This window comes from Pygocentrus nattereri, chromosome 12 (assembly GCF_015220715.1).
Source record: "Pygocentrus nattereri isolate fPygNat1 chromosome 12, fPygNat1.pri, whole genome shotgun sequence".
Lineage (NCBI taxonomy): Eukaryota > Metazoa > Chordata > Actinopteri > Characiformes > Serrasalmidae > Pygocentrus > Pygocentrus nattereri.
In genome coordinates, this window is record NC_051222.1 from 26,575,061 (window position 1) to 26,719,239 (window position 144,179).

General features: G+C 40.6%; 5 protein-coding genes across 9 annotated transcripts; 3 read left to right on the forward strand and 2 right to left on the reverse strand.

Annotated features, from left to right (window-relative positions):
- Nucleotides 1-1,899: 1,899 nt before the first annotated feature.
- Nucleotides 1,900-83,109, forward strand: raph1b (Ras association (RalGDS/AF-6) and pleckstrin homology domains 1b). Of its 5 annotated transcripts, XM_017712159.2 has the most exons (18): nt 1,900-2,241; nt 25,929-25,999; nt 50,371-50,490; nt 51,657-51,759; nt 52,117-52,382; nt 53,102-53,458; nt 57,914-58,018; nt 60,065-60,139; nt 66,901-66,978; nt 71,283-71,442; nt 72,296-72,417; nt 72,785-72,850; nt 73,925-74,068; nt 74,441-74,551; nt 77,246-77,344; nt 77,531-77,651; nt 78,650-78,792; nt 78,966-83,109. In XM_017712159.2, exons 3-18 carry the CDS (start codon nt 50,371-50,373, stop codon nt 81,531-81,533), a joined length of 4,638 nt encoding a protein of 1,545 aa, XP_017567648.1. In that variant the 5' UTR covers nt 1,900-2,241; nt 25,929-25,999; the 3' UTR covers nt 81,534-83,109. The 5 variants fall into 5 exon arrangements, with proteins under 5 accessions (XP_017567648.1, XP_037399128.1, XP_017567649.1 ...); XM_037543231.1 differs by lacking the exon at nt 60,065-60,139; XM_017712160.2 differs by lacking the exon at nt 57,914-58,018 and having other exon boundaries at nt 1,903-2,241.
- Nucleotides 83,110-83,245: 136 nt separating this feature from the next.
- spp2 (secreted phosphoprotein 2) lies at nt 83,246-87,547 on the reverse strand. Its single transcript, XM_017712113.2, has 6 exons — nt 87,451-87,547; nt 86,597-86,718; nt 85,698-85,820; nt 84,445-84,552; nt 83,801-83,846; nt 83,246-83,640 (listed from the first exon to the last, which is right to left on the reverse strand). Exons 1-6 carry the CDS (start codon nt 87,503-87,505, stop codon nt 83,525-83,527), a joined length of 570 nt encoding a protein of 189 aa, XP_017567602.1. The 5' UTR covers nt 87,506-87,547; the 3' UTR covers nt 83,246-83,524.
- A 6,840-nt stretch (nt 87,548-94,387) lies between these two features.
- Nucleotides 94,388-102,829, reverse strand: alg11 (ALG11 alpha-1,2-mannosyltransferase). Its single transcript, XM_017712157.2, has 5 exons — nt 102,705-102,829; nt 99,602-99,823; nt 98,325-98,696; nt 97,173-97,750; nt 94,388-96,527 (listed from the first exon to the last, which is right to left on the reverse strand). The coding sequence occupies exons 1-5, from the start codon at nt 102,749-102,751 to the stop codon at nt 96,244-96,246; spliced, it is 1,503 nt and encodes a 500-aa protein (XP_017567646.1). The 5' UTR covers nt 102,752-102,829; the 3' UTR covers nt 94,388-96,243.
- A 2,296-nt stretch (nt 102,830-105,125) lies between these two features.
- Nucleotides 105,126-118,786, forward strand: cpb2 (carboxypeptidase B2 (plasma)). The gene is made up of 11 exons (XM_017712156.2): nt 105,126-105,256; nt 107,282-107,357; nt 109,289-109,413; nt 110,317-110,425; nt 110,582-110,683; nt 112,073-112,177; nt 112,315-112,425; nt 113,055-113,145; nt 113,504-113,706; nt 115,647-115,731; nt 118,454-118,786. Exons 1-11 carry the CDS (start codon nt 105,147-105,149, stop codon nt 118,639-118,641), a joined length of 1,305 nt encoding a protein of 434 aa, XP_017567645.1. The 5' UTR covers nt 105,126-105,146; the 3' UTR covers nt 118,642-118,786.
- Nucleotides 118,787-120,512: 1,726 nt separating this feature from the next.
- zc3h13 (zinc finger CCCH-type containing 13) lies at nt 120,513-143,398 on the forward strand. The gene is made up of 22 exons (XM_017712153.2): nt 120,513-120,670; nt 122,380-122,526; nt 123,203-123,312; nt 123,397-123,511; nt 123,669-123,780; nt 124,371-124,498; nt 124,613-124,657; nt 124,927-125,111; nt 125,575-125,775; nt 125,976-126,131; nt 126,306-126,670; nt 128,488-128,955; nt 129,903-130,139; nt 130,748-131,297; nt 133,471-133,583; nt 133,741-134,505; nt 135,434-135,916; nt 136,901-137,497; nt 138,728-138,871; nt 140,339-140,539; nt 142,038-142,201; nt 142,844-143,398. The coding sequence occupies exons 2-22, from the start codon at nt 122,389-122,391 to the stop codon at nt 142,997-142,999; spliced, it is 5,433 nt and encodes a 1,810-aa protein (XP_017567642.2). The 5' UTR covers nt 120,513-120,670; nt 122,380-122,388; the 3' UTR covers nt 143,000-143,398.
- Nucleotides 143,399-144,179: the final 781 nt, after the last annotated feature.

Here is a 144,179-nt window from a genome sequence, read left to right on the forward strand (position 1 = left end):
CTACCCCAGAAAGACAGTCTAGTTTGGGGATAAAACCAACAGCTCACTGCAAGAAGACCTGAGTTTGCACAAAGGGATGCACAAATGAAAAAGCTGAGCTAAATATGAAGGGGCCAGACCTTGTAGCTCCCTAAAAAAATTAGAAGCATCTTGTATAGAATACATGAAGTAATGTGTAGCCGATGTAACTGGTGTAAGACAGGAGTGACATGCTCTACAGGATAGTATCTCTATATCTATATCTATTTAAGGGTATCTGCAGTGAGTCCAGTAAAAACAGAGCTACAGTAATGAAGTTGAGAAGTGATAAGGCTGATGTGTTTCAGCATCTTTTTAATATGTTCGTATGCTCCCTCCAACTCAAGTGCACTCAAGTATCTTTACTCAGCTCCACTTTAGGCCTTCACATTGAGTGACAAATTCATTTTTGGTTTCCGTTCTGTTGGTGCAGCACTTGGACTGCGCTGCTCTTTCTCACCCCTCTCACTTTGGAACTTTAGCATTTAGTTTTAGACCAAAGGGATCCCCAAAAGATTAAAAGAGCCTAACAAACTTTATTTCTAATGATAGTAGACATTAAGACACTCCACAGCATTTCTATGAGTTACTTAGTACTTCAGGAGATTCTTTGAGCTGATTTGTTTTTGATCTGGTACAAGAAACATAGAATACTTTGATCAGGAAAAAAATCTCATCATAATGTTTTAAATTTGTTTGATTCTGTTTGGTTGTTGATCGTTCTGAAGCTCTTCATAAGATATCCAAATTCTTGTTTAAAAGAACTGGGTACAATATCTCTTTGTGAACAAAGACGGATTTGGGATTCACAAATGAACATTGTACAGATTAACATACACATTCAAAATTCAAAACACACACAGAATGATTTTTGTAGTAATAGATCTTTGAGATTAAAGGAGTAAATAACTTTGACAAGATTAAAAAATGTGACTACATAATTTAGACCAAAATCTATTAGTTGCACTTTCCACTCTAGTTCGTCATACAGAATCAGCCACGACGTCACTCTTGTGGTACCATCTGATTGGTCGGTTTTGGAAAGCAGGCGGGGCTTGAAACCGGACGCCGAAAGAGTTGCGGCAGCCGGAGAGAAAATCCAACAAATCTTATTTATCTCCTTGTGTTTTCGTTAAAGTATCGGTTAATTAATTATCAAAAATATTATTTTGAATTTGTCATGATTTTGTATCGTTGTTGTCATTATCTTCACACAGTATGCTTAGCTTTGTATGCTTTGGCAACATAGTACTTGATTTAGTCATGCCAATACAACTATCTTGAACTGAACTGTGAGAGAGGGAGGAAAGAAAAGAGAAATGAACGAGGACGAAGAGAATCATGTCTGTAAGCACTGAGATGCGCCGTGTCTGCCTGCTCGCGTTTGCCCAGCTGACCGAGTGAAACGTCACTCCTTCTGCGCCGCCTGATTGGGCGATTCTGGACAGTGGGCGGGACTTAAGGCAGGACTCCAGGATACACGCATCCTTGAAAGTGGGAAAGACAGAGCAAATCATAGAGGGAATGAAAGAAAACGAGGAGACTAGAAAGACGCCATGCATGCGTTTCTGCTTGTTCACGGTGAAAAACAGAGTGTGTGCGAGCCACAAACGTCACTCCTCCCGGTCCGTGTGATTGGTCGATGCCGGAAGGTGGGAGGCGCTGGAAACTGGACGCCAGGATGCACGCAACCTTAAAGGTGTGGAAAAGAGAGCACGTAATGTAGAGAATGCAAGAAAACGAAGATAAAGTAAATGTTGCTCTAAGCTAAACAACGACGTGCATCGTTTCTGCCTGTTCGAGCTGAACAACAGAGTGAGCCACCAACGTCACTCCTCCGGGTACGTCTTATTGGTCGATGCCGGAAAGTGGGAGGGGCTGGCAACTGGACGCCAGGAGAGCATGCTACAGCGGGAGAGAGGGAGAGAGATAGAGAGGAAAGAATAGGGAGGACAGAGAGAATGAGCGAGCGTGGAGAGAAATGTCTGCGTACGCGAAGAGATGAGCAGTTTTTGACTGTTTGAAGAGTAAAGACGCGAGAAGCTGTCGCCTTTCGAGGATACAAGGTGCCGAGAGCGCTGCTGGAATTCTGTGCTTCATTTTAAACTAACTGACGGTTAACGTTACAGCCGTTAGGAGCTACAGGAGAGAGAGAGAGAGGGAGAGCAAGAAAGAGAGAGAGAGAGGGCTTTGAAAACCGCCTTTGCGTCTTTTCGCCGACGGGTAAGTCTGCAAATTTAACGTAAACTAACCCAGGTGTGAAAGTTTTGTTATCTGGTCACGTTTGGACGGTTAGGTTTTTAGGGACGAGTGGGAAAAGTGGGAAACAAGCGAGGAATCGAACAGGCACTCTCACGCCCTGCCGTTGGCTGTTATTGTCTAGCCTGTAGTAATGATAAAATTGCCGGAGAGGAAAAGAGCACGTTAGCGTAGTATGGAAGGACATGTTTGTGGAAACCTCAGCTACATGTCACATGTGTCTGTTAGTGGCGCAATAATGTGCCAGACCTCTCTTGAGATGATGGGTTTAGGGCAGCGCAGTTAGCAAGTATGAGTATAATTAGCTCGCACAATTAGCCACCTTCGGCTACACAGCGTGCTCTGTAGAGCCAAAGAATAGCCAGTAACCTGTGTGTTCACTCGTGTTGGGTGTGTGGCTGTAAGCTATCCAGCATGGTTTAAAATGTTCATCCGTGCTGCATTTCATCGTGTCTGGCGCACACACGTCAATTTTGTGGCAAAACAGTGTCATGCGTTCAGCTATTGTCGATTGGGTGTGTTCAAACTCAGCATATCATCTGTATCTTATCACATTACTCACTGGAGGACACTTCATGGTGTCATCTTTCCCCCTTTCATCGGTGTAATTCTGCATGAATAAGTTCAGAGGTGTAGGGGAGTTTTAAATGCTCCAGAAATGGGAGCTGTGGTCTCCACCCTTTGCAGCTTGCCTGCCATCCTACTGGGCGCCCATCAGACCAAAGAGGGAGGTTCCAATGGACACCTCCAGCTAAAAAACGTCTTCATGAACGATTGTGCTGTGGAAAGCGTGCGAAATATCTGTCATGCTCAGCTAACGCTTTGGCTATAGATTTGCATACTAGGCAGGAGGGGCTGGCTCTATTGTCCTGCCCGACAGACATGGTCAGTAACCGAGGGAGGTGACTGTGCAGTTCACGTACACTGCGATAGTGCAGTGGCAGATTAGCAGCGAAAGAAGGAAATCAGTTGTCAAGAGAGAGAATACAAGTCCTTCCTCTTCCACAGCTTCAGAGACATCTCTTTCCAGAAGATGCTGGTCAACTAATTGCTGTTTATTCAGCCTGAGCATCATAGTCTAATCTGGTTAGACCGCTACTCAAAGTCTTTGGGCTAATTAGCCTCTCTTGGTTTGTGTCTGGGGGGCTGAAGGGGGGGAGTTGAAGCAGCTGTCAAGGGACACACTTTGTTGACCACAGATGTAGACAAAGCTTCAACACACATCACAGCAGAGTGAGAAAAACAGGCTTGGTCTTTCTTCAGAGCCACTCAGCAAGACACATGTCAACCTGACACAGCTTGTTTTGATTGGACTGTTTTGTTCTTCTTTCTTCTGTAACCAGACACAAACAATGCTCACAGAGATGAAACGCACTGTTTTTTAGTAATTATGTATTTTGAGCTTTTCTTCAACACCCAGCAAATTGCATACTTTGCCGTTTACGCTGCATTATGTCAGGCTTTTTGTTCATGTGTTATTGAAAGAAGTAACATTACTCAGTCAGAAGGGAACATTATGATGTCCATGCGCTGCCTCGAGTCACCCTGTAAAGCCTGAAGTAGTCATTTGAAAAGATGTTTGGTCAGATTTTACAGCAGTTTTTTGGACAGCGTCATACATTTTTACTTGTTAACTTCGCGCACCCAGGCTCATGAAGGTCCTGCTCAATGTTTAGGTCTCCAAGGCAAAATTACCATCACACTGATGAAGATAGATGATTGTCTTACATCCTCAGAGGACATGTCCTTCACCAAGTTTTGCCTGAGTTGTCTTTGAATACTCTTTCAATGCACTCGCAAGTATTCGATTCATCCACTCGGGGAAGTGGTCCAAATCACAGCAGTGTTGTAAAGTGTTCTTACGTAGTGCATGCAGCCACACGTTTCCACCAGGGAGGATTCCAACTTGCCAAAATGTACTTAGTCTAGATGCAACTTTTAGGTCTTGGATAACATGAGTGAAAAGAGTTAGAAACCTGAAAACAGAGAGGTAGCTAATTTGTCAGCATTGTGTCATAAAATAATGCTCATTATTATGGGGCAGTCATGGGCTGGAGGTTAGGGAATAGGCCTTGTGACCAGAAGGTCGCTGGTTCGATCCCCAGAGCCGACAGCGCATGACTGAGGTGTCCTTGAGCAAGACACCTAACCCCCAACTGCTCCCCGGGCGCTGCGGATTGGGCTGCCCACTGCTCCGGGCGAGTGTGCTCACTGCCCCCTAGTGTGTGTGCTTACTAGAGTGTTTGTGGTGTTTCACTTCACGGATGGGTTAAATACGGAGGTGAAATTTCCCCGATTGTGGGACTAATAAGGGTCACTTAATCTTAATGGTGTCCTGGTGTCGCTGGGCTTTAGTCCCTTGATTTCCTTTGCATTTTACATTGTCAATGAGATAACAGGATTATATAGAATCTTTGCAATATCAGGGCTTGAAAGGAAATTTGTAGATTAGCTTTAACTATATTTCTAATTTCTCAGGCCGGTGCCACAGTTCAGCACACCGGAGGTAATGCTGCAGTTTTTACCATAGCGGCAGTCCAACCACAGCTTGTCACCAGCCGGGCGTAAAACTGTGATGTTTGGACTCCGTCTGGGCCAGTGTGCATCAACTGTCTTTCCATTAAGAGCAAACATGAGCTTGAGGTGTAGTGTTTGCCCACGTGTGCCTGGAAAAAGAGGCCACAGCCTTCGATGTAGGTTACAACTGTAAAGGCCGCTTACGTCGTCTGGTTAAAAGCTTCTATGAAAGAAATGCTCACTGTAATGGAAAGCTGAATCACACTTTGCTTTGGTGGAGTCTCATTTTTTTATTTTTGGTGCTGTCTGAGCTTGAAATGGTAAGGACACTATGCCTGTATCTGCTTCAGAAACCCCTCCTTTCCTTCGCACACTCTTCTAGTCCCGACAGCAGCATCAACCCGAGCGGAAGAGGAGACGACAAGTAGGTTACCCCTCAGGAAATTCCCGCTGATTCCGGAGCAGAGCTAGACAAAAACGACATGAGGTGGCGTCTTTTCTCCGTAATATTTGTTTGGTTTTATCGTACTTAATTTTTTGGAGAATCTTAGGTTGTCACCACTTGTTAGCATGGCCACTTTCGGCACAACGTGACTGGTAGTTCAGCGATATTCCAAGTATGGCTGCAGTGATTAGTCAACAAAGTTGACTGTAATAACAGAAGCTATCTGATGTTCTATAACATTCGTGTCACATACAGCCATTCAAATAGACTGCAGTACACTGCAGAAAGGGCAGGGAGCGACACGGATTCTGTTTGTTGCACCATAAAGGAAATCTCTTCTTGCATCTCTTTGAGATGGATGAGAGGAAGCCACAGAAGGCATTATGGTTTGATTAGTCAGTAAATAAATTAAGATTGTTTTTATAAGTGTTTCTAGAATAAGGTCATTGGGCCTTAATCACCAATATCTCCCTAGTTTTTTTTTCCTTATATTTGGTCTTGAGAAAGATCCTAAGAAAGAGCCTACATCAGATTCATGGTGTGTTCTTAAACTGCTGAACTGTTCACACCTTTGTGCTCTTGAGTGTGTGTAGGTTCTGTTCTTATGTAAGAACGTTTCCCAAGTAAGAAAACATTAGTGAATGTCAGAATTAAAAAAAAAACTACAGTAAAACTGCTTACGAGGTTTTTAAGAAAAAAAATCTATTCACCGTTGGTAAACATGTTATATTGCGATGTGACATTTACTTTTCTGAGTGTATCATGGATATCGTCAGTACTTCTAGAACACAGACTGACTGTAATTCATCATAAAATGAGCATTATTAGTCCTGTTCAATTGGATTTAATGCAGTAGGTGACAGGTTGAATAAAAATAATTTGTATTAATTTGTCCAATTATCCAGTCTTTTGTCCATTCTATCTTTTAAGACTTGTCAGGATAAAATATTGTGGCATGTTGTCTATCGCAATCAGTATATTTTTTGCCATATCGCCCACCACTAATTGTTAGCCTCAGTTCCAAAAGTTTGAATGCTCAAAGATAAGCTGTGATGAATCATCAGGCGGCATCATCCTTGGATATGCAGAATTAGGGCTGTTTCAGAGAGAGTGAGATGCTAGTCTTTTCCAGCTTCGGTCTCGGAGCAACCTGTGCATTACAGATTTAATGCTCCAGCATTCCCGATATTCTCAGAAGAGAATCTGCTGTGTTGGAACAGGGATAAGTCTGTAGACAGCAGTGCTGCACAATATTTCATTTATTCACAGTTATCATGTAAACAAATTGTTGCCTCTAATTGGTCTAACTCGTTTACTTATATTGCAGAGGCAGTTATGCAAATATTCCCTCTGTGAAGTCATATCACTCAGTAAATGTCCTGACCAAGCACAGTTGAATGTGGACATTTTGACAAATAGAGGAACCATTAACCATGACGGATTATTGACAAGAGAGATTATTCACAAGTGCATATTAATATGGGCTGTTAAAATATGTGGCAATGTAATGTCAATACTAGTATAAACAATGGAAACAAAGTTTTCATTTCAATTGAGCTTGAGCAGCACTCTAGGTAAATTGCTGACCAGAAGAAATTTAGCGGTCAATGGTTTTTCCATGTGCGGAAGCACAGAGCCCTGTTTGCTGTCATGTTGAGGGGGGATGTGGTGATTTTGAGGGACTACTATGGGAATTGGCCTGTAAGAAGTAGATCTGATGAGAAAATCAGCTGCTGAGGTCTTGCTAATGCTCCTCAGAGGGTATGTGAGAGGAAGGCTTTGGTTGCGTGCATGTGTGTATATATACAAGGTCATCCTCAGTCTATTAGCTGTGTGCATATGGGGTCTTACTCAGATATATTGTTCTACTCTAAGTGAGAGTGCTGAGCAGAATCAGGTTTTTGCTTGTTAATTTCTTAATCAAATGACCTCAGATGTATGGACCAGACAGCAGGGCCTAGACCAGCACCTGCTTTAATCTGATATGCTTGACACACATGGGCCACACAAAAGAACCCTGCTCTTAGATGGTGTTGTTTTACCAAAGCCCCCTTGGGGACCTGAGGTTTTGGGGGTTCAAAGAGCGCTATGGCCTACCATAAAACACATTCAGCAGGCGGGGTGAAACTGTAGAGGCTGTCTATGTGAATACTCAGACGTCCATCGCTGGAGGCTCCTGGTGCGCAGTGGTGCATTAGACAGCTGCTGATGTCTAGCAAAAAGGGTTTTGCACCAGAGTGCAAAGAGAGAACTTAATGAGCTAGTGCTGAACGATTTTCTGCAAATATTTATTATTATTATTATTATTATTTCTGATGTATGTGACTGTGATTTAAAGGAGTTATTTTCTAATGAATTAAGGTCCAGACTTGTTGTTTTGGCCAAGAACACTCTGATATCCACTTCTTGTAGCTTGAGTCTTGAAAATTTTGTTCTTCTTCTTCTTTTTTTTTTCTTTTCTTTGTTGGTCTAACTCACTAACCGGTTGTCCACCAGCTCAGTGATATCAGGTTAAATTTCCCCACTTAAAACTTAAGTCAACATTGTTGACCATGTAAGTTGTAATTAAAGTGGCAGCTCTTGTGATTTGAAAGTTGCAGTCTTTGAAATTGATATTGATTTAAAAATGATTTATCTTTCAGCCGTGAACTGAGTGACACCTAAAGTAATCAATGTTCTATGACATCATACAATAAGAGAAACTAATTGACCTATTCGTGTCCTGCCCACAACAATGTTCTTTTGTTGCAACTGTTGCAAGTTTGGACAAGATTTACATAATGATGGCAAAATCCCTTTGACCCTAATGAGAAACGGTGGTGCATCACTGAAATGTTGAAATTGAGTCTTATTGATCACAGATGATATGTATTCTGTGTATATGTGAAAGGTCACACTGTTAGGATAGAATTATTTGTTGGCAAATTTGTGGCAAGCATTAGCATAATGGCATGTTCAATGTAAGACCACGTTAATTTCACAGGCCAGATTTTTACCTGTCAGCAGAGAGTTTGGTGCATTTCAGCCTACTGTGAGAGAAGAAGACCTGCAGATGGATCAACCACTAACTGTTGTAGTGTGGGGGCAGGTGATTTTTAAGATAGGGCTGCAAATAAAAACAAATCCACAGGCAAAAAATATCCATGAGGATATTTTGCTTCAAAGCTGCGACAAGCCTTGAGTAACTTTTGAAGATGTGCTGCTGCAGGGAAGTGCATTCACATGGATGTGTGGATGGCCAATCAGAATGCAGCTTGCGCAGTCCTGGCAGTTGTGGCCAGCTGAGCCTGCTATAGATATCAGATGCTCAGTGTACTTATGGGCGGAACATTTGAGGCTGATATTAGAACATTGTTATCCAGCTTGGCAGCGTTTTAAACAGGAGATTCAGTGCTATGTAGTGAATCTGAACACCACACTAAATGAATTATGTTGCAGTTGCTATGAAAGAATGCGTTTGTGGGAATGAATAGTTCAGTTGGGAACAATGCAGTAACAGTGCTCATCAGGTGGTACTGGCTCAGTGGCTTGCAGCCCTACAGCTCAGGATTTTACTGATGGCCTAGTCTCACACGAATGATTTCTGAAAGTGCAGCCAGCTCAGAAGACTCGGGAGAGAAGAAAAGAAAGGGAGTGAGTGATGGAGAGAGAGAATGTGGGAGACGTGTCCATATCTTTTGTGCCCTAAAAGTGTGACAATGAAATAGAAGAGCCAGTTTTGTCCTTAAATTCTGCTTTGTCATCAGCTTGGTATAAAAACCCATACATCAGCCTTTTTGTTGTAGCCAACATAGTGTCGCTGTTTCAACATGTATTAGGCTAATCCTTCTCTTACATAATCTGAAAGGGATTAGGCTGTCCAAGATTATTGTTTTGATCAGGTTAGGCATCATATTGCATCATGCATTTTTTAAAATAAGTTCTGTGCAGGTTTTATGTACTCTAAATGGTCATCATTTGTTTTCTCATAATCATTTTCATACTTGGAATTCAACAGGCTGTTTTTGTTTCTGCGTTTTAAGACCTTTTCTGATTGGCTGGCCTGTATTGTGCCACATTCACACAGAGTCAAAACACACTTTAAAACTTTAATTTGAATGGACACGGCTAAACTTCAGAAGGCCGAGTAGGTGGATATATGAAAAATGAGTTGATTTTTCCTGACATTGCAGAAGCATTTAATTTATAATGGGCTGTTTTTGTGAAATACTTCAAAAATATTTTTAAAAAGCGCTGAAAAATCATGCAATATGGGCCCATTAAGAGCTTAATCAGTTGTATTGCAGTGCACGTATTTCCTACGTCAGCTGTCTTATGTAGAAATAATCCGGGTAAGAAATCACCTGAATGTTTTATAATGAAGTGAAGCACGGGTTCAATCATGTCTGACCATGTGAGTATTAGGGAAACCGTTGGTGTGCTTACAAGTATAGACAGTTGTTCGTTACTTCTGTTTCGGAAGGGAGATTTTAAGCTGCTTATTTGCTTATAATGAGTACAAACACAATGGCAGGTGGCATGTTCTACATCAGGCATCCTGTCAACAGCAGGTGGGCTCAACTCATTAGCTTCTCTTGAGTCTGAGCCAATCCCCATCAACTCTGAGGCCATGTGACAGGAAGCTGTCACCCCAGAGGAGTTCATATTTTGCAGGTCTAAGCTAAATCTATAACAGCACTCCAAAACGAACATGCTAGAGTGTGAAAGCTGTTCGTTGACATGCTGTGAAACACGCAGTATATCTGAAGGAGTCCAACGCAAATCTAAAGCACGTCAGTGATGTGCAAAGAGTGTGCTGTTAAGCCAGATGTTTCTTATGAAGACAGGAGTATGAATAAGGAATTTGTCCCCGTTTGCTGCAGTAACAGCCTCTACCTCTGGAAAAGTTTTATGTTAGCTGTTGCAACATTAGCTGTGAGGATTTGATTGCATTCAGTCTTAAGAACGTTAGTGAGGTCAGGTACTGATGTTGGATAATTAGTTCTGAACCACAAGCACAACTCATCCCGAAGGTATTTGATGGAGCTCAGTCAGTCTAAAGAACACAGTTCCACTGCTCCTCATCTCAGTGCTGGGAGCTGTGTGCTTCTCTAGAAGACACTTTACATTGGGAAAGTGACCTTGCCTATATGTGGCTGTTCCTGTTTTATTGACAATGCATTTCTTTGGAGATTTTACATGCTGTGTGTGTACAGTTGACTCCTTGTATTAGGAAGAGGTGCATCTGAAACTAGAAGGTGTTTAGTAATTAGAAGAACTTTCTGGATGCTTTTTGATATATAGATGTTACTGCAATAGGACCGAACCCATCGGTAAATAATTCCAGATTGTCCTAGATGAAGAGCTACTCTGAGGTCAGTTCTGCCTTCTACATCTTAGTAGATATGATCAATCAGGCCTGATCAATCAGAATTCTTACCTTACATTCTTAGTGTCACTTTAAGCATTCACTTCTAGTTTTGTTGATATTAACACTGATTTGTTTGAGAGACTGAGCCTTGGCTACTTTTCAGATGGATTAAAATATCCACAGTGACCCATATTCGTTAAATTCTGAAGAACAGTGTAAGGTATTGTCTTGTGCATCCTGATGAAAGCAGTTTCAAGACAGAGGACACCAGTACTTACCGGTACTAAGAGTTTTGATAAATGTGGGCTTGAATTTTACATTGAAAGGAACCCATGTTCTCGGTTGTTTAAGCAGCTGTAGAGGTGATGGCTAATCCTTCTGTCATTTCCCCTGTCTTCGTCTTGCTGTGGTTTTCCAAGAGGATTCAAGCAAGGGTGTTTAAAAACTAATCACAGTTTATGCCGAACTGAGTCCACTTTTAAGGCCTCATCTAAAATGCTCTCTGTTATATATATGAATATTTTCAAAAGTGCTGACATTACAGAGATTAAAAGGTTTGCAGGGGTGAGTTTGGAATGATCTTGCTAACTGGTCTCCGCTTGAATATGGTTGTTAGCCATATGGACACAGGGATCTAACTGGACATGTACATTGCACTAGTTCAGAAGGTTCTTCTTAACTTCTGTCATGCATAGTTATCTCTAAGGAGAGGTCAAGAGGTGAGAATGTTAAGAAGGGAATTTCACATCAAAATCCCCATTCTGAAGAGGGAGTGATTCTTATTGACAGGAGACTGGTCAGCAAGTTAGCTCCCCTGAAGACAGTGATGGATAGCGGGTTTAGCAGCTAAGGCTAGTAGAAACTGATAGGAAGAGGTGGACAGTGTCTTTCTTTGATGCAAACAAAGAGCCTCAGAATAATGTGCAGTGTTTTCTCACTGGGTAGGGAACTGGGTATTTCTCGTTGGAGATCACCATGGGAATTTACTAAAAATTAAATAATTAAACTTAGTACAGGATAAAAAAGACTGACGATTTTCTGAAAGTATAATGTAATATATTGGCTATGTAGTTTCTTTTTGTACTGTTATTTTAACTTCTGCGTTTCTATGAAGGAACTTTGTGTAGCGTTTGTGAACACTAGAATCAACCTTTCATGTCTTCATGACTGAGGGGAGATTCCTAGTACATATGGGTCCTGATTCCTGGGCCTAAAATGAGCTTTTTCAAGCCCAACATTCTACAGAAATGAAGGTTCTCTTTCACCTGGAGCAGCTGCCATGGAGAAGCTGATGTCTGGCCCAATGGGAGAAGGTATCTGAGGAGGTTTCTTTAATGAAGTTCTGGCCAAGGCTGTTGGAGAGGCTTCCTGCCTGGATTTGGGAATGTGCTTTCTCCTCCACAGCCATGTTTGACCCCTGATGACCTCACTGATCTCACCATGACGACATCCTTGTTCTGCAGGCAGCTGGAATGGCCATTATGAAGGATCGTTTCCCCTCCCAGAGTTCCCAGAGTTCAGCATGTTCTCATGCTAACAGTTGAAGATGAGAGAGACTCATTCTCACTGTCCATCCTTGAATGCTTTTGAGTGTGTTTGTCAAGAGTGGGTTTGAGCGCTCACTTGAGCATGCAAGTACACCGAAAAGGAGGTCGTTCCGATGAGCTTGCTCCTGGTCTCCTGGCCCTTGAAGTGCTGATGTAGCATTTAGCCTTTTTTTATAAACTAATTTTTTATTTCTTTTAAACAGATTTTGGCATGTGTTAATGCTAATTAAAATGTTTTTGTTTTTTTTTCTTTGTGTCGCATTTGCTTACTGTCAGCTGTCCTTCATTACTACTTTGATCAAGTGAACTGGCTTCTGTGAACTACTAATTATTAACAGCAGCCCAGCTGTTTATCTTTTTTGTGTTTTATTGTTTGTCCCTATCTTATTTGTTTATCTTTGCTTTTTTTGGCTTCATTGCCTTTGCCTCACATTCCGTTTCTCCCATTTCACATCCTTAAGAGAATACTCTTGAAGTGTGGATGCAGAGAGATTTATATCCTGTGGAGACTGCGGTTGTGAAAGATTTAAGTTTATGGAATGTATAGAGTTGGAGAGTATGAGCGTATATGAGTCTCAGCTTTCTCAGCTATGGTTTTTATGTGTCTGATCCTTCTGGAAGGCTCTTGTTTCATTGGTAAATGCTTATACAGATACGTGCTAGCTTTCTTGCAGTGCAACACAGATATCACAAATTATGAAGTTGAATTTTTTTTTTCTTTTTCCCCAAAGCTGCTATGCTACTAACTAGAATTAGCCCCTGAGCTGCATTGAATGCTCTTTCTAACTTTTTCAAATTGAGAATCCTCTTTACAGTGTGATTAGGTCCACAACCAAACTTGAAGGATAATCTTTTAGCTAAAACCACAATGTCCAAAGACGCTTACCCCTGGAAACAATAGATCATACTCACTAAATCATCCTCTGAAGTGATGCAGAGAACCGAAAAAGGGTGTAAGTAATGTAGCTGTGTAACCTGCCGAGTGTGAAATGTGTCAAGAACTTGGATTACAAATACCAAACACATCATCCAGGACCACCCTTACAGTGTCACGGCAAGCAGCGACAGACTTACTGTTTGATTTTATGAAAGCGAACATCTCAAACACAAGCACTTGTTTGTTTGTTTGTTGTTTTTGTTGTTGTTGTTGTTGTTGTTGTTTTTTTTTTTTGCTTGTGGTGTTTTCAGGGACCTTGCTGGCTAGACTGACACATTGTGTTTTTATTGTGTGAATATTGGACAAGTCACTGGGCCTAAGCTACATTCATGAAGCTTTGGAGGACTGAACTAGTATCAGGTTAGTCAGGTTGTTAACATTTCCGTATTTAAGTCATTTTCAAACTTTTTGGAAACTTATATAGATAGATGGCTATTTTTCTTTGACTTTCTTCTTTCAAATGCAAGTGGGTTATTGCTTATAATGTCACCATTTAATATGTCCTGAAAAATGAATAACTTGTACTAAATAGCTGTTTTGACCAGAACAGCCATTCTGACTGGGCTTAATAGCCATTTTCACTGGACTTAATAGCTGTTTTGACGGTGACGGCCTTTGTGTTTATTGCTCTCGCTGTGTGTGTGTAGTGAATCTCAGGGCAGGGCACAGAGTTCTCAGCACAAGTGTCATGTGATTGGTGCCGGTTGAAGGTCTCTCTGTCTGATGTTGACTTTTCCATCTCTGCCCATGTGACCTGACACTGCACTGACCTACAGCAGCGACAGTGGACGTTTTTGATTTTTACACTGATCTGGGATCAGTTTTTACACTAGATTTTTGATGAGTAAGGTCAAGAATGCATGATGAGGCAACCTCAGATTGAGGTTACTGCAGCAGTGCTGTTCCAAAAAAAGTGGTGACCTAGCGGGATTTCTTAAACTGGAGAACTTACAGGACCCCCCCCCCCCCCTTGTATTCTTGTACTCAAAATGCCTTATGATAGTAGGTTCAACTGATTTGCTAATAGAGGCTGGATCAGCAGATGATGCGGTTTAAGGTATAAGATGTGCATAAAAGTACTTTTGTTGCATTTTAGTAAGTTTCGGCTTCAGGCATTCTGCTCACTGAGACTGGTGTAACCTGCAAACTAAAATCACTATAGCTCTCAGAAACTCACCCCTTATAGTGAATTTAAGATGATTCTGGTTCATGCACTGTCTGGAAACAAACGACTGTTTATCAAACTAGTACCATGCAGTTCATGTTCACCAGTGCACTTTCAGTCTGAGATATTGGCCTAGATCAGAGGTGGGGAAACTAAATGTTTGTCCTTTTGACAAAAATCAAACCACCTTGGGAGCCACAACATTTTATATCCATTTTACCATCTTGGCTCAGTATGTGCTAATGTACTAGTAAAATATATAATATTAAAGAAAACGCCGACTTTCTTTACTCTGCTTTAAGGTTGATCATGACTGTAGCGGCTTTTCTCACATCTCTGGCAGGAAATGAAAGTAGAATAGTTTCTTGTAAAAATATCTCTGTGTTTGAATTTTTCTAGGCTCACGTCTCATTCGCGTCTCATTCGCGTCTCATTCACGTCTCATTCACCAGCTTCTTGTTTGAATTTTCCCATTCTGCTGCACCGTTTAAGCTGGAAGGAGAAAACAGATGTTGAATGACTTCAGCTTTGTGACTTTTTAATGTTTAACAGCTTCTCGTTGCAGATTAAACACATCGGGAAACCAGCTGGAATGCTTGTGAATGCAAATAAGTCCATTTGTCTCCAAATAATCAATGTCCTTCTTAAATCTTCCTCTTTGCCTTTTCAATAGCTACAAGCTAGGTGAGACTGCTTTGTGTGTTTCACGGTTAAAGGTTGGTGAATTAGCAGTTGTAGGCAATTCCAGCTTTTTTTTAAGACTATTTATTGCTAAAACTGTATTTTACTGCAAAGGAGGATTTTTTGAACCTAAAATGTAATTCTGCTGTGGAGTTGCAACAAAGCATTAAAAGAGCCATGCATTGCAGACCCCTGGCCTAGTAATTGAACAAGAAAACACTGTTGCTATCCCAGTTAAAGTTATTCCTGAATTGTGTTTGAAGCTATAGGTAGCTAGTAAATGATATATCCTCTTCATCTTATGTTTCCTTTTCACTAAAAGGACTGAGATTTGATGTTTTGGATGTTAGTCAAAAGGCCCTTTCCTATCATGATCCTCAGCCTACCTCATCTGGCCTACGTGCCTATATTTCTGCACAGTCTTTCTACTTACAAGTGGATCTGGTTTCATTTTGTGTAGTATTTCCACACTAACTCATTTCTTCTCTCTCCTCCTTTCTCTTTACTGCACTTTTTACCACCACTGTATTTTAGACCCTGTCCTCAACAAGTCACCTGCTGCCTACAGTGGCGTGTAGTGGATTTGTTAGTAGACTTGTCGTCAGCCCATTTCTGCAGCCCCTATCAGGAAAACAAAATCAAGAAAAATGAGGGATGTAGACTCCTTAAAGTATTCGCTCTTCTCAGAACACTAATTTTGACATACTGATGTCCACCTGTCCCAACAGACTTTCACTTGTCCCAGAAAAGCTTTAATGTCAAGTCTGAGCTTTCTTCCTTTTGGGCATTCAGGCTTTAGTTATGTGGCTGAAAATTCCTGCTTTGTGAAATCCACCCCCCCTGTTCTGTGATAGTCATGTTGTCTGTACACTCATGCGCTCGCAGACTTTGAGCTGGTTGTTTAAAGCTTTGAACAGGCCAATTGAAACAGTTGATGAGTCATGGTGTGTCACAGCCCACAGTCGTGGCCATACAAGAATAGTTTTTTTTCCGCTCGGATGCGGTCTGTTTGATGTTCGGAGGTGTATGTATATGTGATTTACAAAGAAAGACATGCATACAAGTGCGCACACACACACACACCCTCACCAACTTATAGTAGCCAAACTCCTCAGTCACTTCGCTGTTAATCCCTTGACCACAGCAGCAGCTGCTTTTATTGTGTGGCTGCTCTAAATTACACACCTATGTGCCAGACAGGACCATTGGGATCTGTACTCAGGTCTGCCTCAGTAGTGGTGCACACTGGCCATGACGAAGTGTGGTCTTGGCTGGCTGTGAGTGGGGACGATTCAACTGTTGAATAGAGAAGGGCTTACAGTTCCACCAGGACTAAATATACAAGTGCTGATCCAGGGTCAGTTTCAACCTTACGTGGCAAATGTTAGAGATGGCCTTGATCCAGCACCCAGTATCAGTGTCCAGGAAGGAAAAATGAAAGAATCCGGTCAAAATGTGTTACTAACCTGGCGAGATGTAGCACAGAAAAGAATTATTGTACTTGAATCACATTTTCTTTTTTTGTATAACTACAGTTCCTACAATTTTCTGTAGTCCATACTGGTTTTCATTTTGGCTGTAAATGAATCTTTTTTTGGATAGTTAAGCTTTTTGGTTCAATACTGTTATAGCTGCAGTTTACTTTAATTATGTGGCTGGCTATGTATTTCTCCTTGTAGTGTAGTAGATTTTTAATATTTTTAAACGGTGACTGTAAAGAACTGGCACACCGAAAACTAAAATTTGTTTTTCCCTCTTACCTAAAATCTAGTCCTTCAGCCAAGACATCTGTCACAAACAGATATGGATGGGCAGTATCTCACACACACACACTCACACATTTTCTAAGCCACTTGTCCTTCTGGGTCCTGGGGGAGCTGGAGCCTATCCCAGCAGTCATTGGGTGGAAGGCAGGATACAGGTTACAATTTTGTATTTTATAATAATTATATTATGTTTTTGAGCATATTGTGTGTATATATATCGTCAGTACATAGAACATAGACCAACTACATCATATTTGCCATCAACTTGGCTTTATTGGTACTGATATATTGTCTGGTCCAACTAAGCAAACCTCAGTAAATATCATGACTCATTAGTAATGGGCTGTATGCTGGTTCATTCAGGATACCCATTGAAATTCAGTTTCATCACAGCTGTAAGGCTGGTATGCCACATATAAGCACACATAGCAAGACATGCTAACAGTGCAAACTTTAGTCTATGTTTTAGTCTGTTGCATGACTTTCAAGAAACATTTGAAAATCTATCTTTGTTTATTTGAATTCTGCATCTTGTTCGGTATTTCTTTTTAATTGAAAAAAGAGAAGGAACGTTTTGTTTTTGTATCATTATATGCATTTTCCCCTGCGCCCCAGAGGGAGAAGTGGCTTACAGTGTGTGTGTGTGTGTGTGTGTGTGTGTGTGTGTGTGTGTGTGTGTGTGTGTGTGTGTGTGTGTGTGTGTGTGTGTATTTTCCACCATGCCACCCGGTGCTATCATTTATCATAGAAATGTCTTCAGCTACTGTGATGTATTTGCTGAGCCACCCATCTCTACAAAACACTGTAAATGCAGAACCCAAACATATAACTAAAAATGCAAACTTCTAGTGCTAAACATGTCTTGGCTGTAGAAATATATTTGGAGTACATGGAGAAAATGTGTGAATTAGATACTGAGCATCAGTTTTTAGTATTGGCATTGAGGGAAATTATTATTGTAACATGTTAAAGTGCTTGTCATAATCTAATACCAAAAAATGTACTGAAGTGGTGAGACCTCAACGTTCTGAGCTGCATACGGTTAACTAGTGTTGGCTCTGTGAACAGTTTTCTCACTGTTCAGCTTAACGCATGACGTGTTCCATACAGAATTTCCATCTTATTCTTGTACAGTAGCTTGGATTTGATTGTGAAAGTGGTGATAGGGGGTTTTCCCTCTATGAATTTAATGTTGAGCCTCATTGTGGGTGATTTGACAGGTTAATAATACTGCACAATGGGGAGGGAACAGCAAAAGAGGCATATGGAAAAGGAGAGAGAGAAAGAGAGAGAACAAGCAAAGCAAAGAAAGAAAGAAAGAGAGGGGCACTTCTCTATATTCGGTGTCACCGTGGGAAAATTCCATCTGCATGACTCCCTGTAATTCCCAGCATGTGTGCGTGTGGCTGCGCTTGGTCCGCAACGAATCCTACAGCTCAGAACAGAGATTCCTACAGCTTAGAATGGGTTCGCCGTTTAATTGAATCCAGAGCGCAGCGTGGGTCTCAGAAAAAGAGACCACCATATAGTGCTGGGCAGTACTTGATAAACTTTCGTTTCCAAATATATCCTGATGTGATTTGATTGTTAGAAGAAACAATTATTTATCATCACCCACCGCTAATTGTTTGATGATACAAAGCTGAGGTCAGATATTCACCAGCTTCTTGTTTGAATTTTCCCATTCCACCTTAAATGGTACCAGCAGTATCAATCTGCTGGACTATATAAGGTGGAATGGGAAAGTTGGCTATCTAGCTACTGAGACATTAGAATGCTATTAGCGTTTTTTCTTTTTTTTTGCTTGTTATGAAGAAAAGGATCATAATACATTGAAGCGACATTAAACGAAGATAATGAGACGATTATTGTAATTCTTTAACAGAGGAAATACTTACATTTGTGGGTTTCTTTGGTCTCTAGCACAGCCATCTTGCTGGTTTTTCTCTCATAACACTTTTAACAGTTTAAAGTGTGCCTCTAAAAAACCTCAGTTTGGAGGGCCATGTAGTCCCAACACTTCACCCTACCCCTCCATCTCAACTAAAATTGCGACACCCTAACCCTAGATGTGAACATGCAAAACAGAGGGCTAAGGGGCAAGGGGTGGGATAGGGATGGCAATGGGTCTTAGTCTGTTTTTTCAAAACAGTCCGTGCAGTGACGTACTTGGTTTTTAACTGTCAGGTATTGGATGTGAGTACAGCCAGGGGATGGCACTGTTTTATGCAATAGAATGTTTTTATGATGTAACCCTCAATACGAGCATTTTGTCCATATCGTGCAGCCCTTGTTTACTTCTGATAAACAGCACTGATGGGAAGCAGTCCTGTCATTTTCATTCTTGTCATGCAGCAAAGACTGTGTTCCACTGCCTTTGGGTTGTATCCATCCTTTGGAAGAGTGCCGCTAATGTTTGTTCAATACTAATGCATTTTTCTGCTTTTCTCCTTGACTGTGATAATCTGCATTGATTGGAGTATTCAGATGTCCCACAACATGTCATAGGCATTTGTAAAGGCTTGGGTGCTGTAAAAGAGCTTTGTCTTTCTTGGCACTCCAGGATTCATCATTTAGGTGTTCAGAATCGTGCAGTGACTTGTGCATAAGTACGTGACAAGGGTTGAAAAAGAGGGCTAAAGGAATACTCCAGTGTAGCATGCAGTCAAATATCACAGATCACATTTCAGTAAAGCAATAGCAATGACTCCGCTTTTCAATAGAAATGAATGGGCGTGTACTTCAGTACTGCCTTCTGTGATTTGATTTATCTTATACCAGACACGGATTGTGAGAGATGAATATGTACGGCTTTAAGGTAAAAAGATAAAAGCTGTTGTTTTTATTTCTGTACGGTACTGGTACACTATGCAAAATGCAAATTTCTTTTTGTATTGGAGCATTTTATCTTTTCATGGTAGGATTGAGTTTTGATTAGCTGTCCTGCTTTGGTTTGTGCTGACTCACTGTGGAGAGTGCAGCTTCTCTCCTCACTCTGTAAATCAATAAGTGGCCATCTGCTGGCTCTGGAGAGCCACGTCCACTGCTAATGTGAGAGAAACCCACTCTCTCTTCGCCCCACCTCCTCATCTCTCTCTTTCTCTCTCTCTCTCTCTCTCTCTCTCTCTCTCTCTCTCTCTCTCTCTCTCTCTCTCTCTCTCTCTCTCTCTCTCTCTCTCTCTCAACAATTATCACCAGTGAGATATATCTGCAGATATTTGTCTGTATTCATTTCAGACAGATGTAAGTATTTGGCCGATATTTCAAATCATTATTTGCACTATGTTTTTATTTTATGCTGTAAGAGCAGAACATTTGGGTGATGCTGGCCCACTGTGCTGACTGCTCTCCCTCTGTCTTCATGTTTTATTCAATTCCCATGTAACTGTATCCCTAGTTGTTTGTGATTATGAATTTGATTTTTAAAAAGTTACTGTTGTGTGTAAAGTCTTATTTCTGTTGATTCTTAGGGTGAGCTGTTTATCAATGGTAATTTTAGCAAAACGACTCGAGTGCATGTTTCCCAGTAGAGTTGTTTGGAGGCATGATATATAGACCTCAGTAGCAGCAGATAAGCTAATCAGGCAGAATGCTTCTAAAATTTCACCACCTGACCAAATACCAGATAAAGCTCTGAAAAGAGTCGGTCAAAGGACTGACGCAGACATGAGTAACGGTACGCATCCACGTTCAGTTTCACCAACTTCATAATTTCAACTTTCTCTCTTTACCTCTCTGTCCTTGTCTGTTCCTTCTTGCTTTCTCTCTCTCGCTCTCTTTCTTTTGCTCTCTGTCCTCTTTCTCACTCTCGCTCTCCGTCTCGCTCTTGCTCATAAGCTTGGTTTCTCAGACTCCAGAACAGTTCTCCTCTCTGTTATTTAGCGCTGTTTTGATTCACTAATGGGGTTTTTCCTCCGACATTACCTCCTCCACCATGTCTGCTAGGCTTCTGTGGCACCCCCACTTCCTGTCTACACGGGAAGTTGGGCTTTGGCTTCCACCACAGGTGTGGTCTCAGCAGGAAACAGGCTTGTTGACGGACACACCTGGCAAGATCCCCACCAAGTAGAGTACTAGGAGGGTGTGTGTCTGTGTGTGTCTGTGTGTGTCTGTACGAGCGATGTATGTGGCTTTGTAGCTTTCGTGGTCTCTGGAAGACTGCTTGAGGTCTTGTGTGACCCTCATGTGGTTCTCAGCTGGTTTGTCTATTACAGTGCTCCTCTTTTCTGTTCTATATGCTCCTCTCACATCCTCCTGTTCTCTAACTCTTATCTAGCCTTTGTTCTAAGGGCTTCTTTCAATTCAGGGGCAAAGAGATCAATTTGTTTGCAGTTCCTGCAGCCATTTTTTCACTTGTTGATATTTTCTTGTAACATGTAGGTATCTTAGCAGTTATATAGATCTTTACTATCAGCCAAGTTAATGAAGAGAAATGGGGATGTCCTGCTTCATTTTTTTTTGTCCCACAAACTGATTAGAGAACTGACTCTCAGTCCCATACCATATCTGTATTTTAAAACATTGGAGGGGCTTAAAACATGTTGACTAGTTAACACACTGAAGTGAAATCCCTTCATTTTTCATGAGCATGGTGATGTACATCTAATTACATTTTTGTTTCATTTTAAAGTATTCAAAAACTGTCCCAATTCTCTGTAAACTTTGGTCTTTGCTTTGGATATCCTCATTTTTCAGTTAGGTTTCTCCCAGAGTTCATGGAGAACACATGCTAGGTTGCATTGCTGGGTAATCTGACACCTCAAATGATGTCATTTGTTTTGTTATTGTGGTGTTGGACGTCCTTTCTGCCTCCTGGCAGTAATAAGAGGGCAGATTGGGACAAACACACTGCCTGCGTAGTGTCATGTCATACTTTTAGTGTATTTCTATTGCACACATTCTGTGTGTGTGTGAGTGGTGTGGGGTGGGGGGGGGGGTGTATGGTTTCAAAATGAGATGAAACCACAGAGCTGTCGAATCTATAGCCTGAGGTATTGTAGAGGTATTGATGTAAAACCTTGCAGCTTTGTCATTGATTTAACAGTAGGCTGAAATTGTTGGTTGTGGAAAATATTATTTTTCTAGAAATAATGGTGATTATTCTTAGAGCTGTTCCCATTATTTAATCTGAAGCCGTACCTGCCTGTAAGGGCCGGGCAGAAGCTTGATGTTTGTCATTATTGTGAGAAAGGATGTCACAGTATACTTTTGAAAGTGCATTGTGTACATCATCAGTACAACAACAGCAATGTTCAACTGCATGTGTCAGTACATAAAGAAAATAATTAGTCCTGTTTAATCAGATTAAGTTCATTGCATCCATAGTTTTTATGGTATTGTTTAATACAGCACTGCTTGTGTATGTTTGTCTGTTGCAAGCTACAGTAAATCTCAGTGACCTCAATATTGTGATATGTATTGAGTATCATTTATCATGAAAATTTCTTGAATTATCCTGTTATTTTTGACATTGTCCACCTCCACATGCCTGTTTATAATATTCACTTTGCACATTAACAAACCCTGATAATGACTGGCTCAAGTTACATCATATGTAAATATTTGATCATTCAAGAGCACAACTGTAAATCCATATTTTTTTTGTCTTTTAAGTGTCTTCTACAACCTGCTAAGTTATAAAAATATTGAAAAAAAAATATTATTATATAAAAATATTAAACATTTTGGATAGGTGAGGAAGTCCAAATTTTTTGTTTTTGTTTTTTGACTAAACGGTTAAGTATTAGAGAGATTCTGCTCACCTCCAAAGTTCACTCTAATTTACTCTTTTGTTTATTTATTTATTTATTTTTAAATGTTCATAAATATTTGAACAAAGGGAAGTTCTTCCTCATCCCTGCTGTGAAGTTGTTGCAGTGCTAATATTGGCTTAATTGCCTGACTAGAAACTACACCTGATCTATTCTAACAGTTTGGACATACTGTTAGAATTAAGATTAAGATTAAGTGACCCTTATTAGTCCCACGACGGGGAAATTTCACCTCCGCATTTAACCCATCCGTGAAGTGCAACACCACATACACTCTAGGGGGCAGTGAGCACACTTGCCCGGAGCGGTGGGCAGCCCGATTCGCAGCGCCCGGGGAGCAGTTGGGGGTTAGGTGTCTTGCTCAAGGACACCTCAGTCATGTGCTGTCGGCTCTGGGGATATGCTTATATATGATTAAATATGCTTACGGATATTTAACAAAGTTTGTTAACAGAAGTTTGTTGCATTTTCTTTTTCTTACAATTCAAGTAATTCCAAACCCATTCAGTGATGTTTGTTTGATTTTCACATTTTCTATTATTGATAACATGTTCTTGACTGCTACACATCCTTTCAGGCTCAGTGTTGAGTAGGATGGACACGTTACATTTCTAGATTTCTTCAGAAGTGAAGCAAGACTGGCACCTTCACACCTGCTTTCCGCTCCTTTGTGCAAGTGGATTTTCTTTATTCTAATCAGAAATATCACTGGCTTCATGACTTCATTTTGGCTGGAAACTAAATAAAAGCAGGGTGGTCTCTGACTTTTTTGCAAAGTACTCTGTCTGTCTGTCCATCTGTCTTATGTACTTTAAACTGTGGTAGTGAACTTCTTTTCCTCCCACTTTCCCCTTCATGAAGTGGTGAATATCATAGAGGCTGTATGCCTCTGGCATCCTGCCAGCTATGTGCCATGTATTATACACATGTATTATACACACTGTGGGTTTGACCCGCAGACCTTCGGTATGGTTTATTCCTGAATGTTGCCATAGTTACCTGCATCAGGTCTCCTTTCCCTTTGTTTTAGTTCAGTGAGGGGGATTTTTATATTGACTCACTGTCTCTCGTAAACACACGTTTGTCTGAGCCGAGTTGTGTCAACTGCATCTGCTTTTATAGATGCTGTTGAATCATCTAATTCTTCTGTCCCTGACTATTTTTGGAAAACGGAAAAACTTGTTTGCCCTGTAAGCTCCATTTTGCTGGCTCTAGTGCTCTGAAGCTAAATTGGGATCAAATGAGTGTTTACAAAAGACCACATGGTGAACAACTTCGTGAGAAGTCTCTTTGTCATGCAAGACACATGCGCGCAAACACACTCCGGCTGCCGTGCGGACAGACGGCTTGCGCAGTTGTGCCCCAGTGTGCAGCTGTGGTCTGGTTTTTGTTTGACACACACACAGATTTGTTTTTATACAATGTTAGAACGGTGAGGGGGGTTGGGGGGGGGGTGTGTTAGAGTGGTCAGATATACACTATATTCCAAAAGTATTCGCTCGTCTGGCTTCGCACGCATATGTACTTGAATGACCTCCCATTCTTAATCCATAGAGTTTAAAATGTCTGCCCACCCTTTGCAGCTATAACAGCTTCAACTCTTCTGGGAAGACTTTCCACAAGGGTTAGTAGTGTGTTTATGGGAATTTTTGACCATTTTTCCAGAAGCACATTTGTAGGGTCAGATACTGATGTAGGACGAGAAGGCCTGGCTTGCAGTCTCTACTCTAATTCATCCCAAAGGTGTTCTATCAGGTTGAGGTGCAGGCCAGTCAAGTTCTTCCACACCACAACTTTCACAGCTCACACATCCATGTCTTTATGGACCTTGCTTTGTGCACTGGTGCGCAGTCATGTTGGAACAGGAAGGGGCCGTCCCCAAACTGTTCCCACAAAGTTGGGAGCATGAAATTGTCCAAAATCTCTTGGTCTGCTGAAGCATTAAGAGTTCCTCTCACTGGAACTACAGGGCCAAGCCCAGCTCCTGAAAAACACTTTACATTGAGCTTGGTGAAACACATTCCATGAAGCTCTCTACGCTGTTCTTGAGCTAATCTGAAGGCCACATGACGTTTGGAGGTCTGTAGCAACCGACTCTGCAGAAAGTTGGTGACCTCTGCACACTATGCCCCTCAGCATCCGCTGACCCTGCTCTGTCAATTTACGTGGCCGACCACTTTGTGGCTGAGTTGCTGTCGTTCCCAATCACTTCCACTTTATAATACCACTGACAGTTGACTGTGGAATATTTTATAGTGAGGAAATTTCACGACTGGACTTGTTGCACAGGTGGTGTTCTATCACGGCACCATGTTGGAATTCACTGAGCTCCTGAGAGCGACCCATTCTTTCACTAATGTTTGTAGAAGCAGTCTGCAGGCCTAGGGGCTTGGTTTTATACACCTGTGGCCATGGAAGTGATTGGAACCGCTGAATTCAATGATTTGGATGATAAGAATATGATAAGAATACAAGGGATGCACAATATGGGAATTGTGGCCTGATGCTGCTATTTTTGTGTATGTTTTTCATGCTGATGCATGGACATATTTTTAAACATAAAACAGAAATCAAATTTAATCCATTTGCATTAAACATTTCTTTGTATCGGGTCAAGATATTTTAAGCAAGTATCTACTGATACTGGTATTATGATATTGTACATCTCTGGTAAGTATTGCACCCCAGTAAGTTCCAGTATCATAATCTGGTCGAGAAGCATTTTAATTGTGGTGTGGTGTGCTTCATGTAAATTATACGTAAATGAGATGCTGGTAGGCTGGTGCTTGATTTCGCGCACAGACACTGATTCATCCTTTGTGCTCAAGTCTCGCTTGTTTCCGTGTCATACCAAAGTTTCTTGCATTAGGCTTTGATTATTTCTTTGATTTATTTGTTGATCTAGTCATTGTGGGTTAGTTAGTTTCCTGGTTTTACTGCAAAGTTCTGACATTATTGTAAAAATGCACAAAAAGAAATGGAAACATGCTCCTATGGCCTGTGCTTTGTCACTTACCAGCTGGATTCAGACTGTGATGGATGCGTAGGTGAAGAACTGTATGACTCTTAATTAGGTCCCTGTCTGACGGGAGTAGGTTGACCGTGAAACCCAGTCATCTACTGACTCAACTCTTAAATTACTCAGAAATCACAAATTCCAGGTTGGGCTGTAAGAGGAAATTTGTTTTCTTTGTAGAAGTACTCCTCCTCTGGCAGAGCTCTGTGTGTGGGAGTGGGTGTATAATTCAAAGGATTCGCACACACGCGCACGCAGCTGCCACAGCACATACTTGTGATTTGTGTGTGTTTGGCTGTGTGCATGCAAGTGTGTGCTGACACAGCATTTCTGCCTCATGCAGCTGAATTGATCTAAACTAAAAGCAGTTCACTGTGCTGCTCTGTTCTATATGCGATTGGTCATCTAGTTTCTTAACAAGTATGAACTCTGTTTCCTCTGTCTTTTCATACCTAGGTTTCACCTGTTGTGCTGGCTAGTGGACCAACGTTTTGACTTGACCACACAAGGAGAAAACTGAACCAAAGGTAGGACATTTTTCTTGCAAATTGGACTAGAATGGTCTTTCACAGTGCCATAATCTAGTCTGAGAAATTTATATGAACAACCTAAACCCATAGAAGTCACATTGTGCAATTTTATATAGGCCTAGGTTATGTCTTACTTGTAGCTCATTGAAAGTTGGTACCACATTTGTGTTTTAAAAGAGGTGATGTATTTAATTATGGTTTAAATTAGATGAGAAGTTGTTATTTAAGCTTAGCAGACATTGCCTGTAACTGTGCACTGTGATGGGTTAGACCCACCCCCCCCCTCCCCCCTTTGATCCTGTTTGCAGTGGTTAGGACCTCCACAGATCCACCACAGCGCAGATATTATTTCTGTGGTGGATCATTCTCGGTGCTGCAGTGACTCTGAGGTGGTTGTTGCTTATTGTTGTGTGTTGCGCTGATGCTCGTGGGTCTGGCACAGCAGTGCTGCTGGGGATGAGAATGTGCAGCATGTGATGTTTGATCTGCAGATACTGGCCTTCTGTGGATACCTGCCAATTCAGTTATTCTGCTTCTAAACTGGAACTCAGTTCCACCTTTTATTAGTCAGTCATTATCAGTGCAGACTTTTAAGAAACAGTTGAAAACATATCTCTTGAACTTGGCGTGTAATTCAAATCCAATTTTTTTTGTATTTATCTTTTGAATTTGATGTGACATTGTCTTATGATTTTAAATTACTACCTCCTCCTTTATTCTCCTGTTACAGTTGAGCTTTATCACCTGTCTAAAGCACTTTGGGATGTCACCAGTGATGAATAAAGATACATATGTAAACCTGCAGAATTACATTTAAATGTGCGAAATGTAACCGATAACTTGTACTTTTTATGAGTTACATTTCATACATTTTCTTATTTTTTAAGAGATGATTCAGTTGTTTATGCAGTTAGGAGACAAGGCTTTCGCTTAAGTGATGTGAGGTGTTAAGTCTCTAAACTGGCCTTTATTTCTTCTCACCTGTTTCAGATGAGGTTTGGGTTTCTGCTTGATCTCCCTTTGAGAGAGAAAGCCCTGCTCTGCTGCCACTGAACTCAAGTGGACGTCACTAAGACTAAGGTGGTAGCATAAGTGGCAGTTTTGATCAGCGTCTATAAAAAGTAGATGTAAGAAATGGAAAAGAAAATAAGAAGGGAAGAATAAAAGCTGGGCTATTCAAGAAATCAGCTTTTACTTGTAGAACCTTTCAGAATATACATTTTAACTGTGCTGCAACTGCAAGATGAAGGTGTAGTCTTAGAGCAGGATTGATTTGATCTTGCCTGCCTCAGTGCATAGTGTTAAAAATAGCTCAAAGTAACGGCAGGCAGTGTGAGCTGAGGTGCTGTGAAATTCTTCAGAGGAGATTCGGGGGAAAAAAATGGTGGTATGAAATAATTAGCATAATGTCTACTGATTGTTGATGATGGTGAAAATGACCTGTTTTGGTGGATGTCTAGTGTTAGGCCACATGTTTTCATGTATCTTGGAGTAAGAGGAAATTAGAAATAATGACTGATTCCGTCATGATTAGCTCATTAAACATCTGCGTTCAAAGAAAATGCAGCCCACTAGAAACTCGTCTGTCCTGCTGCAAATTTATTGCTGTCTGCTTGTGATAGTAAAAAAAAAAAGTTCCTACACTCTAACTAATCCGATCCATACAGGCCTTAAGACTAGACAAAAAAACTTGGCTCTCTGTGTGGTTGTAACCTACAGAGGAATTGTGTGAGGGACCCCAAATAGGGGTACAGGTGGTGGTTAGAAAGAATGAGAGGTGGGTTTCTGAGGGCAGAGAGTTATGGATGGGGTGAAGGAGTGTGACATGTGGAACTGGATTTTTGAGGATAACTCTAAGTTTAAGTGAAAACATATGAGTTCCCGCTGACCCCAAGAGAGCGGAGCATGAAGTAAAATTAATGGACTGGAATTTTCATGGATCTGGGGCTGTGATGCGTGTTCTGAAACATGGCCTAGTCTTCCAGCTTTCAGCTTCTAGCTGTACTACCAATAAAGCGAGGAGTCTACTTTGAAACATGTTCATACATTATCCATCTTTTCACAGCAGGGACTGCTGCAGTCTAAGATACTGCATCCAATACAGAGGTCAAAGCAAAGCCGTTCTGAGTTGATGAGATGAGAGTGCATAATTTAATCACCATAGTGTGTGTGTGTGTCTGTGTGTGTGTATTTAATCTTGTTTCTACACGCATTGGTCATTTTATCAGCTCTACTTGCATGTAGGTGCACTTTGTAGTTCTTTAATTACAGACTGTAGTCCATCTGTTTCTTTGCATACATAGCCCCCTTTAACACTGTGTTCTTTTGGGACCACTACAGAGCATGTACATACTTGGTTAGTGGATCATCCTCAGTGCTGAGATAGTGATGTGATAGTGGCTTGTTAGTGTGTGTTGTGCTAGTACAAGTGGGTCAGACACAGCAGTGCTGCAAGAGTGTTTAAACATTCACTGTGCCCCACTCACTGTCCACTCTGTTAGACGCTCCGGCCTTGTTGGTCCACCTTGTAGATGGAAAATCGGAGACAAAAGCTCATCTGTTGCTGTGCATCCTCAGGTACTATATCAGTGGCCACAGGACACTGGATATTTTTAGTTATTGGATAATACTCAGTCTAGCAGTGGCTCCAAGGTGTTTATTTATGGCATTTAAAAATAAATAAATAAGAAGTTATGTATAGTATATGGATATGTTTGAGTGTGTAGGGCCTGGGAAACTTTCTGCCGCAATTTCTCTTGTGGTGGGCCTAGTTGAACAACTGGCTACACTTTAGCCAGCTCTGCTTCAAGTGTTGTTTGTAGCACAGTTTGCCAGTTTCAGCATAGCTTCTGGCAGCCATGCTGAAAATTCACGCTGGAGGAAACAATCCAGGAGCATTTCACAATAGGACTTCATCCATGCTAATATACCTTACTGCATTTAGAGAAACTTCAGATAAGACTTTGCTAAATACATGTCTCTTTTCTGTTGTTCATAACATCTGGCTTTGTTCACTCATTTTGTATGTCTGTTGCAAGTGGATAGTTCTGCAAATTGTTAATTGCAAAATACTCAATATATAGACGCATGACCACACATCAAATGCATTCTGTACTAATGCACCAAATATACACTATATTTCCAAAAGTATTCGCTTGTCTGGCTTCACACGCATATTAACTTGAGTGACATCCCGTTCCATAGGGTTTATTATGATGCGGGCCCACCCTTTGCAGCTATAACAGCCTCAACTCTTCTGTGAAGGCTTTCTACAAGGATTAGGAGTGTGTTTATGGGAATTTTTGACCGTTTGTGAGGTCAGACTCTTATGTTGGACGAGAAGGCCTGGCTCGCAGTCTCCGCTCTAATTCATCCCAAAGGTTTTCTATTGGGTTGAGGTCAGTCATGTTCTTCCTCACTCATCCATGTCTTTATGCATCTTGCTTTGTGCACTGGTGCTCAGTCATGTTGGAACAGGAAGGGGCCGTCCCCAAACTGTTCACACAAAGTTGGGGGCATGAAATTGTCCAAAATCTCTTGGTCTGCTGAAGCATTAAGAGTTCCTGTCACTGGAACTACAGGGCCAAGCCCAGCTCCTGAAAAACCCCACACCATAACAACCCCCCCACCAAACTTTACACTTGGCATAATGCAGTCAGACAAGAACCGTTCTTCTGGCAACCACCAAACCTAGATTCATCCATAGTATTATCAGATGGAGAAGCGTGATTCGTCACTCCAGAGAACACGTCTTCACTGCTCTAGAGTCCAGTGGCGGCACTTTACACCACTGCATTCAATGCTTTACATTGCGCTTGGTGATGTAAGGCTTGAATGCAGCTGCTTAGCTATAAAAACCCATTCTATGCTGTTCTTGAGCTAATCTGAAGGCCACATGACGTTTGGAGGTATGTATTGATTGACTCTGCAGAAAGTTGGTGACCTCTGCGTACTATGCCCCTCAGCATCCGTTGACCCTGCTCTGTCATTTTACGTGGCCTAGCACTTCGTGGCTGAGTTTGTGTTGTTTCCAATCGCTTCCACTTTATTATACCGCTGACAGCTGACTGGAATATTTTATAGTGAGGAAATTTCACGACTGGACTTGCTGCACAGGTGGTGTTCTATCACGGTACAATGCTGGAATTCACTGACCTCCTGAGAGCGACCCATTCTTTCACTAATGTTTGTAGAAGCAGTCTGCAGGCCTAGGGGCTTGGTTTTATACACCTGTGGCCATGGAAGTGATTGGAACACCTTGAATTCTTGAATGAGTATGAAAAAATGATTTGTATATATATAAATTTAAGGAGTTACATTGTTTGCTTAAAGAGGTGTTTATTGTGAAAAACTATATTGATCATTTTGCATATTTTTGTGCATTAGTGTTTTTTTTCCCGTGCTTTAAAGAGGTTTACTGTGTCTAGCAACACCCCTTAACCATGATAAAATTACTGAAGTGCACAGCTTCTTATGGCTTATTGCTTTAGCATGCATTACCAAGTGACCCTGTACCCAATCTTTGCTAACCACCTCAAGGGCAGGACAAGGGCTTCTTCTGTTCAGTGTGGTGAACGGTCGTCAGCCAGCTGCCAGTAAGGTTGAAAGGTCATGGACCAAGCTGGAGTGTGCTGGTTGCCACAGGGCTTTTAGTTGGGGCTGTGTTTTTTGTTTTTCAGCGTGGCATTCTCAGCTGCTTCCAGTGCTTGCAGACACATGCCAAGACCATATATATATCCACACACACATGCTGTGACTTTTGTCTCAAAACATGGTCACACACTGTTACTGTTTGACAGCATGCTCACACACACACACACACACACACACACACACACACACACACACACACACACACACACACCAGGTGTCTGCACTTAAAACACATTACCATGGCTTAGTAATGTTTGTCTCTTTTGTCTCTAAAGTTTTTCTTTTATTTCATTCTCTCATAACATTTTTTTTCATATATCGTACACCATTTTCAAATTTACACTCTGTGAATAGTTATGATGTATAGACCAATGGAAATGATCCACAGTTGCATAACCTGAAATCTAAGTGGGCAGTGTTTTCTTGTTATGAGAAATTTCGCAATATGCTTTTCTGAGCTTGTCGTACATATTACCAGATTGAGCTGAGCAATGTGATTGTAAAATATAATTATCATAATACATTTTGATATCGTGATGAACAGTATGCTTTTCTGAGCTTATTGTGGTCTCTGGCTTTTGCACAGCACTGTGTGAAGTCACATGATATTTATGGATCAGCTTCCATTACTTGTTAACTACATTAGCCTTGCAGTTCCAGTGAAGTGAACTCCAGACACCAAACAAGTCTCGGCTTTTCAGCTGTGTTTGAGGTAAGGTATAAATTGTGTATATTTTTGCCAATCTATCAGTTTAAAGTTCTGTCTGTAGTGTAGACTGTCCGGTATGTAGACTAGATGTAGGGTATATATCTCTGCACCAAGGAGAGATCACCATCCTCTGTTGCAGCCAGTATTCCCTGGAGGGCAGATGCCCCACATAGAGCCCTTTTATACTTCCTCACAGAGTCACATGTTCCAAAAACTTCCTCAGCTAGATCATTCTCCTTTTAATTTTCCCCTCAATACAGTCAGTGCTCTGTCATTTATGCAGCTCTTTTGCGTTATGAACCGTTCATAGAGGATATGGAGGAAGATCTGTGAAGCAGTAATAACAAGCATCTTGCCACAGAGAGATGTTGAAGGTTCAGTCCTGTCAATAGCTTATAAATGTAGACTTGAAGACTCATATTAAAGCAATTAGTTTTTATCATGCCACAGTGTACTGCTTGCTGAGGCCTTTACACCTGCTTAATATTGCTGTAAAGTTATATTCAAGTCATTTTCAGATTCAAGAAGCCTGCCAGTAATCAAGCCTGGGTGTGTTTCATTTAATGACTATCAATTAATTTAATTGGTTGATCAAGAGCAATGATGTGAAAATGTATCTGCCCCTCAACCAATTTCTTCTATTGTTGTTAATGTCTCATTAGATGTTACTGATCATTTTAATAGAAGATAAAGACAACAGGAGTTAAAACAAATGAAGCTTTTAGATGGTCATTCCATTTATTGAAGATAAAGATTTATTCAAAACTTATCACTTAAAGTAATTGCCCCCTAAATTAGCCTCCTCTTCTTTGCAGAATTGTTTTAATTCGACTACAATGGAGGGGTGGGGTTTGTGTGAACTGTCCATTTAAGATCTTGCCACAGCATCTCAGTCGGATTTAAATTATGACATTGACTTGGCCACTCCAAAACCTTCGTTTTGTTTCTTTTGAGCCATGCAGAGGTAGACTTGCTTGTGTGCTTTGAATCATTGTCCTGCTGCTTAAACCATCAGCGCTTCAACTTTAGGTCACAAACTGATGGGCAGACATTCTCCTTCAGGATTTTCTTATGGAGAACAGAATTCATGGTTCCATCATTTATGACTGGTCACCCAGGTCCTGAAAAAAACAAAGCAGCCCTGGACCGTCACGCTACCACCACCATGTTTGACTGTTGGTATGATGTTCTTATGATGGAATGCGTTTAGCTTTACGTCAGATGTAACGGGACCCATGGCTTCCACCTTCTGTGGACTGATGAGTCGAAAGTTCCACCTCCTTGACTCATCAGTCCACAGAACGTCATCCCAAAACCTTTGTGACATTCTGAGTCACTGATGAGCTCCTGGTGAAATTCTCGTATGCCAGCCACTCCTGGGAAGGTTTACCACTCTTCTGAGTTTTCTCCATTTGTGGTTAATGGCTCTCACTGTGGTTTGCCAAAGTCCCAGAGCCTTAGCAATGGCTTTGTAACCCTTTCTAGACTGGGAGATTTCAGTGACTTTGTTTTGTACCTGTATTTGAATCTCTTTAGAACATGGCAGCATAGCTTCTAGCCTGCTTCACATCACCAGACAGGTTCTGTTTCAGTAATGTTTAGTAATTGTGTTTAATCGAATGTAGTTAACTGGTTGATTTAGGAGTGAAGGGGGCAAATACTTTTTCATATGGTGCCAGGTAGAGCTGGACAGCATTTTCCCTTCAATATATGAAATCATCATTTAATAAAAGCATTTTGTGTTTACTTGGGTTATCTTTGTCTGATATTAACAGTAGTTTGATGATCTGAAACATTCAACTGTGACATGTGCAAAAAACAGAAGAAATTAGGAAGGGCGCCCAAGAGGGCAGTTACATTTTCACACAGTGTTAGTTGGTGTTGGATAACTTTCTTCCTTCAGTAAGTGAGATGAGCATTTAAAAATTGCATTGTTTTTGTTGTCATTGTCTTGTATAAAATTTAGTTTGTCGATCAGAAACAATTATATGCCACAAATGTGCAAAAATAAGAGAAATCGGGTTGAAAAGCACCTTTTTTGCAGCTTTATGTATTGGAATAGCCTCACCCATTCCTAGTGTGTAATGCTGGATGCATTGGTTCTTTTTAAGGCCAGGGTGGACTTTGCCACTGTAAAGACGACACACCCAAAGTGACCCTTGGAATTGTGCCACTCCTTGATCAAAGGAGCTCTTTCACTGAAACCACGAGTTGTGTCAGAGAGAGAGAGAGGGAGACTTTTCCAGCTCTGCTGTTTCCGCGCAGTCATGCCAAGGAATGACGACAGCATTTTCTTAAGACCAGGGGCAACTCACCCACCCAAAAAATTATAGTCTGGAATTCTGCGCATCTCTCTGTCTCTGTCTCTGTCTCTCTCTCTCTCTCTCTCTCTCTCTCTCTCTCTCTCTCTCTCTCTCTCTCTCTCTCTCTCTCTCTCTCTCTCTCTCTCTCTCTCTCTCTCTGTCTGTCTGTCTGTCTGTCTGTCTGTCTGTCTGTCTGTCTGTCTGTCTGTCTGTCTGTCTGTCTGTCTCTCTCTCTCTCTCTGTCTCTCTCTTTGTCTCTCTCTTTGTCTCTCTCTCTCTCTCTCTCTGTCTCTGTCTGTCTCTCTCTCTGTCTCTCTCTCTGTCTCTCTCTTTGTCTCTCTCTCTGTCTCTCTCTTTGTCTCTCTCTTTGCCCCTGCCCCCCCGTCCCCCCCGTCAGTCTGTCTGTCTCTGTCTCTCTGCCACACATTCTCCTCAGTCACTGTCTCTTTCAGTCTATCTCTCTCTCTTGTTCTCTATATCTCATTCTCTTCAGTCTCTCTCTTTCTATCTCTTGCTCTCTCACTCTGTCCCACTCCATCTCACATTCATCTCTCTCTGTCCGTCTCTTTTTGATGAGGTCTGTTATTCTGAGAAGGCACTGCAGAAATTTCTGGCAGGCAAACGAAGCCACTCTTCTCCATGATGTCAAAGAGACATGCACTCAGACTGACAGAATTCTGGGTTAGATATTTGGCTCTTGGACATTGGCAGAAAGTAGTGCCAGTGTGCTGCTTTAGAGGCGTGGCATCCTTACAGAAAGTAGGACTGCGTGAGCTCTAGGCAGCCGTCAGGTAGCTCAGGTCCTGCCAGTGTATCATGGAATCAGTAAGATTCCATTGCAACTACTAAGGTAGCTGTATTACCAAATGTGTATGCCCATTATGGCTGAACAAACCAGAAAAATGGTACCCTATTTTAGGTTTTTGTGATAAATGTTGTCAGGGCTGTTTCCGCAGGTAATTTTGTTGACTAGTTTCAAGTTTGTCATTTGCACAACATGTCAGGACATTCATGCATTGAAATTCTTGCGGTGAGGCGGAGCTGATCACTCTACAGAAAGTAAAAATAAGTAAAAATACAAAAGAAAATACTAAAAAAAATATATTAAATATATACAAAGTATAGAGACAAGAGGGACCTATGTAAGGAAAAAAACACTGCTGTGTACAAATATATTTATATAAAATAAGGGGTCATCTGTGAAGAATATATACATTTTAAAGTGACTTAGTTTTATTGTCCATAGCAGTGATATGATTTTAATAATAATAATAATACTGACAAAGTGACCGAATGAAATGGTAATTGGGGAAGGACCCAATGGTGTGTAGAGATGAACTAGGCTGATGTAGAAGGCGGGTGTGTAAGAGATAATGTGTATTTCAGAGCAACACCGACGTGTTGCTAGGGAACAGAGCTCAAATATGTGGATGAAGTAGAAAGATGGATAGAAGGAGTGAGAGATGTGAGATGCACCAAGAAAATTGCCAAAGAGAAGGAAGAAATAAGGGATGGCACCATAGCCCAGATCCTATAAAACAACAAGGGAGTAGCTTGAACAAATATGCTAACATGGCTTACAAAGAACAGAAGTCGGGGGCCACCAATTAGCATGATATCATCTGCATAACGCTAACTGGTGGCTAATCACTTTCATTCACTTTTAGCATATTTTACCTGAGCTCTTTTTATATATCAGTTCTTTAGCACAGTATCCAGTAGAGCTTTAATCAGGCCTGAAATACTGGTCATATTAAGTCTGAGCCTGACTCAACCCAACACACATCACCACGTTCTGAGTTTGCCATTTTACCAAGTTTGGGGTTCAAAATTTACCCAAATAAAAGAAACCTCTATCCGAGATGGACTCGCTTATCATCACCTAATGTGCCAAATAAGACCTGATAGGTTAGCGCTGGATAAATTACTGTCATGACAGCAACAGTCATTAGATCATGAATAAATAAAACAAAACACAGTATGAATATAAAATAATTAAAAAAGTAAAATATCAAAAATGAAGTTTAAACTACACTGTACCAAAAGTGTTCATCAGTGTTTTTAAATAACATCCCAAATTTTTCGTAGTGCAGTATACAACTTTTCAACTATGTTAAGAAAACAACAAAGATTTTTGCTCCATAAAACATACAAAGTAGGTTATCAAAACGGGTGCATAAAGCAACAAATCTGAATAAAAGTGGCGTGTGTGTGTGTGGGGGGGGGCTTTACTTGTCTCACTCCATATTGCACTCTTCTCTTGCTGTGCAGTGCTGATATAGCAAGATGTTGGCCTTTACCTGTTTGATTCTACACAGAGTACATTACTGAACATACAGCATATAAATTTGGCCAGATTAACAAATTAAATGTCCTTTTGGCTGCACTAAACTGCGCTCTCCTGGCTCAGTTTACCAATTTATTTCCCACGCATCCATTTTCTCAGTGTGGGCCTCCTGAACCTCAGTGCTACATTCTGTGAAGAACACAAGTGGGTGACTCCAGCAGTTTTAAGGTAATGAAAGGAAGGAAGAACAAAGTAAGGAGAAAAACTAAAGCACGGAGAATTACATATTCAGGAAATTACATCCCAACCCGACTGAACCCACCATGAACAGTCAAGTCTCTCCGGATTTGGACAAATACCCTTTCTAGTACCTTTTCCTTTTACACCAGAATGTACCAACACACTTATGATTCATATTAGCTGCTAGTGTGATTTAGAGCATTTATAATATCTGAACATAATGTCATAATATCATGTGCCTAGAGGAACAAGGTGGTTTAAAGCGTCAGGGAAGTGGCTGCCATTACTGGGTCCTGTTGCTCTGTGGTTCCTGGCCCAGATGATCAGCAGATTGCATTAGATAACACACAGGTGGGTGGGTGGAGAAAGGCAGAGAGAAGAGAGCAACAAAGAACAAACACTGATATGAATACATGTATGTTTTCATGTTCTTGTGTGTGGGAAAAGGTGAGATTCATTTTTGACATCTGTCAAAAAAAGGCTTTGTCCATGAGTTGTTGATATGTTTGTGGGTAGAGATCAGTAAGACATTCAAATATGTGCTCTTCCAGCTTGCGTGACACCAATTCGACTAAATGAAGCTCTGTCCCGGTCACCTATTGGCTCACGTATGTTTACATCAGATGTTCTCCAGTGAGCTATATCAGTGTGTAACATGGTGTCATGTTCACACATTGCCATGCATTTATGTTTGCTGTCAGCGCAGTGTTCTCAGTATCATCAGTGGGAAAAGGTGTGTTTTGAGTGGACATCAAAATGTCCTTGTAAATACAGTCTTAAGCTGGTGGAATATTTTAAACTAAAATCACGCAGTGTTTTGAGTTTGTACAGTGTGTGCTGGCCGCTAAACATGCCTAATTACTGTGCCATGGTCACAGATTATAGTTCAATTAATAAACTAATAACTGGTGGAAGATGTAAGGCAGGTGGCTTTAAGGATTTCTGCATTGTCAGTTATGCTGCTGTGAAATACTGTCTCCACTTTGTATGTTGCTGCTGTTGGAAGAAAACCTCATATCTCCTTTTTCGTCGTTTTTCAGTTTTTGACAGTTTGAAAATGCCTTTTGGCTTTTACGTTGTGTGTAAGTTTATGCTGAATGGACCAAAAGATAATTACTTGGGGAAATCGGTTTCCATTGACTTACATTCAAAGTGAAGAAGGTTTTTGTCCTTTTTCCTGTAAAGTTATCATTTTGGACATACAAGGTTTTCTTCCAACAGCAGCAGTATGTTTACCTCATTGCTGTGGGTAAAGGCCCTTCACATTCTGGACATTCTGCGTCTAGGCCACTATATAATTCACTCTGCTCAACAGACTGTTTCTCTCTTTATGGTGCGCTAGAACAATAGAAACCATATCACCCCTTTGCTTTCCTGCGTTTGGCAGTTTGTTGGAATGCCCAAATTTATCTAGATAGAGACATAGGACAGTAGTGAGTTGGTGGGGTTTTTATTATTATTATTATTATTATTATATAAAATAAATGTCTTGACAATACAAATTCATGGTGACTATTTATTTATTTATGTATTTATTAACTCTTTGTTTACTTTATTTTGTCCTGGTGACCTGTCCAGCGTATATCCTGCCTTCAGCCCAGTGACCGCTCTGTGTGTGTCTGTTTTCTTTGATCCATTAGTGCAGCCCTGTTTAAGTAGTTGTTCTCACACACACACACACACACACACACACACACACACACACACACACACACTTTTATCACTGATTTTTTTTAATTTTTTTTATTAACCATTTTAGATCCATCATCCGTGCTTGCCAACGCACTCTGTCTGGTCTATTCTTGTCCTGCTCGTTCTGCACACTTCATTTATCCCTGTCACAGATGCTCTGCCCCGGTAACCTCCAATGTGTCTTTTTTTTTACACTGATCCAAGATCAGTTTACCTTCCCCAATTACTAACCCTAGCTTTTATCAGATAAACCACAAAACAGATCTGTAATCAACATCTGAGCAACTTCCACGCACGGCAAGCATCCTACCTCCTCCCGAATTGCCTCCGTTTCTTATTATTCCCTAAGGGAAGGCAATGCTTTGCACACACCATGGACTGATGGTTTAATTGAAGATATTTCTGTCTTAATGTGATATTTGAAGTCTCGTGTTTCTGTGGCTTGCTCAGTACCTTGCTATTTCAGTCTGTGGTGAAAGCAGTGTTTGGTAGACAGCACACAGTGTTGGTGGATTTGTTTATGCATTTGTCTGGTTAACACTTGGAACAGGTCTAGGATCAGCTGTCTGTATGAAATGTCTACTTGTGTTTAGTGAAAGCACCAAAACACACGTCTGATTTTAATTTTGTGGTTCCTTTACTTTCTTTTTACAGGTTTAGATTAGCTAAGATGGAACAGCCAGTTCACCAGTAGTCCCACACTTCAACAATATAAATTAAAAGCTGCTACTGTGCATATGGCAAAAATATTTTAAGACATTTATGTTTTGATGCACACACAATGCACAAGTATTATCTCATTGAAAGTCTGAGTACAATAATTTTTATTCAAAATTTCAAATAATGTCAGACAATACAATTAAATATAACTAATTATGTTCACTTTAAACCTGCAGTTGGTCAGTGTTCATGGCCTGATGATATCTAAAATATTCTCTGAATTTAACATGATAATGATAAAATATTGCCATATTGTCCAGCTCTAGTGTAGTGCACTACATCCAGTGAAACAGGTATTTGAACTCATGAACTTCCCACAGTAGGGAGCCTCTGCTGAATCTCTGCTTTAAGATGGATACAGTTGATCAGTGGTGAATACTCTTTGCAGCGAGCATGGTCATTCGTCCAACCCAGTATATGTGTGGGCAGTGGACATACGACGTGAGGAGCGTCTGAATGCTATGCGAATTTCTAAAAGCGGTGCAGATCATTGTATGGCCAAAACACAAAGCCTGTCTGGTGATCAGTCATCAGTGTTTTCCTTTAATGCTGAGGACCAAGCCCTCCAGTTTATATCAAGACTGCAAAAGCAGACACTTAAAAATAATTTTTAAAAAATGGAAAAACTGTGAAGATGCTAAATGTCTAAAACAAACTTCAAAAAGAACCCCAAATTATATGGAAGTCAATGGACAGGTGCAGAAAAATCTACCTATTGGTTTTCTGTTAGAAGTTTGTTTTGAGTCGAAGTGCTTTCTGTTTTCTTCTAAGTACAAAGAAATGTTACGGTTGCTCTGTTTGGAAATTGAATGCATGTTACAAATGCAGCAGTGAAAGAACGTTGAACGTTGGAGTCTTCCTTTAAAAGGGAGGGTTTTACTAGAGTGTTAGATGTAAAGTCGATAACCATGATACACACCAAGAGTACCTGTTTGTATTTTTTCCAGATAAAGGAGCCAGTCTTGTCACTGTGCTCGGAATGTTCCTTTAATACAGTGCCACTTCCTACTGATCTGGAATCAGCTTTGTGGCCCTAACCCTAACAAAGAACAAAGCTGGTCTCAAATCAGAAAGGAAAAAAAAAACTCTTCTTTTTTTTTTTTTTTTTTTTTTTGTGGCAGACAGTTTTATAGCGGGTATTCCCGCTAGAAGGTCTAATTGCATTCAACAATGGTTCTTGTGGACCGCACTGACCTCTCACCATTCCTGTAGCTGGCATGGTTCATGACTATAAAAAGATTATGCTAACCATTCCCTATTGGTTTCTTACTCATTGTTGGCTTTGTTTTGTTTTTGATGTAGGTAATGCTTTAAGAGCTGGTGCTACACTTCTGCTGCTATTTGGCCTTAAAAGAATTATTTCACACTGCAGAGCACTCCGGATGCTCCTAGCATAGAAACATAATGTATGGGTGGGGGTCACTGCTAAAAATACCTCACCCTACGCACACGCCCAAACGTTAACCCCTGTTTGATGAAACACCCATTCAATATTGTCCATTTACAGTAGGCCATCACAATCGGCTGCTTGTGGAGCTGTACAGCGTTGCATTTCTCAAAGGTCAGTTCACGCTACAACACCGTATTCTTTCCATTTCCTGCTCCATTCACTGAGGCGTGTTCAAACACCACAGGCAATGTTTTCATAACTTTTGAAACACATGCAGGTTGTTGAGGCTTTTTTCGACCGTGTATTAATGTGAAATAAATGTTAAGAACACTCATTCTCTATTATAAACTAGAGGTGATGCAATTCCCTTTTTTTTTTTTTTTTTTTTTCCCCCCTTTCCTGGTATCAATATTGAAACTTTGAGTATCTACCAAAACTGACACCTTCCTGATATTTTTTTTTCTTTAAAAACTACTTAAGCGAAGAGTTTCTTATTTTACAATTAAGTAGGCCATCAAACATCGGCTCGCTGTACTGGTATTTTACATGGGTTCACTGATGTCTTTTGCTGTTTATCATAAGATGTATCGCAGTCTCTGTCGTTGATTTAGGAACACACCCCTTTTATTCTATATAATATGTAAATATTGTATTCTATACAATATTTTCTCCATAGTGCTACGTGAGGGCTGCTGCTGTCTGTTCCGCTCTGCAGAGAAGTCCCGGTCCTTCTCTCCTCTGACCTTATAGGTCATTTGGGGTGAAAGATCAATCTGAGTGAGTTCAGAGTAATCAGTGTTCTGTCTGAGGGAGCTTGACACTGTGCAGCTCCTTGGAGAGGAGGCTGTTTTGGAACAGCTGTCTTGACCAGGTTTTTCAGTCTCTGACTGGTGTTTTATGCTGATCTGAGAACAGATTTTTTTTTTTCTGTGAAGGACTGAAGATACTGCAGTGTGAGACAATATCAATATACAAGAAGATAATTCTGTCTTAATACAGAAAACAGTTGGTACACATGCTGAACAAAGTGACGTTTTAGATGCTCATCTTAAGAAAAGTGAACTTGCTCTTTCTTATTTCCAAAAATATAGTTTTTCATTTAGTTTTTTTTTATTTCAGTCCAATTTTAGTCTGCATACATCATTTAGTTTTTATTTTCTAAAAAGTAATAGTTTTTAGTGTTATGATGAATGCTTAAGTAGTAGATATTTAGTAAGGGTGGAATAAAATTAAAACAATAGTAGACTGAGCTCTGCTCATCTCCAGGTTTCCTAAAAGACAGCCAAACACAGAAGTGATCCACTTCTAGACTTTCACACACTGAAAAAAATGAAAGTTTTATTCTTAGTAATTGTAATTATTTTTGTTAGTTTTGCAGCAAAAATCATAGTTTTGATTGTTTTCATGTTTTTGCAAAATGTCTTTTATTTGAATTACAGTTAACAAGGACATTTTTCCACTGCTATTGACTATAATAACCCTGCTCAAGACCACCCAAGTGCAGGCTGTATTTGTTATATTTATAAAATGTTATATTATTTATTAATATATATCATGTTTAATGACTGTACAGTGAATTACAAACAAATTTCAGTTTTTCCCTTCTTTTTATTTTTGTGTTAAAAAAAAAAAAAAATCTGGTTTTGGAAATAGAATGAGAAATTCCATATTGTGATATTCCATATGATTTTGCTACATGTTGAGATTTTGGTAGAACATTAAAAAATCACAATAACACCCAGAGACGCTCATCTGGAGCTGTGATTTGTTAAGATCCTCATCTTTTGCATATTACAGCCTTCTGTGTTACGGAAGGCCAATATCACAATAAGATTTAATAAACTATGTTCTACCTCTTTAGCATTTAAACAGACCTTTTCATCATTTGCACTCTGCTGGTAATTGTTAAGTTTGGGGCAGCACGTGGTGTGAAGTGCTTGATTAGATTTAAAGAGGGAGCTGTTGGTGTTTTAGAGGTCAGTAGAGTTACATGAAGCAGCTGGAGCAGAGCTGTTATGGCAGTACGCTCATTCTCTCACTATAATGCAGTTGAACAAGGACTCTGAGTGCGTGTCAACGGAAAGGAGGGTCAGGTCATTTCCCTTCCCTCTCTTTTCCTCCTTCCCTGCCAGCCATGATGTCAAGAGAGAGGGAGAGAGAAGAAGAGAGAGAAGCAAGACAAGAAAAAGAGATGAGGAGTACAAGACATGGTATGAGAAGAGAGGAAAAGGAGAAAGAGGGAGAAAAAGATAAGGAGGGGAGAGAGAAAAAAGGAAAGGACAAATGAGGGAAAGTAAAAGATGAGGGAGAGAAAATGTGAGAGATGAGAGGAAGAATAAGATGAGGAGGAAGTGAGATGAGGAAGGGGGTTAAGATAAATAAAGATACAAGGAGAAAAAGAAAAAACAAATAAAGGTGAGGGGAGAGAAAAAGATTAGAGAGAGACAGAAGGAGAGAAAGAAAGACATGAGGAGGAAGTGAGAGGCCAGGGAGGAGAGAGAAATAAAGATACAAAGCTAGAGAAAGAAAAACAGAGATGGAGAAAGGTGAGGGGGAGTGAAAAAAGATGAGAGAAAGCAGTGTGTGTGTGTGTGTGTGTGTGTGTGTGTGTGTGTGTGTGTGTGTGTGTGAGCGAGCAAAAGAGAGCAGCTGGAGGGTGGGAGAACTGTGATAGAATAGCTCATGAGGGAGATGAAGAATTCTGCACATCCTGGGCATTTCCTGTCTACACACACGCACAGCAGCTTGTGCTGACATAGAGGTCTACTGTACAGCCCACTACACCCCCCTACCAAACCCACCCATTCAAAAGTTATTTCCAGCTACTGTCATGTCATGAATTTGTTTAGCACTGAAGTTCATTCACTCTGAATTATCACTTAGTCAGACAAACCACTGATGTCGGCAGTTATCTGTTATTTGACAGTGTACGCTGGATGATGCATTTGTGAGGTTATTTTGTCTATTTAACAAAATGCACTACTTTTAAATTGATAGGTCTTTAGGGTCAAATTAGATGGATGAGTGAAAGTGATTGTGATTAAGCAGAAGTGATTAATCATTGACTCTTTTATTTATATATATATATATATATATATATATATATATATATATATATATATGTATATGCGCATACACACACACACACACACACACACACACACAGCCAGCAGTGCAGACATGGATAGGCTTTTGGAGTGAGTGTGATTTATTCATGTTATGTTTATGAAACACACACTCATATCTGTTTTCTCCAAAGTAGCGGTGACAACACAGGTTTTTGTTGTTGTTGTTGTTTTTTTGTCTGTCTCGCGCTCTCTCTCACGCGCTCTCCCGCTCACTCTCTATTCAACATTTCCTTCATTGGTGAGACTGTATCAAGTTCAAAATTGCCCATGCATTAAAAGTTGAACAATACAAGAAACAATAGTTGTTTTGTCCCCCCCCCCCTTCTCCTCAGATTAGGATCTCTTGCTCACCAGTTGAAATGAGTGTTTCTTTGCATGTGGAATGTGTTGGTTTAGTCCACTGTAGTTCAGTGTCTCCTGCTGATTTCAGCATGGTGAAGAGAACAGGAGGGTTGTGTTGTGAAAGAAAACTCTAGTTAAGGCTCTGTAAACACACACACTGTACAGAGTCAAAGATGGAGAGGAGGAGGAGGAGGAGGAGGAGGAGAGGGACCTGAGTGGATTATATAATGCTTTCTTAAAGAATCATTTCAAGTGCAGGTTGAGCTGGGAGGCCTGCATGTTTGTGCGCCCATGTGTACGTATATTGTATCAAACCAAATTGTATGAGTTGCTACACCCTTAACAGACATGTGGTCAGAACAACCTGCCCACTGAAATGACTAAGAAATGAAACATTACGAGTCCAGAGGTGTACTGCATGGTACAGTTCGGTAGTTAACATCTTCCATGTTTTGTGGAATGTTTAAAAACGGTGAGCAGCTCCATGAGATTTCAATTCTGGATCAAGATGGCATAAGGAGAAGGGTGACTTTAAAAGGGTTAATTATTGGGGTGTGATTGGAAGAAGCTTCAGTCACAAAAACTGGCAGTGTTACAATAAGAACATCTGTGTTTAGATCTATGAGAGAAACAGTAAATGATGTTGGAGGTTATGGTCAAAAGTGTGAAAGGTAAGAGAAACTGTTTTTTGGATGGCTGAGAATGTCAAAGCAATGATGTCTTCAGACTGTGAGCAAGAACAGTCTGTGCACAACTGCGTAGAGACCTATAGTAGGGTTGCAGTGCTTAAACCCCTCATTACAAAGATGAAAAGCACATCTGAGACTTCAATGGACTACAAACACAGGCACTGATTTACAGAGAGGTGGGGAAAAAGTGAAAGGGTCAGATGAGACATCCTTCACATCATGTGTATGTATAGAGCCACACAAAGAGAACCGTACAGGCCTGAATGCTTAACCCCTGCAGTGAGGGGATTGTTTTAAAGAAATGGTTTGGGTCCACCTGTTTCATTAATGAAAAGGGTCACTGTGAATGAATGCAGTTATTCTGACTGATCAACTTTGTCTTAGCCTTTCTATCCTGATGGGAGTGGTCATTTCTAGGATGATGATACCTGGTACGAGGGATCAGTAAAAATGGTTTAATGAGTATGAAAATCATTTTCAGCATTTCAGCATTTAACAGATTTCAACCCAGTTGATCACCTATGGGAGATTTTGCACTAACATGTTAGACAGCACTCTTTACCACCATCATCAACTATATCACTATATTCCCAACTGAGGGAATATTTTTGGAAAAATGTTCTTCCATCCTTCGAGTACTGTTCCCGAGTCTTTTAAGATCTACGACAAGGGGCATTGAAACTGTTCTTGTGACTTTTGTGGGGGGCTCACATTTTGCTAAGACGCTTTGTTGGTTTTTCTTCAAATTTGTCACCTGGCACCTGTCTGTATGCGAATTACAGCTGTTGGAGTTATAATTAGGACAGTCTGGTCATCTGATTTATTGATCTGCTTTGGGTCATTTAAAGTTAGTATTGGGAACATCCTATGCTTGTGTAGACCCATCCTTTGTCTGATTCTGAAAGTCTGGTTTTCTTAGCCTCTGTGTGGTGTTTAAGCTGATAGATATATTGGGATGTGCAACCCCCCCCACCCCCACCCCCACCCACCCACCCCCCCCCCGGTCTCTGCTCTGGATCAAAGAACGGGGTCGTAAAGTGACAGGTAAAGTGACCCTCATGTTCCCCCGTGGGTGCTGCTATTTGATATGGCTTCAGAGGAAAAGGAGCTGAAAAGAGGCAAGAGTTTAAGAAAGAAAAAGAATGGACCACCCATGACCTCATGGCCTTCCAATTTACGACTTGTTGGTGTGCGTGTGTCTGTCTGCCCTGCGATGGACTGGCGACCTGTCCAGGGTGTATCCTGCCTTCCGCCCGAAGACTGCTGGGATAGGCTCCAGCATCCCCCCGCGACCCTGACGGAGAAGCGGCTTAGAAAATGGATGGATGGTTAGGTTTATTTGTTAGTTTTTGTTAGGTTACTTTCATATACAGTGGTGTGAAAGTGTTTACCCCCTTCCTGATTTCATATTCTTTTGTATATTTGTCACACTTAAATGTTTCAGATCACCAAAAAGATTCAAATATTAGACAAAGATAACACAAGTAAACACAAAATGCAGTATATAAATGAAGGTCTTTATTATTAAGGGAAAAAGAAGTCCAAACCTTCAGGGCCCTGTGTGAAAAAGTGATTGCCCCCTGTTAAAACATATATTAACTGTGGTTTATCACATCTTTGGAAAGCTAAGTTTCTGTATTTCCCTAGCTTTACCCAGGCCTGATTACTGCCACACCTGTTCTCAATCAAGAAATTACTTAAATAGGCCCTGCCTGACCAAATGAAGTAGACCAAAAGATCCTCAAAAGCTAGACATCATGCTGCGATCCAAAGAAATTCAGGAACAAATGAGGAACAAAGTAATTGAAATCTGTTTATAAGTATATAATGCCATTTCTAAAGCTTTGGGACTCCAACGAACCACAGTGAGAGCCATTATCCACAAATGGCGAAAACATGGAACAGTGATGAGCGACGACTCAGACGAGACAAACGTTGAACTTTTTGGAAGGTGTATGTCCCATTACATCGGGCGTAGAAGTAGCACAGCATTGCAGAAAAGAAACATCATACCAACAGTAAAACATGGTGGTGGTAGTGTGATGGTATGGGACTGTTGCTGCTTCAGGACCTGGAACACTTGCTGTAGTAAATGGAACCATGAATTCAAAAAAATCCTGAAGGAGACTGTTTGGCCATCTGTTTGTGACCTCAAGCTGAAGTGCACTTTGGTTCTACAGCAGGACAATGATCCAAAACACACCCGCAAGTCCACCTCTGAATGGCTTAAGAAAAACAAAATTAAGACATTGGAGTGGCCTAGTCAATGTCCTGACCTGAATCCAATTGAGATGCTGTGGCATGACCTTAAAAAGGCGGTTCATGCTCAGAAATCCTTCAATGTGGCTGAATTACAACAATTCTGCAAAGATGAGTGGGCCAAAATTCCTCCACAGCACTGTAAAAGACTCATTGCCAGTTATTGCAAAAGCTTGATTGCAGTTGTTGCTGCTAAGGGTGGCCCAACCAGTTATTAGGTTTAGGGGGCAATCACTTTTTCACACAGGGCCCTGTGGGTAGGGATTTCTTTTTTCCTTAATAGTAAAGACCTTCATCTATAAACTGCATTTTTGTCTTTACTTGTGTTATCTTTGTCTAATATTTAAATTTGTTTGGTGATCTGAAACATTTAAGTGTGACAAACATGCAAAAGAATATGAAATCAGGAAGGGGCAAACACTTTTCACACCACTGTATATGTTTAGCTTGTGGGTTAAGTGTCTTCTTAATGATAGTTGCATGATTAAAAGTGACCTTCCATGCTGATGTAAGTAAAGCAGAATACTTTTTTTTTTTTTTTTTTTTTTTTTTTTACCCCCCCTGTGGATTCAGAGCTGAAGTAAGAGTGGAGCTTGGTTTTCTCCTCTCTCTGAGATAAACTAGGTACTCTTTATCTGATGACAGTTTGGGTGGTCTGACATGTCTTGCACTGTTAGGAGTCTCATTTTCTCTGTATCTTTTAATCATTTTTTTGAACTTCAGTGTTGGAAATTCCAGTTGTGTTTTTTTTTTTTTTTTTTCTCATTTTACTTTTCTGCTTCCTTATGCCTGTGGATCTTATTTCCTTTGAAATTTCTCTCATGTCCATTTTAGATGCGGATGCTGGAGTGTTTGGGTAAATAGCTTGTGTGAATGTTAGTGTCTCTTTAAAGGGAACGTAATGTCAGTGTCTCCTTTGGGAACAGCTTTTGTTGAGTGGACACGGCTGCAACTGGTTGGTTTTGATATTGGAAGAGCTGAAGTGTCAATAGAGTGCACAAATGAGGAAACAAAGAGTAGACAAATTATATACTAATAGGTTTGATATTTTAGTTGGTGTTACATTTTCTGTTCAATCTATATTGTTTTTACATGATGCTGAAAAATGAATTACTTGTACTTAATGGCTATTTTGACTGAAAATGTATACATGAAGTATGGTCTCTGAGTTTTGCTCAGTACTGTTTGTAAGACCCTATTAAGTAGACTTGTACCTGTGTGCGTATGGTGGGTTTTCTGTGATGCGCAACATTCAGGATGAAAGTCATGCCACTGCAGCTTTCCTGCTGCAGTACTTTTTTTTTATTCCTGTTGTTGCATAACTAAGTGCAGTTGCGCACTCACTCATACTTTCACACACATTTTGTGGTCTGCTGTCTGACTCGGTTCAGAGTAATGGCTTCAAACTCCCCTGACCCCCCTATTCACTCATGCTGACTTACAATACTGTGTGTTTAGGTTGAGGTAGAATCAGCTCTAAAGTGTTGTTCAGTTATTGTACAGTAGAGGGTGCTCCCCCGTTACCGTAAAACATTATGCTGTCCTTACTGAGGCCAAAACTAAGACGGCACACCCTGCTCCATATGTGAACATATGATTAGGAGTATTTTTTTTTCTTTTTTCTGTTCCTTAACAGTTGTGTTTGCAAAAAAAAAAGATTTTGTTTATTATACAATTATAAGTGGTGGATATGGGTTGAGATTGATGCTGGCTTGATGGGAGTTGTGGTTGAGGTGGCTATATCAGGTTGAAGCAAATTTTATGCATGCATTGTAATAAATTGCCAGTAAACATTGAGGCCATGCTCTTTTAATTAGATTGAATTCAAGCGCGATATTGGAGTTGATGCTCTTGAGGGGGGTGGGTTGCCATAGTTACAATATGGCATGAAAAAACCTTTTGTAGGAGAGCAGTCAGCCGTTGCCATAGCAACTTTGCCAGTCTTGAGAGACATTGCGATGGTTACCATGCCAACCATGTTACACCCTTCCAGTTGGCAACCTCAGAATGCTGACTGACACTGCAGAGAGGGTCCTACAGGGCTTCTCTGAGCTCCATCCAGACTCTCAGCACTACTGCCGGTACATACTCTAAGGATGCACCGATCATTTTTGGCAAAAAACCGAAAGTGTCGTTTTTGTCACAATTAAAAATATTTATTCATCAAAATAAATATGCGGTAAATTTTGGCTGCAAATGTTGCCTTGTTCCTTTTTTTTTTCCTCCTACAATGTGGATTCTGAAAAATGTGATGGAAACAACATTTCCCATTTTTTTGTGTGTTTGGAATGACAGTTTTGTTTTTTTCTCTGCTGATACAGACACTGATTCGACTACCTGAACTCAATACTGATATGATATCGGTGCTTTTTTTCCCTTAAGTTTAAAAACTGTGCTTTGGAATAGTTCTGCGTAAGATGATATGAGGCTTTAACAGCACATTGCGTTTTAATTGGGGATGATCATAGCAAATTCATATCGGTATTATCAGATAACTGCTTTTGGCCAAGGACGGATGTTTAGATTTGAGCAACCAGTGTTTCCTGTGGGATTTTGTGAGACTATGGTGTGTGGACTTCACTCAGACCCTCTAGGGGGGATGCAGTGGCCTGCTCCACCTGGAAAAAAATTGTATATATTTTAAAGTTGCTGAAAGGTCACACCCACAAAGCATAGTAAAGTAGTTTACCAGTTCACAAGTGGACAAAACAGAAGAAAAAAAAACTAGAGCGTACATGTCATCCTTCAAAAAATGAAGCAGAAGTGTTTACCTGTATTCACCTGGTTTATTTATTTATTTTTTAAAAATATAAAATACTGAATAGAGCATATACAGAATCATTTTGGCCAGAAATTGTCCCATCTTGACCTGACTGTAAAACGTAGGGTTGGGCGATGCGACGAGATGTCCATGAGCTCTCATTTAGATCTTGTATATTTGCTTCTGTGTCGGTTGTTAACAAAAAATCACATCTCAGAATTCACTGAAATATTGCAGTAGCTCTGTTTGGAGCACGTAGCAGCATTGATGTCAACTTTTCTGACTCAGAAACGGTCTAAAACTGATGTTGTGCATGCTGGTACAGACGTTACCGCTCCCAAACTAAGCTAAAGTTGGACTAACGTTAGTTATCGATGGAAACTTCTGCATTGACATTATCTTTTTTCGTTATCAGTATAAGACAACAAAGATGGTGTTTTGGGGGGCAAATTAGACAATGGCAGACGACCGTTCAGAAACGTGTACAGAGTTTAAATTATTTGCACATCATTGCATTCTGTTTATATTTACACTTTGTACATTTCTACATTAGCAGCATAATGATGGGCAGAAATGTATGGATATGGTTTGTGGCAGTGTGTATGACGTGTTTTCACAATGACTGAGAAACAGTATTGAATGTGGGTCAGAGATCTGTCCGACGTCCATTTACTAGGGTCAATATCAGTGCTAAAGCCAGTTTAGTGTATCAGGTCTGAGCATTGCTAGGTATGGCCAAGAAATTTAACTTTATTGCTTTACCATTTTATTTTTTGATTCATGTGTGCCATGTTTGATGGCAGTAGCTCAGCGAGTATGGGCACTGCTCCAGTGAGCTACTGGCTTGATTCCCTGTCCAGTGCTTTAGGTGATATTGATGCTGATGTAGCATAGACCACTGCCTTTGTGACCTTGAGTGAGGCAGTCGACTCCCATGGTTCCAAATGTCATTTGCAGAGTTAAATAAATATAAGTCTTTAGTGCAGGCAGTGGTTACCATGGAGACTATTCACAAGATGACCGTGACCGTTTGATAATGCATATGAAGTGGGGGGAAAGTTTCAGTTTAGCATGTTTACGTGGGGTGGCGCCTTAGAGTTGTCATGGTGACAGGAAATAAGCTTGTGAGTTGTGATGCGGGAGAAATTAATCGGCTGTCACAGAATGAGAGCAATAATTTGTGTCTGTGTAACAGATGGAGCAGGTATCAGATGACGAGTTGGACCATGCTGCTGAGGAGGACAGCGACAAGGAGGATCAAGACTTGGACAAAATGTTCGGGGCCTGGCTGGGAGAGCTGGACAAACTCACACAGGTACCACATTAGGTCTGAATGAAATGGGGGAAAAAAGATAAGATTTCCATTACATTGATTCTTAAGCCATATGTCCGAAAGCTCCTCCAGCGGTTGTTCTGAAATCAAGCGTATTAATAGAGTTTGTCCCCCTTTGCTGCAGTCCCTACAGTCCCTACTCGTTTCAGAGGCCTTATGTGTGGTTTGGGTGTGCATTTCAACCAGTTTTGATATTTGAGTATCATTTTATAACATATTTTGTTATTCGTAACAGTAAAGGTAAATCACTGTTTTCATGTTGGATGAGTAGCTGACATGAGCTAGCAGAGCTAACCAGTAAAACACTGGATGCTGTTGAGAAGTCTTCTTACAGAACAATGTCTGGATATGTTAGTTGATCAGAGAAATGTATTATTTGCATATGTGGCATTTCTTTAGCCATTAAAAAAAGCACCTGACTGCGATTGTCTTTAGTCATGTCCTTAATATTGTGTCCTTGGCGACATGCTTACATTTGTTTTTTTTATAGGAGGTAAGTGAAATATAATACAATACAATAATACTAAAGTATAATATACTTAGAAATGTGAGTGTGCTCAGCATTTTATATTTCATGTTAAAAAAATAAAATCTGCATTTCATTTTCATTACCTTTCTTTGTCTTTTCATGGAAAAAATGAAACCGTGATTTCAGTATTTGAAGCATCGCAAGCTGTTAAGAGAGTACTTAAGTATCTGTGATCATCCCTAATATTGATTGATTAGTTCCACATGTCAAACACTACTCCAGCTCATCCTTTTGGTACTGGATTGAGCTTCATCAATCCAGAGAACACAGTTCCTTTGCTCCACAGTGCAGTGCTGGAGGGCTTTATACCCCTCTAGCTGACACTTGCTATTGGACATAAAGATCTTTGGTTTATGTGTGGCTGCTCCACAGAGTCCCATTCTGTTGACCATGCTTTTCTGTGGAGATTGTTGTACAGGCAACTGTGCAAATGTGTATATTGTTGAATTAGTAAAGGAGCACCTTTTTAAAGTAGCTGAATTCACTAATTAGGAGTCTGGATACTTTCGGACATATTGTTTTATTATATACTTATATGTATTCTACATTAAATTGCAGTATGTCTTGTAATATTATAAATTATACACTGTGGAACCTTCAATGCAACTTCTCTTTCTAGAGTTTGGACGATGGGCGTCCAGGGAAAGTCCAAAAAGCTCCTCTTAGAGAAGAGACCAACCTGGCAAACTTCTCCTACCGATTCTCCATGTACAACATCAATGGTCAGTAAACAGTCACATACACAAGCATTTACATATTAAACATCATTAGTCAGTCAGATACACTTCGTATGCTCATAGGTAATGTTATCCTGCTTTTGAGTCCCTGAAAGGTATACTGTCTCAGCGAATGACTCAGAATCTCTAGCATAAAATAAAGTTATTTGATTATTGCCCTTAGTTTTATTTACTCTAAAGATACATGGAAATTAATAAAAAATGAAAAGGTTTACAGAAATGGAGCTACAAGGTTTACACCAGCAACTACATAGACAAATATATATTTATTTGTAGTAACTTTGTAGGTAATGAGTTTTTAAAGAGAATAATTACCCCCCGCTCTCTTATACATTACTACAGAAGCCATAAATCAAGGTGAGACTGTGGACCTGGATGCCCTTATGGCCGACCTGTGTTCCATTGAGCAAGAACTTAGCACCATCGGAAAGCCTTCTTCATCCTCCAGCCGGCCAGCAGACCCCAAAACACGACAGCGGCCTGCTCCAGGGCGTTCAGCCAGCGCCCGGCAGGCAGGGGGCAGTAGTGGTGGGGGCAGCAGTGGAGGCAGTGCCTGCAGTAGTACCCGTGCCTCACCCGCCAACACCATCCGAGGAGGGAGCGGCCAGGTACAGCTGCATCAGTAGAATGCCATGCTGCATTCATAATACTAACTGTGGTGTTAATGTGATTTTGGAGTAATTGCTTACAATCTTTTATTAATAGTCAATAAGTGCATTTGTTTTCTTCTGCCAAAATAAATTCTGTTCATCTTCAAGCCTAAACACTTCCAGAAATAATGAATAGCGGTAATTGTAGAATGACTGCGTGTCATAAATATTTTAGAACCGTGTCACCCACCACGACTTCCTGTCCGAATATTTTCAGAATGACTGTGCATGTCATAGCCACCACACTTCCTGTAATATGTTCCAATCTGTCAGAATGACTATCATACAAACATTAAAGAGCTATATAGCCCGTGCTCTTCCTGTAGAATATTATAATCTGTCAGAATTACTAATCATTTAAAGGTTATGGAGGCATATCGCCCTCTACAATTCCTGTAGTGTATTACAGTTCATCAGAATGACTGTGTGTATCCATGTAAACAAAGAACCATATCAGTCCCTACACTTTCTGTATTGTGTTTTGATCTGTCAGAATGACTGTCATATAAACAATTTGGTTTCAAGAAAACAATCGTTTTTTCACCATAATTAGCAACATAAGTGACTAATCGCACAACACAAAGTATTGATTAGTTAAACTGTTTGTTGCATATTGCTGACTTGCAGTGTCAGTATTGCAAAGGCTAGTTTTGCAATAACAGTTATATATTGTGTAGCCCTACAGCCAGTCCCGCCCTATGGCCTCTAACTTCTCACTGGACGACATCACCGCGCAGTTGGAGAAGGCGTCCCGGAGTATGGACGAGGCTGCGCGGCAAACCTCTGAGTCTTCCTCACCTTCCTCATCGTCGTCATATTCATCTTCCACGCTCCGGAGCACAGCAGCCAACTCGCAACACCATCGGCGCACAGGTTCAGTGGGAGCGGTCAGCGATCAGGAGGTGCGCTCATCTCGATCCAGCGTTAACTCTGCCTCTGCCTCCAGCATGGACTCACTGGACATGAGGGGGCAGGAGGGGGAGGGGCCTGGCACAGGGATAACTGCAACTCAGCAGAACCAGACAAGTACAGAGGTAACATACCTACACCCATATATGCATACAGGAATAAATGCATTCATATATATGTATTTTGCACATATCACACAAACCTAATGCTACACATTTTTATTGTTTTTTTTCTTGTTTGTTAAATACCATTTTTTTTGGTTTTGTTTATTTATTTATTTACGTATTTAGCCAGTCATTTGTTTATTTTGTTGCTTCTCTTTGTTTCCATATTCAGAAGCTAAATCTCATTAAAAAATACTAAACAAAGGGATAAATTATGTTCAGTGAAAAATACTAGACATGCACTGATACCACTTTTTCCCTTCCCTGTTAAACGGTACCTGATCCTTCAGCATCGGCCGATACTGAGTACCGTTGTTAACTCTGTCTAACCTAAGTTGACCAAGTCCTGACATTTGTCCAGTTACATTTTAAAAATATTTTATTTTGGTAAAATCTATGCTCAGCAGCACAAAACACAGTCAGCTTAGCTATGTGGCATTTACATGTTAGATTATATTTATTAGATGCTTAAGGAAACTTTTTGTTTATGCACTCTATATATTTAGTTTTTTTATACAGAGTTTAACAAGTTTAGTAAATGAAAAATATCTTTAATGTGCAAAATGGTTAAAAACAGAACTGACCAGTACACAGATAAACCTGTGACACATTAGCACACAGCAGCTTCTGTGGCTCAAAAAAAGGAGCTGAATGTTGTTTCACGTCCAAATTTCAATCCTTAATATTAAAACTATTATTAGTGAACAATATAGTGTAAATACAAAATGGTAAGGCCCCTTATAGATGATTGTTTTCATTAAAATGGAAATGAAAAAAGCTTTAATTAAATGGGTAAATAAAGAGAATTTATTAGTCAAATGATGAGGGCTAAGCATCAGTGAAGTCCATACAGGCCCAATGTTGACAACTTCAAAACCAAGACATAACCCCAAACAAATAACAAAGGGGTAGAAAATGGCCTCTGCGCAAGAGATAAAAAGCAGCCACCCACATGCTGCTCTACATGTACAAGTAATGCCCTTGATGATGCTTCCAGGTACATCCTTTACAAAACCCAAAACAATAAATGAACTTTTTAATATTTAGCTGGAAGAATTTCAGAAGTTTAGTTACATTGAAGTCAAGTGTGGATTAAATGGCACAAATTTTATACATTGCTGTCACAATTGCGTTCCCCAGGGTACTTTGACTCTCAGGTTAAGGAGGACAACAGTGCTCCCATTTCCAGGGCTACATCCAGAACTACATAATACTACTTACTATGCTAATGAAGGTACAGCTAATGGAGCATTCATTTTGGTTAGGGACGCAAGGGAAACAAAATAACTCTTAAAAGCATTAGGGATTACTCACAATTTAAAGGCATTAAAGTTGGTCATATGACTCACGACTGCCAGTTGAGTGTTTATTCAGCTTAAAAGCTAAAACAAAGGCATCTTGTGACTTCATTTGGAGCACAAGACACACTTCACTTTTTATCTCTGACTGTTCTGTGGTCTCAGGAGAAGGAGAAGTGTGCTGTGGATTTGTGGAATGTGATGATGGTTTTACTGAGTTCAGCCAGGAGCCATTAAACAGCTGACTAACCTAGCCTGCATCTGCTAATCAGACACACATGCTTTTACTTTTCTAAGTGCAGTTAGATCTCCTAGTGAAAAGCCCAGTGAAACTAAACTGAGCACTTTCTATATACACATGCATATGCACACAATATTAGGGCCTAGACACAGCAAGCTGATAGATGGTGAGCACACAGTCACTTCTCATGTCCTGTGAAAACTTCCACTCATACAAAATATTGTACATATAACTACAGCTGACCACTGACACAAAGGTACTTAATGCAGCTCTCTATAGCAGGAACTGCTGTAAAATTGCAACGGACAAAGCAAAAAATATTTAAATTAAATATCTTACAAGCTTAAAATTTTAGTGTTTATGCACTTAACACAATGTCTGGAAGTAAAAGTAAACCACAATTAACATGAAGCAAAATGAACTAGGTGCTTGGGTATCTAATCTCGTAACGCTACTAAAAAACAAGGCCAATGAAGAACTAAACAGTATGCATTAAACAGTGAAATAAAATATGTACATCCGTTTTCATTCTAATAATATTATTATTATTATTTCCCTTTTTGGTATGTGATGCACAAATGCTATTCATTTAAAATTTTGGCCTTTTGAGTAGGAAAAGTAGATAAATGCCCATCCATAGTGATAAAACGTTACTTGCAATGGAGTTGAAAAATCAGTACTCTTGAGTAAGTTTGTTTACTTTTGCTTTTTTGGCTTTGTCTCTCACAGTTGACCACCGATGAAAATTCAACCTGCTCGATTTGGCCAAAATGGTGCCGACTAGCCTACTATAGCCAACAGTGCTTGACACGCTGCATATAACTAAACACAGCAGAAAACCAGCCAATCAGGAGAGCATATAATATGTAAAATATGTGATTTTGGAACAATCATGTAAATTGTCTCTTTTAAAAAGAAAATCAGCCATCCAGTCAGTCACTTGTTACTATGCAATTTATGCAGTTACAGTACAGATATAATTGAAATGACTTGAGAAATTTACATGTGAAACAAGCTTTAGCACGAAAAGCTGCTCCATGCTTATTTGTATACACTATTGGTTCATCTATATATTGTTCAGTTCATCAGTGTATAGTTTATCTATGTATTGTTCAATACAAAAAAAAATAATTTACTTCATCTGTTAATTCATTTCTTGAATTGGGTGCAGGATGTGTGTTGGGACTAAAAAGATGAATCATGTCTATATCAAAATCACAATGTAAAAGAGTTTTTTATTTTTAGCCACATTACCAACAACTTAAAAAAAGTGAACTGCATGTTCATGATCTTGCTACATTCAGTGTTCAAGCCCCAAGGGAAAATGGATATTCTGATGTTCTTGGACACAGAAACAGGCCTGCGGTCACTTATAAAACATCTTAAGTGAATTTTTGCCTGAGGTTTTCCAACATAAAAAAGCTTTGTGAAATTTTGTCTGAAAGTAGAAAGTGAAAAAAAAAATCATAGTTTTAGCCTTTCAGTTTTTGACCCTTCCAATATTATTTAGATGCAAATTTACAATGTCAGATTTATCCTTTAAGCACATAACTAAAGATGTTTCATGCAACTGGACCTTTATTAACAGAAAATAATTGTGATTGGCATCATATTCACAATATTGCTAGAAGAAAAACGCAGGTAAAAATTTTCTGCAAATTATTCAGCCAGAGTGTGTGTGTGTGTGTGTGTGTGTGTGTGTGTGTGTGTGTGTGTCAGTCCACCAGTCATTCATGCGCGGTCTTGCTGAATGGTCTATGGACATTATAGGCTGTGACATTGTTAATTAACCAAGTTGCCCCTCTGCATGTAATTATAATTACCACTGCTGTTAATATTAATTAATTAGCATTATCGTGGTAATTATGATCACAGAATTGTGTGACTGCATGCATTATAATGCTTGAGTGGACATTTACATGGACAGCATGATGTTAATGTAAATGCACTGTCTGGTTTGGCATGCATAACGTGTTTGACATGTAACTTGCCTAATTTAATGCGTCATTGCAGTATGTTGCCTCGAAAGTGCATTCCACTAATATTTTGAGATTTGTGTAATATTGGTTTATATTGTCGTGCTTAACATCATTAGGATATTAAAGTCTGCAAAAAAAAAAATCAAAGTTTTTCAGAGTGGTTTGATGTGAAATGCTCCATTACTGAGAAACTTAGAAATTCAGAATTGTGGTGGTGATAGGAACCAGACATTTGAAGAGCTTAATGCTTCTCAAAGCTTCCTCACAGTACGTTACTCTGTGAAATGGTTGTGAATACACTGCCTGATGTCATGTTGAAACACTGATTGATGATGGTTTAGAGATTTGGGCCAAAATGTTTTAGAATATATTTGTGGGATGAGGTTTTATAGGCAAAAGTAATACCCAAAGAAATGTTTTCCCCCAACCATTTTCAATGTTACATATTACTACATACATTACTCAGAAGACACGTGAAGGTTCACTGGCCATTTTAGGTAGTAAATAACACAATTATATTTGAGTTAGACTTGACTCCCGGTTCCTATGATCACCTCTGAAAAGAAACGGCAGTGTAAGTAGGTCGGTTTCTCTATAGTGTAGCATTTCACATCGATCCACTCTGAATGCATTTGTGCACATCTTAATTCATATCATTAAGCAAAAACTTTGAAAAATTAGTGGAATTATTTGTGTAGTTTAAACAGGATTAAGCGCTTGAGTTAGAAAGATTTGAGGAAGCTAGTGGGAAAGAAAAGGTACGATAGGTGATGCGAATAGAGGTAATCTTACGGTTGATGAATGCAGACGAGTGATATTAACTATTGTCCTTCTTACATGTTCCCCCACCTGCCTGCATGTTTGTGTTCACCTGTCTGTCTGTGATGTCGCCACTTAGCACTTCACCCTTTCCCAGCATGCCTCACTGAGAAAAGCCAATGGTAGTACTGTCAGACGGCACCTAGACTTCACCTCATGCGAGGGGGAAGTGGATCAGTGCACTGTAAGTGTGTGTGTGTATGCAAGATGAAGCAGAACGTATGTTTGTAATTACCTTTATTCAAGACATTAGCACAACTTAAGTAAGTCTCCGAGAACATCAATAATTCCTGATTATGCAGCTTGAGGAATGTTCAAGTAGAGAGCTTTTATAGATGTATAATGCTTAGAAATGTTTATACTACAATGGACCGTATTTTATTTCCAGTTAAAAAAGCCATTAAATAAGTAATCCATCTTTATCTGCAGGGTAAAAAGAGCAGAAAACACCTTTATGAAACGTGTTAAGATATAAGTATTTAGCCTTTGTCAGCAGCTTCTATTCTTTCAGGAAACATACCGTAAATTTTTCAAAGCAATCTGCAGGAATATTTTTCCTCACCTCCGTCTAGGTTGCATTTTCTGCACATTGCAAACCACAGGTTTAGACTCACTAGTCCATAAAACCTTACTGCAGATCTTAGATGTCCAGTGTTGTTAGGGCAAATATTAGTCTTTTTGTCTTTGTTCTTTACTCAGTAACAGCTTATTAACAGCTACACATCATTTAAGACTCAGTGTTGAGTGTCTTCTCATTGTGGAAGGATGGAAAGAAACACCTGTGGATCTAAAGTAAGAGTATAGCTTGATTTTGTCTGGTCTCTTAAGGCTGGACTTTTTATTTGAATCCAATCTTTTTCTGCATATGTGACACAGATTTGTCATTTGTGTGTCAGTGTGAAGAGCAAAAAACACATTGAATCTGACATTTTCAATTCCGATTTGAGGCGCTTTCATACGTGGTACTGAAATCCGATACGTATCCGATCTGCGGCAATGCGACTCAGTCTGAACAGCTAGATCGGAATTCATGCAACTTTTACATCAGTCCAACTCGACATCCATCATATTTTCGTGCTTCTGAGACTCAAATATTTAGGCTGATGTTTCTGTACCAAAAAATATGAGACTCATCACAGCCGCTCCGTGTTTGAAGAGGTTTTGAACAAAGCAGCCAAACACAGCCGGAGGAGACCAAGGCTGCACCGTCAAAGGACAGTTTAAAGAATCCGAGGACACAAACCAAAGAAGTGGCCGAATAATGTGCCCTTTTACGGCAAACTCCATCACATTGTGGGTGATGAGCCCAACTGTCAACCACTGGAACTTCATAATCGCTCCTGTGATGCTGGCAACGACGAAACTGAACGCTATGGGAGTGACAGGCGTTCACTGGCCATCATGACCGTTTACCTCTGGACGAGCTTCATGAAGCATTGCTCTTTTGCGCTTGCGGGTCGGTTCAGGAGCTGATCTGTTCAGACTGATGATGCGTACAGATCACATTTAAAAGATCGGGTTTGGTGAGAAAATCCGATTCGGGGTGCTTTTACCTGCTGTGTAAACAAAGCCTTAGAAGCAGCTTTTGTTGGGAGCGCACAGCTGTAACTTGTTGGTTTTAAAATTGCAAGGATGGAAGAGTTAAAGTAACAATAGGTCCACAAAAGCAGAAAACGGACAAATTAAATATTGATTGATTTTATTTCACTTAGTTTTGGAGGCTTTATTTCTGAAAATGTTTCCTGCTGTGACGGATGAATAACTTGCATTTACTGGCTGTTTTGACTGGAAATTACATACATAAAAGGGTGGTCTCTGACTTTTTTACAGCACTATATATTGCATAAATTTGAAAAACAAAACCAAAAAAAAATAGGTTTATACTTTTCTGGATATCTAACATTCTGGTAGTGTCTTGCATTATAGCTCTCAAAGTTAAAATCTTTCCATTATTTTATGTTTATGTATTTTTCCTTTTTTATGTACTTGTATTAATTTATATATTTGAATCTGTTTGATCTCTCTTTCTTTATTTCCTAATATGATTGTAAAGCTAATCATCCCTTTCACCATTCAGTTAATACACTACGATCAATATGCGCCTCGCTTTCACACTTTGTTTTATAAACAAATCACCTGCACATTTCCTAGATTGATGAGATCATGGATAATGGTCATTTTTGCACTGACTGATCTTGATCTTGTTTGTCTTTTCCTTGCTGTTGTAAAGCACTCGTACCTGGACAGGGAAACCTCCCTGATTCTCAAAAGCATTGCAGGAAAGCCCTCTCACCTGCTGACCAAGGTGACGCCTCCCACTTTTGCTGGCCCCCTCCTTCACCTTTCCTTCTCTCTGCATGCGATTGGTTCATGCTCTCATTTTCGCCTAACCCCATTCTTCTTTCCTTGTATGACCATGATCCTCAGCCTCTGTTCTAGATTCATCTATTGATTTGCATAGCTCCTCTACCTGTAACTTTTCTGCATCCGCCACGCCCACTTGCTTGAAACCCCCTCCCTCTTTCTTTTTTCACAGGTACATGGAGACGATAGTAATGGAAGTCTCCTTTTTAATCCTGATCTGAGATCAGAGCCTATATTTATGAAGGTTCTCAGAGTAGACGTGCTGATTTAGCATATTACTGATCATATGTAATGTGATGGAAATATATCTGTTCCCATCATATTATTTATTACCAGTAATGTCATCCTAGATCAGCATGCCTACTCTGAGAACCTTCCTGAATACAGGCCCAGTTCTGCTGTTTCTGTGGTTAGTTATTTACCAGTGGTGTAGTCTATATGACATGTAAGTATAGGTCAAATATCCAGTAGGAAAGCACTTGAATTAACATATATTCACTTAAAATGCACAATGATGCATGAGATTCATATTTTTGGCAGCCACTGTAAAAAATTATGACACAAAATAAGTAATAAATTACCTTTATTCTCCCTCACTCCTTGTCAAGCTAGCGGGCGAATTGAATATAAAACCTGAAGTTTTGTTACGTTGGGCAAAAAAGGCCTGTAGGTAATTATCACGAAATTGCCTGATATGTGTACATAATTATTTGGCTGTCATAAGCATCACACATTCAAAATGTTCATATAATTCTGATTGACGTTTTCTCGACATTTCTCAATGGCAACCTATGAGCTTGTTTGCCTAATCTGACATAGTGACCGTTGTGAAAGACAAAAATATTGTGTAGTCTCGTCTGTTTTGTTTGTGCCAGCTAGGCACATCTTCCCAGCTGTCATCTTGTCAACAAGTGCGTCCACTACTTTAAACTTGCCTACACCACTGGGTCAGCATAGCTAATCCTAGCTCAGTATAAGAAGGAAATTTCTACTTAGACTGACAAACTGACCAATCAGCTTCCTAAAAGTGTTGAATTACAAAGATAATTGCAGAATGGTTGAATGATGATCACTTTGAACATACAGTCACAGTATTTTGGGGAATCCATTTCATGCAGAGGTTACTTTGAGTGTTCATGGTTCTATATTGAATCATTTTCTTTACTGAAGGACTGTGTTTTTTTTAAGAGTGTACTAGAACAGCGTTGTCATGTTAAATAGCTTTAGAAAGTGGAGTACATGGGTGATCTGTTTCACACCAACAGGAGACGACTTTCAAGCTTGTACTGTAGAGTACAACGCCCTCCAAATGTATTGGACTATTGGAGAAGTCAGGGCAAAGTTATTATTTAAAGGAATGACTGACAACAATATCTAGAGTCAACCCAGACATGTTTGACATCCAAATTTGGCTTCTTTAGTGTTGGAGGTACTATGCTAATGTAGCTAACAAATACTAGCAGTTAATAGTCCCCCAAAACTTTTTATACATCCCCAAAACTTCTCTCAACCTGCTCAAACCACATCCAGGTCTTCATCTTCATAAAGATCGAGCAGAGGTCTCAATGTGGTTGCGAGCACAGTATGATTTTTGAAGTATCACATTTTGAAGATGTGTTTACAGAAGAAAGTTTGATAGCAACATTAGCATCAAAAATGTGGATATTATTATTATTTTATATATTTTTTTATTTTATAACCTCACTGTTACTTAAAGCTGTACTCATATACCAATAATATATTATTACGTGGCTTCATTTTAAGAGGAATGTTGTCATGTGCTGGGCACTGGATACAGTGAAGCTTCTCCCTGTTCTCATATCCCTTTGACTGATGGCTGCTTATTCCAAATATGTAACATAATTGCAGATCTAGCTTATTATAGGCTACCGCTTGTATATGGAGTGTATGTTTTGGGGTTTATAGGACACTTTGGTGTTGGCTTTGGTTGTTGGAGCTTGAGGTGCATAAATTTGTGTGTACATAGGCAAACACATGCGCATGTTATTCTTTTGGATTGTTTTGGAGGTGACTCATTATGATTGTCTCTGAGCACAAGGACCTCAATAATGGGCTCCTTCTAACCCTCTTACTAGTATGAATCATGTCTTTTTCTCTCGCACTTGCAAGCAAATAGTCCTCCTGAAACTTAGGAAGGACTTTCTCTTTTTCTGTTTCTAATTTGCTTGTTTGTTTGTTTGTTTATTATATATGGTTTAGTTTTATTCCTTTTTGATTTAAAGCTAGTCTTTGACAGTTCTGACAGTAGCAAACAGCTGTAGTTTCTCTACAGAGAGATTTCGATCTTTTGATTTGCCACAAAATTTCATCATTAATTTGGCTTAAGCCTGTTCAGAATAGTGCAAAGTTGTTTTGGACAGATTTAGACAAATTTTCTTTCTTTCTGTCTTTCTTTCTGTCTTTCTTTCTTTCTGTCTGTAATATTCTTATATATTTTTTATGTTATTTGTTGAGTGGTTTACATGTAAAGTATGATATTTAGACTAGTTTGATGTGGAATAGTTCACTGAAACTTGGCAGCTTGGATTGTCTTTACAGTAGTGGTGACAGGAACCAGGGATCACTGTCTACAACACAAATACAGCAACTATAATTATTTCTAAAATGATTTGTGTACATGTGTCTTGAGAGTTTTATGTGTAATGCTGATCACGTTAAAATGGTAGGAAATCTGAAAAAATACGAGGCAGTAGTTCTGAGAATGTAATAATTGTTTTCCTTCAGTACCATTATGAGTTACAGTGCCCTGCATGTGCACACCTCAGCCATTAATGGTTTATAAAATATATTTTATGTAAAACATTTCAAAACTATTGCTAAATGATTTCTCATCCTTCAGGGACCGTATTTGTAACCATTTCATTTAATAACTTTCTGCCAAGTAGCTTTTAGAGGCATTAGGTGCCTCAGACATCTGGTTCCCATCAACCAGTGAATGATTCTGCTTTGGAAAGCTTCTCTAGAGCATAACATTTTAAACAAATCACTCTGGATGAATATATTTACCTTCATTATTCATTACTTTTCAGTGGAGTTTACCTTCAAATGTAACAATATGTGGTTACATTTGAATGTTAGCAAACTCACACACTGGCTTTAGAATCATTTATTCTGGGTTAATGTATGCAAGTGAGCCACTATTATTATGCATGAGTATGTAATTATAGTATAATTCCCTCATTGCTTTGCCTACACAAATGCTTGTTAAATCTGCAGCAGAGAGTTGTGGGTAAAAGGAATAGCAAACTGGTGAATTCGCCACCTTCTTTCACCTTGAAAGATTCAATTTCGAAGCGTTTTGATGGCATTCTACTCGGCCTTACGACTGGTTCAAGAAACAAATACTCACCAGGTGCATTATACAGCTCTCCTTTATTGCCAGCCACGTTAGTATACCTAGTAAAACTGTTATGTTTTAATTGCTGTCTTAATGTATGTAAGCTTGCAGGTAGAATGCTAACTGCTGAGTGAGTGTTATGCTACATGGTGAATTCCCAGTAGTCGACTGGTTTGTGTTAGTCTCTGCTTTCCAGAGATTATAGTGGCGCATGCATATTTCAGAATGCACGCATTGAATATGCAGCCATTAAAACGGAGGCTAAATGCTGTTCGACACTTCAGGCTCAAAGAGAATTGATCAGAGAAAAATCTGGATCTTTAATTAGCCCGATATCTTCATTTGGGCCTCTGCTTTTAGAGTCACAGTTAGCTTGTGTGAGCCATCTGGCATTATCCCGAAACTTCAGTATAAGCATTCTCTGTTTATCACAGTATTATAATTAAATAGACCTAGTTTGAACCTAGAAATGCCAAGCAAAGGTTCTTTTAAGTGGCGTTTAATGTTTTTTTTTTTGTTTGCTTAAATTAGCTGTTTTTCAAGTCACAAGCAGTTAGAACCAACATATTGGCTAGCAGTTTGTCTGAGCGCCATTTTGATTGAGACACATGGTTCAAATGAGGAGAAAAGACACAGAATTTGGCTCCATCCAATTGTTCTCTATGAGCACACTGTCGCATGCAGACACAGAGACAGTATGAGAGAGAGAGAGAGAGAGAGAGGGAGAGAGAGAGAGAGAGAAGGGGGGTAGAGGAAGGGGAAGAGACTTCAAAGAGAATCTGAATCTTTTTATAGCAGGCTCTGTAAAGCCTGTTAGGAATATCTCTCTTTCCCGCTCTGTCTCGGTCTCTCGCTCTCTCCTCTGCAAATGGATATATATCATGTACATGCTCAATGCAGAAACATTTGACCTAGACTGTAAGCTGACAGAATGGTTGTTTTTCTTTCTTTTGCAGGAAATCTCTCTCCCTTTCTCCATATATTTCTCCCTCATACAAATATAAATGTGTGTGTGTGTGTGTAGTGTGTGAAAATGTTTCTCTTTTTGCATCTCTCTGTCTCTATCGCTCCTTCATTCCCTCTCCTCTCTATATTCTGTCTCTTGGTTTCTTCATATCTCTCTCTTTCTCTTTGCTCTATATCTGTCTGTCATATTCTCTAGGTCTCTCTTTTGCGCTCTCTATCTTTTCTCTCCCTGTAGAGGCAGCAGAAGATAATGATAATGGGAGACAAATGAATGGAGGACTTCTAAATAATTAAAAGAAATTAAGGTGTACCAGTAAAAGTAGACCCAGATTCCTCTCATCACTTCAGTATTCCAGAGGGTGTGTTTCTTCTCTCCACAGTGAGATAAAGGCTGGAGAAGCTGTCTGGCCTGTTACCTCCCTGTGATTGGCCTCTGGAAAGAAGGTCAGGGACACTAGACCCCCTTATTGGCTGGAATGGTGCAGAAGCATGTTCTGATTGGTGGAGAAGAAGCAGAGGGGGTTTCTTGTGTTTGTGAGGAGGATTAAAGCCCTGAGATCGAGTGCAGAGCCAGAAACATACAGCTGTATGAGAGCGAGAAGGGGCAAAGACTCGAAATAAGAAGAACGAGGGACAAACTGAAACCGTGACAGAGATTTGGAGAAAGAAGGAAAGAGAGACAGTCTAGAATGAATTGAAAGGGGGAGTAGAAGGAGAGAAAATGAAAAATGCAGCAGTGGATACAGAACGATGCAGAGGGTGCAAGTAAAAGACAGAAAGACAGAGAAAGTGAAAAGTAGAGACAGAAATTGAAAGAATAAAAGCAAGAGAGAGGAGAAAGTTAAAGATGGCGAGAGGGAGAAGATGAAATTGAGTGAGTGTAAAAGACAACAAGAGCCAGAAAGAAAGGAGAAAGTAAAAGATGAGAGAAAAAGAGGAAAAGAGGAGGGACAAATGGAGAGAGAGGACAATACAGAAATTGACTGTGAATAAAAGACAGTGAGAGACCAAGAAAGAGGAAGAAAGTAAGAGACAACAAAGAGTTGAGAGAGAGTTAAAGACAGCAACAGACAGAAAGAGAAAAAAGAAAGGGCAAAAAGATAAGACTGAGACATGAATGAGTGGAAGAGAGAGAGAGATGGAAGAACAAAAGGCAAGACTGAGAGAGGGAAAGAGACCTTGTGGTACTGAAGGGGAAGTCTCTCCCTCTCTCTCTCCTCCCACTTCTCCACTGTAGAGCTGTAGATTAGCGTTGTGTGTTCTGACGCCTCGGCGTGTCTCCAGTTGTGTCAGAGATTGTCTCCTACATATGGGTCACAACACGCGCACGCAACAGGAGAAACCGGACTTCTTTCCATTTTGGGTTTTTTTTTTTTTTTTTTTTTTCTTTTGGTTGTTTTGTTTTTGTCTTTGTTTTTTTCTTTAATTTGTCGTTATCTCCCTTCACCTGCCTTTTCGATCAGGTCTTATAAGTGCGTTGGCTTGGCTCAGGACGTTCACGTCTCTTACCGTTGGACCGTGCGGATCTTCTAATGGAAGCCATGGAACTGCTAGCTAGATTGTTTCTTGATATAAGGGTTTGCAAAGCAGCTTATTTTGCACCTTTTGGGTTTTGTGTGACTTTTCCAGTCATGTTGGCAGTTTTGGTGCTTTTGTAGAGTGGTCTTCATATATCGGACCTTTGTATGAATAAGCAGCCATTGGTCAAAGGGTTTGAGAGATTTCTGAGTAGTTCAACGCGGGTGATGCTTCTAATCAGCTGAGCATACACAAAGACACAGGCTGGTGAGGATAGAAGATGGATATGATGACCGCATGTTGGAGGGGCCAGGTAGGTGTTTGTGGGTGCGTTATACGTGCTTGGATTGGCCAAGGAGAGTGAAAAAGAGAAAGTGAACATTGCACCTACTTTTGAGCAGGAAATATCCCAAAAAAAAAAAACATGCTCCTGTTGGTGTGAATTCATTGTGTGTTGTGTTGGTCTGCTATGGCTGCACAACGTAGAAAAATATAGCGCAAAAAACACACATTCCAGTAATATTGCTACAAATTGCAATATGCCTTGCAGTATGTAACAGACTGCAGACCCTTAGTGTGACACGGTTTAAGATGGGCCTGCGTTATTTTGACCTTTGTTTTGGATTGCGCGCTACATACGATCACCCACAGTATGAATCTGTGATTGGTCCACATGCTCATAGCAGTATAAGAAAGAAACAAGATTTGTTAGAGAGCTCATTTGCATTTTGCAGCTTTCTGCTGTATCTGTATTACAAAGGACAGTTTTATAGTAGTTAACAAATGAAGTTTAATGCAGCTCTAGTATCAGCATGTGTGTTGGTATATGGTTTTGTATTAATATTGTCTTGTGTCTGTAGGAAGAACAGGCTGCCAAAGCAAAGGCTGAGAAAATTCGTGTGGCTCTGGAGAAAATTAAAGAAGCACAGGTCAAAAAGGTGGGTGCGGCAAAATCCTGTTTTAATGTGTTTTTAATGTGTTTTTCTTGTGTGTTCATTTTTCGTTTAGTATTTAAAGAGTCAAAGTATCATGTGGTGTGATTAGTGCGATTTTGAAAACTGGTTTGATATTACTTACTGCTAATTATAAGAAATTATATATTGCCATATTTCCTCCGTTTCCTACATTACAGAGCAAAACTGCAAAACATTTGTAGTTTTGATTTGATTTATTAACAAAAATTGTCAAGTTTTTATCTTATGAAAAATCATCTGGTGCAACCATCAAGAAAAGACCGCTGTGAGACTTTTGTATTGAAATAAATTCAGTGATAGGACACGACTTCATACAGCAGTATGCAAGGACTCTTGGAAACATTTGTGACTCAAATTTAAATAAAACAAAGCTCAAGATTTTAAGTTCTGCTGTGGAGTTGCCATTTTTTGATGTCCCGGGGTTATGACCTGAAGAAAACAATAGAAATGTAATAATACTGCTAAATCAGCCTTTTGATGGTACATTTTATTGTGGACTGGCATGTGTTGTTCAAGTTGTCAATTTTGTACCTGGGGAAAATTTGAAAACCTGTGTGACCAAAACTCATGAGGTGGATTTACAGGCTACTAGTAAACCTATATCATAGTGCATTATGCAAGTGTCATAGCATTCTTGTAGTCATAGTTATATAATTAGGCAGCTAATGTAATGTAAGAATTTAAACTACCAGCTGGACCCATTAAAGAACAAAAACATTATGTTGCAAAAGTGGCTAATAAAAGAACTGTAAATACTTTGTTTAACCTATACCGTGTGAGCATCAGGTTAAAAAAAATAAAATAAGTTAAAACAAGGCTAAAGCCATCATTCAGTTTTGTTTCAAAACCTTGCACCCCAACATAGTAACTTTCCAGGCATTCTTAATTTTTCATGTACTTTAATATAGCGATAAATGATTTTGGACTGTTGCTATTGGCCCATTAATGCCAACCTTTTTAAACAAAATTATGCTGTTGGTTTTTTTTTTGTATTATGTAATAAAATTAAATATTATGTAATAAAATTAAAACAAGGTTAGAGATACAATGTTTAATCCAGACAGTGCTGATATGTACGCATGTTTGTCTGTGGGTGTGTTTTCTCCCTGAGGCTGAGTGTATCTGCTACCTCAGTTCTGCGCAGCATGGTGCAACTGCAGAGGCAGACAAGGAGCGAGAGCTCGGCAGAAAATAGGTCACTGTGTGTGTGTGTGTGTGTGTGTGTGTGTGTGTGTGTGTGTGTGTGTGTGTGTGTGTGTGTGTTTATTCAGGGTTTACTGGGAGAGATGCTCCACCAAGATTTTGTTCATAATCAACACAAGCGATGCATTTTAGTGTTCAGTCTTTGGTTCCTTCAGAGCTGATCTCAGAACACCACTAAGGCCAGTATAAAGGTCCGTGTCTCTCCATTGCACCACTGATTTGGAACGAAGCAGCTTTGACAAACGTCACCAGGCACTTCTTCATGCTGAGGAAGTCAATGAAGCTCAGTGTGGTGAATGGGCCTCTATTGCAGTGACTGACTGCCTCTGTTGCTTTATTATGAATTTGGTGGAAACTGGCAGCTTTTGAGTAATCGTGCTGCGCAGGAGCAGGGCCAAAATTATACGGCCTGTAGCACGCTTAATCAGCCTGGTGAATATAATGAATAACCTAGAGTGCATAAATGGGTTCTTATCATTCAGTGGAAATCTCTGACCGCCGAATGATTCAGTTAGATTATGATGCTTTTGGCGGTGAAAGATAAGTGTATTATGGACAAAATTTCACCACCATTTCATTAGGTTGGTGTGATTTTTAAAAATAACTGTAAAGCTTGTGCAGTAGTCTATCGTAATAGAGAGAGTGTGCTGTGTCCTTTATTCATTTTATTTCCAGTCAAAACAGCCATTAAATACAGTTTATTCATTTTTAGGAGACATTTCTAAAGAGTTTAGACATATGATAATACACTTGCAGAAGGAAGAGGAAGTAAAATAAGTGAAAACAAATAGAAGATTAATTGTGAATCAAGTAAAGAAGCTGCTGGTGTTCTCAGAACAATGGACTGACCACCCCAGAGTCCTGACCTCAACATCACTGAATATGTTTGAGATTAATTGTATCATGAGAAGCAAAAAATGTTTTTAACTCTGTATAATTTGAATAAAGAAATAAACATAAGTGTAAATGACTATTTTAAAGCCTTTTTTGTTAAAGGTAGCTTCTGAGTTCTTTTCTCGATTTGATCAGACACTGCTTAGTTGTATAAGAATGTTCTCTTTGATAGAAAATAAAATAAGAGAAGAATTACGTCCAGTTAATTTCATAGTCTAAAACTGTTAAGCAAACAGAATGAGGCCAGAAGCAATGGTTCAGAATGTGGGTTATGTATATATTTGTGTGTGTGTGTGTGTGTGTGTGTGTGTGTGTGTGTGTGTGTGTGTGTGTGTGTGTGTGTGTGTGTGTGTGTGTTAGAGAGAGAGAGAATTAGACGCATGGAGTGTATTCTCAGTGTGCTGGTCTGGGAAAAGTGCCACACACTGCTCATCTCCATATTACTGTGCGGCCCCCTGGCATGACTCTGCCTATTCAGCACTGCTCTTCTCTCAGAGGAGAGAAAATAGGGTGTGAAATGTGGGATGCTTTTGCATAGGCCTGAAGTTTTCTGCTTGTTCTTAGTTCCTTATATCAATAAAGTCTTTTATGTAGATCACAGTTCTTAGATGGCCAGTACTCTATTCAGTTTGTTTTTTTGGTGTCGGTCAATATTAAATGCATGAGTTTGAATTATTCTACTTAATTTTATTACTTACATCTGTGTTCTTACCATAGGTATATATAAATTTTACCCATATTATTATTATTATTATTATTATTATTATTATTATTATTATTATTATTATATAATTATATATATATTGTTACATAAATTATATAGCATCTCCGGTTTCCTCCCACAGTCCCAAAGACATGTGGGTAGGCTGATTGGACACACTCAATTGAGCTCGAGAAGGGAGTGCACAGCTACATTTTTGGGGCAATTGTGGGCTGGAAGTCAGGGAACTCGCCCTGTGACCGGAAGGTTGCCAGTTCGATCCCCAGCGCCGACAGTGCATGAATGAGGTGTCCTTGAACAAGACACCAAACCCCCAACTGCTCTCCAGGCGCCATGGATAGGGCTGCCTACCGCTCCGGGCAAGTGTGCTCACTGCCCCCTAGTGCGTGTGTGCTCACTGGTGTGTATGTGGTGTATCATTTCACGGATGGGTTAAATGCGGAGGTGAAATTTCCCTGTTGTGGGACTAATAAGTTTCACTTATAAAACCACACAGCCTTTTTTTTAATATGCCTGCTATAATTTCTTGCATGAACATTTTATCTCAAACAGAAATGCTCCAAAATTACTTTGAATATTTTTTTTTTTTTTTTTTTTTTACATTAACATAAATTTGTAGAGAATTATATATTTTCTTCTCCAGTAAACTTACCAGCATCGACAATGTTTTAAAGCCAACAAAGACCTTGTAGACTTGAACACCATGAATTTGTGGCATTTGTATTCAAGTTGGATGTTGTGCTGTCTGGCAGTTTTAGCTGATAACCACACTGGATTTGGATGAAACTTCATCTTTATGAGGAGACACTGATCATTTTCGAGTACACTTGCCAATACATTACTAATTACTAATTTATCTGAATACAATTACACGTTGTTACAATTTGGTCACATCATGACTTTATAAATAGTTAAAGATTGTCTAAAAGAAAAATTAGAGCAGACAAAATGCTGAAAATAGTTTAAAATAACCAAGCGGATGTTGGACCAGCCTTTCTCTTGCTGTCGTAGCTGACTAGAGATCATTTTTGAAACTCAAAATCTTTGATGCAGGGCATATAATGTAATAGGACATTAAATAATAGTTTTGTACAGTATCAACCCATTACTAACCCATTACTGGTTTTACCTTTACACTGGGTTTGAATAGTGTCACAGTTGTAGAGTGTAAGATTTTATAAAGTATGTTTTATACTTCATAACAGGCCAATTCAGGCAACATTCATGACACATGACTACTACTGTCTGGAAATTTGAGTAAATTATAGATAATTCATCCTCTCCAAATGGACCACTCAAACGCTGTCAAATTACATCAGACAACCTGCTCTGGTACAACTGTTTCAGTATTGCATTAGATGCAGAAGGTGTGTGTTCAATACACACATCATTTTTAGTCATTGGACTATGAGATCACACTGATTCATTGTTTCTTCCTCTTTTTCCTCAGCTGGTGATCCGCGTGCACATGTCAGATGAAAGCTCAAAGACGATGATGGTGGACGAGAGGCAGAGTGTGAGGCAGGTGCTGGACAGTCTCCTGGATAAATCCCACTGCGGATACAGCCCAGACTGGGCCCTGGTGGAGACTATAACTGAACTGCAGATGGGTACATATGCATACGCACACACACACACACACACACACACACACACACACATATATATGTGTATACACACACACACATGTGCGCACATATCACGTCACATACATTTGTTGACTTCTATACGTTGTCGCTGTCCTCCATCGCCACCGCCCCCCCCCAAAAAAAAAAGTATTTCAAGCATGATAACAGAGGGAAAAATGAGAATTTTAATGTTAGTTAATGTAAAATAATGTTATTTAAAGCAGCTTTGCAGGATTACTTTAAGGTTATTAAAGGGAGCAATCAGTGTACCTCAGGTAGCATAAAGAAATGTTTTTAAAAAACGAGACGTAGCTTTTTGGTAAACACCATTTTGTTTACCCTGTAGATTAGACCTGTTTTCTCTGGTTTTCCTTCTGAGCCTTTCTCTTCAGTTGATTTCACATAATATTAACCTTTTCGACTCCATGAGACCACCAGTCTTTCCAAAACGTGCTTTGTCATATTCTTCATAACATTCATATTTCATAAACTACATTCAAAAAGTGGGTGTTATATGAGAGCTGTAACTGTCTCTTCAGTGATCTACTCTGTAAAAAGGATTTTTATAAAAATAATACAAAGAGTGTCTAAGATTTTTGGCTTTCAGCAGTAAATTGTAAGCATATAACAATGTGTCTGATCATAAAACGTATGTTCTGTTAATTTCAAGGCAACCTTTACAAAAATAAATAAAATAAACTTTTACATTTATTTCATGCAGTTACTGAATAGTTTGCTTTACAGTCTGTTCACGTTAGTTCTGATTAAAATACCACCATATACCCTGGTGAATAAGAGTTAATCCGTCGTATCTCTCTCTTTCACTCCCTTTCAGAGCGCATATTTGAGGACCATGAGAATCTAGTGGAGAATCTTCTGAACTGGACCAGAGACAGTCAGAATAAGCTCATGTTTATTGAACGCATTGAGAAGTATGCACTCTTTAAGAACCCACAGGTGAGAATTTACAACATAGTCTGTCTTCACTTCACAGGGTCTCTCAGATGTGGCTTCAGGTGCCAAGGACAGCTGTGTGCATTCATTCTTTTGATCAAAATGATTTACTTCTGTAGAGCACATGAATACCTTGGTTCATTAGAACATCCACAGGAACACTGATCTGGAGCTGTGATTAATCAGGACATCCACAGTAAAACACTGATGGGTCAGAAAACATATTTGCATGTTGTAGCTTTCTGTGATATCATTATTGTAAAGGGACCGCGATAATGTTTAACAAATGATGAACCGGGCAGCCCTAAAATATGCACGCAATTACATTCGCCATGTAATTGATCACATCTCTCTTAATTTCTGTCTCCAGAACTACCTTTTAGGAAGGAAGGAGACTTCTGAGATGGCAGACAGAAACAAAGAGGCGCTGCTGGAGGTCATACACACACACACACACACACACACACACATTTATATTACACACACACACATGCACATTGGTGTTTTCTGTAGGGCATTCAGCTACACCTACATGTATTTGTAAACTTACTCTTTAAGCATAAGGTAATCTTCTCTTTTATATTTTAAGTACAAGTAGTTTATACAGCACACATTCATTTTTCGGTGTTAAGAAAAAACAAAACATTAATATGAAAATATTATGCACAGAAACCTCAACAACTAAATATACCATACATTTTATCAGGATTTAGTGCACCCCTGCCTTAATTACAGCTTCCATTCTTTCCAGGAGACTTTTGTTTGTTTGTTTTTTTGTTTTGTTTTTGGTTTTTTTTGGAAGAAATCTGCAGAGATGTTCTTCCACATCTCTAAAGTTCAGTCTTAGATGTTGGTTGTGTTTCCTGCTTCTCACAATCCAAATAATCCCAGACACATTCAGTGATGTTGAGGACTGGACTCTGGGGTGTTCGGTCCATCGTGGTGACAACACCAGCAGCATTTTGGTTTGATTTGCAGATTTTCTTTTTGGTGGGTTTTTTTTCCCTCAGTGAGGGCTTCTTGACAGGTACATGTCCTTTCAGACCCATAGCAATAGTTGTCTCTTCACAGAGGATGGACAGAAAAACCTGTGGATTTATTCAGATCTGAAGCAAGAGTAGAGCTTGATTTTCTCCTCTCAAAGATGAAAGTTTTAAGCACTGATTTATGAGATGGGTGCAATTTTTTGCATGGTTGTTATTTTCTCTATATTTTTTAATCTTTTTTTCCCCCTGGTTTTGCAAATCACTTATTTTCCTCTGCCTTTCCCTTCCTTATGCAAATGGATTATCTAATCACCTGATAAATGTCTCCTGGTAAATGAATAGCTTGTGCTTAACGGCTGTTTTGAAAGGAAGTTGACTATAAATAAATGAATGGTGGTCTCTGACTTTTGCACACTATTGCAAGATCATTTTCTTCATAGGAATCAGTCAGATGTCTTCATTATATCAAAATGTTCATGTTTTTCTTGTTTCCTCCTGTTGAATTTCTGTTTGTGTTTATGCAGGAGTGTTTTTGTGGTGGCTCCGTGTCGGTGCCTGAGATTGAAGGAGTGCTCTGGCTGAAGGATGACGGGAAAAAATCCTGGAAGAAGCGTTACTTTCTGCTCCGTGCGTCTGGTATCTACTTTGTCCCTAAGGGCAAGGCCAAGGTTTGTGTGAGCGTTTGTGTGTATATATATATATATATATATATATATATATGCACACACAGTGTGTCTGTGTTGTCACTAAATAAAGGGAACTAAAATGAGTTTCTCAGAGGTATTTCCTGCTTATGGACCTACTTCGCATGCTCAAGATTTACTGTGATATGTCTGTTTTAAGCTTCAGGTTTTAGTCTTTAAATTGGAAGTGTAATGCTTTCTGTATATAGATGTGAACATGTGTTTGTGATTTGCATGCTGGAGTTGAAGGAGCTCCCCCTGTTGGCGCACTGCCCTCATCACAGTTATTGTGTTGCACAGCAATACCAGTAATACACAGTAAGGCTGTGCCATGACCTATTCTTGCTTCTTCTCCAGGCCTCTAGAGACTTGGTGTGCTTCCTACAGTTGGACCACGTCAATGTTTATTATGGGCAGGATTATCGGAGCAAGTACAAGGCCCCTACTGACTACTGCCTCGCTCTCAAGGTAGGATTGTGTGTTTGTGGTTTTTAGACTAGGCAGGGGGAAAAAACCCAACAAAATGTTTTTGACTTTTTATCAAGGCTGTTATAAATCTAATTTAGAAGTTGTTAATAAATCTCCCTGGATAATATGATTTAAAAGTGTAAGCACTAAAACAGTTTTTGGTTATTGATATTAGTTACGCCTCCTAACATCACTGTCCAGAAAACGAACTTCACAGAAGAAAATTCTTTACTTTTAATGCAAGTTAATGTCAAATGACTTTTTTCCAAGTAATTTTTGTTGGTCCGATCATCATGAAACACAATGTAAAGGGTGGCTGCTATGCTCAAATAATTTTTATTTAAAATATTATGTATTAAAATATTATTATGTATACAAGCTTTCATATATTCACTCACCCATCCAAATCATTGAATTCAGGTGTTCCACTCACTTCCATGGCCACAGGTGTATAAAACCAAGCCCCTAGGCCTGCAGACTGCTTCTACAATCATTAGTGAAAGAATTCCAGTGAATTCCAGCATGGTACCGTCATAGGATGCCACCTGTGCAACAAGTGCAGTTGTGAAATTTCCTCGCTGCTAAATATTCCACATTCAACTGTGAGTAGTATTATAATAATTTCGAAGTGATTGGGAACGACAGCAACTCAGCCACGAAGTGGTGGGATACGTAAAATGACAGAGCGGGGTCAGCGGATGCTGAGGCGCATAGCATGGAGAGGTCACCAACTTTCTGCAGAGTCAATCGCTCCAAACCTCCAAACTTCATGTGGCCTTCAGATTAGCTGAAGAACAGTGTAGAGAGCTTTGTGGAATAGGTTTCCATGGCCAAGCAGCTGCATCCAAGCCTTGCATCACCAAGCGCAACACAAAGCTTTGAATGTAGTGGTGTAAAGCGCCGTCACTAGACTGCAGTGGAACAGTGGTGACGTGTTCTCTGGAGTGATGACTCACACTTCTCCGTCTGGCAATCTGATGGATGACTGGGTTTGGCGGTTGCCAGGAGAACGGTAATTGTCTGACTGCACTGTGCCAAGTGTAAGCCCCTTAGATCCAGTGAAAGGAGAAGAAATTTTGGACAATTTCATGCTCCCAACTTTGTGGGAACAGTTTTGGGACAGCCCCTTCCTCTTCCCACGTGACTGCGCATCAGTGCACAAAGCAAGATCCATAAAGACATGGATGAGCGAGTTTGGTCAGGACTTCTCGTCCGACATCAATGTCTGACCTCACAAATGCGCTTCTGGAAGAGAGGTCAAGCCTTCCCAGAAGAGTTGAAGCTGTTATAGCTGCAAAGGGTGGGCCAACATCATATTAAACTGTATGGATTAAGAATGGGACGTCACTGAAGTTGACGTGCATGTGAAGGCAGACGAGCGAATACCTTTGGAAATAAAGTGTGTGTGGATGGACGGATGGATATAGATATAGATGTAAAATACATAAGCCAATTTAATGTATGCATACTTCATATGCAATCATTAAATGCTTTCACCAGCACAAGTAAAGGATTAATTGAGTCAAGCCAGGTGTTGAACGATAACTACAAATAATACTGAGCTGCCATGAGCAGAGGTTTGGTCTGCTAGACTAATACATTAACATACATAAGCTTACTACTAATTGTAGTAATATTACTTGTATTTATTTTAATGTTGGTGTTTTTCTGAGAAAATGAATACATATTGCCCAAATATCTTTAAATATATTTTCCTCTTAGCCTAAGACTTAGCCTAAGACTGCACAGTACTGTATAGAATTTGCTGAATTTAACACATTGGAAGAAAAATAAAATGTGTGTAACATAATATATAGGTGCTTATGTGTGACCTTTTGTCCTGATGTTATATAATGAAAAAAAAATAAGTGTTTGTCCCTTTTCACACCACCATTCTGTACGTCCACCATCTGTGTGTCTATGTATTCCTTTTTTTTGTAGTCTGACACAGAAACATCCTGTGTCTTAATACCATTATACCATTAGTCTCCATTTTAGCTGCCTCTAAGGACTGTATGCATCAAAGCCATCTGTCTCCTTTTACGCGTTCCATGAGTCACTACCATACAGCCTTCTTAAACCGTAAAGGGGTTTAATGCTAATGGGGCATATGCTGAATAAAAATGCTTTACATTAGCTTAAATTTCCTCACTTTTGTTAAATGTTTGTTTAATGTAAATTTAAAATATTTAAATATTGTTTGAAAAAAACATTTGAAAAAGTAGTGTTTACAGTCCATATATGGAAACTGAGCTTCAAAACAGCCTGTTTTAAATATTGTTGGTTTTTTTTTTGTAATGTCAGCAGTGCACTTAAAGGCAAAGAAACAAAAAGAGCCTGTTTAATTCCAAGAGATAAAGAGGGTTTGGAAAATGGTCATTAATTTACTTGATATGTGTATACTTTAGAGGAAACAATACAATAAAAACCTAGGATATGACCCTTTTAATAGACACAATAGAATTGTTCAGTTAACTGTAATTGTGAGTTAACAGACTGTCATACTATATTTCATCAGCCTGTATTCAGTCAGACTGTATATTAGAGTGATTCTGTTTTGTTCATGTATTGATTGACTTAGCATGGTTGTGTCTTAAGGCAACAAAGGCTTGCATTGCTATGGGAGAGAATTTTGCTTCCCTCTAGTGGTAGCTTTAAATACCAGCTTGAATTTAACACTCTCTGCTCCCGCAGCACCCTCAGATACAGAAGAAGTCTCAATACATCAAGTATTTGTGCTGCGATGACGTCAGAACCCTTCACCAGTGGGTCAATGGGATCCGCATTGCAAAGGTAACCAACTACTAGCTTAAATCGGTAGTTCCTCCCAAAATCAGATTTTCCACCGTTTCCCTTTACTGCAAATGTAGCCGAGACATGTTTTGTTTCTGTAGATTATTTCTTTGTTTTTGCAATGGATCTATGAAGCTAATGAAACTGCTTTATAAAGGAAATCTCTGTGAATGTGTTTATCTTCAGTATGGGAAGCAGCTGTACTTGAACTATCAGGAGGCTATGAAGCGCACTGAGGCAGCATATGACTGGTCCTCTCTCTCCAGCTCCAGCATCAAGTCTGGCACCAGCTCAGTCAGCATTCCAGGTGAGTCACCTACAGACTTCAGATCAGCCGTTATTAATAGTCACAGGGCCTTTACCCTGGATCTCGCACACAAAGCTGACTTCTGATCAACCTATAATACTTCTAAACCATATCTCATGCGTATTACATCAGACCAGTCTGTATATCATGCTAAGTGCTAAAAATGAATAGTAATGAATGAAAGCTAATAAAGGACAATTTGGATGAGATCACCATGTATTCCAAAATGTTTCTTAAATGATGGACAATATCTAAACTATAGCATGGTAAGTGGCAAACATGGAGTTCTTTATACAGCTCGAGACTGAAATCTGATAAATGTGGGAACTGAGTTATGATCATGGGCAGGGCTCTGTTTTGATTCCATCAGAGACTTTTTTTTTTTTTTGTCACCCAAGATTTTAGTTTAGTCCTCTTCTAAAATATCTACAGTAGATTTTAAAGGTCAGAGACCACATTGAAAATGAGTTTTCTTTTATTTAAACCTAGTAATAAACAACAAGTTTTAGAATCTTCAAAAGCAAATAAAATGAAAGAAATGTTAAATTCTTCACTGTTTCTAGGTCACTATTTAAATTTAATCAAATTGGTCAATCTGACCATGTTATCACATTTTGTACACAAAAGGTCAGATTTTTTTTTCTTGTAGTCTTTTGCACAAATTTAGGGAGTCCATGACAGCTGGAGCACACATGGTCATTAAAGCAGTAGGGCAGTAGTGTACCAAATACTAAGAAACGTGAACATTTAAAGATTCTGCTTTTCTCTCAGATTGTTATGCTGGTAATATCATTTGTAATTTTAAAAGCGTATTAAATTAGAAAAGAATGCAGAATAGAAGCATTTCCACCAGTGGTCTCAGACTCGTTAATTCTCAGGGACTTTGTAAAGTGAATGTAGAGTGCTAGAGTGCACAAGATGTAGTATCTATATGTATCGACTGCACAATGATGTTGCCTGACTGTGCTGATTCTGGACATGTGTGTGTATCCTCATAGAGTCACAGTCCAACCACTCTAGCCAGACAGACAGCGGTGTATCAGATGGCACCTCATCCACACATGCACGCTCCCAGAGTGTAGTCAGCTCAATCTTCTCAGAGGCCTGGAAAAGAGGCACTCAAATGGAGGAAAGCACCAGAGTAAGTGGGGTTTTGTTTGCTGTACAGTTTGCACCTTGATTGTTCAGGATCAGACTGAGTTTATGAAATGTTGCCAAGCTGAGCAGAAGGCATTATGACTCTTGCATTCTCAAACCGTGTCTTTGGTGTACATTGCTTTTTTATTGAAGTGATTTGCTGTTTTTCTTGTGCAGGTGAGACCAGAGTCAACACGTTCAAGCCATTCTACCCACAGTGGACACAGCATCCACTCCAGTCATGTTCACCCTCCTCATGTGGCTCAGCAGCAACATGCGCATGCATCAGTGCATTCACAGCAGCAAGCGCAGCAGCACACGCAGTCTGCCTCACATCCTCGTGGAAGCATTACTCACACCCCCGTTCAAACTCCACCCCAGCCCTCTCCAGCTCCACCACCACCGCCGCCTCCTCCACCACCACCACCCCCACCACCCCCTCCTCCAGCTTGCGTCTCCCACCACTCAGCGCCACCTATATTTGCAAAATACAGTACCATCACCCGCCTGCAAAATGCCTCTCAGGCATCCAAGCCACACCCCCTAGCCCAGCAAGTGCTTCCGACTCCACCCCCTCAAGCACTGAAACCCCAAGCCAACAACATTCCTCCAGGAGCAAATATACCACCACCACCACCACCTCCTCCACCTGCGCCCTTGCCTGCCCCTGGTTCAGCCATGGCCGTACTGAAACTCGGACCTCCAAGTCCAGCCCCAGTGCCTCAGTTTACCCCTCCACTTCTGCCCTCCCCACCACTGCCTGCTCCACCTCCGGCATCCACGCAGTCCAAGACTCTTCCACTGCCTCCTCCTGCACCCATCCAATCCCAGCATTTTCCGCCGCCTCCTCCTGCACCTATACAATCCCAACCTCTTCCACCTCCTCCACCTCCAGCATCCATCCAGTCCCAGCCTTTTCCCCCACCTCCACCTGCATCCGTCCAGACCCAACCTCTCCCACCTCCCCCACCTCCTCCTCCTCTCCCTGCACCTAATCAGTGCCAGCCTTTTCCCCCACCTCCTCTTGCGCCTGTCCAGACTCAACCTCTTCCTCCTCCTCCACCCCCATTATATATCCAAGCAGAGCTTCTCCCACCTCCCCCTCCCTCACTACAAAACAATGGCTTGCCCCCTCCACCTCCTCCCCAACCAGTCGCGCCTCTGTTAACATCCAATGGCCTCAAACATGTTCTGGCCCAGAAGTTTCCTAATTTGCCCAGAGATTTATCCCCTCCAAGTGGTCAAGGTCAGTCTCCACCACCCCCTCCACCTCCTCCACCACCTCCACCTCCCACTCCTCCAGCCCCTCCTCTTCCACCGCAGCAGCCTCCTGCCCCAGCCCCACCTCCACCTCCTCCGCCTCCTCCTCCACCACCACCCCCAGCTCCTGTCCAGCAACTAGGTCCACCCCGAGCTTTGCCCAAAACCTTCACTGGAGGATTTCCACCCCAAACCGCACCAAAGCCTGCAGGCACCATTCTACCAGTGTCTCCAGTCGCTCCCCTTCCTCCAGCTCCTCCTCCACCACCACCTCCGCCACCTCCTCCACCACCTCTTGCAACAGTCAAGAGCCATCCACCACCTACGCTCCCCAAGCAGCACAGCATCTCAAAGACACTGCCACTCTTCAACCAGGCCTCTACTACACCATCTTTGGTCAAGCAGATTGCCAGCCAGTTCCCTAGCGTGGCTCCCACAGCCGCCAACCATACAGAGAGCCACAAAGCCCCTCTATCACCACCTGCAGTGAAGACTAAACCAAAATGGCAGCCTGGTGGACTGCACCAACAGCAGTCACCGGAGTTTCCCCCACCTCCTCCAGACACCACACTTGCTTTTCCTCCACCACCACCCCCTTGTCCACCTCCTCCACCTCCTGCATGCCCTACACCACCACCTCCTCCTCCCCTTCCGCCTACCCTGTCAGATTCCCAGATGAAGACCCCCTCCTTAGGGTCCTACGCAGGGAGTAAGAAGCCTCCACCAACACCTCAGCGCAGCTCCAGTGCCAAGTTCAACTCTTCAACCGCATACCTAGAGTCCCGCCAGAATTTGGTGAGCAAGTTCAACCCCAGTGCAGCCTCTTCTGCTCCAGTGTACTCATCCAGTTCACCTTCCAAGGACCTATCCACTGGACCCCCAGCACCTCCCAAACCTGGCAAGCTGAACCTGGCCAACCTGCCGCTGGCCTTGCAGAACAGAGTGGGTCAGAGCCGCCAGTCCACTGCGGATTTTCCCTCACCTCCCCCGCCTGAGAATAACATCTTTCCACCTCCTCCACTTGAGTTGGACCTCCCCCCTCCACCACCACTACCAGGTGCAAGTGCTCCCAAAGTTGCCGTAGTGAACCCCCAGCCCCAGCCTCCCTGGAATAAGAGTTCCCTGAAGAAGACCTCTGCATCCACACTGTTCAATCGCAACAACACACCTGAGCCACCGCCTCCGCTGCCAGGTGGCCCTGCTCCTCCAGCTTCCCCCAAAGGCAGTAGTCAGCCTAACTTTTTAGACGACCTGAACCGGACTCTGAAGCGCAAGTCCTTGCGTAACTCTGGGGCTAAGTTGGACCCTGTGGCCACCATGGATGACATGGTACTGCCACCGCCTCCTCCAGAGCTTCTTCTTGACCAGCAGAGACACAGTGGGAGTGGGTACACATCCAGCAACATCTCTGGCTATGCAACACTAAGGCGTGGGCCGCCCCCTGCCCCACCTAAACGGGACCAAAGCACCAAACTGACAAACTGAGAGTACTGGAACGTTCTTGCACGCTGCCTACTTTTCCCATATACAGGGTTTTGAAGGATTAGCAGTCAGCGAACTTGTCTTAAACAACATTCTCCTGTGACTTCTGTCAGTGAGAGAGTAAAGAATGACTCTCAGGCTTTAATACGCATTGGTGCCGCTCAGTATCAAAACAAATTTAACACTATGATATGAAGGAAAATTCTGCAACATTCTGGTACTGCATGGACAGAAACCAAAAAATAATTTCAAATTAACTTTCAAAAAGCTCCTTGGTTTTTCGAGTTGTTGAATGTCATGGACTTTAGGGAAGTCATAGGGAGGACTCATTTTGCCTTTGCTTTTTTTGTTTTGTTTTTTTTACATAGACGTATTAAAAAAAATGGGAAGAGAATTTTTTATTTTAGGCCGAAGTTTTTAAGGATTGACACTGACTGTTGTTCGAGGAGGTAGTAGAGGTTAGGTGTGTTTGTACAGTGAATATTTGGCTGGCATATCATTTTCGCCTTTGCCCACAAGAGATGGATTGAATATAGTGGTCAGTGAATGTGTTGAACGTTTACATGGAGGGCTTCAGAATATTCTTGACTGTTCTTTGAGCCTACTTAGGTGATACTAGATAGCAGTTGTGTTATGAAACAGATTGCATAAAAGAATGGGAACTATTTGAACAGGTGTCCATTGGAAAATATTGGCCTACAAGATTTGGGAAATGTTTGTTAAAGGGGCATTTATTAGACCTGTCACATTAATGACGAAACGTGAAGAAGCTTGTCCTAATGGCTTATGGGGTCATTCTGTGAGATTGTGGAATGTGTCTTATTATTATTTGGACCTGTCTCTTCTACCTACACTATTCACATCACTGCAGTATCTGGCTGTACACATAAGCTGCTTTGCTTGTTTGAATGGTCCTGCCTTCTTCTGGTAAACATTCAGGTATCCTGGAAACAGATGTGCATCTGTCAAAAAATGGACTTTGGGTCCCTGGTGTGACCCACAGGTTGAATTCATGTCCTGTAACTTGAGAGCAGTGTTCCACTTGACAGCTATAAAGGCATCATCGTTTGCCAAGGAGTGGTAATTTAAAAAAAAAAGGGCCTTCTTGTTATATGCATGTCAATATAGTGTCTTAATGTTTTGGTTTAATTACCAATGACTATTTACGAAGGGTTCTTTTTGGTCAGCATCTGTACTGAAATGATCTGAACATCCAGTATGGTAACCACAGCTCCTTAAGAACAGAAAATACTGGACCATGTAATGCCTGGAAGGGGGCAGGGAAGGTTAAGGACCATGTGGCAAATGTATAAAAATATGCATATTAACTTACTCAACCATGTATTCCACTTGGGAGGACATCTGTGTTTTTAAAGACTGAATATACAACGAATTTGTTTCTTTTCAGGGTTGTTGACAATGTAAACATTAAATTATTGAAGTTGATTATCTGGTCTTGAGCCATTGAGAGTGCTATTGGGAACCCTCCGCTTGAATCTCCGTGGGGAATGACTTTTGGGGCAATGAAGTGTCTTTGCATTTAAATGTAAGGTCGCAGTATAAATGTTATCATACCTCAGTTCGTCTCTGTGCCTCTATTAAATGGGTCTGGGAAATGGGTTCGGTGCTGCCATATTAAAAATGCTGATGTGGGTGAAGATGAACAGAAGTTAGCAGGGCACAAAAATGGCAGCAAGCCTGACAAAGTACATGAATAACTTTTGTCTTTGGTATGTTTTATTTTCATGTCAGAATGAAAAGATTGGTGTAGTGAAATATTTCATAGTGTAAGTTTAGTTTCGTGGCGTCCAGGTTAATCCTGTACATTACACAGTATTCACATCTACTCAAAAACTCAGTCTTTAAGCTCCTCAGAGTAGAAGTGTCATATATGGAGCAGTGTCTGCTTTCACCATATACTCAAAAACAACTAAGAAAGCAGAAATGTTGATCCTGTTCTCAGATGCTTTATGAATGCTGGGAGCAGGCAGTGGTTACACCAGGTGATTGCTGAAGTGATCTCCACGAATCTCGATGTTGCCATTGCGACGCTCAGAGCGTATTGGTGGGGTTCTCTCAAAGGCTGGAGCTACAGTTGCAGGTACAGGGTCTGCAAAAATGTTGACATTAATAATCATAGAGGTATTGCAGTTTATGAACTAGTTGTAAAATGATTACAGGCTTAATCTGTGCCCAGCAAACTGTAGGTCAATATACATATATGTTAATGTGATAATTAAGTGGGCAAAAGTGACTGTAAATTCACTTACCTCTTGAAATAAGACGATTTGGATCATAATGCCATGCCATGCCCGTCTGTCAACATGAATTCATACGTCATGAACATTTCTAGGCTCTGGACTATCTTAACAGAACATGGGCCAAATCTCATACACTATATGTGCATTTCTTCTGCAAACAATGGGATTAACAGAGACTTTGTCCCCCTATGCTTCACAAACGGCCTCTACTCTTCTGGGAAGGCTTTATACTAAATGTTGGAACTTTCCTGTGGGGATTTGATCATTTTTAGCCTCAGAAACATTAGTGAGGTCAGCTACTGATGACAGTTAGTTCTGGATAAGTCCAACTCATCCCAAAGGTATTGGATGGACAGCCATCACCACGAAGAGCACAGCTGCACTCTGGTGCTTTGGTTCTTTATAGCCCTCTAGCTGACTCTTAGCATTGATCATGGTGACCTTAGGCTCAGGTGCAGCTGTTTCAGATTGTCCCATTCTGTTACTGAGTGCTTTTCTATGGATATCATACAAACTGCTCTATGTGTCTGAAAAAGGTGCATTTTAAAGAAATTACAAGGGGTGTCTAGATACTTTTGAACATACAGTCCACATGCGTCTTCTCTCAAAGTGAGACGACGCATCTGTCTCACATAAATGCAACATGTTCTCACCTCCTCACTGGACTCTGAGCTGGAGCTCTGGGCCTGGTTGCATTTAAGGGAAACGATGTCCGTGAGTCTGTCAGTCACACGAGCTCTAACATAGCAGCCTGCGTCCGACTGCCACCACCAGCCATGGAAAGGGTTGGAGAGAAAGGGGGGGAAAAAAAAAAAAAAGTGAGCAGTGGGGAGGTCCATTCTTTTGATGACTGTTATGCAAGAGTAAAGTAAACTGTGCTAGAGTTTAGTTCCTGCATGGAACTTTTCACGGTCCAAAATTTTGTTTTCTTTGAATTTGATCGGCCTGCTGTTGGCACAACACCAGACACTCTATTGCACAGATGGTTCATAGCATTCTGTCCATGCACACTCCTCCAACCATAGCAGCAAGGTACAGTGTGAACCCATCAACCTCTTTTTAAAGGTACACATCAATATATAGTGCAATAAGTACAAACTGCAATGTGTGTGCATATGTCCACTAAAATGCTGTACTTGAAAAAAGGAGGTACTGGTGCCTGATGAGAACATGAATATTGTAAAGCACTGCACAAGAAGTGTATCCAGATTGCTCTAAATGCAGCATCTTAAGCATGGTACACAAAGAAAACTGGACAGTGCTAGCATAATCTGCTAATTAGCGTAAAGCTTAATATTCATCACTTGTGTAAATCAGTCTGCACATGGCCAGTGCCATCAGCCGAAGGGGAATTCCACAAAGTTTTATAATTCAATCAGTGAGATATAAGCAAAGAAGAGTGGTTTGATGAGAAGGGTGCTGTTTAGAGAAACTTCCAGTCCGAATGGTTCATAGTGGCAGCGATGGGAACCAGCCGTCCATCTGAAGGCTAGTTCACAGAAAGCTTATACATTTTTTAGTTAATAGTTACAAACATGCTGGCTGATGGCTTAAGATATTCTGAGAGTTATTAGGCCCAAGTGTTTTTTTTTTTTTTATTCATTCATTCAGGGCATGAGGCAAAGTAGCCCCTCTCCCCAGTATTTCATCACCATCAACATTATAGAGAAAAACTCAAGACACGTGTAGGTTCACTGGTGTTTTTTGATGGTAAATAAAACGGCTATATTTGTGTTGTAGACATCACAATCCCTGGTTCCTATAACTGCCACTAAATAAATATGAGTCAGCACACATCATCATCGTCATTTAAACATTCTTGAATTGAATTGTACAGAAATGTAGAAATTCTGCACAATTCCACTCTAAGCACCCATTAACTCTGATGAAAGTACGTGACGCTTACTGCTAAAAAGCTCCAGCGGTAGGCGCAGCCCTGGCCGTCCAGCCCAGAACTTTTCAGACAGTCCGTCTCCCTGATACTGAATTTCAAGATCATGTCGTACACATTCCTCCCCAGTGGAACCACCTAGGGCAGAACAGGACATTAAGAATGGGCACTTACTAACTAAAAATGAATAGAGTGCATGCATAAACTATGCTTATTTTGTTTTTATGGCAAATGCACATAAAATAAAGCAAAGCAAACAGTTTAATGCTGCTTTTAGTGTATTATTATTATTATTATTATTATTATTATTATTATTATTATTATTATTATTATTATTATTGATCAGCACTCTTTCCAGATTGCTTAATGAAAGCCTGTTCACATCTTTCCTCATCAAACTGGATTAACTAATCGGTTGAAAGATAAAAATAATCACAGGATATTGCAGAATAAAACATGAAATAATAAACAGAAAATACAGCAAAATGTCCAAAGTTTGCGTGGCTTTCTGGTGTTCACATATTTGCACAGCTGACTTTAGGAATGGGGGATTTAAGGAAAAAGGGGTTTGAATAAAGTTACAGTACAAGTACCTTGATAAAATAAATGCTTTGCTGAGACTAATGATAGAACATCTGGACACAAATATTTCCTATAAGAGCAGTGGAGGGGTGTAGATCTTAACAATGCATCATGACATCATCATGAAAAGAATTTCACGATATGATTATTTTTATTACTTTCTTTCAGAATTACCTTTAGAACTACAGCAAATGCACAGATGTGACAGACTGCAGAGTTTACATGTGAAAATTGAGGACGAACTTCAAACTATTGCAGTCAAATTGATTATAATCGGTTCTAATTCTGCAGTCGATGCAGTTGACTTGCACATGTATATAGTATCCACTCACTTTCTTGACTGATGCCTTGGACACTCTGTAGAGGTGGTGCCGGGCGTAACGAGTGTTGATCTCATCCAGCGCCATCCTCAGGGCCCCATCGGCCTTAGTGCTCAGTTCAAACAGGGGCAGGCCTGAGGGGTCAAAGATCAGGCCAGGTTTAAAAACGCTGTCTTTGAGCTTCCACTGTTAGTCTGGGTAAATAAAGCCATCCCTGTTTTCAGTGTAAAGGTAGAGTGCTGGTGTAGGATCAGCTTTGGCTGTGTGCATATGAACAGAGCGGCTTCTAACAGCCATATAACTGCTCTCATTAAGATTCATTACCATTTAAATGTAGAACAAGTAAGGAAAATTGCACTTTAGTGTCACTTTCATTTCAGTGAACAGTCAATATGTTTTAAGTCAAAGACATGGAAGCTTTTGTGTTTGTTTTCATGTTTTTTTAAGCGTCTTGGAATAAAGGGTAGGTCTACTCGAGTTTTAAAGTTTCTGCATAATTCAATCACTAAGACTAAAACAAAGGCATTCTGAGCGATTTAGTGTCAAATGTTTCAAAGTTTCTAGAGGAACTTAGTCACAGTTGTTCACAGTGGTAGTGATGGAAACCAGACATCCCATTCATTTAATGCCTCTAAAAGCTCAGTCCAAGTCTATACATTCATACAATCTATTGCACTTTATGCAGAGTACTTTGCATATTGTATTTTTATGCATTAATATTTGCACGCATGAAAGAATTCAGGAATGGACGTCTGTGACTGCACAAGACATTTCTTTTGTGAATCCTCTAACTCCAAATACACAGCATGGCTAATAAAGTCTGATTCTGATCTATAATATTAAATGCAAAACATTTCAACACTGACCTGAAGCTGCCAGACACTGCAGCAGCAGCAGTACGAGCACAGTGTGGCACCTCATCGTCGTCTGTCAATCAAACTGAAGCTTGACTCCAGCAGCCGCCTCTCTTAAATCCCTGCGGCTCCACTGCCTCTGTGGCACGGTTCCAATTCGGCCCTCCCTCTGTGCCCCTCCACACTTCCACTGTGATGATCAATCATACACATGATTAAAGCATGACATTGTGCACTGCAATGATTAGTCATAGTTTTTTGTGATAATTCCAGAAAGAGAGATGCACTGTTTAATTTGTTAGGAGGAGCTATTGTTTTACATTGTACGAATATCTCTGGACAAATGGATCTATTGAAATGGTTCCAAAATGACTTGAAATGAAACCTTATTAAATGAATGTACATTTTTTTTCTTCAATGTTTTCATTTTCTGCATAATTCAGAGGCTAAGACGTGAACAAAGTCATTCAGAGTGGTTTGGTGTGAAATGCTTCAAACTTGCAGAGTCAGAATTGTTCACAGTGGTGATGATAGGAACCAGACATCTGATGAGTTTAGTGCCTCTAAAAGCTCCATCACTAAAAGTTATTGAGTGAAATTTTGTTTCAAGATGGTTTCGTCTTGAAACGTATTTGTGAACGGCCATTCAGTGTTCAGAGATGCATCAGGGACATTATAAAGGAGGAGACAGGGCGCTGGTTGATAATGAATGGGCTAGTTCATAACGCTCAGCGTGACGCACGTTTATGGGAAAAGTCCCACTGTTTAATAAAATAAGCCAATCGGGTTGCTGGTAAAGCCAAGTAGGAGCGTGTCATTGTGGGGATATGCATATGGTCAGTAGCCAGAACAAACTGGGAAAATGTGTTTTTGTGCATTATTTGAGCTAAAAGCTATAAACCCTTTATGCAATTTTGGTCAGATTTTTTTGAAACAGTGGTTTTAAATGTGAATTTGAAGCAATTATTTGGCTTTTGGTTTTGAATTTATATTATTCTCCCAATTCAAAGCGAAAGAAGTCTCTCCTTCTGTGAGTGAACATAACTGCTGGCGTTGGCAAGAAGGCCGTCAAGTGGACACTGAGAACTTTGGAGAGGTGCAGGGTGTAGGTTCTCAGATGTGTAGGTTCACTGGTGGATTTGAACGGTATAATAATAAAATGATTATATTTGCCTTATAGCCATCACAACCACTAATCCTATTGACACCATTGTAAGGAAATTCAAATTTAAGGATACATTTCTCTACAGTGAACCATTTCACATCAAACCAACAATTCTCAACAAGTAAATTATGCAACATTTGCAAAACATTGGCGGAATTTCCTTTTTAAGTTAAGAACAATCGTTCATTCCCCTATAAAATTAACATTCTCAGAAGTTTTGTTATGAAAGTTAAAGTTAATTTATCCCTATTGATTAGATTTGCCTGGCAGTGGAGGACATGCCTCTGGGTTTATCTCTTTTGTTTGGATTGAAATCAATCTGTCTCTCTCTCTCTGTTTCTGTTCTCTCCTCCTTTCCCTGTATGCTGGTGTGTTTTACTTGGCTTCTCTCTCTCTGGCTCTCTTTTGTCTAGATCTACTCTGGCATGCTTCCTAGAACTGCCATTTGCTCTACTGCTCTTATCACTAAATACGCATACACGTTATTAGACACACCCACCTTGCTGGAACTCCTTGCAGTTCAGGACTATAGTCCATCTACTGGTGCACATGTTGGCCCTGACACGAAGCCAACAAAGAAGAACGAGTACCAACCAAGGCCAACTGAGAACAGCCGTCCAATATGGGAGGCAAATCCAGCCAAAAAGGAAATGAAACTAAACTAAATGAAAACTAAAATCAAAATGCAAATTTAACTTTCTTACTTCTTTTTCATAGCAATCGGCTGCAAATCTGACAAAATTAAAATGAAAAAGTAAAATGGATAAATCAACAGCAAAGTGACAGTCTGTGATTGAGTTTGGCGCGCTTTAACTGTCAGAATGAAAAGGCAAATGAAAACGAACATCAGTGCCACCTGCTGGAGATTCACTTTTCATTTTCCAGTTTTCATTTTCTTTTTCTAACTGACCAACAGGCAAATATATGTTAATTAGCACTAGGCAGGGCTACGGGGTACATTTTAGGACATCCTCAGCCGTCTGCATCAGAATCGCCATCATTCCTCAAGATAAAAGACTTCGAGGCTCCAGAAAAACCACCGTCATGACTCAGATCTGGTGAAACTGAACATCAGACCAAATGCCCTCAGACCAAACAGCCTCAGAGAAAAGGTATCAGACCAAACACAAGCCTGGTCGAGCACAGACTGGTTTGTATGACTTAGAAAACCAAGGTGTATCTCAATATAAATGCCAGTGTAACATTTTCACAGTTTTTTCTGAGGCCGTTTGGTCTGATATCTTTTCTCTGGGGCCATTTGGTCACCAGATCTGAGACATTGCGTGTTTTTCCTCGGACGGCTGGGGCTGTCTTAAAATGTACCATTACCTCACGTCAGAGACCGTGGGAGAAAAGAAAAGAGTACTGCTGATATAAACCTGCGTTCTGCATCTACGGAAAAAATAACTTATCATACCAGAAGGAGCCAGCTGGTGGCAGTAGTCTGTATTGACCAAATCAGATTGTTAGGAAACATGACGGTGCTCAGTGAATGACATAATGAAACCCAGTGTGAAAGAGTGAACGCACCACTGCTAGCTTACAGCTAAACATTACACTGCAAGCCCCATAGAGGGCCAGCAGAGAGTAGCATTATCACAGCAGTGTTACTGAAATAAACAAAGTGATGGTTACTTTCCTAAACACTGCTGTCTGAGGTGTGGTTGGTCCATGGCTGCTTAGCCACCATATCCAACTCTAAACAAACATCATTATTTATTTATTTATTTATTGTAATATTAGGATAAAATCAAACATACATAGTACAATGTTGTCAGCAATCTCCCTGCTGGCCACCAGAGGTCCTCCTCTCCTGAGTTCTAACACTATTACCACGACAACCCTAATGAGCTCCACCTGATCCTCATTTCCACCCTACTCTGCTCTGCTATAAAAACCTCTCGGTTGCACTCACACCTTGTGAAGTATTGCCAGTTCCTTGGTGTCTGCCTTACCAAGTCTTGATTATTCCCTTGTCTTCTTTTGGTGTTTTGGACTGTTGCCTGCTCTTTGAACCGGTTTTTGCTCTTGCCCTTTTGGATACTTTTGCCTGTTTTTTTGCTGACTTCTTTTCGGCTTTTGTCTTCCTTTTCTGTCCTTGACCTTGCCCCTTGGATTTCCCTGTTTTATTAAACCACCTTTAACCTGCACATTGATCCTTCTCACGTTCCTGAGAATCAAATGTTACGAATATAAAACAAAAATGATCAAATCTACTCTTCTCTGTTGTGTGCAGTGTGATATTAATGAACACAAATCTGTACATTTGTAATGGCATGCACGTTTTTTGACGAGTTTTCCAACATTTCAAAACTACCACTGTGCAAAAGGAGGTTCTTAAAATAAGTACTAAAATGTCAATGGTAAAAAAAACAAAACAAAGACAGTTGCGTTAATCATGAATGAGCAACACGGACGAACAGTTTGAATATACAATCTAACTTGGACTGTGGCAGCTGTAACATACCGATTTGCTATCAACAACAACGGTTTGTAATAGTATGAATATTTAAACGGGATCTGAGTATTTAATCAAAAGACCAATGTAAGTGTTTGTTTTTTTTTCCCGATACATTGGTTAAATACCTCTGAAAAAACTGTTGTACCAATGCAGCGCTACCGGTATGCAATACAAATGGATAGTGGTTGGATAGTGTAGTGGTTAACACCTCTGCCTTCTACACTGTAAACTGGGGTTCAATTTCCCACCAGGGCAAACACCCTACACTATACCAAAAGGGGCCTTGGGCAAGACTCCTAACACTACCTTGGCCAATCTGTGTAAAAATGATCAAATTGTAAGTCGCTCTGGATAAGAGCGTCTGCCAAATGCCATAAATGTAAATGTAAAATGTAAAAAGAAAGCTCTTTGTTGTGATATAATACCAGTTCATCCAAAAACCCAGCTCAACAGATAGCTAGCTAATAGGCGAACAGTCTTCTCCAGTAATATCTATCAGCCTTTAAGTTTAACAAAAAGTCACATGTTTTACATGCTTGAAATGTCAAGTTTACAAATTGCACTGCAGTAAATATTTAGAGACTTTTATTTTGGAAAATAAACTAAAGAGAAATAAAATAAAGAGAAATAATTAATGACTCGGTGTGATATAAAATGACTTGACAGAAAATGTTGTTTCTGACACTGAGTTAGATTAAAATTATTTATTAAAGAAATTTACAAAGCATAACTAAAGAAAGAAATGAAGGGAAAACTGGCCACGACTCAGTAAAGTATCCTGAGATACTTTAAATCCTGAGAGTACGGATTACGAAACTGAAGGGACAGATTTTCCTCCTCACAGTGTTTGTTTCTCAGTAGTGACCCCTATGGGGTTCCGTAGGAAACTGGGCAAGGATAAGTGTCTGTTTTACCACCGGCCGCCCGGAAAACGCTGAGCGGGCTGAGAGGCCCATTATCCTGCCGTTATCAGGGGACTAGAACATTCCATGCTTAATGTAATGCTGGGATGCCTGATCACTTTCATACTTTTCATGTGGCCTTTATTTACGTATTTATAACAAAATATGTTATACGGTATCTCACAAAAGTGAGTACACCCCTCACATTTCTGCAAATATTTTATTATATCTTTTCATGGGACGACACTATAGGAATGAAACTTGGATATAACTTAAAGTAGTCAGTGTTCAGCTTGTATAGCAGCATAGATTTACTGTCCTCTGAGAATAACTCAACTCACAGCCATTAATGTCTAAATAGCTGGCAACACAAGTGAATACACCTCAGAGTGAACATGTCCAAATCGTGCCCAATTGTGTCGTTCCTCCCTGGTGTCATGTGACTCATTAGTGTTACAAGGTTCCAGGTGTGACTGGGGAGCAGGGATGTTAAATTTGGTGTTTTGGATACAATTCGTACATAATGGCCACTGGATATTCAACATGGCACCTAATGGCAAAGAACTCTCTGAGGATGTGAGAAATACAATTGGTGCTCTCCACAAAGATGGCCGAGGTTATAGGAAGATTGCTAACACGCTGAAACTCAACTATAGCACAGTGGCCAAGGTCATACAACGGTTTTCCAGGAGAGGTTCCACTCCGAACAGCCCTCGTCAGGGCCAACAAAAGAAGTTGAGTCCATGTGTTCAGCGGCATATCTAGAGGTTGGCTTCAAAAAATACACGCATGAGTGCTGCTAGCATTGCTGCAGAGGTTGAAGAAGTGGGAGGTCAGCCTGTCAGTGCTCAGACCATACACCGCACTATGCATCAACTCGGTCTGCATGGTTGTCGTCCCAGAAGGAAGCCTATGGAGGCGTGGAAGAGGATTCCAGTAGCAACCTGTGCAGCTCTGGTGAACTCCATGCCCAAGAAGGTTAAGGCAGTGCTAGATAATAATGGTGGTCACACAAAATATTGACACTTTGAGCACAATTTAGACATGTTCACTGTGAGGTGTGCTCATTTATGTTGCCAGCTATTTAGACATTAATGGCTGTGTGTTAATTTCAGAGGACAGTAAATCTATACTGGTATACAAGCTGTACACTGACTACTTTAAGTTATATCCAAGTTTCATTTCTATAGTGTCGTCCCATGAAAATATATAATAAAATATTTGCAGAAATGTGAGGGGTGTACTCACTTTTGTGAGATATTTTATATCAGACAGCTGACTGCGAGCTTGGTGTGTTAGGGGAGTTAGACCAGAGGTCACTAATAGGTGGACTGCGGTCCGAGTCCGGACCCAGATGCTGTTCTATGTGGACCTGGACCATAACAAATAAGCTATGGAGCATTATTTAATTTGACTGTGTGGTCCTATTTTAATTGGCGTAGCTTTTATAGCATTTACAGTAACACTTTAGCGGCCGAGGAGACTCACAGACCAATCGCATGCATTGTAAAAATCACGTGATGCTACTCAACCAATCAGATCTGTGCATTACGCTGCGCCTTGAGACATGAGGGAGGGGCGAACACACAGGGGAGGCGCACATACATTCACCACCCAAATAATAACTGGTCAGTGGTGGTTCCATCGTGACTGTCGGTGGTAGGTGGACCTCATAGATTGACAATTCAGTGTAGTGAGCCCAAGGCCTTAGCCAAGATTGGTTCATGAAAGAGGGCACCAGAGAAGGAGAGAGAGATAAGAGCAATAGTTTAGGTAAATACCAACACAGCAGCAGATTAGTCAGTACCCAGGAGTTCAGTTTCTGTTGCAGATGTTGTGTAATATCAATAATAGGACAGTTGTGTAATAGGAATAAACTATTCCCAGTTGGGCTTTCCTATGGATAACACACTAGTTGAACATTCTAGTTCTGCATGATACACACAGGATGCCATATTGTGAATATACGGTCACATTTTTGCAGTCATGATATGCCTTGCAAGAAATTAAAAGCACACTGATGTAATAACAGTGGATGCATTATTTGCACCAATTCTTGCTGCCATTGTTGAACAATGTAAATCCTTGTTCATTTGCACAATGCAGCCTTTTGCTATAGCAAATATTGCAATTAACCAACAATATGTTGTGCAGCCCTAATACCTACTTATAGCTCAGCTGGTTTAACACATGCATAACTCTTTAACAGAATTTCAAACTTATGGCTTCAGTGCATGTGGTTGTTTATATAAGCAATATAAATTAGTACATATTTGCATTTACGAGATATATAGGTACATATTATAGAGATAAATTTAGTCCTTGACTATGGACCTAAAACCTAGTGTTGCACCTTTATCACTTTTCCCCACATTCTTATTTTCTGATCTTTAAAACTAGAAAAATGAAATCATCCAAAGCCAGACTTATATAATTTATTGTAAACATTCTATTGTAAACGACTTTTCTATCAAGAAACATTCGCATTCAGATTGTTTTCAGTGATAAACCACAGTGTTTCAAACCACATCTGCAAAATGCTTTAAACTTTTCCTCAAGGAGAAATCAAAAAGGTGGAAACTAATAGGTAAATCACTATTAGGCAGGCGCCCTATAATAAGTTACGGAAGAACTGCTGTGAGCAGCCTCTGATGGAAATTGGAGCAAGAACAAATTAAGCATAAGGCAGAGAAAAAAATATAAAGACCAGATATAAAGAAAATACATATAAAGACCAGCATTACAGCAGCAGCAGGTAGGACTGTGTTCTGAGACAAAACAGTGTCCATTTGTTTGTTTGCAGTTTGTGTGCACTAGACTCGAGACTAGGTCAGTCAACTTTTCCCTGCATTCCACTGCGCCCCTGTACAGTTGATCCACGACCAGATTCTGTTAGAATGGCTAATGGTGGGTTTTGTACATACTATGAAACAGATCTGGTGATTAGGCAGCTCCTTGAAAGGGATCCTCCAGCAGTTGTTTCATAAAACACAGCCCCTGCTATTTTAAAGTATTCATGCTGACCAGGAAGGAGCCTGTGAAACCTCTGGCCACACCACTGTGCTGGCCAGTCTTCTCTCTGAAAGAGCAAATAGTACAGATTTACAGCCTGACATGAATGCATGAAAGTGTTCTACAAATATACTTCTTATTAAAAGACGGAATTCGGCAACTGCCCATTGGCCTCTATTATAAGAGTGTTTCAGCACTTTGTCTGTTCTTTTGTAACTGCAGGGGAATTTGTATCAATTACTGTTCATGGTATTACTCCACACACCCCCTGCAGGTTTTCTTCTGAACTGCATTTCCCACAATTCAATAGGGACGCAACAATTTTTCCACAAATAAAATCCACATGGATTTGCATGTATTCTAGAAGCAGAATGATGAAAGTCTTTTCTAGAATCTACAGGAATGTTGGGTCTATAGGTAGATACTGGCTAAAGGCCAGAGCACACCAAAACAAACAAACACCGACAAACATAAACCTGTTTGTCGATGCTGAATTTACATAACCCCCCAGCCCCGCCCCACCCCTATTCACACCATTACAGAATGTTCTCATCTCATTTACAAGATTCTACAATGTTCTCCCTTATTCTCACTGTTCCAGAATGTCCTCCTACTATTCACAGTTCTAGAATGTCCTTCACAATTCACACTGTTCTTGGATGTTAACCCACCCATTCATACATGGTCTAGAATTTCACCCTTTTATCTTGTTCTACAATGTTCTTCCCCATTCATGCAGTTCTTGAATGTCCTTGCCCATTCACCCTGTTCTAGAATGTCATTACCTATTCATGGTGTTGTAGAATGTTTTCAACTAATACCTAGAATGCCACCTCCTCTGTTAAACCTGTCCTAGAACATTCTCCCTCATTTATACCATTCTAGACTTCTTTTTACACTGTTCTAGAATGGCCCCATTGCCACTCCCCCAACCCCCACCCAAACAAATGTTGACAACTAAACATTGAAGCCTTACTACAAAACGCTCAATTAACAAACACTGTTCTAGAATGTTCCGGCTCCATTCACACATTTCTAGAACATCTTGCTCCCATTGAGCGTTCTCCATGTCTTCTACATTCCCATTTTCTAAACATTATAAAACAACTGCTAACATTAGATTGTCTGTTGGTGTTTGTTGGCTCAGCCGTGCTCTGGTCTTAACTTTCATGAACGTTATGGATTATATGCGAAAGAGTCTACAGTAAGTCTGTATTCATGAGCTGTTAGCAGGGAATATAAAGTCCCTTCAGACTCTCCAGCCCTCATCGCTCCAGAGTGCCCATCAGTGGCTCCACTGCTGCCAGGAAAGATGCCTCAAACTCATGGTCAGAAAAGCGTGTGACTGATTGCCGTGCTCTTCTCCGGATGTCCAGGCGTGCACTGGGTGTCAGGCTGAGGATCCGCTCCATGGCCTCAGCATAACTGTCCTCATCATCAGCCAGAAAGCCTGTTGGACCACCATCGTGTGGTACCACAATGTCCAGCTTGGGCCCACCAGATTTGTGGGCCAGGATGACTGTCCCTGCAGCCATGCACTCAACCACACCTGAGAGAGACAGAGCAACAGAGAAATGTTAGAAACATAACCAGTCCCTAAAGGCTAATTCTTTAGGTTAATGAGCTGCACCACAGTTTGCCCTGTGGGTAATTAATAAGTGAATAGAAAACCTGGAGAAACTCTTATTACAGAACAGGCAGGGATGCACTGACATGGGATTTGTGGGCCAATGCTGACATCTGACATTTTTCCATGTACATACCTGCCAATGCTGATGCATAAGCATTTATAAAATGTAGAAATTGTGACTAGATCCACAAAATAGGATTACAGGTAAAATATAACACAAAATATAACATGCAAAAGTGTGAACAACCCAGGTCTGATCAAATGTTCTGTTCATTTTCTAAGTGAAATAATTTGAAACATCCCAGCACAATTCCACAACAAAAAAGACGGAAAAAAACCTAGACCTGAACTTTCCCAACTGTGTGACTTTTACACACATACAAAAAAAAAGTCATTTAAAACTAGTAATCCACTATAGACGTAGGTGTTTTGTGCAGTACAGTTTCTCATTAGGTTGCATGACATTTTCGCCATCATTCTCTAAAGCTTGTCCAACCTAGCAACAGTTGTTATGAAAGAATGCATTTGCACCCGGTGTACAGACAGATCAATTACGCTTCTTACCGATGCCAAAATGTTCGTTCCACATGGTGTGCAGGCCGATCGTAGCCTCCACCAATTCCTTCTTCAGCTCCTCAAATGGAATGTTGAGTTTGAACTCCACTCTGTCACCCACACCCAGCTCTTGGCACAGCCCCCTCAGCATCAGCACCCTGTCCTCATCTTCCTGGTTCCGACATCCTCCAATCAGCACCAGTTTCACAGACTCCCTCCCTCCAGGCTCCGCCTCTTTCCCGTTCAGAAGTTTCCGGAAGGCCCTGATCTGTAGCTGGTGGTCCTTCTCTGGCCGGAACTGGGCTACCGACACCACGGAGTGGCACTTCTTACCCGCATCCTGTTCCTCTTCATCCTCCAGAGGGATGTCGAGGAACGCCTGGACGTCGCAGGGTGGATACACCACGCTGGTGCGATTGGGGGCGCGCCAAAGGGCAAGGATGTGGCCCAGCGTCCAGGTGGAGTTGACCATGACCACATCGCTGCAAGAGCCGGCCAGCCCATATAGCAGCGCAAAGGCACAGTAATAAACCACCTTCAGGGCACTCAGCACAGGGTTACTGGTGATGTAGTCTGCGTTGTTGAACCTACAAGAGGGACGAAAGGAACAGTAATGTTTAAATTTCTCTCACTTTACTCCCATCACATCATTCATATTGCCACCTGCACTTCCAATAGTGTATAACAATCTGTTAGAAAGGCCATGTGTATCATAGGAGCATTATAGAACACTTTAAACAATGCATGTCAACTTTTTTCCATAACCGATGCTGAATATGTGACTGTAGACCTCTCATTCAAATACAGCTTAAAGCGATACCTTCAGCACCTTCATCTGACTACAGTGGACAGTGCTGGTGACCTATGAATTAATAAACAACAAACAAAAAGGTAAAGTGGAAAGCTCCAGTTCCCCTCTAGACCCTTTACTGTAACAAGAAATAAGAGCGAGAGACTACAATCACAGAGGATTTGGAACGTATTCTCTCACAGACACACACACACACACACACACACACACACACACACACACACTAAAGTCACTGAAGCTTTCTCTTCCTTCTACATGTTCTTTGTAGAGACTCACTGTGTATAAGAAGCTTGAATTGATGAATGAGTCTAATAGTAATGATGCAAAGTCGGGTTGTAAACCCGTATTACCTGGGGTTCCTCTCCCGGACCACAGAGAGCATGTCCGTGCTGATGGTGGGGTAGTGGACGTAGCTGCCTACTCTGCAGCCGCCCAGGTAGCGGAACACAGGCAGGGTGAAGGCGTAGCCCATGGAGTCAATGTACAGGTCCGGAGTGAAGGATGTGAGCGCCTCCCAGCCCAGGAAAAGCGAGCCAATACTCTGACCCAGCAGAGTGAAGTGCGGATACAGACTGGCTTCCACTAGAAGGCGATGTTTCAGGAAGATGAAGCGGACAGGCCGTGGTAGACGGATATTGAATCGGCGACGGGCGCCATTCAGAATCTGCTCATCTGTCACACCCTGGTCTCCAGTGTAGACTACAAAATCCACATCTTGGTACCTGGGAGACGAGGAAGGAAAGTCATCAAATCAACGCATTAAGATTCAGTGCAGCAGCTCAACTGTATTTTAAATGATTAATGTCATGTGGCTCAGCAAGTTATTCCACTGTTATATTATGCTCACAGCTAATGTGCTTTTACTGTCGCAAAATGCCTGTTTAAATGAATTTCAGTCAGTTATCAGAAAATTCCCACTGGCAAAATGAATGGTGATTTAAAATGCAATCAACATGTGGCAGAAGTCTGCATTCGCATTTTAGCAGTTTAGCCTATTAACACTTATTTTGTAAAGCAACTTGCTGTAAAAAGATACACTACTATTCAAAATTTTGGAATCACTGGTCATATTAATACATTTTGTTATTGCATCTCTAACCCCAATTCCAAAAAAAAAGTAGGGATGCTGTGCAAAATGTAAATAAAAACAGAATGCAATAATTTGCAAATCTCATAGACCCCTATTTTATTCATAGTAGACCATAGAACACATATCTGATATTGAAAATGAGACATTTTATCATTTCATGAAAAATATCAACTCATTTAGAACTTTACATTTTACACAGCATCCCAACTTTTTTGGAATTGGGGTTGTGCATTAATAACACAGAATAATAAACACATAATAAATAATAGATAACAGATGGTTTTTGTCAGGTTGTCTGCAGATTTGTTGATCACTTTTAAAATAGAAATAATTCTGGATATTAATTTTATTGTAACTTTATTCTCAATGTTCTACACCTACAGAACTGTTCATCATTTCGGATACATAAAATCTCTTGACTTATTTATTATTTTTTCATAGCTTCATAAAGCAGGTGTATCTCTGTACTGGCCCATGTAGTTCAAATGCTGGTTCAATCAGTGACTACCGACTGGAACATTTACATATGTGACGTACCTATTCTGCAGGGCTCTTATAGCACACCACAGCACTCTCTCTCCTCCACCTCCAGCGTTGCAATATGGGTGGAAGAATGCGACTGCAGGCCGTCTATCGCGAGCTCTCCGTGCTTTCCTGTTGGACTGGAGCCACGCCCGCACTCCCACGATCAGCAGGAACAGCAACCCCGTAAGAACAAGGCACAGGCAGAAACAGGGTAACAGCAGAGACCACAGCAACCTGCAAAAACCAGACACATGGAAAAAGTTCAGACTTGCCATGTCACGGGCCATGGCAAGTAAAAATGCATCACGATGCATCTGTCTGAAGGGGATGATTCAGCTGCATCTAAATTGGAATGGATTATAACTGCTTATAATAATAATAATCAATAAGGTACATGCTCATTTCTGTCCCAAAAAGAGTTTTCAGGCAATGTAAAAATGTAAAAAGGCAAAGGTCCATTTATACTGCTGTACTGTTTGTATTCCACTACTCACACATTTATTTTTTTTATATTATTTTCCATCAATCAAACTAAATCATGATGCTTTAAATCTTTTCCTAAAGGATCAAAAAAGGTCAGAGATCAGCAGGTAATAAAAGATAAACTGTCCTATGGCACTGAAAAATATGAAATATGATATATACTGGAGGGACAGTGGTAGAGCAGAGAATATGTGCTTTCTTCTTCACAATGTGCATTTTAAAACTTTTATCTTAAGATTGTATCTGAATATAATGTTTTTGTTTTGATCATCAGAACTGATCAAAGTCATCACATTTCCAGATTCCTGCATGTCTAGAAGTGAGTGCTTTTAAATACCAGGCTCTTCCAGACAGGAACCTAATTTAATTCCTGTAGTGGAATCTTCTCTTTTTGGTCCTATCATGGGCTTTGTTCATTGAAAGAAAAAGAACTGTTAGACCTAGACTAACCCTAAACCATAAAAAAATTAGAACGGCATTTTACCATCGGCACTGCATTTCAGTCCAGGACTAGGCTCAACCCATGTCCAGGAAATGGGCCAAAAAATATCCAGACACCCCTTTTGTTAAGCAATTTCAGCTACTTTGAGGTGCACCCACTGTTTATTGCACACAGTTTGTATAATCTCCACAGAGAGCACTGCATATAGAACGAGATGTTCTGGAGCAGCTGCACACGAGTCTAATATTATGGGCTGGGTGATATGGCAAACACGTCCCATCACAATACTGCAAGATATTTTATAGGTTGTTACTGTCACATATAAATATCATCATACTGCCCACCCCTACCTACACTATATTGCCGAAAGAATTTGCTCGTCTGTCTTCACACGCATATGAACTTGAATGACATCCCATTCTTAATGCATATGGTTTAATATGATGTCGGCCCACCCATCGCAGCTATAACAGCTTCAACTCTTCTGGGAAGGCTTTCCACAAGGTTTAGGAGTGTGTTTATGGGAATTTTTGACCATTCTTCCAGAAGCACATTTGTGAGGTCAGACACTGATGTAGGACGAGAAGGCCTGGCTCACAGTCTCCGCTCTAATTCATCCCAAAGGTGTTCTATCGGGTTGAGGTCAGGACTCTGTGCAGGCCAGTCAAGTTCCTCCACATCAAACTCGCTCATCCATGTCTTTATGCATCTTGCTTTGTGCACTGGTGCGCAGTCGTGCTGGAACAGGAAGGGGCCGTGCCCAAACTGTTCCCACAAAGTTGGGAGCATGAAATTGTCCAAAATCTCTTGGTCTGCTGAAGCATTAAGAGTTCCTTTTACTGGAACTACGGGGCCGAGCCCAACTCCTGAAAAACAACCCCACACCACAATCCCCCCTACACCAAACTTTACATTTGGCACAATGCAGTCAAACAATTACTGTTCTCCTGGCAACCACCAAACTCAGACTCGGCCATCGGATTCCCAGGCGGAGATGCGTGATTCGTCACTCCAGAGAACACGTCTCCACTGCTCTAGAGTCCAGTGACGGCACTTTACACCACTGCATTCGATGCTTTGCATTGCGCTTGGGGACGTAAGTCCTGGGATGCAGCAGCTCGGCCATGGAAACACATTTCATGACGCTTTCTATGCTGTTCTTGAGCTAATCTGAAGGCCACATGACGTTTGGAGGTCTGTAGCGATTGATTCTGCAGAAAGTTGACGACCTCTGCACACTATGCACCTCAGTATCCGCTGACCCCCGCTCTGTCGTATTACGTTGTTGACCACTTTGTGGCTGAATTGCTGTCGTTCCCAATCCCTTCCACTTTGTTATAATCCCACTGACAGTTGACTGTGGAATATTTGGTAGCAAGGAAATTTCACGACTGTTGCACAGGTGGTGTTCTATCACGGTACCATGCTGGAATTCACTGAGCTCCTGAGAGCGACCCACTCTTTGCTTGGTTTTATACACCTGTGGCCATGGAAGTGAGTGGAACACCTGAATTCAATGATTTGGATGGGTGAGTGAACACTTTAGGAAATATAGTGCATGTTCACCACGCCCGAAGCCAAACGTCAGCTAGAGGGGTATAACGCCCCCCAGCATTGGGCTGTGGCGCAGTGGAACTGTGTTCTCTGGAGTGACGGAGCTCAATCACCTGATGAGCTGGAGTGATCTACAACCGATCAACAACACCAGCACCTGACCTCACTACTGCTCTTGTGGCTGAATACAATCAAATCCTCACAGCAATGTTTAGTGCAAAGCCTGGCCTTAATTAGTGAAGAAACAATACACGAGCAGCATTATTTGACTCTTACTTCCGTTCCACCTTAAATGGCCCCACAGTTTCATTCCGATGCTTGAACACGCGCCAGAATGTAGAACGTCGTAACGTTAACTGCGGCGTCATTTAAGGTGGACCGAAAAATTAGAGTGACAACTGCGCAAGCTTAAAACATGGAACGCTCTGATGTCATACACACCTGGTGATGAACATCTTTCAGTAAGTTCTACCTGATTTTAGACACAATCAAACCCAACCGCCCATTCATACGAAGGCAAGTGTCAGAGTTAGACGGCAATCAGCTGCAGAGCCTGATTCACCGCCACTGTATCAGCCTTCAGCCAATCAGCAGCACCGCCTCTACTCACTGCACACGGCGAGAAAGGGCCTGTACCTGATTAAATCACACAGACAGAAGGAGAGATGATCGTGGCCCGACATCTTCACTGAGAGTGACAACACAACATCCACAGCTTCCTCTCGTCTACCACAGAGTCCTCTCCTCCACCTTAATACGAGCTCCGAGGGGGAAGTAGCGCCTCCAGCTGGACCGGAGTAGAACAGGTGAAAACTTCAATACAGGCCCGTATATTCATAAAGAACTGCAAGCAATGGCCCCCATAAAAAATATAAGTCTATACAAAACTGCTATACAAAAGTACAAACTATACCAACTAAAAGGTGCCAGTATAAGAAAAAAGTACAAATTATTAAAATCCATCAACATTACTAACAATATGTCCACCCATCCATTTTCTAAGCTGCTTCTCCCTCGGGGTCATGGCGAGGTGCTGGAGCCTATCCCAGCGGTCATCGGGCGGAAGGCAGGATACACCCTGGACAGGTCGCCAGTCCATTGCAGGGCAGACAGAGAGGCAGACACAATCACTCACACACTCACACCTAGGGGCAATGTACCATGTCCAATTGGCCTGCCTGCATGTCTTTGGACTGTGGGAGGAAACCCACGCAGACACGGGGAGAACATGCAGACTCCACACAGACTCCTTCCTCGCTGTGAGGCGACAGCGCTACCCACCACGCCATAAAACTGTATTTAAATGAATAGCTCTGTGCAAAAATACAAACTACTGGATTATACGAGATTACAAGCTATACTGAGATACAAATGCAGAAATGATTGGAATATGCAAAAGTATTAATGATATGCTTACAAAAAAGTCTCACCTGTAGACCTACAGAAAACTATAAACTATATGTCTATATAAACTATACAAAAATTATACAAATTAAACAAATTATACCACAGATAAAAATGTGCACGCTATTGCTCTCTACAAAGGCATAGACTATACTACAATAAAAAGTACAAACTATAGGATTATGTAAAAGTACAGCTTATAGAGCTAAACAAAGCACAGACTAGAGGTCTACACGAAACCTCAAACCTCAAAGTCTATATAAAAACACAAATCATAGAACAGTTGTTGAGCTATCCTAGATGTTTATCAATGAAAACATGGAGCTTTAAGGTGCAGTTAAGTTGTCTACCTGAGTGTACTGGCTGTGTGTAAGACAGCGTTCTTAGCCAGGCGCTACAAGGACAACCGCGTGAACAAAGCTGGACAAAATATAGATTCCGTTTCAAACTCATGTTAAAAATGGTAAAATGGTAAAATATGGTAAAATAGCATCTTCTCATTGGCCCTTTTAGCTACTAAACGGTCCCATGAAACACCGTGGAGCAAACGTGTGTCCCATGTCAACTTTTTTCAGTGTGAAACGTTGACGCTGTGACAAAGACAGTTAATCGAGCATCTCTTCCCTGCTCACACTGCATGGCACACTATGGCCCATGAAACTAAAATCGGTCCTGATCTAGAATTTAGCTGGGCTTAAAGACAGGCTGAAGTTTAACAACTTATGCCTGGCTTAAAATCTTAAATCATTGCTGTGTTTGGGGCAGTCGAGGGCTGGAGGTTAGGGACCTGGCCCTGTGACCGAAAAGTTGCTGGTTCGATCCCCAGGGCTGACAGTCCATGACTGAGGTATCCTTGAGCAAGACACCTAACCCCCAATTGCTCCCCGGGCGCCGTGGATAGGACTGCCCTCTGCTCTGGGCAAGTGTGCTCACTGCGCCCTAGTGTGTGTGTGTTCACTAGTGTGTATGTGGTGTTTCACTTCATATATGGGTTAAATGCAGAGGTGGAATTTCTCTGTTTGTGGGATTGAAAAGTATCACTTAGCTTTAAACATAACATTACAGCACAAACTACACAACAGCACTGTGTACATTTAGAGCTGATCCAGGTGTTTGTGTACAAACTTCTGGATTTGTTCTCTATAGTTCTACTTACCTGATAAACTACAACTACAATAACCTCTAGAACTGAACCTGCATCGCAGCGCGTAGCACTGCTCTGAGCAGAAGACCTTGAGAAGTTGAGAAGTGCTGTTCAATAGTAGTTAGAATAGCCCTGAATAACTCGCTGTGAATGGTTCACTATAACTTCATTGAGTACCTGTCTCGATAAAGCAAGTGTGTGTTATGGTGGTGCATTTACAGGCCTGGGCCTATACAAACTGTAAAGTATACTTATTAAAGAAAACCAAACTGTAGGCCTTTATATTCTATAGTATTAAGTATAAGCAATTTATCTTGTGAAGATTTACTCTTTGCTGCCATACAGCAGGGTCTTTTATTTAGCATTTTTACATTATAAATATTTATTTACTTACCATGTTTTTAGGAAATGTAGAACATTAAAAAGGTACGATACTTTTCAGTGGGGGAGGAAACCCAAGGTTTATCTTGTAGCTAAAGTAAACAGCTCCAAATCAATAACTGCCTGTTTTCCCTCTGCTGTACAAATCTATGTTATGTGTCCACAGACCAAAGATGAGGGCTCTTGCTTTTCTTACTTTTTTAATATGTTTCTACAACATTATAGAGAGAAGTGACTGCGGACAGAACAGCACAGAACAGTAAGTACAGCTTTTAATGTTTCTCCTGCTAACCTGCTGCAGTTGTCGAAAGCAGTTTTATAAAGTTAGCCTACCAGATTCAGTCCTCCTTATTATAACATTCAACTTAAAATCCTGGGAATATTAATCCTGTTGAATGCATTGAGTTTCTAGTATCAGCCTTAAAAGTCATGGATATTGCTGTGAAAAAGACTGGACACATGCTAGTTTGCTGGACATTCAATGGGCAAAGTCCAAGTGGAGAATATCAGGATTTCATTCAACCTGCAGCCATAAACAAATGCTTTGTGTCTGAGAGAATACAACCCCATTTCAATGAAGTTGGGACATTGTGTAAAACAGAAATAAAAACCGAATACAATGATTTGCAAATCCTTTTCAACCTATATTCAATTGAACACACTACAAAGACAAGATATTTAATGTTCAAATGGATAAACTTTATTGTTTTTTGCAAATATTCACTCATTTTGAATTTGATGCCTGCAACATGTTCCAAAGAAGTTGGGACAGGGGCGTGTTTACCACTGTTTTACATCACCTTTCCTTTTAACAACACTCAATAAGCATTTGGGAACTGAGGACAATAATTGTTGAAGATTTGTAGGTGGAATTCTTTCCCATTCTTGCTTGATGTACAACTTCAGTTGCTCAACATTTTGCGGGCTCTCCATTGTTGTTTTTTGCGCTTCATAATGCACCACACATTTTCAATGGGAGACGGTCTGGACTGCAGGCAGGCCAGTCTAGTACCCTCACTCTTTTACTACGAAGCCACGCTGTTGTAACACGTGCAGAATGTGGCTTGGCATTGTCCTGCTGAAATAAGCAGGACATCCCTGAAAAAGACGTTGCTTGGATGGCAGCAGATGTTGCTCAAAACCTATATGTACCTTTCAGCATTAATGGGGCCTTCACAGATGTGCAAGTTACCCATGCCATGGGCACCAACACACCCCCACACCATCAGAGATGCTGGCTTTTGAACTTTGCGCTGATAACAATCCGGACAGTCCTTTTCCTCTTTGGCCCGGAGGACACGGCGTCCATGATTTCCAAAAACAATTTGAAATGTGGACTCAGGACACTTTTCCACTTTGCGTCAGTCCATCTCAGATGAGCTCGGGCCCAGAGAAGCCGGCGGCGTTTCTGGGTGTTGTTGATATGTGGCTTTCACTTTGCATGGCAGAGTTTTAACTTGCACTTGTAGATGGAGCGATGAACTGTGTTCACTGACGGTGGTTTTCTGAAGTGTTCCTGAGCCCATGTGGTAATATCCATTACAGAATGATGTCGGTTTTTAATGCAGTGCTGCCTGAGGGATCGAAGGTCACGAGCATTCAGTGTTGGTTTTCTGCCTTGCTGCTTACTTGCAGAGATTTCTCCAGATTCTCTGAATCTTTTGATGATATTATGGACTGTAGATGATGAAATCCCTAAATTCCTTGCAACTGCACGTTGAGAGACGTTGTTCTTAAACTGTTGGACTATTTGCTCACGCAGTTGTTCACAAAGTGGTGAACGTCGCTCCCCATCCTTGCTTGTGAACGACTGAGTCTATAAGGGATGCTCCCTTTATACCCAATCATGACACTCACCTGTTTCCAATTAACCTGTTCATCTGTTCCAAACAGGTGTTTTTTGAGCATTCCTCAACTTTCCCAGTCTTTTGTTGCCCCTGTCCCAACTTCTTTGGGACGTGTTGCAGGCATCAAATTCAAAATGAGTGAATATTCGCAAAAAACAATAAAGTTTATCCATTTGAACATTAAATATCTTGTCTTTGTAGTGTATTCAATTGAATATAGTTTGAAAAGGATTTGCAAATCATCATCTTCTGTTTTTATGTTTTACACAACATCCCAACTTCAATGGAATTTGTATAATTAATATACATATTATATAATATAATAGTTGTATAATATAATATAATATAATATAATACAATGCTAGTCGAAAATGTCTATATTGATTAAAATGCATGAGCTCCACAAAAAGCCCTCTTTCTCTTCTTCTGTGAAACAGTGAAAAAGTTCTCTCCATCAAAGCTGCAACTGAAGAACAGGTGAATGTACTGAAGAACATATCCAGCTGTAACCAGGTAAGAACTGCATAAATAATATGCTGTAATGCCTTATTACAATTTTTTGTCACCTTATCTGACTCGAGGTCTTATCACCACAGGAGCTGGAGCCTCTATGATAAACGTGTTTTGCTCTTTGCACAGGAAAACTGAACTGATCAGCCATGGTAATCAGTCTTAGGCTACAGACACAGCAAATGCAGCTCCGACAGAGGATGATTTGAAAAATCTGGGTAACTGAAGGAAAAAGGGGGTTGATTTAGCAGTTGATTTACTCTGCGTGCATAAAACGCCCGTCAAGTTCAGCCAGCAGACGATTTAGCCAATGGAAAGTCGCGCTGCAGAAGGCTCCGCCCACCCAGTCTCCATGGTAACGGCTGTCGGTACGCCTTGTGTTTACAACCCGAAAGCAGCCGAGAGGCTCCGCGCCGAGTCCACTTTATACTGTTACAGTGGAATATCTGGGTATTTGTGCGGACAAACAAGTCCTCATGTATTTCATCACTCCACTAAGACGTGCTTCTTACTTCGCGCACAAACAGACAACGGACACTTTTAAGATCACATTTGACGGACAGCCGGTTTGGTCAGACTCTGAGGATGAGGCGACACTACATCCCCAAACTGTCGCCACCACTGAGCAGCTTTTCGGTCGGCAGCTGTGACAGAAGAGCAGCTAAACAGCCTGGAATCAGCCAGAAATGAACCCAATACCAGTCGCCAAACGCGTCGTCTGATCTTCAGAGTCTGACCAAATCAGACTGAGCCATAAAACTGACCCAATAAACGGCAAAAAGAGGTTAATCGGCGGTGACGAGAGCTCGGGAGTTCAGTGTGAGGAGCTGGAGAGCGAACTGCCGGCCGCGCGGCGAGTGGGCGGGGCTCGTTACTCTGACGTGGCAGCGCGCTGCTAGTTAAGGAGCCATAATTTGGCGGGAGGAGCTGCTGACATTAAAACCTATTATTTAGAACATATTAGTTTATTAATGTCCTGCTTTATTAATTTAACTGCTGTATAAAAGCAGCAGAGCACTCGAGGTCGCGCGTTATCGCGAATCACAGCCGTGACGTCATTTCGGGATAGCGCACTCCCTCTCGCGCTCCGTTGCTTAAATGTAATATTTTCTGACGTCTTCTGTGTCGATAGTTAAACGCTTCAGTCCGCAAACCCATAAATCAGCATGTTAGAGGACGGTAATGACTGACACTCAGGTAACTGTGTCAGCTGTTCATTATGAGCTGGCTTAGCTAGCTCGGGTAGCTCATCTCCAACCTACAGCAGAAGTAACTGCACACTGGGCGTTTATGGTGAGTCCAGGTCATGAAAGGCGCAGGTCAGTATCTGGGTTGCAATAGTGATTGCTCTGACAATCTGCTGTCACTGCCCTTTTAAAAAGCTTGGCTTGGGTGTTTTATTGTTTTTGTTGTAAAAATTGATTTACAGTGTTTTAAGGTGCAAGTTACTGTTTTAAATGCTTCCATTCCAGATGTTTAAGCAAAGCTTTAATGATTTTCAGGCCTGTAACAAAAATGCCTGCAACATGCCTTTTCAACATACAGTCTGTTGGAAACACGCAGAACGTGTGTTTGAGTTTTGTTTCAGCTTCACAAACAAAAGTCCCCCGATGTAAGTCGTGTAATGTTTAGTTAATTTAGGTTATTTGAGTGAAAATATGTTAACACCCTCTAAAAAAACTCAATTGTGGCACTTTTCTGCCTATTAAGTTTCTATTGCTTTGCTGACTTTAATATATTGGAGGAATAAAATGTAAAAAATAAAATAAATAAATAAATAAAACCTTGGCACTTGCTCTGTTTTTATTATATTTTATTTGTTTATCTCCCCTCCAATAATATTCTAATTCAAAAAGAAACTGAACTGTGTTACTGAGTGTATGAAGCATCCTCATTACTGGGGTCCTATCTAATGAACTTTTGCTGTGTATCAGACAGCGCTATGGCAACCGGCTTCACCCAGGCACATCACTGCAGAAACAGAGGTCCATCTCTACATCTATTCAGGCGGTGTGAACCATGTCACTGACCTGCTGGACAAGCATAAAATCACCTACAGGTACAGTAAGTCAGCCTCATTAAAATAATACTGAACCTAACATGCCGAAGTTAGTGTAAGTGGCTGAGGTGGCTAGTTGGTTTCTAGCTTTCAAACACAAATACTGTAAACCATAACACACACACACACACACACACACACACACACACACACACACACTTATCCTCCTGGGGGAGGTGGAGCATATCCCAGTAGTCACTGGGCAGAAGGCAGGACACCCCCTAGACAGGTTGCCAGTCTCTGGCAGGGCAGATAGACACACATATACAAACTCCAGGATGATCAACTAGTGCTATAAAACAGATTTCTTTGGGGAATATTTACGTTACAGCACCCTGCATGTACCTCTCCACTATGAATGGATTAAAATTAATGGATTCAAATACATTTTAAGCCAAAATGTTATAAAAAATAATCACAAAACAATCTGTCAGACATCAGGCAGCGTATTCTTCATAACCACTTCCTATAACTTTCTCAGTCTGGTGCCTATCACCACCACTGTGAACAATTCTGAATCTGTAAGGTTCTCTGGAGCAGAACATTTCATATCTGACCACTTTGAATGAGTTTGTTTACAACTTAACCATTGAAATATGCAGCAATTTTGCAAAATGGGTGGAATTCCCCTTTAAGAGAGCTGATCTGCATTGGAAAAAAATGCCTCTTGATGTAAATGTCAAACCTCAGTGCTTGTTAAGGAGGAACTGTAATGATGTAACACACTTCATCCGTGTGCAGCTGGCAGAAACATGTGAATCCTGTACATACAAAGCACCGGATTTTCAACGTAGAACCTGCACTTAACTATCCACGAAGACCTACTCGTTTTCATCCAAATTAGAAATCATCAGACGTGATCTCAGTTCTGCGTGTCGGATCTCAGATGTGCTCTTTCTACAGGGTTTTACTGGAAAACGCACAGGAGCTGATGAAGCAACAAACCAGAAATGAAACAGCAGACCCTCGCAGCAGCAGCGCAAACGCTGACCGATATTACTCTTTAGAAGATGTAAGGCTTTTTTTTTTCACCATAAAATCAGCTGAATTAGTCAATGATTGATGTTACATATTTTATTCTTGCGTAACTACTGGACACATTTGAATCACAAACCATTTATTCCCTGTCTTGGAATTGTTTTAATCTACCGTTCCATTTGTTAAACAGATCTATCACTGGATAAATAAAACAAGGCAAGAACATCCCGAGATGGTGGAGGTCATTATGATTGGGTCATCATTCGAGAAACATCCACTTTTAGTCATGAAGGTAAATGTTAGCGTGATTAATTGCTACTAACTGAATAGCGTACCTAGTATTTGCTACTAATTAGCCTCTAAATGACTTTCACACCCAGTTGGTAGCAAACATTATAAAGCTGCACTGAGTGAAATGTTTGTGTTAAAATTCATAGAAGTGGCAGGAGGAAAAACATGCTAATATATGATGTGCATACGCTGCTGCAACTCACCTTACAGCCCAAAAAAACCCCAAAAAGGCAGAGACATCAAGTTGGATTTGGCGGGAGTTATTTGGACCACATCACACGTCTGTATGCAGTAGCCTCTTATGTTCCCTGGAACCACCAGTGGTTCCAAAACGCACTTTGTCATATTCTTCATAAATTTCATATTTCATAAGCTACATTCAAACAGTGGATGTCATATGAGAGCTGTAACTCTTCTTTCCAGTCAAATAGATGATCATTTTAGACCCCTATAACAGAAGAAACTGAACTCTCAATTTTTTTTTGTCTACTGAAAGATGACCCATTTTTCCCACAAATCTGGGTTATAAACTATAATTATAGTTATAACTATAATTACAGATTATGTGTCTTCAGTGATCTACTCTGTAAAAAATATTTTTTATAAAATAATGCAAAGAGCATCAAAGATTTCTGGCTTTCAGCAGTAAATTGTAAGAATATAGCAATATGTGTGATCATAAAAGACGTTTTCTATTAATTTGAGGGGAGCTTTTACAAAAACAATAAAAATAAAATAAAAATTGACATTTATTTTGTGCAGTTACTCAATACTTTGCCTTAAGATTTGGTCATGTAAATTCAGATAGACAAACCAAAATATACCCTGGAGCATAAGAGGTTAACATCACAAGCACAGGCTCAAAAATGTCCAGCTCAATGTTTAGGTCTCATATACAAACTCAGCATTATACTGATGAAGATATGATGATCAATCACTTATATCCTCAAAAGACACGTCCTTCACCAATTTTTGTCTGAGATTCACAGTCATCAGAATCTGCTTGGGGAAGGGGTCTAAAGCCCAACATGTGTTATTTCACATGTTCTGTGCAATTACACATTTCCAAATCTCCAAATCTTGCATAATGTAGCCTTATGTAAGGTGATCCTTTACAGAGGCGGAAAATTCAGGTCCAGAAAGTAAAAATCCTTCCCAGGATTTTGTACCAACTGCCTGAACAGCTCTGCTGGTGATGTGATCTAACTAGAGAAGCCAGGCCGCTGGAACAAAATCCTGGGAAGGATTTTTACTTTCTGGACCTGAATTTTCCATCTCTGTTTAAACTTTGACAGTTTTTTAACTGTAACATTCAACTGAACAATACGAAATATTCAATTGCCAGAAATTTCTGATGTGGTTGCTGTTTCTCTGTTTGTTTGTGTTGTAGTTGTCAGGGAGACGGGCGGCGGTGGATAAAGCCATGTGGATGGACTGTGGAATTCATGCCAGAGAATGGATCTCTCCTGCTTTTTGTCAATATTTCATCAGATATGTAAGAGCCTACCCCCAATGAAGCACTCAGCAGGCCTAAAGTACCATTGCTAATTTGTTAGCAGCTACAAACAGTGTGTAAAAGCAGATTGTTTCTGAGGGTAAACACTCAAAATGTATATTTTTTCTTTTTTTCAGGTTCTTACAAATTACAACCGGTTCCCTGACATCACTTCACTACTGGACAAGATGGACATTTACGTTTTGCCCGTCTTAAATCCAGATGGTTACAAGTATACATGGACAACAGTAAGTCATTTATAATCTTGAGTGCTGGGGAGGACCCCCAGGACCCCCAGTTTATTGAATACACTAATGTGTTTTCAGTGAAAATTTGGTACTGTGTAATTTTTTGGGAATTATGTGCATGATGCATTTCATATGATTTTAATTAGATCATTTTTATTGAGCTGAATCATTTGCTCTGTGCAATACTTTTTTTGTGTTGACCTAGTAAAATGACCTAAGACTTTGTCAGTGGGCAGACATGGGGGGGCACACTATTTACTCCTCAGACTGTAAAGTCAAAATATGGAATTTATGCTGTAAAGACAACCCCTATGTGAATTCATAGTTTTTTTTGCGGTCACAAAAAAATCTAATTTACATATGCCTCCCTATTCATCTTACAGCAGTTTAGCCCCACCCACTCATGCTGAAGTTATAAGGAGTGTTTCAGGGGCACAGCACAACACATGGCAGCTGACTAGAACAGAGGTCTTAACATATCCTGACTTTGTGCATGTCTTTAGAGGTTCTCATACCAAGATCTTAAGCCAAAATACAGCAAAAAATATATGTTTTGATGCATACCGCCACTGAGCCACTAAATTTTTCTAGCACTACTTGAGCATTAGCCTTTGATCTTCTCTGAGCAGAACCGCATGTGGAGGAAGAACCGGTCGGTGAGGGAGGACAGTGTCTGTGTTGGAGCCGACCTGAACAGAAACTTTGATGCTAGTTGGTGCAGTAAGTGACGAAACATTTTGGACCAATTTCTCAGACCCAGATTAAGTCTAAGCCTAGTCTGAATCACAGTTGGCACTAGTCCAAGACTAGGCTTAATCCATGTCCATCCTAGGCTACTTTTTCAGACCTGGATAAAGTTCTCAGAATAAAAGTGGTGATATTAAATGTAATCCAAAAGAACTGACTTACAACAAATACTTCACACAAAAAGCTAATATTGCATTTCATTTGTTGTTAGTTATGTTTGTTATTTTTGGATAGAAAGGAGAAAATTGTGTGAATTAGATTTTTTTGCTTAGCTCCCACCCTCGCCGTTTTTAATTCTAATTTTTCTCTTGAACGATATTCCTCTTTGAAGCGGAGGGGGCCTCCAGTGATCCCTGTTCTGAGATATACTGCGGTCAGTACCCGGAGTCCGAGCCGGAGGTGAACGCTGTGGCCAAATTTCTTCGCACCCACAAAGACACTGTCAAATTCTACTTCTCCATTCATTCCTACTCTCAGATGCTCCTCTTCCCTTACTCCTACACCTATGAGCTGGCCCAAAACCATGCTGAGCTGGTGAGTGCTCAACACTAGGCCTTTGAACACTGATCTAGGATGGATCTATGGCTGGGCAATAAACGACACATATCACATTTACTTTATTTTCCTGAGTTAGAACAGGCATAATGTATGAAATAAATAGTGCCTAAAACTAACCATAACATACCACACAAATCCATGTTATAGGACCAGTGATTATTTAAGGCTGTCATGATCATGAAATTGTAACTAACAAACTGGCATATAACATATACAACTGCGAAAAACAACTGGTTTTTGTTCCTTGTATGCAACTAATAAGATTCACACAAACACATCTACAGGTACACATTAACAATTCACATTTTGCTGGGTGCAGAAATAATATTAATATACAATCTAATGAGTGTGGAAAATGATCAGTCATCTGAAATGAATTGGGATCATCTCAAACAATTGCAGTCAATCCATATGTGAAGTAGGAGGCAGGGATCAGTCACCTGATCATCAAAAACATAATCAAACCAATTCAAGGACACAGTCCAAAGAGACAAAATCTCAGGCAAACAAGCAAAGAGAGGAAAAAGCCAGCACAAACGTTCAAAATTACCCAACATCAAAAAAAAAAAAAAATAGGAGGCTAAGGATTGCAAGGAGATAAAAACGGGCAGTGCTTCATAATGAGAGATGTTTGGAGGGGGCTATTTGAAGGAGAGGTGATTAGTGAAGGAGGAAACAGGTGAGGGGAATGAGTGACCGACACAGCCTCAGACTTTGAGGGATGCTGACCTCTGATGTCGAATGTTGGGCGCGCTGCCGACACCGTTATGCAACAATTGTGACAGGCCTAGACTAATTTTTGTTCAGAGTAATAAAAGGCAGCAGGAATAATCAAAGATAAGATACATAAGGTAATGGCTTAATAGTCAAGCATCCAAGCTTCAAAGCTCCTTATTGGTATGCAGTTTTTTGACATTGTGATCTCTGCTGTTGCTGTAGTTGGGGTTGTGTGAGCAGCAAAAGTGAAGCCATTCATTTCATAACAGGGAACCTTTTGAAAACCACAGAGAAATCTGAAACTTTTGAGAAACAGTCATTCTACAGTCACACAAACTCAGAGACTGTGAATACAGTATAATAGCAGAGTATTTGGCTGTGTGATATTACTGTAAATCCCATGGCCTGTTTTTGTAGTCTGTTTTGGGGGAAAAGGTGTGAAAAACAGGTGACTTCAATATTTTACTGTCAGTTAATCATTTAAATCATTGATAGTGTCAGATGTAACTGAATGTGAGGGACAACAGTATACATGCAGCCTGTAAAGTGCATCACAAATAATCATAATTGACAATAATAAACAATACGTATTTATTCAGAACTGCCACAAAATCAGAGATAAAGATGTAACATAGCATATCTTCAGTTATTTCAAGTCAAGTTACTGTATGTAATATTTATATTATAATATTTCTAATTCCTGATGTTCACATGTATATTTACCCGATTGCATGTTTTATGTTTTTATTATTAGTATTGCGTTTTTTTGCATGTCATATTAATTTTATACTTATATATATTACCCTATTTATACCTCTTTAAACTTTATAGCTTTGTTTTAATTATTTATCTGTATGGCCTATTTATTCATTTATATTTTAATGATAATTTAACATGCACGGCTTTGGCAACATAGGTCCCATATCCTGTCATGCCAATAATGAATTTGATTTGATTTATTCAAAAAAGTATCGACAATAGCTATGATGTGCTCAGAATACCATTTTGTGATGTAATTTGTCATCAAACATTACAGCTTCATATTACACACACTTAATCTTGGATCAACTGTCCTGTCCAGATTCAAATTTTAAGCCTCACAATAGAATCGACCAACCTCAGATCAATGTGATAAATAACCATGTGTGTGTGTGTGCGTGCGTGCATGCATGCGTGTGTGTGTGTGTGCTTTTTTACAGCTTGACCTTGTAAAAGATGCATCCCAGAAAATACGTCGTTTTTATGGGAAACTGTATCGGTTTGGTGCTGGAGCAAAAACAATATGTAAGCTTGATCTACCTCTGTCCTGATCATGTTCAAGCATTTGTAGACACTGCCACAGTCCAGTGGTGGGCACAATGACCTTAAACTTACGGCTGCTCCCTACTCTATTGGTCGTTCTATTTCAGGGAGATTATAGGTGTTTGTTTAGTAACGGACGCACCTTAAAGTAGCTGAATTCACTAATTAGAAGGCTGTCTGGATAGTTCCAGACTTTATATGTTCAAGGATGTATTATTCTAATCTGGACCTACACTGTGAAGAGGACCAGGGCAGAAGCTAATTTGATTCTTTTTAAATTGATATAAAATGTTTTTGTTTATCTGAGTTAGTTGAATAAGCCAGTTAAATTGCTTTTTACCCCATGCTTTTTATGATTAACTGGTTTAATTTAACTTCAGTCAAGTTGCTGTCTCCCATGTCTATTATAGGATTCTTGGAGTAGATTAAAAGAAAGTGAAGCACCATAAAATGGAAATAATCTTTTTATACAACCCCAATTCCAATGAAGTTGGGACGTTGTGTAAAACAAATAAAAACAGAATACGATGATTTGCAAATCCTTTTCAACCTATATTCAATTGAATACACTACAAAGACAAGATATTTAATGTTCAAACGGATAAACTTTATTGTTTTTTGCAAATATTCACTCATTTTGAATTTGATGACTGCAACACGTTCCAAAGAAGTTGGGACAGGGGCAACAAAACAACATCCTATTGTATATCTAAGTCGAAAGCTCTACCCCAGAGAAACCCATTATTCTATTGTGGAAAAGGAGTGTTTAGCACTAAAATGGGCTTTGGATTCTCTCAGATATTACTTGCTTGGAAGAGACTTTGTTGTGGAAACGGGCCACAGAGCCCTTAAATGGATGGACAGAATGAAGGACACAAATGCCCGTTTAACCCGTTGGTATGTGGTTATGCAGCCATGTCACTTTATCAAACATCGACCAGGATAAGACAGTGATTGCTGACTTTCTGTCAAGGTTACCTTGCCAGCGTTCAGAGGTGGGGGGAAATGTGATGACCCACTAAGGTGTGTTGGGTATTGGAGTGTGCTGGGGATTTCATGTAGTTTAAGGCAGTTTTTAAATTTGGCTTAAGGTGCTCCACATAAGTATAGAAATACAGTTATTTATACTATGTATATAACTCTCTGGTTCTTTGGAACATTTCTAACACTGCTCATATCTTGTGCTAATGGTTGCTAATTTAACACCGTTAAAATGTAAACTTTTCTATGTTAGGAGTGCACACTAGCGAGAAGAGTCAGACCATGGGTTGGAGCCATTTTAACACTTTATTGAGCTCACCAAATGTGTTTTACCGCCTTCTTTGTTTGGTCCCCAGGAACCATGTCTGCAGCGTGGGTCAGTGGGTGGTGCTTAAGAGGGAGGGCGGGCTTACGGAGCATGTCTTTATAGACATGCTTGGAATTCTGGGAAATGTGGACTAGACTATCTGGAACCTTTCTAGGGGGTAAACCAGAAGTACTCAGAGAGCTATGTGAATAATGTGTAACATTACTGTTTTTATACCTAATATTGAAATATTATTTTGTGTTTGTGATGTGCTGTGAAATGGGAAACGGCGTTATCAAGCTAAATGTAATCTGTTAGTTACTGTTGGTGGAGAAGGTACCCTGTGGATTGTTTATGGTTTTACCCATGTTGTTAAAAGTGGCCATGTTGCCCTGTCTTGGAAAAAAGAAGGAGGTTTTTGCCTGGCCAGAACCTTGTGGCCCCATAAGGGGTAATAAATGTTCAAATTGACTCCTTGTTGTGCTCCTTTGCTTTTGGTCACACCCTGACAGGTCTGATGAGTCTACATTTCAAATTGTTTTTGGAAATCATGGACGTCGTGTCCTCCAGGCCAAAGAGGAAAAGGACTGTCCAGATTGTTATCAGTGCAAAGTTCAAAAGCCAGCATCTCTGATGGTGTGTGGGTGTGTTAGTGCCCATGGCATGGGTAACTTGCACATCTGTGAAGGCACCATTAATGCTGAAAGGTACATACAGGTTTTGGAGCAACATCTGCTGCCATCCAAGCAACGTCTTTTTCAGGGACGTCCTGCTTATTTCAGCAGGACAATGCCAAGCCACATTCGGCACGTGTTACAACAGCGTGGCTTCGTAGTAAAAGAGTGCGGGTACTAGACTGGCCTGCCTGCAGTCCAGACCTGTCTCCCATTGAAAATGTGTGGTGCATTATGAAGTGCAAAATACGACAACGGAGACCCCGGACTGTTGAGCAACTGAAGTTGTACATCAAGCAAGAATGGGAAAGAATTCCAACTACAAAGCTCCAACAATTAGTGTCCTCAGTTCCCAAACACTTATTGAGTGTTGTTAAAAAGAAAGGTGATGTAACACAGTGGGAAACACGCCCCTGTCCCAACTTCTTTGGAACGTGTTGCAGGCATCAAATTCAAAATGAGTGAATATTTGCAAAAAACTATAAAGTTTATCCATTTGAACATTAAATATCTTGTCTTTGTAGTGTGTTCAATTGAATATAGGTTAAAAAGGATTTGCAAATCATCGTATTCTGTTTTTATTTCTGTTTTATACAACGTCCCAACTTCATTGGAATTGGGGTTTTGTCTGTTTTATGTTTATTACTGAATATGTGAAATGTTACTTACACAGATAAGAATAGAATACATCTATAGAATCGAGTACAGTAAAATATCTACTGTCACATCCACTTCTCACCAGATTTAGCTCCTGGGGGTTCGGATGACTGGGCCTACAATCAAGGGATTAAGTACTCGTTTACCTTTGAGCTCCAAGACCAAGGAAAGTATGGCTTCCTCCTTCCTCCGAGCTTGATCTCCAGCGCCTGCAATGATGCACTTCTGGCTATCAAGACCATAGCAACGCGTGCTCTACAGAAAATTCAATGAGTTGTTTCTCTGAGTAGAAAAGGACTCTGTAGAACCCTGTATGTGATTTGTGCATTAAGACCAGTGTGATTATAAACTCTGACAGACAGACATTTCCTATACACCTATAGAGCAAAGAAAGCAATAAAAAAGATTTTCATACAAATATAGGGCTACATGTTCCTTTTTTATTTGTGTGTGTTGGTTAGCAAGACGTAGTCTTGTGTGTATATATATATATATATATATATATATATATATATATATATACACACACCCTGGACAGGTCGCCAGTCCATCGCAGGGCAGACAGACAGTCACTCACACACTCACACCTAGGGGTAATTTAGCATGTCCAATCGACCTGACAGCATGTCTTTATATATATATATATATATATATATATATATATATATATAAGTGTAACGAGCAAGAACTTTGGGAAATAGAAGCATAAATGAGTAATGTATATATATATATATATATATATATATATATATATATATATATATATACATTACTCATTTATGCTTCTATTTCCCAAAGTTCATGCTTTTATTACAACACATTCATTCTAATTAATTATATTTGCTACAACAGAAAAAACACAATATTTCAATAAATCAATATTTGTTGTACCTTCACCAAGGGCTTCAGAAACCTCTTACTGTACAGTCACGAAATACTTCAGCAATGCTTTGTTTCTATGATTGGCTAGTTGTCTTTATCCTCTCACAGTCTGATTGGCTGGTTAAGTTTTTACTCCTGTTTTTTGATAGGCTAAAATAATTTCTAAGTGATTTGACTATTTAACTGAAATGTTCCCTTCTGCTAGTACGATTTTTCCTCTTGTATTTTGAAAGCTAGTTAAATATTCCCCCTGGACTGGTTACATTTGCCCTCCTGTGTTCTGATTGGTTAGTGGAATGTTCCCTTATAAGCTCTGGCTGGGTGGTTGAATTTTCCCTGTAAACTGGTGGATTTTTTTCCCTCTTGCTCTCTGATTGCCCAGTTGAATTTGTGCTTTGATTGGCAAATCTGATCACCTCTCTTAAGATTTGATTGGCTAGTATAATTACTATCCTTTTACTGCTTTCAAATAGCTTTGGTTTGATTGAAAAAATGAGCTTCCCACCAAGAGGGAACACATAAACACCTACGCACTGCGAAATTTTCCGTGCAGCGAGAATTGGCCTAGTTGTGACATCAGTGCTATTTCCATAATGGAATGTCGAACATTCAAACAACAGACATCCATCAGATAAACTACAGATATAGTAAAATTACTTTTAATTATTTATCATTTTATCACTACTGTTTTATTGTTTCCTACTTTTAGTTTTATTTACGTACTTTTATTACAAATTTCTAGTTATTTTTATTACTCAACCGCTTAATCACTTTAATTGGCTGTCCTGATTTGTCTTATGTGTCTTAACTCTTTTTTTTTAGTGTTTTATGTACTGTTTTAATAATAATTTCTGTCATATTGTTTGTTCATTTACATTTTCTTTGCTATTCTTTAATGATCACAAACGTGTATGTATATTTACTCTTTTCAGTCCCTTTCAAATAAAGTTCAAATAAAGGTTGGTTAATCGCCTCGTTCCGTGTAAGGCTGCATCTCAAATGGCTCCCTGCTCCCTATGTAGTGCACTAGGTAAGTCATAAAACTGTAGCTTCTACGTCTAAATAGTGCACTGAATAGGTTGAGAGGGGGTCTCGCAGCTTTGACTGAATGCAAGAGACTGTTTATTAGACGTCTTTGCGAACGGTGTTCGTAATTTCGTGACCTACATAGTGCACTACGCAGGGAGTACTGATCCATTTGAAACGCGACCCGTGGTTATGCGCAGTGCTGTTTCCAGGTTCCTCCAGTCCTCTTGTCGGCGCTGAGGCTGCGGTTGAGGAGGTTTAGTAGTCTCGCTAGCATCATGAAGGCGGCGTGGGGGAACCCGCTGAACCGACTACAGGATTACTGTTGCTTATATTAAGATAACCGCCCCGACAAGTCTATGAAACTGGACGCGGTGCTTAAATAAAATTCCGGGTGAGAAACGTTGCCTCCTTCTGTCTGCGGGCTGATGACCGCTCGCTGGCCCGCAGCGCGCTGGCCGTTGCTAGGCCTCGGGGCTAATGCTAATGCTAGTGCAAGTCAGTTAGTCACTGGTGATAAAAAGACATGTTAGTGAATATTTGTCCGAAAACCTTTTGAGCTACAGCAGTGCTGAGGGTTGAGTGTCAGCTTCAGTGTGCACGCTAGGCGAGGATAGCCTCGCTTTTCCTCTGGTTAATATCCACGCCGCTGTTGGTTGTTTATAAATGTAGCGTTAGCATGGCTAGCCCAGGTTAGCCAGTGTTAGCATCCGTTCACTGCACAGGTTGTCCGATAACGTTAAAGGAAATTTTACCCGATTTGTCAAAATGACTTGCACAGTTAAATGCTTGAAATGGTAACAAAGTCATTCAAAACGGTTCGGTGTGAAATGCTCATTTCCAGAGAAACTTACCGAGTCGTAAATGTTCACAGTGGCGGTGATGGGAACCAGACGTCTGCAGAGTTTAACGCCTTTAAAAGATCCCTCGCTGAAAGTGATTACATGAAATGGTTATGTGAATGCTGCCTGGCGTCGGACAGTTTGTTTATGATAGTTTTGTCAGAAAGCTTGGGCTTAAAATGTATTTGAATTCATGTATTTGAATTTGATCCACTCAATGCGGAGGGATACATGCAGGGCGTAGTGAGGCAAATAGTCCTTTCAGTTTTTTCACTGTTTATCCGACATTTACATTCACATATTACTCTACTGTAATTGTTCATAACATTTTATTCGTGCTCAAAATATAAACACTGTGTTATTCCAAATATTCAATGTCCCATAAAAGGTTTGCCTGCTTGTCACATATTTAGAAAACTGTCTCTTCACTTTTGCGCTCCTGTTACTGAGTGACTGTGTTTCTACAGTTTGTATAGGATGTGTTGCTGAAATGTGATATCACTGTAATGCAGTATTGCTTTTCAGTATCTGTGATATTTTTTAGGCATATATCTGCATGTATGTTCGTTGTGTCCACAGTGTTATGGCCATAAATACTGGTGTCAAGTTTTTGGGACCTGTGTCCACTAACACACAACGTCTTAAGTGTTCTCTCATCTTAAACTAGCTTCATAAGAACACTAATGGGCAATGCTCAAGTTTTTGACAGTGGCAAAAGTCTTGCACAGCCAGGAGATTTGAACTCCTTTAAGCAAAACGTTTAGTCTTGAAGAGTTAGTTAAGGACTTTGCGTAGATTAGGGGAGTTGATCTATTAAGTAATTAACTTATTTTAGTTGTTTTATGCAGTCGTCTCCTGACACACATCTGTAATATATTGCCTGTCTGCAGGTTTTTATGCTCAACTCTGTTTAGAACTTAACCTTATTTTTAGTTTTGTTGTGAAACAAAATTCAGAACAGAATTTTGGTTCAGAAACGTGGGGTCAGTAACTTACTCAGTGCCTAGGTGAATACCATAGGATGCTGTGATGAGTTTGAAGTATGTCGATATTGAATTTTGTCATTATTGCTCACAACTAAAACGTACATTAATCTTTTATTGTTACTGGAACATGAACATTTCTCAGCAAACAAAGTTGGAAAAGTTAGTACGTCACTAATAGGAGTTATTCTGCTCTTGATGGTGTGCAGTCTGTGCGATGGGATGCTGTATTTTATGATTTTTAAAACTCATTAGTGTTTATAATGTTTAATCCAAAGCCCTGCAGAATGTCCAAGATCAGGCGGAAGGTGACAGTGGAGAATTCGAAGACCATATCTGAAAGCAGCAGCAGCACGACCACTCCATCTCGCCGGCCCAGTGTTTTTGAAAGACTCGGACCCAGCACGGGCAGTAATGTTGCTGAGGTAAGGTTAAAATGTCACATAGTGTTTACATCTGTTCATCTTCTTGTAATCCTAAGAACAGGGTTCTTACTCAGGAAGCCACATTTCTTGCTTAGCCAGGTAACTTTGAACTTAGTTTGAAACACAAAATCATAATAAATATGAAAAATATAAAGTAATTTAATGGCATAATTATTAATTTCTCACTTATTGTTTTAACTTACGTTTTATATAATTTCTTGAATGACTGCTGAAAAGGAAGTCACTGGACTCCTCCGTGTTTCACACGATTAGCTGTTCTTTGTAAATGTCATGTCCTAAAGTACACAGGGATTAATTAAAGCTTCAGTGTCTCAATATGGGTTCATAGGAAATTGTTAACTGCTCTCATAAAATGTTTGTTTGATTTGTTAAACTTAAAGAGGCTTTGTGAGGCTTTAGTGTGTCGCCCTGGGGACCAAGCTGATGAACTGGTTACTCCTGAGTCCATGAAGTCCAGATATAGAAAACTAAGCTGCAAAAATCGGTTTAGCCCTGCCCATCACTGCAGTTATAAGGAGTGTTTCAGCCCACACAGCTTTTTAAATGAGGCACAATGCAGGGCAGCCAATTAGAGCAGTCATTTACATGTTGTAGATCAGTCTTAAAGACACAGTGACAGAAATAGTAAATGTAGCTTGTGTTTTATTTCCAGCAGACCCACTGTAGAAATTGGTTAAAGACAGGAAATTGCAGCTACGGCAACACTTGTCGCTACACACATGGAACCCCATCAAGAGGCAAAGGTTTTTCTGGAACGTTCAGCAGGTGACACTGGTTTTGATTTACTGTGACTTTACTGAATATGATCGTTGTATAGTTTTTAACATGTGTGTGTCTGTGTGAGTGTAGGTCAACCGAGAGGCCCACTGGGGATCTCCGGGAGAGAATGAAGAATAAGAGACAGGATGTTGATGCAGACACTCAGAAAAGAGAGCCAGACGAACCTACTTCACCCACAGTTAGAGTAAGACAAATTACTACACCACTTGTTAAGTCAATCAAGTTTTGACCTAAGAATACTCCTACGCCAAGTCAAAAAACGCAAGCAGAGAAACTAGAATCCATTTCTGTACATGCATGAATGTAAATGGTTATGTACTTAAAAAAATCTGTGTGAATAGCAGAGAGATTCATCCCGAGGTAGACACAGAGAGAAGGAGGATATAAAGATCACAAAGGAACGTACACCAGCCAGCGAAGAGGAAGCAGCAGAGTGGGAAGCCAATCGCGAAGGTCAGCTCTTAAATCCATCAGCTACACTTGGGACTGGGTGATATTGATCAAATTCACTATCATCATATCATCAAAATATGCATTACTGTGGTGTCAGATGATAAGCATTTACCTTTTAATTACTTTTTTGGTCATCTAAGTTTAAAATGCTAATGCTGTATCCCGTGATAATACTTGAAGCTCTGATCATCACCATGATTTTGACACTTGATGTGAAACTGGCACAGATCCAAGTCACTGAATTCCAATGCACATTTACAGTTACAAAACAGTGCCAACAAGTTATCTGCCATTTTTCTACAGGGATTCATGTGTGGGCATTATTGTTTTCTACTTTTTTTGGTTATTACTCGTTATCAATACTGTTATTATTATTATTATTATTATTATTATTTATTTATTTATTTTTTTTAAACCACTAATCAAACGTTTTGCAGGTTGTTTCTCTCAGATCTGAGTTTGGTCATATAGAAATGCCAAGAGGAATACAAAAATTACTGTGCTGTCTGTGTATGTTTATTTTACATTTTACTTTAATGAGGATGGACCAGTGGTTTTCAGTTGGTGTCTGTGATTGTCTGTCTCCTTAGACTCAGATAACGGTGACTACGACTACGAGTTATCCCTGGAGATGAAGAGGCAGAAGATCCAGCGTGAGCTGATGAAGCTCGAGCAGGAGAACCTGGACAAACGAGAAGAGATCATTATCAAGAAAGAGGTAGAACACCTGATTACTAAAGCCTGGTTTGTCTAATCTAGAAATGAGCTGCATAGGAAATAAAAATGATTGAATGAGTCAGTTAAATTATTTCTAATTGTCCTCTTGGAACAGGAATCTGTAAATAAGACCAGGACCAGCAGCACCTCCAAAGAGCGGGTATGTCCGTGTTTTATACAGTCTAAGAAAGACCAATTCTCCAATTTCAATTCCAGCTCCAATTCTACATGCTGTATTAGTTTACTCTGGAGGTTGACTTAAATGTTAAATGTTATGTTAAAGTTAACATATTCAAAATCTTTCCGTATAACTTTTGAGACATCAATAGAGCTTGGTAGAGTTGAACAGCCCCTCTTGGCTGATTTCACACACATATCTTTGTATTATTGTTTATTTGTTTAGCATACTGTTATTGTTTACTATGTCAGGGTTCGCCTGAACGCTCCAGTTCCAAGGGCTCACCCTCATCCCGCAAATCAGCCGGATCCCCCAAACGCAAGGTTGCTGGGAAAGGCGGCAGCATGGGCAAGAAAGAGAAGAAGACGTCCACCTCTTCTTCGGTCATCTCCTCTCCTGCAGCGGAGCAGAGCAGGCTGGAAGACACTGAGAGCAGGTGAGTAGTGTAGGTCAGGTTTGGCTTGCATTCTCTACATGTGAAGCAGTTCTTTAGGATGTGAAGAGCAAGGGATTGTTTTCTGACTGTATGACATAGTTATCAGTAAAAATGGACAAAAGCAGTAGTAGCCTTTGCCTTCGTCTGTTTTTTTCTGTATGTCTGTTTACCTTTATAGAATACAGTGTCACAAATCACATGAGTATTTGAGATTACCTAACCCTTTGAATCTCCGTGCTTACTACTAAGTAATTTCTATGATTTTTTTTTTTCTGTAACTACTATGAATTAGGTACTGTAAAACTAATATGTAGGTTTGGTAGTTGTGATGGTGAGGAGCTAAAATGTGCTCCATACATAGAGATTTAAGGCTTTAAAAGCCTTAGCTGTGAACTAAGAAATGGCAAAATAGTTTTGACTGTAATTCAGGAAGAACCCCAATGACTCCCTGTTCTTTGATCAGATCATCCAAGACTGGACACGGTAAGAAGAAAGGTCCGCGGACGCCCAGTCCACCACCGCCTGTGCCCTTAGAGCTGCCTGTGGGAGGCAAAAAGCACAAGGGCAAGCACAAGAACAAGGAGAAGAGTGAGGACAAACAAAAAGAGGGCAAGGAGCGCAGCAGGGACACTGAGAAGCACAAGGAGAAGAAAGAGAAGCGCAGGTACAGCATTTATGCAAGGAAGTGCTTTGGTTGAAATAATAACTTTCTATTTTTGTACAAATACCATGTACACTTTATAGCTTTGGCCGTATGATGGAGATTTAATTATAGTCATGCAGTTCAGAGACTCTTAGTATGTAGTTGTGGTTGAATTATGGTCATATGTTAACCTGAGGTTTTTTACCTGGCTGTCATTGCAGGGACCGCTCTGACAGTTCCCACAAGGCCAAGCGGTCGGTGACATCAGAGGAACGTTCAGGCAGCGTGTCATCCCCTTCTAGAGAGTTATCTCCCCCGACAAGGAGAAAGTCATCATCTCCCAAACCTGCCACCCAAAAACAGTCTTCACCCCAAAGGTGAGCAAACATGCACTGAAGATCATCTTTAATGTAGAATCTCCACTGAGAATGAGAGGACTGTTCTAATAAATCAGGACAACTAAGAGGATCTCAGATGACAAATGGCTTGCATCATATTGCTTGAAGATATTTTCATGGTACATCATATATCAATGTTTTTTTTCCTCTCAGGTCCCGTACCCCACCTCGTCATCACCGCAGCCCCTCCCCTGTATCCCGCCCCCAACATCATTCCCCCTCTTCTCACTCTGGCTCTTCCCACCAGCGCCACACTCCTTCCCCACACCGGCGCCGTGGCTCCACCTCGCCATCCTACCAACGTGACCTTCTTCCTCCCGCCTCATCCTCACCACCTCCTGCTCAGTCCTCATGCCGTTCACGGTCCCGCTCACCTCCCACTCCCCACAGAGAGGCATCACCCTCCGGACGTGGACGCTCCAGTCCCGCCTCCCGACACCACTCACAGGGCCGGGAGAGGGGGCGGAGCGAGAGGGAGAGGAGCCCTGCCCAGGACAGGCGCCCCGAGCGTAGAGACGGTAGGAGAGAGTAGACTGATGCATAGATGAAGCTTATTTTGAAACCTACTCTGCTTGCACTAATATAGTCATTTGCAGTCCTGGTCCAGGAGTCTGCATGCTCTGCTAATGATTCTGTAAATCAACTGTTTAAAGTGCTAATGCCATGAAAAACTGAAAAGTTACATTTTGATCTAGTATATAAACTTTGTTAAATTTTCAAATGTGCTATTAACTCCAGACCGTTTTGAATTAATTGTTTTTGTAATATCAGAAAAAAAAACTACAAATATTCACCTGACTGACCCCGGCTATTTACACTGAAGTTATAAGGAGCCTTTCAGCCCAGACTACTTTTTGAGTGAGGCACAATATAGTCCAGTGAATCAGAACAGAATTCAGTTCCATATCTTAAATGCACAGAGAGGTTGGAAAATGGTCATGTAAATATCAACCCTGGTAAACATGAGTAAAGTAGGCTGTAAAAAACATTCTTTATTGTTTATTGGAATTTAAATTTCCAAATCTGTGAGCCACAATTGTTGGCACACAACAACTGTTTTCAAACAGTTGAAAATTAATATCTTTACCATTAGGACAATAATTAGTAGTTTAAAGTAAATGGATATGTTAAGAATCTGCAAGGAAGAAGACCTATGTCTATATTGACCCCTCACACAGTGAGGGGGGGATAGTTCAGGTGGCAGAATAATTTCCAAGGATCACTGCTGAGGAACTGGCAGACATCTTGGCTTAGAACGTCCAAACTACACTCAGATGGCACCAACGTAACTGCACGATGTTTCTGAGGGTTGCCAAAAGACCACTGTTGTGAAGGACCAACAAATTCAGGCCCCCATAGTTTGCCAGTTTTTCATTGGAACTTTCAAGGGGACCGTATTCAGTGGTCAGCTGAAACTAGAAAAACGCTTTTTAGCAACAAACAAGGTGGGTTCGGTATAAGCACAAAGATAGCCAGGCAGAAAGGTACCTCATCTCCACTGTGGAGTATGGTGGTGGAGCTATGATGTTTTGGCACTGTCTTCTGTAGACCCTGGACAGCTTGTTCAGGTACAGGATATCATGGACTTAATCAAATACCAGCAGATAATAAATCAAAACCTGACTCAGCAAGAAAGCTTAAATTGGGTGGTGGCTGAATCTTCTTGTAGGACAGTAATCCAAAGCAAACCTGAAAGTCATGAAAATGGGTGGGATGAGCTGAAGAGAGGAATCCAGTAGTGCAGATCTCTGAATCTGAAGGATCTAGAGATGTTCTGTGTGGATGAATAGTCATAGATCCTTTGCCTTGTGTTCTCCACTCACTTCATCAATATAGGAAGACACCGAGTGGTTATCTTTCTAAAGAGAGGTGGCAGTAAGAATGCAAACAAATGTAGCATGCCAATTTGAGAAATGTTATTTATTTTCTGATAAGGTTTTGCTTTTTCTTTTCATCATTCCATCAGTTCAGATACAGGTTAGATTTTGGTTCATATTTGATTCAAGGTTCATGAAGGATTAAAATGGTAAGCGATAAAGAACAGCCTGTTTTGCTCATGTTTACCTGGGGTGCCAGTATTTGTGACTGGCACTGTATATGGGCATTTCTGGCTACATGGTGAGTGACAGTGACCATGACAACATAACCATTTGAACTGTTTCTAACCTTTCAAAACTCCTTTCTCTTGAGGTATTAGTATTAAGAAATGTTGTACATCATGCGCTCTCTGTCTCTGTCTCTCTCTGTCTCTCTCTGTCTCTCTCTCTCTCTCTCTCTGTCTCTGTCTCTCTCTGTCTCTCTCGCTCTCTCTCTTCTCTCTCTCTCTCGTGTACAGAGAGTCGTGGTAAGCGAGAGAAGGACGGCGCTCGCAGTGATCGCAGCTATGAGATCGATCAGAGCTCTTCACGAGATGAGCGTGAGACACGAGAGAGCCGGGACCGCCGTGCTGAACGGGACCGCAGAGACACGCGGGATGACCGGCAACACCGTAACCTAGGCGACACTAAGGACACACGAGAGTCCCGTCTAACGGAAACCAGAGACCGTTCTGGCAGAGAGTCACTGGAAAGGCGAGAGAGAGACCGGGACAGAGAAAGGGAGAGAGACAGAGAGAGAGAGAGAGAAAGGGAGCGGACTGACAGCCACAGAAAGGAGGACACATCAGTGCAAGAAGAGAGAAGTTATGGAAGAGGACATGGCAGAGAGGAGGGACGTACTGAGAGCAGAGTGGAGAGCAGGAATGAGTCACGGCCCGAGAGGACTGGGAGAGGGAGGGGTCGAGCATCAGATGCCACCGATAAAGGTGAGGAACTAAACCCAATGCAAGATTTAAAGCTGTGTAATGAACTTGGCAAATTCTCTCAGACACACTTGAGGTAAAATTGCCTGTAAAATTAAATAATATAAAGCTACATACATTTCACTGTTAGAACAAAATGGATGGATGGTAAGGAAAAATCTTTGTGTACGTTATTTTGGACCATGCTTACTGGTTAGTTTTAATGAAAGTTTCACACAGTGTAAAGGGCACTGGGCATTTTTCAAATTATGTATAAAAGAAAATATAGATATACAATGTACATAAATATGTACATTTTCAAACAACAAGTAGTATTCCTGTGTTCCAGCATATAGATGACAAAAACTATACACTTAAAGCACAAGATGTGCCCACACACAATAGTAATAACTATTGCTATATTAGTCAACTATTGGGTACTATTAATAGTACCAAATTAAGTTAATGAAGGTAGTAGTTAGTAGCGTGAATGATTGTACTCTCAACAAACAAAAGGTCTAAAATTGATTTACTGTGGAGCTGTCATACGAGATGATTTTATACCTGATCATTGGATCTTCATAGTGATTGATCTTTCTTTTAATAATGTGTAATTTGACACATTTAACACCAATAACTTGGAGCCAAACAACCTTATCTGCTTACATCAGTCAGCTGCCTGTGTCCTGGCATTCCCTCTGATTCTATGTTGCATGCTTGGTCAAAAATAATTAGTAGTAGTTTTTAATCCAAGTTTAATAGACTTTAATAAGTACCAAATTAAGTATACGGATGCTAAGATTAATATAGTTTTCAATATATTTGGACATAAATCCTATTCTAATGTATAGTGTTGTGCATTAACAGTTCTAGGACTACTTAAAAAAATAAATCTGTAAGTAAATATGCTGTAGGAGGCTCGTCCTGTTTGTGTGCTTAAAATGTGATAAACACTAATTTTTCCTGTTCAGGTTTGGCTCGAGGGTCCCGTGCCTCACAGGGTGAAAGTGGTGGCAGTGGCGGTCATGACAGCTGGGAGTCCCGAGGCAGTGGGCTGAGAGAGAGGAGCTCTGAGAGAACCACGGAGAGAGGGGCAGAGCGCGATCGCTATGACAATGACAGACAGCGTGTGGAGCAGGCCAGAGACTCATCTTACGACCGGCGAGGAAGTCACACTGACAGAGATCGCCGTGACAACAGGGACAGAGGTTAGGAGTTATGCATATTTGACCACCCAATGCACAAACATTTTACATTTAAAATCATCCAAAATCAGTGCCCAGTGTACTCACTATAGTTGCACTAAAGGTGATGAAATGACTCGCAGTTGTTGATCAGAGAGTTTGCATTTTAATTTATATCTCACTGGAAAAAGGATGTCTCCTTCTGTACATTTTATTTATTTATTTTAAAAATTGACTTATTTGTGCTGTGTCCTTGAGTGACTTGTAGTTCTAAGGTTTGAACATCCAGGCCAGGTTTTGTTGATTTTCTACATGAAAATACAATAGCACATCCTGTACAGGGAACAAACGCAAATTTGCCATTTACAGTAAAATAAAGTATGCAAATTTCATGTTTTTGTCTTGTTTCCCTGCAGTTAAACAGGAGTTAACTATGTTCATTAACTTTTACTGATACTTGAATATCAAAATTAGCTGGAATGCACATCCTGAACAGCTGTTTCAGGCAGATAAACTGATATTTCTGCCTCATATTACCCTTCCCCTGATGCATTTGTATTTACTAGGGTATATTTTTTTATTGCTTATTTTGGTTTACTACAGGAATTATTTTTATGATTATTGTTCATCAGATCAGAGGGCGTCGTCTCCCAGCCGCCACCAGAGCCGCAGCGACGAAATGGAGCGTGAAGAGAGGAGAGAGGAACGCCGGGGTGAACGAGGAGAGCCAGACAGACGAGAGGATCGTGGCCGCGAGCGAGAGAGGGAAAGAGAGAGGGAAAGAGAGAGGGAGCGGGAACGAGAGAAAGAGAGGGAGCGAGAGGCCGAGAGGGAGCGTGAGCGGGCCAGGGAGAGAGACCGCGAGAGAGAACGTGAACGGGAGAGGGAGGAAAGGGAGAGAGAGCGGGAACGGGAGAGGGAGGAAAGAGAAAGAGAACGAGAACGAGAAAGGGGGAGGGAGGAGCGAGAGAGGGAGCGGGAGAGGGAGAGAGAGAGAGAAGAGCGTGAAAGAGAGAGAGAGAGGGAGAGAAAGGAGAGGGAGCGAGAGAGGGAGCAGAGAGAGAGGGAGAGGCAGAGGGAATGGGAAGAGAGAGAAAAATGTAGGGAGGAGAGAAGGGAGAGGAGAGAGGAGACGCGAGATGAGCGCTTGGGACGGGACAATCATGAAGAACGGAAGAACATGTGAGTGTATTTTAAAGAAAGAGCCATGATTAGTTGTTGGGAGATTTGAGTGTTCTTCACCATTCATCCCATTCATGTTCCAGAATGATCTTGTCCCTGTTCTCAGTAGCCACGTTTACATGCAGCCTAACATCCCGTTAATAATCGGCCTAATAGCTCGATCGGAGTAGAATACGTCTATGTGTACACCTCAATTAGGAATACAATATACTACTGAACAAGGTGTGTAATTCTGTAAATAATCTGTTGAGTAGAAAAATAACCATTTAAATGCCCATATAAGTAAGTACCTTCTGTGCATGTGCGTTTGCATCATAACAAAGGTTTATAATGTTCAACATGGTGGGAGCAGAAACTGGTCTACAGAGGAGAGAAAATGTATGGCTTGAACTTTAAAAGATGGACGTGGGGCGGGAGTCCAGCTTAGGTGTCTCAGAACACAACGTCTTCTTCTCACCCTTCATTAATAAGTACCGGTGAAGTACTTTTTCCTAAATCTACCATAATTTTAAAGTAATTAAAAACATAAGCGCTCCAGCTGAGAACATAGTGCAGCTCATCTCACTCTGACTGGACTCACATGATGCACGTTGTCATGGTAACATCTACACTAAGTAGATTAATTGTAGTGTGCATATAAACAGAGATTTTCCATCAGGTTGTTCAGTAAAGTGCATATAAACACCTCAGTCTTAATCTATAACCAGAATGTGTTCATTTGGATGGGCAAAAGTCTGTTCTAGAGTATATAGAAATGAGGAGAACAATATTCTGTTCTCACTTTTCTGTTTCGTCCCTATTCTTATTGTTCAAAATTTTTCTCTTTGAGTTCTTACTGCTGTTCGGCTCTGTTCTTGTTCTAAAGTTTTCTCTTTGTATTCATACTGTTATAGAATAATCTCCTTATTCTACTTCTGATTTTTTTCCCCCTCTTTATCTTAATCTTCACCTTCCTTTTTCGCTGTTCTAGAATATTCTTCCCTCATTCACACTGGTCTAGATTGTTCTCCTGTTGGTACTTTTCTAGAATGGTCTTCTCGATTCTTTTCTAGAATATTCTCCCTAATCACATTGTTGCAGATCAGCTGATCAGCAGTTCGGGCTCTTCTTTGTCTTATTCTTGTTTCATAATGTGCCAGATGTTTTCAGTGGGTGACGGGTCTGATCTGCAGGCAGGCCAGTTTAGCACCTGGATTCTTTTACTATGCTGCAATGTTGCTGTAATACATGCAGAATGTGATTTGTTATTGTCTTGCTGAAATAATCAAGGCCTTCCCTGAAAAAGATGTCATCTAGATGGCAGCATATGTTGATCTAAAACCTCTATATATAGTTCAGTGATTCCTTAACAGATGTGCAAGTCACCCATGCCATGTGCACTAATACACCCCTGTATCATCATGCGTGCTGATAACAAGCCGGTGGTCCCTCTCCTTTTTAGACCAGAGGACGCGGCATCCATGATAAGAATTTAAAAAAGAATTTAAAATTTTGATTCATCTGACCACAGGACACTTTTCCACTTTGCCTCAGTACATTTTAAACAACAGATGTGGCATCATTTCTGTGTGCTGTTTATATTTAGCTTCTTCTTTGTGTTTCAGTTTTAACTTTCATTTGTAGATGCAGCAACAAACTGGTTTCACAGAGTGGATTTTAGAAGGGGCTCTGATCCCATGCAGTGATTCCACAACAGAGTTGTCCTGTGATTTTAATGCAGTGCCACCTGAGGGCCTGAAGATCATGGCCATCCAATAGTGGTTTTTCTCTGGATTCTCTGAATATTTTAATGATATTATGTAACATACATGTTGAATTCCCAAGTTATTTGCTATTTTAAGTTAAGAAACGTTGTTCTTGAATTGTTGCAGTCTTTCACAAAGTGGTGAATCCCTCTCCACCTTGACTTCTGAAAGACTCGGTGTCTCTCAGTTGCTCTTTTTTACTCAGTCATGTTACTGACCCATTATCCATTAAAGTAATTAGTTGTGATGTTCCACTAAGAGTTTTTTTTATTTTTAGTTTTTTTTTATTACTTCACCAGTGTCTTGTTGCCTCCATCCCAACTTTGCTGAAATGTTTTGCTGGCAGCAAATTTGAAATAGACATATATTTTTCTCTTCACATTTGATAAGTTGTCCTTGTGCTAAATTCAATTAAATAACTGTTTCAGTGGACGCAAAAGGCACCGTGTGGAGAACAGTCCCAGCCCGCGTCCCTCTCCTAAAAAAGTGAGGGAAAACAGCCCTGCTGACAGTGATGGCTACAACAGCACTGAAGAGAAAGGTACCTGCTAGCTTCAGTGGTTTAGTTTATCTATATGATTGTTGGTCCTTCTACACTCTGGAGTCAGACTGCCAAATGATTCAGTTCTATAGTCAGATTTTTTTTAAGGAACAAAAATTATTTAGTTATTTACTTTCTTTCCCTCCTGTTGGCACAGGTGACAAACACAGACTCTTGAGTCAAGTTGTGCGCCCTCAAGAGCCGAGCCGATCCCCACCACGCTTACCCACTGAGGACAAGCCCACTGCTCGCTGGAGGGAAGATGAGCGTCGGGGTGAAAAGAAGGATACCCGTGCCCGGCATGAGGAAGTGGATACTCGTGGAAGAGGGCCGGAGCGTCGTGGGGATCCAGAGAGTTCAGTCACTGCAGGCACTTCTGAATCTCGGAGGATAAAAGATCAAAGAGATGCCAGCACGCCACCTCCTGCGTCTGCTGGTCCTGAAAGACAAGACTCCACTTTAGCTGTCCATGAGGAAGCCAAGAAGAAGACCAAATCTCAGAAAAAGAACCTGAAGAAGAACAGGAAAGAAGAGGAGGGCACTGTGGGGGGACCTGCAGACCGATTTAACCCAGAGCCACCTCTGCCTTCACCCTCGGCTGCCCCTTCAGATGCCCCCAGGCCGCTTATGTCTCCCCGTAAGATAGGCAAGAAGAAAGCCATGGACCGAAAACGTAAGCGTTCACGTGGTGCCGAGTCGGACATTTCTGAGGATGAGCCGGTGGCCCAGCACCCAGTCAGCAAGAGACGCCGTGGCCCTCGCACACCTCCACCAATCAATAAAGAAGACCTACCCTCTCAGAGAGCACTCATGGCTGGACGCCCTGCGGCAGTGGCACCTATCAAAATAGAGACAAACTTCAGTGATTGGTCTGATGAGGACGTACCGGAACGGGCGGATGTCTCCGCTGCTTCACTCCCAGGTGAGTTGAATGTCGGCCACCCTGGATACCAGAACAGATATTTGTTATAATGCTGCAGTACTTGGCAGCTCATAAAATGTTTGTCACATGACTAAATTAACTACGAGTTGTTTGCATTCAAGTAGTCAGCAGTGGGTAAATCCGTGCTCTGACTGCTGATACCTGATAATGGGTGGTGTGGTCAAAATGTATAGCACGGTATATTTAAAGTTAATATTACAGAATGTACTTGTTCTTCAAATATAATCATTTTAGATGTTTATGTAAACCTAATTTAGCCAACAGTGACTTGGTATTCTGGGATGTTCCTTTACATTTTTACAACATTTATGTTTAACAACCAAAGTAAATCCCAAATATTTTGTTGTGCAAAATAGCTTAAACAAAACAGGTTTATATGTAGATAAAACCTGTCACGTCTTAATTTCTACATGCTATAGTTGGCTTCTTATTATTATAGTTGTTTTTTGGTGACTTTTCCACCTTAAAAGGTGGAGCAGTTACATTTAGGTGCCTGTACAGGAAAAGGTGTTAGGGTTGAACAGGAAATTGGAATAAGAAGCTTCTCGAGTCAATTGTCATGTGTGCATTCCCTGTACTTGTGCTTCTGACTGTCAAACACTACAGGAATTTGGAAAGTAATGCATTCACCCTTCACTGCTAGCTCGTGCACAACTTGTACACAAGATTCAGAAAGTGCATCATCTAAAGCAGCTGCCAGTCAGGCGGCTCTCCGAGTTGTACAAGAAGAAACACAAGTGTGGTGTTTGGTCTGGTGTTGGTCTTGGGATAAGGCTAGACCAGCCTTTCCTATATGTCCTCTGCCTTTATTACTCACTGAGGTCTTTGTGAGGTCAGAGATTCATACTCCCGATATGTCTAAGTGTAGTAATGTAGATGAAGTTCTAATGCTACATCCTCCCTACAGGTGAGCGACTTACCGAGCGGCTGCTCCCCTCTGAGCTGCCTCCCAGACGTGGCAGAAACATTGCTCCCTTGCTGCCAGACCCACCCATGCTGATGCAGACTCTGCCCCTGCAGCCTCTGCTGCCCCAGCACATGCTGCGTAAGCCACAGGACACCCAGCAGCAGCCTCAGCAGCAGCGCAGTGGCAGCATGGGCAGCAACCAGAGCCGGGCTTCCTCCCGCAGGCTACGATCTCCATCCAGTGACTCCGCCCACCGTGCAGATGAAGGCCAGCAGGGGGTCCGCTCACGCAGGGGACGCATGCATGGAGGTAACTCCCGTGACAGAGAGAGAGAGAGGGAAAGGGACAGGGAGAGAGAGAGGGAACGAGAGCGGGACAGAGCAGTGGCGGCAGCGGCAGCAGCGAATGAGGCCATGGGGGGAGAGAGGAAGTCGAGGATTGACCAGCTGAGGAGAGGAGAGCCCAGTCGCAGCACCTCTTCAGGTAAGAGCATGAGTTGACCTGAATAACGCAAATTTGTAATGATCTTTTTTTAGCTGTTAGTTTTTGTTCTACTAATTTTCAGAATTATAGTTGTCTCCAATTATAATTTTCGTACATTGTTTAGTACTGATTGCAGAAAACTATTCTTTATACTTTTCTGGTGTTTTTATCCAGTTAAATCTGCTTAGTATTACAAAAAAAGAATATATATATGAAAATATTTATATATGAGACATATGAAAATATTATGACATAAACAGACTGTCATTAACAGTGTAATTGGTTTTGTCTTGAAGTACAAGCCTAAAGTGGCTTATTAGCCATCTTGCTGCCCAGGAATGTTTACTTAGTAACTTATAGTGGCTCTACTGTTGAAATAATACATTACACTGTTGTCTACAGTTACACAGTATAGTGTGTAAAGTTGAGCAAAGCTGAATTTTTTGGGTGAAAATACTGATAATATTAGTTACATAGTTAACAAATAAACTCTACACAGCTGCCTTCTTAAAAAGTTAGAGAACCAACATTGACCTTTTTATAAGTCCTATTATGTGTCTTAATAAATGTATTTATTGTTTTCTTTTATTTGCATTCATTTGCATCCATCCAAGATGCTCAGTTCACGCTTTGATTGTTGTGGTATAATATGACTGCAAAATCTAATGACTGTGGAAAGTGATTGCAGTGAGCTTAAATAATTGCATTCATCTAAAATAAGTGGGATCATTTTAAAAACATCCCCATCCAGCAAGTAAAAGTCACACTTTGCCACCTAGTGTATGGAAGTAGCAGTTCAGTCTATTGCTGCTAATACTGAATTGGGGAACAGACTGACATACCTTAAATGTACATTATTGATATGAGGAAAATGATTTGATTTCACTTATTATAGTTGACTTTTATAATCACTCAGACCTTTTCAGAAAACTCTCAAACTATTACTGCTCATTTGTTGAAATATTTGCTTTTGTCCATGTGCAGACCGACAGGACTCGCGCAGCCACAGTTCAAGACGCAGCTCCCCGGAGTCGGAGCGTCAGGGCCGTTCTCGTGCCGGCTCTTATGACAGCCGCGAGCGTGAGCGAGACCAGTTTGAGCGGGACAGGAAGGACCACCGGCCGCCACAGAACCAGCCACCACCAGGGCAGCAGCGTGAATGGGAACCAGAGCCCCGCGAGTGGGTTGGCCGGGAGCGGGGGCGCGAGCCACTCCTTCTCCGTGGTAACCGGGAGCCAATCAGAGAGAGAGACCTGAGAGAGATACGTGAGAGAGAGAGGCTGCTGCCCGAAGGGCTGCTTTCACATGATCGCCTCGACCGAGACCGTGGAGAGAGAGAACGAGAGCGGGACAGAGACAGGGACCGAGAAAGGGACCGAGGAGAACGCGAGCGAATGCTACCATTTGACTTCCCACCACTAGGGGAGCCCAAGACCCGAGCAGAGATGAGGATGGAACGGGGAGATTACGAGCCACTGCTGCCCAGAGAAGCCCTCATAGACACGGACAAACCCAGCACTACGGACGATCCACACACTCAGACAGAGCCCTGCGAGACGGAGAAGGTGGACAGCCTGGATGGTAAGAGAAACGTTAGAAGGTTAAAGTAAACCTTAAAAACGTAACCCCTTAAACTCTCTCATATGTTTCTCTCATAACTCGTAAGGTTAATAACCGAGTAATGAGCTTGGAACCAAGTGATGATCATATCATGAATTGTCTATAGTTTCCATCTATCAGGACTGTCAATCAGGTCAGGCAATATAAATTTCAGAAAACAACCAGTTATGGATGGACATAAACAATCATATTTGTCTGTCTCATGATTTTATTTCTGTTAATGTTTTAGTTAATATGGTTTAAAGTGGTTTATCTGAATGTGTTCAGACAATTTTGTTTTTTTTTTTGTTGTTTTTGTTGTTTTTAATTTTCTCTAGTAACTGCCAACTCCCTAACAATACAAATGTCAGTCAACTTTGAGGCTAAGAGGTGCCATCGCACAATAGGACATTGCATATGACCTCACAAGTGCACTTAGAGTTTAAGCTGTTAAATTGTGTTGCTTCTCATTAGAATAATTTACGAGGGCAGCAACTAACCATTATTTCTGTTTGAGAAGTAACATTATAATTAGACTTTTATTATATTAATCAATTAATCACCGTTATGCCTTTTGCAGTTTCCTCTCTTCTTGCCCCAACACAGTGCTGCCACCATTGAGTTGTGACTGATGATTTCTTGTCCTATGGTGCAACAAATGAAAAGAAGCCATATCGCCTCCGCTATACTTTCTTTAGACTATTGCTCTCGGTCAGAATGACTTTAGCTCGAATGAGCTTTAGAGGACACTTTTGCTTTTATATACGTGCTGTTTTTAATAATAAAAGAGATTTGTCTTTGGTGAGTGAGTGCTGCTGCCATAATGGGAGGAATGTTTTTTTTTAAACCAGCAGGTGGCTTTCTTATCCTAGAACCTTCTAAGATCATTAAGTAAATTGCACTTCTTGAGATTAGAGCACTGTCATCTTCAAACATGAGGCAGTGATATTGTAGCAGAAATGTATCAAGGATCAAATTTCCAGATTAATTTAAATGGTTTCATTAAAGTTTATGAAGTTTGTTAGGATTATCACAGACCTGGTTTCTGACTATTGGCTTTGGCTTTTTTGAGAGGTCTACATGGAAGCTGCAAGTCTGTAAAAAGAGCACATGCATATTGATTCCATCAAGAATTAGTGTTTAAATTCAAGTATTGTTGGTTGCTTGAGCAGTATGTACCTAAATCTATGTTTATATGCTTGTTTGTGTCAGAAGAGGATGATGGGAAGGGAGAAGATGCACAGTCTATAGCGTCTGTTGGGGAAGAGTACGAGCCCATCAGCGACGATGAGCTGGATGAGATACTGGCTGACAGCCAGAAGAGAGATGAACAGCAGGATGAGGACAAGATCCCAGGTACGCGTACACACCACACAGTCTGCTGAGTCTAACGCTACACTCACTGTATCCGTAACTATACGGTATCATATGTTCATATGCCCTTTGATCAAACGTTACATACTGCACTGTGCAAAGGTTTGAGGCGCCTGAGAACGACAAATGAAAAGCTATGTATCTCGTCAGTAAGTGTTTATTTGCCAAGAAAAACACTAATATTAGAATAAACACACATGACGTCTACACAATATGTAGTCATTTTCTCTATGCCAATGTGTTCGTTTAACCATTTCCATACAGCATCTCTTGGCAGCCCATTATTGTTTATAGTTATCATCCAACACCCGATTGGGCTAATTATGTTAAGTCAGATGTGGTGGTGATGGAATTGAACAAATCTGTATGATTTCTGGGGGCAGCCAGGAAAAATTAGAAGCAAATTTTCTCCACACTAGCATGAAGATAACTACTTAATTTTTGAAAAATGTTTACTGTGTGTTTGTTTGCATTTAATCTCGTGTTACATAGTGTTTTCACAAGCAAAACATGTTTCTTGTCCAGTTTTAATAATGTGGTTAGGAGCGTAAGACCCTTACACAGCACTGTACATGTTATTGAGAATGTGTTTATTACAGTGACTAACCGGGTCGACCATAAATTAGCACCTCACAGTTAAGGTTCTTTGGCCAATCAGTGCTTCATTTTGTTACATCAGGTGTGTCAGGCTGAAGGAATTGAATAAATCTTTTTGATGGTTGGGGACATTAAAGAGGAATCTGGAACCAGACTTGAAATAAAATAAAACTTGAAATAAATAGCTTTTTAATGTATTTATATTTGTTTGCATTTTTTCTGATGACACACATTGTTCTAATGTTATGTAACAAAAACATGTTTATACCCAGATAAATTATTTTAAATAATGTGCTTAGATACTTAAGACATTTGCACAGTACTGTATGTTATTGAGAATGTATTTTATTTTTTTTATTTTTATTTTTTTAACATTTTCTAGTCCTGGTGGGCCAGAGCTTAGCATGATGGCCCTTCACACTCAATGTTCTTAAGTTGTACCTTTATATTTGAAGCTGTACTGCAAGTAAAATATATTGTTCTTTAAGTTTGTTCTGTATGAGCATCTTTACAGTTTTTGAAGTGGGCCCACACAGAGGATTTTTCCAACATTTGTGTTTCATGCACCTTATGCTTTAGTACCCAGGTCGCTGTAATATTGATGTATGTGAACAGTATGTTCAGTAAAATAGAATGATACTTAAGCTTGCATAGAAACACAATCGAAACATTTACAGAAATATTTACACTATTCACAACTATTAAAATAAGTTAATAGAGATCTTATAGGTAAATGAGTACATTTTTTTATACTAGTTGACTAACGGTGCTGTGGCTGTGTAGTCATTAGATTACTGAGAGAACAAACTTTGCCTGCTGTAACCAACTGGACTCCCCCTCCCTGTGCTTCAGGGCCTTTGGATGTGATCGATGTGGACTGGTCAAGTCTGATGCCGAAGCAGAAGCAGGAGCCACGTACTCCTGGGGCGGCGCTGCTTAGATTCACACCCGGTGCGGTCCTCCTACGGGCAGGGGTCTCTAGACGACTCGCAGGACCCCGACACCTTACACGGGTTAAAGAGGTCTGTGCCAAGGAGCTAGAGGAGACAGAAGGTGAGAGTACACATAATGAATAGAAATGTAATATGGGCTTATTACTATTATTGTTATTAGTAGTAATGTACTGTACATTGTCTTTTTGTTGTTTTGTATTGTGGGTTTTTTTTTTTTAATATTATTTATAAAAAATATATAATTTATTTGTATATCACGTTTTGTGTAGTCTCTTGAAAGTAATACAGATCTTGGAGCTTGTTTTGTATATTCTTTATATACACTGCTCAAAAAAATAAAGGGAACACTTAAACAACACAATATAACTCCAAGTAAATCAAACTTCTGTGAAATCAAACTGTCCACTTAGGAAGCAACACTGATTGACAATCAATTTCACAGCTGTTGTGCAGTGTTGTGTAAAGGAGTGGTTCTGCAGGTGGGGACCACAGACCACTTAGTACCTACGCTTTCCGGCTGATGTTTTGGTCACTTTTGAATTTTGGTGGTGCTTTCACACTCATGGTACATGACACGGACTCTACAACCCACACAAGTGGCTCAGGTAGTGCAGCTCATCCAGGATGGCACATCAATGCGAGCTGTGGCAAGAAGGTTTGCTGTGTCTGTCAGCGTAGTGTCCAGAGGCTGGAGGCGCTACCAGGAGACAGGCCAGTACACCAGGAGATGTGGAGGAGGCCGTAGGAGGGCAACAACCCAGCAGCAGGACCGCTACCTCCGCCTTTGTGCAAGGAGGAACAGGAGGAGCACTGCCAGAGCCCTGCAAAATGACCTTCAGCAGGCCACAAATGTGCACGTGTCTGCACAAATGGTTAGAAACCGACTCCATGAGGATGGTATGAGGGTCCGACGTCCACAGATGGGGGTTGTGCTCACAGCCCAACACCGTGCAGGACGCTTGGCAGTTGCCAGAGAACACCAGGATTGGCAAATTCACCACTGGCACCCTGTGCTCTTCACAGATGAAAGCAGGTTCACACTGAGCACATGTGACAGACGTGACCACAGACTGTCCAGGAGTTGGCGGATGCTTTAGTCCAGGTCTGGGAGGAGATCCCTCAGGAGACCATCCACCACCTCATCAGGAGCATGCCCAGGCGTTGTAGGGAGGTCATACAGGCACGTGGAGGCCACACACAATACTGAGCCTCATTTTGACTTGTTTTAAGGACATTACATCAAAGTTGGATCAGCCTGTCGTGTGTTTTTCCACTTTAATTTTGTGTGTGACTCCAAATCCAGGCCTCCACTGGTTAATAAATTTGATTTCCATTGATGATTTTTGTGTGATTTTTATTGTCCGCACATTCAACTTTGTACAGAACAAAGTATTCAATGAGAATATTTCATTCATTCAGATCTAGGATGTGTTATTTGAGTGTTCCCTTTATTTTTTTGAGCAGTGTATATAAAAAATAACAAAACTCAAAAGTAATCAGTCTTTCCTTCTATGTAACCTTTCTAGTGTAGATTTATGCCCCAGGTGCTCTGAAGTGGTCTGAAAGATTAAAAACCCACTGTTGTTTGTTCTCCTCAGATGCAGAGAAGCTGTTTGAGCATGACCTCGGAGCGCTGAACATGGCTGCCCTCAACAGAAGGACGGAGAGGGCAAACCTGCTGAGGAACCTTGGGCCGTGCTGTAAGGCTCTGTGCGCTCGTCGAGACATCGCCATCCGCAAGCATCTCCTCAAAAACGACAAGGTAATTTTTATGACCCGAGAAAGAATAAGTATACTCTAAATGTACTATACAGCATTGTCACGGTTTGTCACAACATTGTCATGGTTTAGGGCGGTGGTCTTAAGGTAACAGTTTTTGGACATGCCATTTTAGCACTGTCCCACCAAGCTTCACAAGGTGGTAATAACTTGAGATGTATTACAGCTACAAGGCCATCAGTTCTAAAATGTGTTATATTTTACTAGTATGTCACCAGTATATTGTTTTTAAATCTAAACTATGTAAGATTATTTTGGTAAAATTTTTAAAGGCAGTAGAAAAAAATCTGACTGAAATAGTAATTTAAAAGGCATTTTGTAGAAGGTTTTTAAGTTAAGTTGGTACATAAACATATATATATATATAATTTTTTTGTTTGTGGTTAGTTCCTGATTTTATGTTTTGTGATGTCACAAAAACCAACACATTTACAAATATCCACCTATTAAACAGGCTGTTTGGTTCTAAGGGATAAATAGAGGTTGGAAAATGGTCACGTAAAATGTTTTTCCCTACATAAAACCAAAAAACATCGTAAGTGAGCCTTAGGGGGGAAAAAATACAATTCAACAGAAGTGAAGCGTTATGGACCCTTTTAACATTATGACTTGTCACATGACGCAGGGGACGACCAAGCAGATCTACACTAGTGCACCAGTTGTGGACCAGGAGTTGCTGCAGCTCAGTGTGCGTCTCTTTAAGAAGAAAATGGCTGCGGGGCAGGAGAAGGCTGAGCCGGTGCCCGCGGCTAGTGCCCCAGCTGAGGTGTGTGTCGCTTGAGAGACACCCCAGTGAGTAAAGAGCATGAAAACTGACCTAGGATCAGACATGGCTGTCTTTAACCCATATCGCCGCCTACTGTTCTACAACACTGAAACTGTAAGTCAGTGCTAATGGAGGATGACTGCCACAGGCTTGGGAGTACAGCACCATAGAGACTGGTAAAATGCTAGCCTGTGAAGATACTGTGTAGGTTTTGGCAGCCAATGAACTTTGTTTTTAAGTGTGGCAAAGACGTGTGGGGGGTGGGGACAAGAGCTCATTGATGTTTAATGTTTTAGAGAAAGTTTTTGTAATGTCATCTTTTCATTTATACCACAGTTGCTTCATGTTTTATTTGATGTAATGTGCTTTGTGTTGTTAGAGATGTGCATTAAAATTATCTGGTCTTTGTCACGAGTCCCATCTTTGTTACTTTTATTGATTTTTATTTTGTTGTAATATCATATGAGATCTGAAATACCTATTTGTTTAGCCTTGCTTTGTGATCAGCTTAATTCTTCATTAATTATTACTAGTTACTAGATAAGTGGGGTATTTCTGAGTTAGCCCGACAGGTTATGATTAAAGTCTAATCTGTCCAAAAGGAGGAGAGAGAAAAGACAATCCTTTTGGCCAATCTTTACTGCATCCACATCATCGAGTGAAGCTATCAATTTTGAATGATCTATAGCTCATGGCCTTTGTATATAGGCCTGCTGACAGACCAGTCTAACATGTGGATCCACATGACTACAAGATCAGGAAAGCAGGTAGGAAAAACCTTCATTTACTTCGCTTACAAGAGAATATAACAACCATACTACAAGACTTCCATTAAATAGCAAGCTTCCTGCTGCTGAACGTCCGTCCATCCATCCATCCATCCATCCATCCATCCTCTAAGCCGCTTGAGGGTGTTTGTGGGGTTGGGGGTGTGCGGTGGGTTGTCCTGGAGCCTATCCCAGCGGTCACCCGGCGGAAGGCACTGATGCTGATGTTTTTTTTTTTTTTTTTTTACTTTAAGGTTTTTAAGATCTTACCTTTTATCTGACGTCATTTGCACCACGTGCAGTGAAGGACGCAGATCAAATGCGTGAAACCAAATAATTGGGGTGTTTCAGCAGATGTGGTCTGTCTGCTGTGTTAAGGGTCCTTTTGGTGTGACTTGAGAAGTAGAACAAAACGGTCCAAGTTGTGA

What these genes read in the sequence shown, in the direction of transcription:
- raph1b (XM_017712159.2), top strand. Translation starts at nt 50,371, where the DNA reads ATGGAGCAGGTATCAGATGACGAGTTGGACCATGCTGCTGAGGAGGAC. An exon ending in CCTCTCACCTGCTGACCAAG is followed by an intron (nt 60,140 to 66,900) that starts GTGACGCCTCCC and finishes TTGTGTCTGTAG; the next exon opens with GAAGAACAGGCTGCCAAAGC. An exon ending in AAGAAGCACAGGTCAAAAAG is followed by an intron (nt 66,979 to 71,282) that starts GTGGGTGCGGCA and finishes CTTTTTCCTCAG; the next exon opens with CTGGTGATCCGCGTGCACAT.
- spp2 (XM_017712113.2), bottom strand. Translation starts at nt 87,505, where the DNA reads ATGAGGTGCCACACTGTGCTCGTACTGCTGCTGCTGCAGTGTCTGGCA. An exon ending in CCAAGGCATCAGTCAAGAAA is followed by an intron (nt 85,821 to 86,596) that starts GTGAGTGGATAC and finishes GTTCTGCCCTAG; the next exon opens with GTGGTTCCACTGGGGAGGAA. An exon ending in ACCGCTGGAGCTTTTTAGCA is followed by an intron (nt 84,553 to 85,697) that starts GTAAGCGTCACG and finishes TGGTGGTGGCAG; the next exon opens with TCGGACGCAGGCTGCTATGT.
- alg11 (XM_017712157.2), bottom strand. Translation starts at nt 102,751, where the DNA reads ATGTCGGGCCACGATCATCTCTCCTTCTGTCTGTGTGATTTAATCAG. An exon ending in TGTCTGTGTGATTTAATCAG is followed by an intron (nt 99,824 to 102,704) that starts GTACAGGCCCTT and finishes TGGTTTTTGCAG; the next exon opens with GTTGCTGTGGTCTCTGCTGT. An exon ending in GTCCGGGAGAGGAACCCCAG is followed by an intron (nt 97,751 to 98,324) that starts GTAATACGGGTT and finishes TCCCTCTTGTAG; the next exon opens with GTTCAACAACGCAGACTACA.
- cpb2 (XM_017712156.2), top strand. Translation starts at nt 105,147, where the DNA reads ATGTTATGTGTCCACAGACCAAAGATGAGGGCTCTTGCTTTTCTTACT. An exon ending in GATATTACTCTTTAGAAGAT is followed by an intron (nt 110,426 to 110,581) that starts GTAAGGCTTTTT and finishes TTTGTTAAACAG; the next exon opens with ATCTATCACTGGATAAATAA. An exon ending in ATCCACTTTTAGTCATGAAG is followed by an intron (nt 110,684 to 112,072) that starts GTAAATGTTAGC and finishes TTTGTGTTGTAG; the next exon opens with TTGTCAGGGAGACGGGCGGC.
- zc3h13 (XM_017712153.2), top strand. Translation starts at nt 122,389, where the DNA reads ATGTCCAAGATCAGGCGGAAGGTGACAGTGGAGAATTCGAAGACCATA. An exon ending in GAGAAGAAAGAGAAGCGCAG is followed by an intron (nt 125,776 to 125,975) that starts GTACAGCATTTA and finishes CTGTCATTGCAG; the next exon opens with GGACCGCTCTGACAGTTCCC. An exon ending in GCGCCCCGAGCGTAGAGACG is followed by an intron (nt 126,671 to 128,487) that starts GTAGGAGAGAGT and finishes TCTCGTGTACAG; the next exon opens with AGAGTCGTGGTAAGCGAGAG.